The sequence below is a fragment of the Acomys russatus genome, chromosome 17, assembly GCF_903995435.1.
Source record: "Acomys russatus chromosome 17, mAcoRus1.1, whole genome shotgun sequence".
Lineage (NCBI taxonomy): Eukaryota > Metazoa > Chordata > Mammalia > Rodentia > Muridae > Acomys > Acomys russatus.
In genome coordinates this window covers 63,370,967-63,512,089 of record NC_067153.1, presented here as the reverse complement: position 1 = coordinate 63,512,089, position 141,123 = coordinate 63,370,967, and the positions used below count along the sequence as shown (strand labels likewise).

The following is a 141,123-nucleotide window of genomic DNA, read 5'->3' as shown; positions in this document are numbered from 1 at the left end:
GTCACATTCGCATCCGGCATGATCTCTGTTGGTGGAGGGCTGGGAGTCTCCATCCAGTCTGGACCTGCCTAGACTCCAGCTCTCTGCTCCTGTATCCCACTAATAAACTTATAAAAGTAATGTAAGGCCAGATTACATCTTTCCTGAAGAAAACCCTCATTTCAGGCCACGTCCCTTCCGTGTGAGGAGTGGTCACTGAATGGGAGCCCCCGGCTTCTGAGGTCCCTCCATCCCAGAGTCCTAAGTATTGTTTGATCTTCACAAATGGGACCCTGAACAAGCTGGGTCCCCACAAACCTGCATGGACCCCAGCACCACCTGCACAGATACCCAGCATTCACTTGTCCACACCCAACAGGTGTTGTCTTCATGCGACAGTCTGAGCTTGTACAATGCTAGGCAACATACAGGTTACCAGAGGAGGAGTCAAATGTCAGGCGGCAAGATTTAAAGCTAATCGGGGCGGGGGAGGGGGCAGCAGAAGCAAGAAAGACAGTTCTGAAAAGCACAGGGCTTGATTTGTTTTCTGATTAAGAACCCCAAAGGCAGATTCCTCATTGAAGTAAAGACCCAAGTCCTTGTGGCTGTTAATAAAATTTGTACTGAGTCAAGTGTGGGAACATATGCACGTGTGAATTTATGTGTGTGAACAGACATGTGTGTGTGTTTGCACGCGCGCGCGCACACTTGAGTAGATTTTCATCCCAATTTCACATGAGACTTTGTTTACAGAACACTGCACTCAGAGATGTCTCTTAGGTCCCTAGGCTGCAAGAACACTGTCAGAGGCAACAGAGTACATTCAGGTGGAGGCTCATGTGTGGCACCTGAACAGGGTCCCTGTAGGTCTAGGGAGAAAATGGACTTCAAGAACAGAGCTAGGAACTGTGACTTCTGAATCTGCAGCTGATTGGCGATCCTGAGCAAAGCCCTCACCTCACGGGAGCTTACTTCATCTGCAGACCAGCAAGATGGTGCTTCCGGTGTTAGCTGGAGTATTCGGTCAGGTGTCCTACCTCGACACGAGTGGGAGCAGAAGCTTGCCATCTCTTTGGCTCAAAAGCTTGACTTAATTTACTTACTGAAAAAGTGTCTAGGAACTGGGGAAGCAATTCACAAAATCCACCCTTGGGAAATTAGGGATTGTACCAAATACTTTCCTGATCGCTGCGGACGCAGCCCTGACAAGGTGCAAAGAAGGGAAGGAGGGACCCACTGTGGCAGGGACCCTACCTGCGCCCCTGGGGAACAGAACAGGCAGAAATGTCCAGTGTTCTCTTCTGTTTTCAAACCTCCCTGGAAACACTCTGGAAGACACACCCAGTGACGCGTTTCCATGGTGACTCTAAGTCTTGTCAGGTCAACAGCGAAGATTAAACATTTTCAGGGTAACACAACTGTCTTTTCCAACCGCCTCAGGAATAAACTCCTGGGGGCCGGCGAAGAAGGGTAGTTGGTTGGTTTAGAGTCTATGGTTGACACTTTGTGGATTTGGGTAAACATGTAATAACATGTATGAACTATCATGGCCAACTACAGAGTCATCTGACTGCTCTGTAGCTCCTCTAGCATGTCTGTGATCAGACACCTGCTTATAACGTGTGTGAACACATGGGGTACAGGGGCGAACAAACCTGGTGTGTGTCACTCAGGGAGGTGTGAGCAACAGCAAAGGTGACTAACTGCACCCTGGGGGGCACTCAGGGAGGTGTGAGCAACCTCAAAGGTAACTAACTGTATCCTGGCGAGGTCACAACAAACAAAAGAACTCCCAGAGGCAACCCGGGCAGTGGTGAGGAGGCACGGGGAGAGGGAGGGCAGGTTGTCATAGGAGGCACACATCTGGAGACTTCTTACGTGTGTGAACAACAGGAAGAGGTGAAGATTGGAGCAGAGGTGCTTGAGTGGGCAAACTTGTTTCTTGTGGCTGCTGAAACAGGAGGGGGCTCAGGTGAGAGGCATGGCAGCCCTTGGAGCCAGAAGTGTCAGCCACAGGGGATTAGAAAGAGCCCTTCTCCTCTGCTGAGAGCTAGGATGCTCTCCCGCAGAGCACAGAGCGTGAGGGAGAAATGACAGAGGATTTGGCCCTAGCTGTGGTTAATAAAAGCAATTACCATATGAAGTCGCCACAGCAGTTAAACTTAATGGGGGGGGGGTGGTTGCGAGTCATTTGTCTTCCTGCCTGTTGCCTAGAAAGCTTCATAAATGGCTGCTCTTAGTATTATGGGGTGCAGAATGTTATTCCAAGACGCTTCATGAAGAAGGAAAGCAAAGAAGACCTAATGGAAAACCAGATTATCTAACAAGCATGAACCTAGAATAAAAAAATTTCTGGTGTCCAGCTTCTGTGCTTAGATCCAGAGGGTCAATGCCAACTGCCTCAGCAGACACACCCCGGAACCTGAGTGTCTGAACTTGATACAAAGGCTCTAATTTCTCACCCACTGTCGGGGGCTCAGCACTGTTCCAGTGGGTGTCTAGGGATCTTAGGCGTTTCTTAGCTAGGGTACCCAGGACACACAGCTTCCAAGGCCACTGAGATAGAAAGAAAGGGCAGCCAGGCTCTTAACTGCTTTATCGCCCCAGACGAGGCTCTCTTTCGTGGGACTCACTTCTCAGTGGCCAATGCTAGTCCAAGGCTCCAAACATCAATGAACCCCAGATAAGGCTGGGAGACGGGGAGGTGAGGGGGCTGTCTGCCACCATCTGACGACGGTCTCTGGGACAAGCTGCCTCAGATATGGTTCCCTTGCCTTTGGTCAGAGCTGGGAGACACTGGGCACACTCTCCAGACTTCATGCAGACACGCTTCATGGTTTTGAAAATAGCCCTGGGCGCATTGCTATAAGCTACATGATATATTTAGCTTTTGTTTTGTTTTGTTTATAGAACTGTTAAGGAAGGCAAATGGATGGAACTAGAAATGATCCTACTGAGTGAGTTAACCCAGACCCAGAAAGACCCACATGGTATATACTCACTTATAATTGGACACCAGCCCAACAGGGATGTCCCCTGAAAGTCTACACTTACTAGGAGATTGAGATAGATGTGGGGACCTCCTATTGGGACTCTAGGTGAGAGAAGTGAGTGTGGGAGAATGGGGAAATAGAAGGACCCAGAGTGTCCTAGAAACCTACAAGAAGAACATCATGATGGGCGGATCTGGACCCAGGGCAGTCTGCTCAAACTACTGCACCAACCAAGGACAATACGTGCAGTAAATATTGAACCCCTACTCGGATCTAACCAAGGGACAGGACCTTATCCACAGTTGTGTGGAGAGTGGGGACTGACTCTGACATGAACTCTGGTGCCCCATATTTGACCACTTCCCCTTGGTGAGGAGGCCTGGTGGCACTCAGAGAAAGGGTGGGAAGGCTACCAAGGTGAGACTTGATAGGCCGTGACCATATAGTGGGGGCAGAGGTCCCCTTCTGTCACAGACCTAGGGGAGGGGAATAGGGTGAAAGAGGGAAGGAGAGAGGAACAGGAGGAGACAAGCAAGGGGATAACAATTGAGATTGAGATGTAATTTGAATAAATTAATTAAAAAAACTTTTAAGAAGTGCTTTTTGCAGCTTAGAGAATTATCTATACAGTAGCCATGTTTTTAATTCGAATATGTAAGTTTACTTTGTAAACCGGGCTGGCCTCCAACAAACTCACAGAGATCTGCCTGCCTCTGCCTCTGCCTCCTAAGTGCTGGGATTAAAGGTGTCCACTACTACCATTCCTGGCTTGAGTTTAATTTTCTTTTTTTAACGAAAAGTTTGAGGTTCACAAAGTGTTGGGTACAGCGCTTTCCCACAAGTCCTCTGCCCTCACACTGGCATAGCCTTCCCCATCATCAACACCCCCCTGCCCCCCCCCCGCTACCCCTGCCCCCCCTGCTACCCCCTGCCCCCCCTGCTACCCCTGCCCCCCCCGCTACCCCTGCCCCCCCGCTACCCCTGCCCCCCCCCGCTACCCCTGCCCCCCCCCCGCTACCCCTGCCCCCCCCCTACCCCTGCCCCCCCACGAGTGGTGCATTTGATATAGTTGCCACCGGAGCCCACAGTTCACCCAGGGCTGGACATTGCTTTGTTGTTTGTTTTCCTGCATGCATATGTGTGTGTGTAGAGCCCTGAGGTTGACAGCAGGTGTTTTTCTTGATCACTTTCTACTGTATATATCATCGACACGCAGGGTGTCTTAGTTTACACCTCTGACAGCCAGCTTGCTCTGGGGGTCCCCTCTCTCTGTCTGTCACACATTGGGGTTGCGGGTGGCACACCACACCCACCTGGCATTTCTGTGGTTGCTGGAAATGCAAGCTCTGGTTTTCGTGTATGCACAGCACACGCTGTACCCACCGAGCGTTCTCACCAGCTCTGTGTGTAGCAGCGCACACCAACACTACAGCGTCACTCTGTCTTGAGCTATCTCACTGTCCTGAACACCCTGCCCCCACCCCAAGTGTGTTAACAGACTAACAAACTTGCACAAGAGGCCTGCCTAACATTTTTAAACCTAAAAACCCTCCAACCTAACACCCTTTTCCAAACGATATTTATTAATTTCTCAAGAACATGTGTTCCAGGGCAAAGGGACCCAGTGTAACCAACACATTTGCAAGTCCCACTCCAGAGTGGGCGTGTCCACCTTCTGTGGTAGATCTCTGGTTTTGAAGGGAGACATCCCCGCCTTGTTATGCCAACCTCTAGGGGGCAACTCGCCCCCTCCCCCAGGTGACACAACAGCCGGCTCTCAGAGACAGGTGCCAGGAAAAACCCTCTCCTGGGCCTTAGCCACCTTTGATCAGCCCACACATCAGATGCCTCTGCAGCAGCAGGTGTCACTTGTGGCTCTCTATGTCTGTAATAAAGGCAGTGATAGGGTGGGGAGCTCCTGACTCATGCAGCCGTGGTGCCCTGGGGCTGGGGGGAAGGTAAGAAAAGGTGATTTTTATCTGTTCCCTATCTGGGGAAGCAGAGATCTGGGCCAAGGGGGCCAGATGTCTCTATGTCTTAGTTTTCAGAAAAGGGTGACTGCAGAGGATACTTTTGAAAGCCAATGTTCTGTAAAGAGTGTTCATTTTAAATATCTTTTTTCTTTCTTTCTTTCTTTCTTTCTTTCTTCTTTCTTTCTTTCCTCCTCCTCCTCCTTCTTCTTCTAAAAACTTTTCTGTTCTAAATGGCTAGAACCAATAAACTTTTGTTCTTGTTGGTGGGAAGAAAAACAGTCAAAAATTGAATGGGGTGAAATTTAAAAAGCAAAACATTAAAAAGCACAGCCTGGAGTTTGTTAAGGGCCCCGGTGAACCCCAGCTCCTCCTCTGGCTGCACGGAAAGCCCACTTCTTCCCGGGCGGGGGGGTGGGACACCTCACATTCTCCTATCTTTCCTCTTCACCTGGCACCACCATCTTCGCCACCCCCAATCCTCACATCCCACTGTACAGTGTGGGCAAACAGCTTGGCTGTTATTGCGCCCTCTGATGGGCTCACTGGAGGCAATGTCAGATGCCCCCAGGGAGTGCCTGACCACCTCAGGACGCCCCAATGGGAAGCCAAGAGGCCCGTCTGTCTGAGGCCAATTTTCAAAGTCATCCCCCAATGCTCCTGGCACCAAGGCCAGCTCTGAGTCCCGAGAGTAAGGGAGAGGAGAGTTAATTTAGGCTGGGCTATCAGTCTTATGGGAAGTTTCTGAAGCAGAGCCACTTGGCGCCCTCTCCCTCCCCTCCACTCGGGTCCTCCACAAGCCAGATCCTCTGGGGTTTCCTACTGAAGATCTTGGTCATGATGACCCACATAATTGGAGGGAAGCCTGTGGAGATAAGGCTGTGAAATTATTATAGTGCAGGAGATGAGCACAGGAAATTCAGGGTTCTGGGACATTTTATAGGGGATCTGTGGACAGGTAAAGTGGAAGAGACATAAATCTTTGCAAATGAATGGTAATTTCCTAAATGAAGGACCCAAGAGGTCTCCCTCCCTCCACCACCACCCCTCGGACCGCTCCGGGCCCTAGTGACTCCGTCCTGCCAGGCCAAGCGGGACTATTTAAGGGGCGAGCAGGAGTGCAGCTGCATCTGTGCCCCAAGGCCTGCCTGCTTGCCTGCCTCCCTGCGGTCCTCGCCCCGCCGCCAGCCATGAGCCGCCAGCTGACCCTCTATCCAGGTGCCGCGGAGCGCCTGGGCTTCAGCGGATGCTCCGCGGTCCTCTCAGGCCGGCTCAGCGGCAGCCACGCCTCCGTCCGGGCCGGGGTCAAGGGCGCAGCGTTCGGCAGCAGGAGCCTGTTCTGCCTCGGGGGCGGCCGGCGGCTGGCGTTGAGTTCTGCGGGACGGAGCGGCGGCGGCTTCGGGCTAGGCCACGGAGGGGCGAGCCACGGTGGGCGTCCCGGGGGTTTCGTGGGCACCGTCTTCGGCAGCGCGGGGCTGGGTCCCACGTGCCCATCTGTGTGCCCACCCGGTGGCATCCCCCAGGTCATCGTCAACAAAAGCCTCCTGGCTCCTCTCAATGTGGAGCTGGACCCTGAGATCCAGAAGGTGTGCTCACAGGAGCGGGAGCAGATCAAGGCTCTGAACAACAAGTTCGCCTCCTTCATCGATAAGGTGGGTCCCTAGGCACCTGCTAGCGCGCCACATGGAATGGGAACCTGGCGAGCTTCTTTTCCGCATCTGTCAAGGGGATTCAGCGATGTACCTCAAACCCAGCTAGGAGTCACTGGGACCAAGGGCTCAGTGTGCTTAGAACAAGTGCCTGACACTCACCCGCTTAAGGGGAACCTCATCCTTCATTGTGGGACAAGGCTTTGGGATGGATGGAGCTGAAGGCCGCAGCTTAAGGGCTTTCCATGTTGTAGACCAGAAGACAAGGACCCCTCATTCGGAACAGGGGCGCTAGAGGGACAAAGGCACAGAAGTAAAAGGTGGTTTTCCAGAAGAGAGGAGAGAAAAGTGCCAGAAAAATTCAAGGCAAGCTTAGGGACATTTGCAGGGAAGGCATACATACCAAGGTGTTCAGCAGTCGGTGAACTGGAAGGCGTCTTCGGTGTGTCAGTGGCAGGGACCCCAGTGAAACAGAGAAGGACAAGACGTGGGGTTTTCTCACTTAGACCCACGAGGCCTTGACCATAAGGATGTTGGGGCCATAACAGCAGCAGCCGGCATTGATGGAGACATGGCTGCCTTCCTGGGCTGCCCCAGTGCCTCTTACCAACTCCAGGCCTCTGGTGCTACTATTCTGGCTTTTATATGAAGGCCTGGAATAATGAGAAATAAGCCCACGTTGATAGACCAGTCAGTGTGTTGTTCTCTGCTTAGCTCTGCTCTACTCAAGTATGTTTCCTTCACTCAGAGGCAGATAGGAGAGGAAGGCTGGTGAGCTGCAGGGGGCCAGGAGTGGGAGGAGTCCTGAAATATGTGAGAACTGACTTCGAACAAACTGAATAGCATCTAATAACCAATATTATCTACCCAATAGTATCTAACAGCCAACAGCATCTAAGCTCCAAGAGAAAGAGAGCACTGCCCCCAGATTGCTCAAATCCCTCCTCACTCTCCAGTTCTGACCCGATCACATGGCAACTTACAAGAGAGATGCCACCGTTGTTCAAGCTTGGCTCGTGCATTTCTTTAGACTATGTCTTCTTCCCTTGAACTCCCAGATTCCATGTGACCCTCAAATAATCCTTCATTTCCTTCTGTCCCACTCTCAAGAGGCAATAACACGGGGGAACTGTGGGTGATGACAGCCTTTGGCTTCCAAGTGGCTGTGGGTCTGGGTTCCAGGTGGCTGTGGGTCTGGGTTCCAGGTGGCTGTGGGTTTGGGTTCCAGGTGGCTGTGGTTTTGGGTTCCAGGTGGCTGTGGGGTTGAGTTCCAGGTGGCTATGCATTTGGGTTCCAGGTGGCTGTGGGGGTTGAGTTCCAGGTGGCTGTGTGTTTGGGTTCCAGGTCCGCTTCCTGGAGCAGCAGAACCAGGTGCTGGAGACCAAGTGGGAGCTGCTGCAGCAGCTGGACCAGAGCAACTGCAGGAGGAGCCTGGAGCCCATCCACGAGAGCTACATTAGCAATCTGCAGAAGCAGCTGGAGATCCTGTCTGGGGACAGAGTGAGGCTGGACTCCGAGCTGAGGAACATGCGGGAAGTGGTGGAGGACTGCAAGAAGAGGTGAGTGGGAGGCACCCTGGAGGACACTGGCTGCAGTTGGCTCCATGTCAAGCTGGCACCTGTGCCTTAGTGCCGTTGTTGAGACCTCTGATTTTTCCCTCATATCTCTCAGAAGAGACACCTAGATGGGGAGGGGTTGGGAAGATGGTAGGTCTACCCAGAATGCTCCTCTCAGTTGCCCAGGAAATCTGTTCAGTTTCTAGTCCTGGAAATGGCAGGCAGAGAGCACTGCCTGAAACTCGTGTATTTAGTCCAAATGGCTTTGCGGTTTCTCGTAAGCAAGGTTTTCTGTGGCAGTTCGCCATAAGAGAGGTACTTCACCAACTCTGGAACAAAATTTAAAACTAAGCAAAATAAAATTTAAAGCTTGGGAGCTGGGCGTGGTGGGGCATGCTTGTAATCTCAGCACCTGGGAGGCAGAGGCAGGAGGATCTATGTGAGTTCGAGGCCAGCCTGGTCTACAAAGTGAGTCCAGGACTGGGGGAAGAAATCCCACCTCTAAGGAGAGAGTGCCTTTGAGACTAGGTTGAGAGTGAGGGAGGGACTGGAACCTGACATTTGGAAAGTTTCCTTCTAGGGACCAAGTTTATAGGGACAGGTGCTGGCCACCACCATTCCAAGGAGTGGAGACGGTCAGAGTTGGCATAGTCCTCTTGGTCCACATCTGAAGGCCTGGCCACCCATGTTCTACAGTTCCCACTGCCAGAAGCTTGGCCTGAGCTAGGCATAGAGACCCTAACGGAGATGCTGTTGTCATGGCCACAGAAAGACTATGGGTACAGGCTTAAAGAAACATGTTTAAACAGTTGCAGCGAGAACAGGAGAACTGAGATCAGTGGAACTCAGATGGGGCTGAGTGAGCATTGTGTGCAGGTCCAGGGTGAACCTCATAGGGCAAAGATCCCTGAACTGCACACTAAGTGGCTTCAGGGGAGCCCTTCAGTCAGTCCCCTGGTGCCATAGCACTGGTACTGAGCCTGTGATACCTGACGCTGCCCGCCGCCGGCTGGCTCAACACCTGGAAGAGCTTCTGAGAGGAAAATCACAAACAGTAGTGGTAGTGTGCCGGTGGCTCAAAGTTCAGCACGGAGCATGTGTTGTAACCTTGGCCAAGAACACTATTTTTTTTTTTTCTTTGCCTCACATACAAAATCAGGACAACAGACCAGACCTCAGAGAATAACAGAAACTTAGAGCTGGGCATGGTGGCACACACCTCTAATTCCACCCCTGGGGAGGCAGCAGTAGGAAGATCTCTGTGAGGCCATACTGGTCTACACAGTGAGTTCAAGGACAGCTAGGAGCACACAGTGAGACCTTGTCAAAAAAAAAAAAAAAAAAAAAAAGAAAGAAAGAAAGAAAGAAAGACAGACAAAGCTGTTATAGGAAATAAGAAAACAATGAAACATTTAGCATGTTTTTGGCATGCTGCAGTGAGAAAAAAAATACTACTGCTCACATTTATTACGGTTATTCAAAATTATCACCTGTAAGCAGGTGCAGATGTGTAATGAATGTGCCGCCTTAGAAGTAAATAATGAAAAACCATCTGTAACTATCGTCATGGCTTCTGACCGTCATCTTGGCCAAACATTTTCTATGTATCTTAGGAAATAAAAATATATAAAACACTAAAATCTAATCAGTCTGGCAGCTAACATACACTTTAATCTTTCTTTTTAAAAAAGATTTATTTATTATTATGTATACAGTGCTCTGCCTGCACGTACACCCGCAGGCCAGAAGAGGGCATCAGATCACATTCTAGATGGTTGTGAGCCACCATGTGGTTGCTGGGAATTGAACTTAGGACCTTTGGAAGAGCAGTCAGTGCTCTTAACCTCTGAGCCATCTCTCCAGCCCCATGCTTTAATTTTTATCATGGGACAGCAGATATTAAATATTTATAAGATCAGGCAAAGACTGGAGTAAGGATGGACATTTTATCACATAAGGCTGTCTGAAAGCTTTCAGTTAGCTGCTGAAGCAGAAAAAATATGTTCTGGTATTCTATGTGGTCTATTCTGTTGTCCTGATCTTGAATGTGGTGTGTGTGTGTGTGTGTGTGTGTGTGTGTGTGTGTGTGTGTGTGTGTGTGTGTGTGTGTGTGTGTGTGTGTTTGGCCAAGATCACAAAGCTAACTTATAGTGAAGATGAAATTAACATTCAGCTACACACAAAATCTGGGATAAATCATATGAGCAGAAAAACAGGGCAGTGTCAGGAACCCTCCCAGGCATATTTACTTTATTTTTTGTTTCTTTAGTGATGCTAGGGACCAAGCCCAGTGTCCTCTATATTCTAGGTGAATGCTCCACCTCTGCGCTACAGCCCCAGCCCCCGCTTACCTTCAATAACTCACTGCCCTAACTCACAGAGATTCTGTTTCACTCATACTGTCGGGGTGGAGGGGCTGTCAGTGACGTACATTAGGGACGCATAAAGACCTGAAAAGTGTTGCTTATGTTTAAGCATACGGGGGAACTATTCCCTAGCATTAGACTCCCCCTTTAATGCAGTAAAGTGTGCATAACAAAATTTTACCATTTTGAGCTCCATAAACAAACAGTCAATAACACTCCTTTGCCAATCTACAGTGTTGCCACACGGAACACTCCCGGTCTCATGCAAACACCCCCCAAGACCTTGCTTCACCTGAAATGGAAGTCTGGCATAAAATAGCTTCCAAGTGACAGTAGAGCATCTGTTCGGTGCCCTGGGCCATCACATCACATCAGTGGAGTGGGGGCTGGGGGGGACCCCTTCTGATGTAACACAGAGGAGGCCACTTTTGAAAGGGCAGTGCAGTGGATCCCGCATGTCCCCATCACAATGCTGTTTCAGGCAAGTCACCTTTGGGCAGACTGTATCTAGATAAAGGATCTAGGGGAAAAATGCTCTTTGAAGCAGCGTTCCTCCTCGGGGAGGCTGTGTGCCCTGGGATGGGCACTGGGCACCTGGGATGAAGAGGTGACGCCTTAGTACGTGCAGTGGAAGTCTGCAGAACTGAACCGTCCCAGTGGCAGCACTGTGTTCTCTGACAGGTACGAGGTGGAGATTAACAGGCGCACCGCCGCCGAGAACGAGTTTGTGGTCCTGAAGAAGGTAAGAGTGGGTGCGGTTGGGGTACCAAGGAGGTTAGTGCTCCCAACCATCTGTCACAGCGATGTGCATAGGGTGAGGGGAGGATCCCTCGGGCCACTCACTTCCTTGGGATTCTGACTTCTCGGGGGGGGGGGGGTGCTTCTGCTCAACCCCTCCCCTGGGATGCACACTGGTTCTAGAACCTGCAAACTTAGCATTCACCCTTTGACCCAGGGTATTTCTGATGCGGCCATTGCACTCATGCAGATTAGCGTCTGCCTAGGGACTGGGCCATTCTTGAAGCATGGGGTGAAGGGAATGAGTAATTAAGAGGCTTCCACCTCAAGTGGCAAGGAGGGGCAGGGTGGGCAGGGGAGGGAGGGCAGGCTTACCATCGCATGTGCCCCAGGATGTGGACGCCGCCTACACGAACAAGGTGGAGCTCCAGGCCAAGGTGGATGCCCTGACAGACGACATCAACTTCTTCAAGGCTCTCTATGAAGGGGTAAGGACTTGGTCAGCCTCTCTCCAGAGCTGTTACTAAGGGCTGGAAGGAAAAAGCCTTTTGTTCGGGTGCGGCTGACATGCACAGAAGTCACACTGAGGGCTGGGCGTGGGGATGGACTTTGGGGAGACCGTGATGGAGACTCTATCATGATGTCCGCCCTCCAGGCATGGCATGAGAAACAACATGCGAAGGAGCTTTTGGGGAGCAGAGGGTGGTGTGCGAACAGCCTGCCTAAGCCTCCAGGGGATGTCTCTGGAGAGAGGAGGTTTGGGAAGGGAAAGCTGGCGGGTGACTCTCTTGAGGCACCTGGAGTCTTGACATGACTAGTGTTCCTGGCTTTGGAGCCAGGTAGGAGGGATCCGAGTACAGCGGAGAGCAAACATGGTGCCATCGCTTGGGACCGAAGTTCGAGACTCAGTCCCAGATGAGGAAGGGCAGAGATTTGCTCAGGGAGGGTCAGGAGAAGCGGTGTCCTCACGGGGCCCCTAACAGGTTCCGTTCCTCCACTGACCACCAGGAGACTGCTCAGATGCAGTCGCACATCAGCGATACGTCCGTGGTGCTGTCCATGGACAACAACCGGCAGCTGGACCTGGACAGCATCCTCCATGAGGTTCGAGCCCAGTATGAGGAGATCGCCGTGAAGAGCAAGGCGGAGGCTGAGAACATGTACCAGTGTAAGGTGAGCCTGGTGTGATGTGCAGAGGGCTCCGGGCACAGCCACTGTGCGTGTACGCACACACAGACTGTGTGTATGTGTGTGTGTGCGCGCGCACGTGTGTGCACATGTGGGCCTGAATGTGTGCATGGACTTAGTTGAGAGTCTTTTTGTTTTGGGATTGAACCTCAAAGAGATGCCTCCCCGTGGTCCAGGGATGTCAGCCTTAGCATTCCTTAGGGACAAAAATGATTTAACCCTTCCCTTACCATGGCTCTGACATCTGAGGACGTGCCAGCCACAACCCTCATAGATGTGTGAGTAATCCGCACCCCACTTTGTGCTGAGCACCCCACTTTGTGCTAAGCATTTCACCTCATGCTGAGCACCCGACTTTATACTGAGCACCTCATCCCGTGCTGAGCCCCCACCTCATGCTGAGCACACCACCCAGTACTGAGCACCCCACTTCATACTGAGCACCCCACCCCGTGCTGAGCGCTCCTAAGCGGGTAAGTCCTTAACCACCATGCTGCTCTCTTCTGATCCGATCACAGATCCAGGAGCTGCAGGCCACAGCGGGCCAGCACGGGGACGACCTCAAGCTCACTAAGTCCGAGATCACAGAGATCAACAGGCTGATCCAGAGGATCCACTCGGAGATAGGGAACATGAAGAAGCAGGTGGGCGCCATGCAGCGGGGCGGGGCCGTGAGCAGGCTCGCTCAGCGCCAACCAGGGTCAGAGGCGGCTTGTCCCAGCATGAAAGGCAGAGGGAGAGCAGAAGGTACTGCCTAGCGGAAGCAACAGGCAAGGGTGGCTGGGAACCAATTGAGGGCACCTCAGGCAGGGCAGGAGGCCTGGGAAGCCATTTCCAGGTTTCACCACTGATGGAAGAGGTGAGACCAGCGGCCAGCTTTAGATGGAACAGGCAAGCACCAGCCTGGCTGAGGGCTTCCTCATGGTGCTGCAGGGCGGGAGCTATTCCCAGCATGCGTCTCTCTGGGAGCATTCTACCAGAAACTCACTGGTGCCATACCTGTGATTCTAAAGCCATCAAGAGACCACGGGTTTTCTGGAAGTGAGTGGTATTACCGAAGGTGACTTTTAGATCAGGATGCCAGTGTGTTCTGGCTCTCAGGGAAGATGCCTCTGCGGGGAACATGTTATTCTGAGACTCCCAGCCGAGGGGCTTGTCAATGCTTTACATCTCTTCCGCCAAAGAAGCAACCCACCATCACACCTGCAACCCACCCGTCACACCTGAGCCTCTCAGTGTTTGTGATGTTTGGAAGAGGGCTCGGATCTCAGTCTTTCCAATGGCAACCATTTGGCACTCCCAAGTCTACCCTGTGTGACTCGGTCAGCCAAAGAGCAGGGGACAACTGGCCAAATTCATGTCCCTCTCCTGCATGACTAGGCCTCCTTGGTCCTGAGTTTCAGCCATGAACTTCCATGGTCAGGCAGCTGGGTCATGAGAGTCTCCTGCAGGCTCTGGTCCCCTTTGCCCCCAAAAAAGCCTGCCAGCCACACAAATGCACCTTTGAAACCCTATCTTGGCCCTGAGTATGATTCTCTGAGGGATGGGTGGGGTGGACTGAAGGCACGGGGGACTTAGGAGACAGATATTCCATTAAGAAGAACTTACTAGCTGACATCTCCCCCTTCCCTCGGGTTTATGGGCCCTCCCCGAGACAGCCTGCGCTGCTGGGTAGAACTGCCGAACTCTTGCCACAGGAGGACTTCCATGCCAGGCTGTCTTTAGCATCTGGCAGCTGATGGCTTCTAATCAAGTGGGCAGGGCCGGGGCACATACCCAGGTGGCCTGTGTTCTCTATGTGCTGCCTCTCTCCTCTCAGGTGAGGAGGTCTACCTTTAGAGGCCGAGGCATGAGCAGGGTGGTGGCGGTGGAAGAGGGGGTGAGGCGGATGGTGCCTGGAGTCAGGGGAAGGACAGATTCACTTCCAGTGATGTCCAAGCTGGACCCAAAGCATTTGTTACCAGTCACCACCAGGAGAGGAGGGCTGAGCAGGATTTCAGACCCAAAGTCTGCTTGTCCCTCAGTGCTCCAACCTGGAGACGGCCATCGCGGACGCCGAGCAGCGAGGTGACTGTGCCCTCAAGGATGCCCGGGCCAAGCTGGACCAGCTGGAGGGAGCCCTGCAGCAGGCCAAGGAGGAGCTGGCCAGGATGCTGTGTGATCACCAGGAGCTGATGAATGTCAAGCTGGCCCTGGACATGGAGATCGCCACCTACAGGAAGCTGCTGGAGGGCGAGGAGAGCAGGTGCCAGCAGCATCCTTGTCTGGGGGAGTTTTCTCTCTGTTTCAACAGGAAGGCCAAAGACAGTGTGGCTCTGTTCGGGTTCTACTGACATGAAACCACACAACAAATGTGATTGTGGTAGGGAAGGCATAAGTTAGACAGCAGAAAGGACCGGCTTGTAAAATCCCTTAAAGGGCCCTGGGAGAGTCGGTGCCACCTCTATTAGAGAGCATCCCGTAGAGCTTCAGGGTTCTCAGAGGGGAGAGAGGCAAGATAGCCAGAGCCATGCAAGTTCAAGGTCACTGTGGAAAGGGTGGAGGCTCAGCGAGGACGTGGCATCATTCTTTCTGTCACCTGGAGAGTAACAGGGTACTTCTGTGTAGCAGGTGGTTCCAGGAGCCTACAGCAGAGTTGTTCCGGAAAGGGAAGGAGGGAGGCTGGGGTGGGGGTGGGGCTGATGGGAAAGACTTAATCTTGGAGTGGACATGGGGGGTGGGAGGTGGTGGGGGAGTGGGGGAGTGGGAGGGTGGGGGGGTGAGGGGGCAGGGGTGGGGGTGGGGGGAGGGCGGGATTGGTTGTTCATGGTTGACTCGCCTGTTCTCTCTCTCTCTGTAGGATGGCTGGTGAATACCCAAATTCTGTGAGCATTTGTAAGTACCCACATGTCTTGGTCTGTGCTTGGTTATCCTATCAGGAGTCTAAGTAGCTCTGTCCAGGCCACAGAGAAGAAGTTGGGATCACAGGGAGAGTGGGAGTGAGGAGGGAGTTAAGGACAGAAAGAGGGTCTGGCTTCAGTGACCAAGGGAAGCAATGGCTGGAGGATAATAATTTGTTGACATGTGACAGAAAAGTAGCCCAGTGGTTCCCAGCAGCTCACACGGCAGCAGGAGCATCCTGCGGAGGCCAGGGCAGTGTGGCTGCTCCCACAGCTTCCCTGTGAGGTGTTCAAAGCTCTACATTGACATACAGACCCAAATCCCGTGGGAAAAGAGGTTGAACGGTTAAGTGAAGCCACAGACATGAGTGGTGTCAACAAAGATGTCTTAGTTAACTGAGAGAAAGGGGAAGAGAGAGGGAGAGACAGACAGACAGACAGACAGACAGACAGACAGAGGCAGAGAGAGAGACAAACAGACAGAGACAGACAGACAGACAGAGAGAAATAGACAGAGAGACAGACAGACAGAGAGAGAGAGAGAGAGAGACAGAGAGAGAGACAGACAGACAGACAGACAGACACACACACATACACACACACAGACACACACACACACAGACAGAGAGGAACAAGAACAAGTTAACAGAGTGGCCATAGTACCCACGGCAGAGACTGACTGGGGCTGGGTCCCCTCTCCCAGCTGTCATTAGCAGTACCAGTGCAGTACCAGGAGGTGCTGGCTTCAGCGTGGGCTTTGGTGCCTCCAGTGGTTACAACTACAGACCTCTGGCTCTGGAGGTGAAGACCAAGGGCAGCTGTGGCAGCGAGCTCAAGGATCCCTCTGCCAAAGCCTCAGGCAGCAGCTGTGTAACCAAGAAGGCATCCGGATGACAGACAGGTGGTGGTGGTGCTGTGAGCAGGAGGCCGTGGGCCCCGTCTCCTCCTGATTTCTTTCCTCCGGTCCCTTTCCAAGCCAGGCAGTGTTTTCTCTATCTTCGGAATCCGAACTGACTTCCCAGCCCTGTTTTCCTCAGTGCAGGGAACAGTCTGGTGCAGGAAGTCCTGTCAGTCAGTCCTGTGTTCTCTCAGGGATCTCTCTCCCACTCACTTGAAGCACAGACCAAGCTATTTCCCTGAGGCCACTGCCAGCCCCTCTGTTAGTGTCTTCCTCTAGCCTTCCCTCTCGTCCTCTGACAGGGATTCTGTCTGGTTCTCTGCTTCTGCAATAAAAGATTGATCTATGACACCGCTGTTCTAAGTCTGTTCCACGTCGCCATAACAGAACACTTGAGATCACAATTATGGTTTGAACTGGGAATGTCACCCCACAAGTCTGTGGAGCCTTTAGGAGATGGGGCTACACAGTCTACCACCATGAGCAAGTCTGATGGACATCAACACTCTCAAGCCATAAGCTAAAATAAACCTCTTCCCCAATGGTGTTTCTGCCAAGTATGTCAGCTGGTAATTTATAAAAAACAGGGCTTGCTTTGGCTCACGGTTCTGGAGGTCTGAGAGCAGGGTACCAGCACCTCTCCATCTTCAGGTGATGGTCTGGTGCTGGGTCACAGCAGGGTGAAGATGCAGACAGGGGGATGGGGTGCATATGTGTTCAAGGGTGAGCGAGGGAAGCTGTCAGGCTCTAGAGAAAGTCATGGATCCAGTCATGGGGCAGTGTCTCCACGACTCCATCAAAGTCCAAAGATCCCACTGAGAATCAAATTTCCGCTTGAATTCGGTGGGGACAAACATGTTCTGTGTTGCTCAAATGTCAACCTTCACATTGGCCTAACTTTGGGGTCTGACTTGCTGGACTCTGGGCAATCAGTCACACATGCTCTTTATCATCTGGTCTCAGCCAGGTGGGCACCAGGTGACAGCTGGACCTGCCAGGTGGGCACCAGGTAACAGGTGGCCCTGTTAAACAGCTGAGGGAGGGCTTGATGCTTCCTATACAGTCACATGTGACATGGGTGACACCACCCCACTGTGGAGACACAGGGCCGCCAGAGATTGGAGCTCCATGAGGCTTGTGACTCAGGTTCCCTCAGGTCCCGGAGACCCCCATGCTCTGCCTGGAGTCTTCAGGGTCTCCTTTGCTCCCCCTACAGTCCCCGAGTTTCTTTTATTCCCTGTACAGTGACCCCACTTTCCTTTCCTTCCCTACAGTGTCCCCACTTCCCTTTCCTTCCCTACAGTGACCCCACTTCCCTTTCCTTCCCTACAGTGACCCCACTTCCCTTTCCTCCCCCTATAGTGACCCCACTTTCCATTCCTTCCCTACAGTGACCCTGCTTCCCTTTCCTTCCCCTACAGTGACCCCACTTCCCTTTCCTTCCCCTACAGTGACCCCACTTCCCTTTCCTTCCCTACAGTGACCCCACTTCCCTTTCCTTCCCCTACAGTGACCCCACTTCCCTTTCCTTCCCCTACAGTGACCCCACTTCCCTTTCCTTCCCCTACAGTGACCCTGCTTCCCTTTCCTTCCCCTACAGTGACCCCACTTCCCTTTCCTTCCCTACAGTGACCCTGCTTCCCTTTCCTTCCCCTACAGTGACCCCACTTCCCTTTCCTTCCCTACAGTGACCCTGCTTCCCTTTCCTTCCCCTACAGTGACCCCACTTCCCTTTCCTTCCCCTACAGTGACCCCACTTTCCATTCCTTCCCTACAGTGACCCCACTTCCCTTTCCTTCCCTACAGTGACCCCACTTCCCTTTCCTTCCCTACAGTGACCCCACTTCCCTTTCCTTCCCTACAGTGACCCCACTTTCCATTCCTTCCCTACAGTGTCCCCACTTCCCTTTCCTTCCCTACAGTGTCCCCACTTCCCTTTCCTTCCCTACAGTGTCCCCACTTCCCTTTCCTTTCCTACAGTGACCCCACTTCCCTTTCCTTCCCTACAGTGTCCCCACTTCCCTTTCCTTCCCTACAGTGTCCCCACTTCCCTTTCCTCCCCCTACAGTGACCCCACTTTCCATTCCTTCCCCTAGAGTGACCCCACTTCCCTTTCCTTCCCTACAGTGTCCCCACTTCCCTTTCCTTCCCCTACAGTGACCCCACTTTCCATTCCTTCCCCTACAGTGACCCCACTTCCCTTTCCTTCCCTACAGTGTCCCCACTTCCCTTTCCTTCCCTACAGTGTCCCCACTTCCCTTTCCTCCCCCTACAGTGACCCCACTTTCCATTCCTTCCCCTACAGTGACCCCACTTCCCTTTCCTTCCCTACAGTGTCCCCACTTCCCTTTCCTCCCCCTACAGTGACCCCACTTTCCATTCCTTCCCCTACAGTGACCCCACTTCCCTTTCCTTCCCTACAGTGTCCCCACTTCCCTTTCCTTCCCTACAGTGTCCCCACTTCCCTTTCCTTCCCTACAGTGTCCCCACTTTCCTTTCCTTCCCTACAGTGACCCCACTTCCCTTTCCTTCCCTACAGTGTCCCCACTTCCCTTTCCTTCCCCTACAGTGACCCCGCTTCCCTTTCCTTCTCGCACAAGCAGGAAGCCTGTGTATATGGGATCTTCCGGCTGTATCTGCTCCTGTTGTGTGTGTAAAACTGTGGCGGCTTACAAAGCAAGTATGGAGTGAGCCATTGCCTAGGCAACAGAGACGCCAAAACAAACAGCATTGGCAGAGACCTATGGGGCTCGGTCTACTGAGCACAGGAAAACCCAGCAGCTAACACGGCTGTACGTAACATGACATCCAGTAGCATTAACATCTATAAAGAAGAGTCACATGGCACAGGAAGATGAGCGACCCGGGTGGCCTTTGTAGGCATGTGTGTTTTTGCGACAATGCTGGTTTCCTCCAATGGCCAGCCAACAAATTTGAGCACAGTTCTCATCAAGGGCAGGCCCATCCTTCAGGAATGAGCCTTGGTGAAGGGTGGCATTCAAGATGCCTGTGGCCTGTCTTTTCCCGTGTCCCACGCTTCCTTGACCCATCAGCCTAACCCTTAGCAGGCCAGGCTATTCACACCCAGGGGCCTATCCATCGGCGGCTTGCTCATCCTTGGCAGCCAGGCTGGAATACCATCCCCTCCCACGCACCTGCGGTGTGCGGTTCTTCCAGCAGGACCCATGGAACCACCTAGCTCGGAAAGAGAGGCAACATTCTAGCTGCCGGCCCAGCATCTCCCCACACCAGCTCTTCAGGCAAGCAAGCTGCAACTCAAGAGAGTGAAGGATCTGCTCATGGTGCTGGGGAGCAGCAGGGCCTAGGCGGGTGTCTGTAGAGCCTCGACACCCCTGAGCCTGTGCTAGCAGTTCATGCTTGTGCCTCCTGCATCCCTCAGCACCCACTTGTCCCAGGGTCCTCGAGTGTGGCTCAACCCAGGATACATTTTCTGCAGGAATGTGCTACTGAGCATAGTCCCCTTCTCTGGGGAGTAAGGTCTCTCTCAAGGTAATGCAAACGCCTCAATGCCTCGGCAATGCAAGTGAGAAACCACCGCGTTAATAAGTTTACACTTTTACATATCCACACATGTACGGTTTACATAATTTAATATTCAAACTGGGTCCTTTTGATACCATCAAATGCTAAACTGATCCTTGGGAAAGATGCAAAGCAAAGACCTCCAAGCTAGTGGCCCCTCTGAACCTGGCATTCTGGCTTTGAATTTTGGCTCTTTTAATTGCTAGTTGTGGCCCGGCACAAAATTGTGCCCTTGTAAAATGGGCTTAACATTAGCTAGCCTTTCGCTTCTGTATGCCAGCAACTCATCTCAGCCCCGCTGGGGCAGTTTCTACCTGGCAGCATGGCTAATTCTCCTGATAGCTCATGTGTGTCGTTGCCAATAGTGTGGGGCGGGGGGAGGTTCAGTGGCACACAGGGAGTCAGGGCACATGTGGAGGAGGAACAGAGGTGGGTATTGAGGCCGTGAGAGCTTCTGGAGTCTGTGCTCCCAGTTCTGACACCTCGCTGCTGTTGTGGTTGCACTGGTGCGTTGCGTAATGGAGACACGTGACAGAGGAAAGTGTTGCTGGGTAAATCATGTCCCTGCCCGAACACCAGAGTGTGTTCACGCTCACCTGGACAGTACAGCTCAACCCCTAAAGAGATGTGCTAGACAGGAGTGGTACACAGCTGCTGCTGGGGCACCAAAGTGGGCAAGCAGAGCACCACACTCTAAGACAACGATTAAACACACAGCAGTGCAGACGCCAGTAACAGCCGTTGCTCTTCTTGCCTTCAAGTGTGTGCGCTACAGCTCTTTAAACATTTGGCAGTGCTGTAGCCTTGTGTGCTGTAGCCTTACCTTGAACACTCGTGTCTTCCCTAGCGCTTTGAGAAAGGGAGCGTCACCAACTGGCAGGAATCTTTCTGCCTTGCTTTCTACCTATGGGACCAAGTCATACAGGTTGCTGTTTGCTGGCTCTTAGCAACTTCATTTAGGAAGAGTCTCATCGAGGGCTGCTGTCTAGCTTGGGACACCCCATGTAGCCCAGGCTGGCCTTCGACTTGCAATGATCTTCCTGTCTCTGCACCCAGAGTGCTGGGAGCCCAGGTATACAGCACCGCATCCTACCCACGGGACTATATTGGTTTGAGTCTGTGTCTACATTTACTTGAGTCTCTCTCTCTCTCTCTCCTTCCCTCTCTCCCTTCCTCCCTCCCTCCCTCCCTCCGTGTGTGTGTGTGTGTGTGTTGTAGGGTATGGATTGATTGGCTTAGACCCCAGGAGTAGACCCCAGGAGTCCGGCAGCAGCAGCTAGTGGAGCTGTACTGTGGGACATTGAATCTGTCTCCTTAAGTGCATTCCCAGGTGCAAACCCTTCCGATACGGCTAATGTGTGCACACACTGCCCTCTGCCAGCAGTTCCTGGTACTGCACCTGTTGTGGCCCTGAAAACGGGAAGCTGGGGCTAATCCTGGATCAGGCCCTCTGGAGGAGGTGTTGCTTGCTTCCCTGGCGTGCCTAGACTGGGCCCCAAACTCTGAGTTGCCAGGACCCATGTCCTGCCTCCCCTCCTCCTCCTCCTCCCCCTCCTCCTCCCCCTCTTCCTCCCCCTCCTCCTCCCCCTCCCCCCTTCTCCTCTTCTCTCACTGAAGGAGAAGGGAGGCAGCCCCCCTTTCCTAACCTCCTCACCTGTAGAAGCTGGGTGTTCTTTCACAGAGCTTTTCATCAGGTGGCTGAGAACCTTGGTGCTGTGTCAGAGGTCCTGGAAGTGTGGGAGGTCTGTCACTCAGCAACACTCCCCCCTCCAAGCCCCACTGGCACTGTGTGCGGTGCCAGCCCCAGCCTTGGCTACAAGAGAAGCCTTTGAATAACTCTGTCTCTCAAAGCAGACAGACAAGACATAGCCAGTGCTCTGCAGGGCTGCACACCGGCAATCCTGAAAGGCTTCCCGGAGGAGGATGTGGGAGGCTATGCATCGTGGGAGATGGGGAGCTTTGTAAAGACTGTGTAGGTCCCCCAGGACTCCTGCAGGCTGACGGCTGCATGGAGGACAATTATTTTGCAGCCTCTAGACTCCTATTTGGCAGCTACTCCCAGCACCACCACAGTGTCCTCCTGGTCTCTCCTGCCCCGGTGTTACTGTGGTGCTCCCTTAGGAGGACCGTGGCCCAGACCCTCCATCGGACTTCCTCCCACCACGCATCCCCACAAGGCTTTTAGATCTCTGCGGCTCCAGATCCTTCTGCCTGGAACCACAGATGAAGCATCAAAGGCCGCACAAAGCCATGCCAGGACCTGAACAACAGTGTCCTAGGCTGAGAGGGGCAGCAGCGTGTGTGTGTGTGTGTGTGTGTGTGTGTGTGTGTGTGTGTGTGTGTGTAAGGACACACTATAGCCAATGTCCTGGGATGAGAGGGGCAGCAGTGTGTGTGTGTGTGTGTAAGGACACACTGCAGCCAACCAGCAGTGCATTTGGCACTGGCGTTGGTTCCTTTGCTACTTCTCAGTGACAAGGTCTGCCTGCTTTTTGTTTGCTTCCTCACAAGCACAGTGGGGTGAGGAAGAGAAAGGATTCGCCTGAGAGCAAAATGAGTTAAAAATGCTCAAAGTACTGGATCGAGGAGCCAGTGCCTCTTAAGCCATAAGCCACGGCAAGTGGCTGCTCCATGTTTCACTGAGGTGTGCCTGCCCAGACTAGCTTCACGGCCTGCTCCATTCCCGTCCTACTGTGTTCTCCTCAGCCGCCAGGAGGCTCTTTCCCATGGCTGCTGGCTTCTCCACGCACTGTCTTCGGCTTGTCCCCGCCACCCCCCCTGCTCTACCCCCCCCCCACCCCGTTGGTCTTCATTAACTGGAAAACCAGTGTGCCGCAGTCCTGAAGTTCACCAGCTCTTACTCCCAGGCTCCTTGTGTCCTCTCAGCTCTGATAGCTCCTGACTGATTTCACAAGCCTCCTACTGATCTGGCAGCCGGTATCACGGCCTGCAGCCAGCCACAGAACTCCACTTGCCTTCCTGGGACCCCCGACCACCGGGGAAGTGAAGACTTGGTCCCTGCTGTCAGCCTCCCCGCTGCCACTTCCGCAGGAAGGGTGGGAAGACTTTCCAGCTACAGTGGGAGGAGTTGGCGTTGTCACCCCAGGCTCCAGTTGCCAGCATCTTGTGGGGCCTAAGCAATACTTGCTCCAGTGTCTAATTCTATGACCAGTCAGCTTAAGTGTGGATGGCGCTTGGACAAGACGTTTCCTGAAATCAGCAGACGACCTGTCCCTCCTGTCCCTGGCTGGGCCGCATATGTTCATGAACTCCAAGGGCTTGCCTTGCCTTGGTGTGCAACCCATTTCTTCAGTCTTGGCTTTTTCAGACTTTCTCTGCCAACACCGGTAGCCTACTTGTGTCTTTTCCTCTCTATTCTCACCTGGTCTTACGTTATCCGGGGGCCCAGTACCTTGGCTGTACCCAGGGATATCCACCCCCAGCCCCCTAGCCCCCCAGCCCCCTCCAATCCTAACTCCAGGGTCTGGCAGGCTCAGTTATAACGTTGACCCAGAGAGGGGGCTGGCCTTCCCCTCTACCCCTGCGCCTGCAGGCCTGGCCCAACACTCCAGCGTCTCGCTGGGGAAAAGCATGGGCAGGGCTCCTCCTTCCTGTTTGGACAGGGATGGTGGGAGACAGAAAGCACGTCATTAGTGGTGACTTGGCTTAATTACAGCCCACAGCAGAGCCAGGCTTGTTTACTCTGCAAATGTGCGAGGGAAGAGGTGGGTCAGGCATCAGTTTCCCAGTCAGGATCAAAAGATTAAGGCCTTCTATCCTTCCCCAGCCCTTCCTTCCTTCCTTCCTTTCTTTCTTTCTTTCTTTCTTTCTTTCTTTCTTTCTTTCTTTCTTTCTTTCTTTTTTTTAAAGAATCATGCTGTGGAGAAGGCCAGGGTCAGAGAATGTCTCACACACATCTCCAAGAAGAGGCTGGGGGGGGGGGCGGAGTTCTGGGACAAAGAGACAGATGAACTTGAATGGTCCCCCCGCCCCACACCCCATGGTATTTTGGAACAAGTGAGGGGAAGAAATTTCATCTTTTGCAGAGCAAGACTGCACTTGCCTGGACATACCTGAGAGCGTGTGAGCTCGGAGGGAAATGCCTGTGACGGCTGTGGGCAGGTGGTAGGCGGGGTTGCACAGGCTTCACAGAGCTTTTCTTTTAAAGGAGAGTGGAGAAAGAGAGCTGAGGGTACTTGGTCTGTAGTGAAGGGGTCTGTCAAGCAGTTATGGCCTGGGATGCAGGAGCAGGAGATACAGGAAAGGAGAGACGAGCTCGGGGGGGGGGGGGGCGGCGCGTGTGGGGAGCCAGGGGACCCAGAGAGGATTTGCGGAGGTAAAGTGAGTCCATAGGATCTGAAGAGGAGCAAGGCTCCAGGGCCAGAGCCCTAGTGAGCTGGGACGTACATCCTGTTACAGACATGGTGACAAGCACGTGGTCACCACGGCCACCATTGCCGTGTGAGTGCAGTAGGCCTCTGCTTACAAAAAAAAACCAAACAAAAACAACAAACAACCAAACAAACAAACAAAAAGTGCACCAAGGAGGTGGAGCAGTGACCTGAAACCCAGTGGCCATTCCCTTCTTACTGCCCACCTCACAGAGCCTTCCATAGCACCCTCGGGGGAAGTGTGGGGAAGGCACCTTCCTACACACACATCCTTCAGGAGTGGAGGGCCTTCCTCTGCAACAGGAGATGTTCCTGTGACCAACAGTGAGTGCTTCCCGGGAGATAGGCCTGATGCTTGGGCTGTCTAAGTAGGCTTTGCCCTACAGAACAATTGAGGCAGTCCTGGCGGCCATGGCTGGTCTCTCCTCCTGCTTCTTATTAACAAAGTTCCCACTCACCGTCCCCCGCCCCCCGACTTACCACGTGACTCCAGGGCCCCGGATCTGGTGCAGGATCCTCTGCTGGTGGGACCAGAGCCTACAACATCCAAAGAAGTTCATGTTGGGAAGGGGATGAGCTTGGAGAAGGAGCAGAGATGGTGGGAGAAAAGATGTCCTGTTGTTGAGGCAGCTGCCTGACTACGCGCCAAGAGCGGAGAGACCAGGACCTACATGTTGAGGTTAGGCAGATGGTTTGGGTTCAGCACTGAGTCCCCTCTGGCAAGGCTAAGCAGGACACTCAGCACCAGACTCTCTCCTGCTGGTTCATCGTTCGGTTAGCTTGGAATCCTTCCTTCGAGTTTCTTCCTCTCTCCACAGACGGCCTCGACCTACAAAATCTGCCAAGGGGCAGCTGTCTTGGACCTGGGGCAATCAGCAGAGCAAAGGGTTAGAGAAACATGGCCTCCGTTGTCCTCTGCGAAGCAGGCAGACATGACCTCAGCCTCACCGTTGGGCGCTGTGACCGTGCCCCCACTTGGTGGTCCTCTTCCTATTTTCCTCTGGTGTGAGGTGCTTTGCAGGGCTAGATTTTTTTTTTTTTTTTGCTTTCCCAGACTATTCTGTGTCAAGATGGTGACAAATGAGAACACAGTGGACTCTGGGACCTTCCAGAGTCTCTGAACCCCTTGAGGTTCTCAGGCAATGCAGAGCCCACTTACAGTTCGGGCCTTATGAGGTTGCCCCCTGGAGACTCTTGTGTGACTCCACACTGCCTGCAGGGAGAAGGGAGCTGCTTGCAGCCTGCTGCCTGCAGCTGCCTGGCCTGCCTGACCTTCCAATCCCACCCCGCAGCAGAAAAGCCAGCCTCTGTTTTGCTGGTAAAGCTTGCTTGCAAGCAATTACTCAAAGAACCCAAATTTCAATGATAGCATTGAACAGTGCATGGCTCCCCCCTTCCCCCCCCCCCCCCCGTTAGGCATGACCTCGGCCATCGTGAGGCAGAGCAACTGCGACAAGCAGCAGGAACCCTCAGGAGATCATCTCAGAGGGAGAGGGATAGTCACAAAACCCCACTGCACAAGACCCTTGCGATACACTCATGAGGTGATTCCCTGGTCTCTTTTCTCCCCTGCATCCCAGTCGCTACTACGTAAGGGAAACAAAGGGCTGTGCTGGGGGGCTTTGCAGTGGTACCAGAGCCTATAGATTACCTGCATTCCCATAAGTGACCCCAGAACACCAGTTTGATGGAATCTCACTTTAGGGCATTAGGTCTTTCCCTGTCTGGGACAAATAGATCCTAGTTGTCATTGTCATTGTCGTGTGTGTGTGTGTGTGTGTGTGTGTGTGTGTGTGTGTGTGTGTGTGTGTGTGGTCTCCAGGGAAGACACAGTCTGTCTGAGTCAGTCATTGGCACAGGTAGACAGACATAAAACTCCATTACAGAACACACTCCACCCAGTACCTCTGTGCCTCCCGCTTGGTTAGCTCTTGAGTGTAGCGCACAGTGCACACACACAGTGGGGTCTCAGCCCCACACCCACCGGCTGAATCAGTCTCTCTGGGCTTCAGATACTCATTACTCTAATGAACATACGGAGGGGTGTGGACGCCGGTGTGGACGCCGTGAGTAACTGAAGGACAGCCAAGGCGGTGCAGGGTGGGGCTGGAGGAACTCCCCAGGCAATCCCTGCTCCCAACTCTCAGGAATCAGGAAGGCACCTGCCCCCATTCAGACAAACTCTGTCTTTCCTGGAGACACACACTCACAAATGCGCAACAACAACGACAGTGGTAACAACCAAGCTTTGCTTATCCCAGCCAAGGAAGGAGCCACGGGCCCAAAGAGGATCAACAACACCTCCACGGCCTCTTCCTTCACCGTCACCACAGCCATCGCCCGCCGTGACACACTTGCTGACCACCCCAGGCAGGTCCCTCAGGACTTCTTTGAAAACGACCATGAGGGCTCCCAGGTGCCAGGCTCCTTCCTCGCTCGCCACAGCCCGCTGCATCACTCAACCTACAGCTCTCTTTCCTACCTTGAGAATTTCATACCATGTGTTTTGATAATATTCACACTTAACCCCACCCTGATCCACCCTCTCACCCCTACCCTGCAACTTAATGTCATATTATTTTTATAACAACCACTCCATTTTATTTTTAATTAACAAGTGACCGTGTATGTACTCCCGGGTGTGGGGCCGTCCGTGAGAGCATGGCTGACCGATCAGGAGCCACACCCTTGAGGAAAATGGAATATCTCTGGACAGGCCTCAGAAACTAACTCAATTACCCACAGATCTCAGGTGTTGGTGCTCAGGATCCCTTCCCACCCCAAGCTAGAATGTTGGCAGACTTGACTTTGTGGCGGGAACCCCAGCTGCCGCGAGTTCCTGAGTGCAGCGGAACGCGGCAGTCCAACTGCCATATCCAGGAGATGCTGGTCTGCTCTAGTCTGCTCTGGTCCTCTCTGACCCCTCACTGGAGAGAGGATGTGATGCACATGTGTGCACCCCGTTGACACACATTCACCAACGTCTGGAAACTGGCTTCTGTGTACCCCACGTCTTCTCCTGAGTGCACTACTTGCCAATGCTCCACTAAGACTTCTAACTCTCCTACTAGACTGGGCTCCCGCTCTGCCAGGCAGTGGACATGCAAATCTATCCTAGGAATCTCAATTGGAGCCAGGCTTATTTTCTTTTTGGGTGGTGGTGATGAGAGGCCAGCACTGTGGGATCTAAAATTTCCGGGGCTAAAGAGATGGCTCAGTGGTTTAGAGCACTGTCTGCTCTTCCAGAGGTCCTGAGTTCAATTCCCAGCAACCACATGGTGGCTCACACCATCTATAATGTGATCTGATGCCTCCTTCTGGCGTGCAGGTGTACATGCAGATAAGATCAGTCATACACATAAAATAAATAAATTAATCTTTTAAGTTTCCAAATGGCCTCTGACTTGAAGGCAGACCTTCTCCCTCTGTCTACGAACTCATCACTGCTTTGCCGACGTTTTCTCTGAGCACTGGAATGGCATCTAACCTTGACTAACAGGCATGCCCCTCACCCCCCACCCTCCACCCCTACGTGAGGCCTGGATCCATTACATCCTCCCTTGTCCCGCACGCCACACTTATCTCATAAGAGTCTCTGCCTCAGACAGCAGAAATCTCCGTGTCTTTGCCTCTGTCATCTCAGCCATAGGACATAGCAGTTATAGAAACGGGCTTTGCACTTGGACACACCAGAACTCCTGAACCATCTCAGACTTAGTAGCTGAGCAACCCTGGCCAGTCACTTAATGTCTCTAAAGCTCCGTTTCCCCACTGTGAGCAGTAGGGCACGGGTTAAGTCAGCTTTCCCTTGTCAGGTGTGGCAGTGCAGGCCGGCCTGCGATTCTAGCACTTGGAGAGGCAAAGTAGGACAATCTAGAATTTCTGATCTATGTCAGCTACATAGACAGAGAGACACATGTCTTTAAACAATTAAAGTCAGTGCGCCGCTGTGTAGCACTTGGCACGATGCCTCGTGGATAAGGAGTGAGCCACACACCTCGACTCTTCCTTTTTTGTCACAACCATGACAGCAGCTGGTCTTCCTCTTGACGCCATTGCTTCTGCCGCTATACAAGGTCTTCCTGGCCCTTACTGGTCTACGCCAGCTCCTATGAAGAGCACTGCTACACTTATGAGTCCCTAAGGACCCCATCACAACCAGCCACTTCTGCTCAGTACATCTTAGGTCACTGTTCACAAGGCTTTACACTTACTCCAGGATTTCACCCCGGGCCTCAGTTCGCGATGTAGAATCTGCTTTCTAGTCCAGGGACATACCTCGTTCATTCCCAGTCAAGGACCTGACATGGTTGATTGACATTTCCACACCAGGAAGGAAGCAAGGTTAAACTCTGTCACCTTTGTGTTCTGGCTTGGGAAACCACAGGCAAAGCCACCATGTCCCTGTGCCTCGGGCTGGGCTCTGTGAGGGATGCTAAGATGCAGCATTCCTGAGAGATGCTCTACCACCCTTTGCCTGATCAGAGCCTGTCAAACCTCCCCGGTGTACTCACAGGTAGTGGACAGGCTCCCGCACTGGGTCAGCTGACAGAGGCTTTGTTTTAAGATACTTCAAGAAGATCCCATTCCACCAGGCCTCCCTGTCCCCCAGGGCTCATGTCTTCTACCCTAAAGTGGAGCAGCTCCCAGAAGTGATCAGGGAACCCCAGGGGACCCAGTCCTTACTTTGGACTAACTTTAGCCAGTGTGTGTTCTACACAGATTTAGGTCGGCTGCTGCCCAGTTGTGCCTGCGCTCTCAGGACAGACAACCTCAGCCACCAAATAAAAATCCCAGCGGATGAAGTGGCAGCTGTGGGAGAAGGTTCTCGCTGATGGAAGTGCATCTTTGGAGTCACCGTAAGCCAGGCACTGCCCGCCCGACACAGGAAGCTCACACAGTGCTCATGCACTAGTCAGACTGATATCGGCTCCCATTTCTACCCTGTCTTTGGGGGACTATTTACTGATGGACAGCTGTGACTCTTAGCATAACCCACATGGTCAGTCCATGGACTGTGAGGGCAGGGCCATCTCCTTTCTCAGCACCGTGTTCCTTAAGGACCTCAGGTAACAGAAACGGTGTTCTTTAGAGGAGGAGCCTGGAGTGTTCAGAAGCCCCCTCCTTGGAAGAGGGCCAACATCTACCCTCTGCCTTGTTGGTAGATAAGCAAGACATAGGCAGCGCTGGAAAAGTAGAACTAAGAGATGGCTGAAGGGGATAACTCTGCAGGTCCCTAATTAGGGAGCAGATAAAACTCCAAATTAGACCACTGCAGCGTGCAAGGGCAGCATATTTCACTTTCTATCAGAAGGGCTTTGTTGCTCAAAGGCTTGGAGAGCCATGCTCTGCAAGGTGCCTCAGTCCTTCAGCAGGGGAAGGAGACAGGAGAGACACCCCTTTCCGGCATCCTGGGCTCAGTGGGGATAAAAGCAGGCCGCCCTCTTGTGCCCTGGAATTGTGCTACTGTGTTTCTCCAGGCCAGTCAGGCTGTCTGCTCTGCCATGAGCTGCCAACTGAACTTCAGGTCCGGCAATGACAAGGGCAACTTCAGTGTGCTTTCTGCAGTGCTGCCAAGGAAACCCGTGGGCAGTGTGGCTTCTTGCCGGGCAGCTGGCCACGGGGCTGGGTCTGGCTTCAGCAGCAAGAACCTCTACAGTCTGGGAGGGGATTGGCATATTTCCTTCAATGTGGCCAGCGGCAGTGCTTGGGCCACAGGGCACAGCTTTGGGCCTGGGTACAGAGGGGGTTGAGCCAGCGGCTTTGCCAACAACATGCTTGGCAGCGTGGCCCTGGAGCGTACTTGTCCATCTGTGTGCCTGCCCGGTGGCATCCCCCAGGTCACTGTCAACAAGAGCCTCCTGGCTCCCCTCAGTGTGGAGCTGGACCCCGAGATCCAGAAGGTGTGCTCACAGGAGCGGGAGCAGATCAAGGCTCTGAACAACAAGTCGCCTCCTTCATCGACAAGGTGAGCCTTACAGGAAGACACAATGATGCCATATCAGGAGCAATTCTCCTGTTTCCTGGGCAATATGGGTGGATGGATGTAACGGGGGCTGGGTGGGGGGGGGGTGGGGCTGGGTAGGTTCCCTCATCTCAAAGGGAAGAGAGCAGATTTACAGGATGCCCAGAACGGGAGAATAAATGAAGATTTTCTCTTTTGGGAAGAAGTTAGGATGTGGCTTTTTGGACAAGTGCTCAATGACAAGAGAAGGGTCCAGAAGACAGTGAAGGAGCCCTTGGTAATAGTATCTGAAGGTGGAAAGTCAGGGCTCAACCCTTAGGATTTTATAAAACTCCCCTTCTCCTGGGAAGCCAATCGTGTTCATCTGCAGGGCTTGATATGTGTGTGGTTCCAGGTGGCTGTGTGTTTGGGTTCCAGGTGGCTATGTGTTTGGGTTCCAGGTGGCTGTGGGTTTGGGTTCCAGGTGGCTGTGGGTTTGGGTTCCAGGTGGCTATGTGTTTGGGTTCCAGGTGGCTGTGGATTTGGGTTCCAGGTGGCTGTGGGTTTGGGTTCCAGGTAGCTGTGGGTCTGGGTTCCAGGTGGCTGTGGGTCTGGGTTCCAGGTGGCTGTGAGTTTGGGTTCCAGGTGGCTGTGGGTTTGGGTTCCAGGTGGCTGTGGGTCTGGGTTCCGGGTGGCTGTGGGTTTGGGTTCCAGGTCTACTTCCTGGAGCAGCAGAACCAAGTGCTGGAGACCAAGAGGGAGCTGCTGCAGCAGCTGGACTAGAGCAACTGCAGGAGGACCCTGGAGCCTATTTATGAGGCCCACATCAGCAGCCTTGGCAAACAGCTAGAGACTCTCTCTGGGTAAAGGGCGAGGTGGGGCTGAGATCTGAGGAGCATGAGGGATGTGGTGGAAGATTGTAGCCAACAGGGGTTCCACTCCGGCCAACAGGGGTTCCACACCAGCCCCCTGAAGAGGAGAGAGTTTGGGGGGGTGGTTGACTCTGTTTCCATCCCTGACTCAGGAGATTACCCAGCTCTAGACCCATGCCAGTGAGACCTCTGTCATCCTGTCCATGGATGACAATCAGAATCTGGACCTGGACAGCGTTATCACCGAGGTCCGTGCCCACTACGAGGACATCACCCTAAGGAGCAAGGCTGGAGCTGAGGCCTTGTACCAGACCAAGGAGGGTGCTGGTGAGGGAGGAGGAGGAGGAGCCTCTTTTGTTCCTGGGAAACATCATAGAAATGTTGAGTGGACTTGGTTACAGCATTCTATCCAAAGGGCGTTCTCAGTCGTGCTGTCAAACTTGTATGGTTGGACAAATCCAACACAGTACAAGAGAGAGAGAGAGAGAGAGAGAGAGAGAGAGAGAGAGAGAGAGAGAGAGCGCTTGTCCTTCAGGAGGCACAGGCTGAAGCGTTCCCGCCATAAAGCAGATGTGTTTATGGGCATGAGGGTTCCGTGACATGAGGAGGGAGGACACAGCATTAAAGCAGAGTAGCCGTGGGTGAGCTGGTGCCAGGTGGAGAAGCGGAAGCCCCGAGCTCCTTTCTGCTACACATGAGGATACCAGAAGACTCTCGGGAGCAAGTTGGAACTCTAAGAGCATTCTGAGTAATGGGTTCAGAGGTGTGCTAAGTGCTTCTACTCTAAACCCCAACCTCACAGTCGGGAAAGCCCAGACGTGTCAACTTTCCATTTCTGTAACAGTGCAGTGAGAGGAATCAGCTGACAGGGGTGGAGGTTTGTTTTGCTGCAGAGCCTTTCAGTGTGTAGATTCTTGGCCTTGGGGAAGCACAACACATGGTTGTGGGAGCTCCTGTCAGAGGGGACAGCCCACTTCACAGCATCCAGGAGGCAGAGAAGAAAGGAGAGAGCGGTCGGGTGCCTCAGGTCCCAAGATCTTCAAGGGTGTGTTCCTTGTGACCCAAAAGTTTTACTAGGACTTGTCTCCCAAATGGTGCCAAGATGGGGCCCAAACTAGTAACACACGGGGGACACACCCAATTTAAACTATAGCACCCCCAAGAAAGAGTGGCAGGTGCAGTCTGATCTCACTGTTCCCTGTTTCTGTCGGTCCATGAGCCTGTCTCTTGCTCTGTCCTGAAGGGCCGGACACAGGTAGGGAGCCCCTAATCCTCCTATCACACCGGAGTCCTGCCTGTAACCTCTGCACTTCCTGGACTTCTTTCCCTCTGACCTGTGCCTGGGAGAGTCCTGCAGGAGAGAGTGAACCCCAGAAGCGCAGGGTAGGCCCCACTCACAGATGCCACACTGGGCCTCTAAAAGATGTCTCTGAGTACAAGATGATGAGCTAAGAGGGGGCAGAACCATCACACCAGACAGCGCTTAACGAGTGGGAAGTACATCTGTCTTGTCTACTCTGGGAAAGACTCAGCACAGGAAACAAGCCAGGAGGGAGGGTGGGCCACGCAGGTTCCACCTGAACGAAGGGGCTAGAGGGGTTTCTTGGTCAGAGCTGGAAGGGCACCTGGGTTCCGGCTTCACCACAAGCCTCACCTCAAGCTCCCTGGGATAGGCCTTGCCTTTGTCTCCTCACCATCTTCCTGCCTCCGGGACACTAGACCCAGGAGCTGCAGCTGGTGGCTGGCTTCCCTGGGCCAGACAGCAATTTCTAAATGCTGTGTGTGTGTGTGTGTCTCTGTGTGTGCATGTTTCTATCAGGGGGCCCTCTGAGGAACCATGTCAACACTGTTTGTAATGGACTGTTATAAAGAGTCTCATGTGACATGGAGGGGCAGGGCACAGGGGCACGTGTAAGAATCTACTGTTGACTGGCTTACAGACTCCATCAGAAACGGCTTCCTGTTATCCCTTGAAGTTACAGCAGCCCCGGAGGCTTCCTCAGCGCTAGCATCCAGGCCTGTGGCCATACGTTAGGCTATTTTAAGGGAAGGCTGCCTTGCCTGTCCAGGTCATGCATGAAAGCATGCGGGAAGCCTAGACAGAGCTCCCTGCAGAGTGTGGGGGAGTCGCAGCCACACTCCGCCTGGTGCTAACAGGTGCAAAGGGAGGTGACCTGCAGTGGGACAGTGCCGACCTCATGGGCAGTGCGGCTGGCATCTCAGGAGTGATCCTCCTGGGTCGGGTGGGCTGGATCCTGCACCCACGATGGCCTTGACTTTAGGCAACGTTGGCATCGTCGAAGTTTCTTCCTGCTCCCCAAGCTTGTAGCAGCCCCCAAGGGGTCCGTTATAATGCCTTATTTTCCTTACTTTTGAAAAAGACGTGTGCTTCATGCACATGTGGAGTATACGTACACAGATGTAGGTACACGCGTACACCTGGGGAGGCCAGAGGAGGACCACAGGGGCCTGATCTACCCTGCCCGTCTGTCTCTCATTGAACTTGTAGCTAAGTTGGCCGCAGCAAGCCTTGGTGATCCTCCCTTCTCACACACCGACACCCCCCACCCAGCACTAGGGTTGTCAGTGGGTACAGGGCAAAATCTAGCTTGCACGTATGTTCTAGGGCGCTGGACTCAGACTCTCAAGCTCGGGCAGTACGACTTTTACCTTCTCAGCTGTCTCCCAGCCCACAACTCTAAACATTCGTCTGCAATGAAAGCGCTGGCTCTATAGCTCCTTCCTGCTCCTTGGGTCCCACTGTACAATGAGGCCACCGTGCTCCTTTGCTGCTGTCTTAGCTTACTTTGGCTTGCCGTAGGAGAGCATAGTCCATCATGGAGGGCTGTTGAGTTGCACCTGCAGTTAGTAAGAGGCGAATGATGAACACTTGAACTCAGCTTTCTTCTTCTACAGGACGTCCAGCACCTAAGCCTAGGGAAAGGTACTGCCCACGCTTAGGGTGGGTGGGTCTTCCTGTTTGAGTTGGTGGGTCTCCCCGTTCCGACCAACCTAATCAAGACAGTCCCTCATAGGCACTAGAGTCTTGACTCCTAGGTGATTCTATCAAGTTAGTAATATTAGTGACCACACCGGTATAATCTAGATCATATTTTATCTTCTGACAGCCTCTGTTCTTTATTCCCTCAGTGCTCCAATCTGGAGACAGCCATTGCCGATGCCGAGCAGCAAGGGGACTGTGCACTCAAGGATGCCCGGGCCAAGCTGGGTGAGCTGGAGGGCGCCCTGCACCAGGCCAAGGAGGAGCTGGCTCAGATGCTGCGCGAGCACCAGGAGCTCATGAGCCTGAAGTTGTCACTGGGACATGGAGATCGCCCTACCGCAAACTGCTGGAGGGTGAGGAGAGCAGGTGAGGGCTGGAGGGTGAGGAGAGCAGGTGAGGGCTGGAGGGTGAGGAGAGCAGGTGAGGGCTGGAGGGTGAGGAGAGCAGGTGAGGGCTGGAGGGTAATGCCACAGAGAAACAGCCATGGTTTCTCTGGCTGAGGGGACATCTGAGAGCAGGAAGGTCAGAACCACAGTGCTGGTCACACCATGAGAGGGGGAGCTGTGGTTGCTTCCCTCAGGGGGCTGTCAGAGACCAGCCATTCACACAGGTGACTGTGGCGATACAAAGGGAGCAGTGGGGACAGACACATTGCCCCACACCAGCAATATGGTCCCAGTAGACCATGCCATGTCCCTGTTTTCTCACCTATAGGACGGAGGTGTGCATCTTCATGTGTTGCTAAGAGGATGAGACATGGTCGCTCTCTGTAGTCCAGGCTAGCTGCAAACTCAGTGATCCTCCTGCCTGTCTTATCCTTTACCTCTCTGTATTGCAGGATGTCTGGTGAGAGCCAGTGCTCTGTGGGTGTCTGTGAGTATCCTAGAGATGGGTTGGGGAAGCCAGGGACCCTGGGGTACAGTGATGTTACCGCCAACCGCGGTCATACCTCATCTAGAAGTTTCTGACTGTCCTGTGTCAGTCGGCAACATTTCCCACCCTTTGTCCCTTAGGAAAAAAGCGATTAAAATTCACACCCTTCTCTTTTCTGGTGTCCATTCCCCAGGGCACTGCTGTCTAGAGAAAGGCTTGGGCATGGCCACTTTCCCAGGGTATCCCAGACGTCAGGTGTCATAGCTATCCAACTTGGTCCCCATCACGCGCTCTGCACATGACGAGGACCCGGTCCCTGCACTGGCTATGCATATTGCCTCCTGCAGAGATGGCGGCTACCATAGTTGTCACCTACTCTTGGCTCTTCTTCCTCAGCTGTCATCACCAGCAGTTACAGTTCCTATGGTTATCATCTGAGCTCCGTGGGCGCTGACGTTGTGGCCAGTGATACAGCTGGCGGGCCCGGCACACCCCCGCCCCCCCGAGACAGCCAGACCAAGAGTGGAGGCTCAAGAGCAGGAGACTGAAGGACTCCAAACTTCTGCTGTCTGTGCAGTAAAGTGCCTTTGAGCAACGTCAGAGGTGCACATCTGTCAGTCTGTCAATCTCGCCAAGTGTCCCACTGTCTAATGACAGCGTGACCCACCTGCCCAGGTGCACGGCCCTGTTAGGTGGCTGAAGGCCAACCCAGGGGACTGCTCAGGAAGTCACTTCAGCGTGCTGGAAGGGGTAGAACACTCAAAGCAGCGCCCTTGTGTCTCGAGTGTCTGCAGAAACGAGTCAGATGTGTGCAACGCACAAACAGAACAGCTTAAAGCCCCAGAACTCCTAGAGGAAAACAAAAGGGCACGTCTGTATAACTCCGCGATCAGGAGTGGATGAGACAAAAGAGATAAGCGGTTGGGAGTCATGAAACTTTTAAAACTTTGTTTTATTTTGTGTTGCCTTGTTTGAGATAAGACCTCTGTAGCCCAGGCTGGCCTTGAACTCATGGCACTTCTCCTTCTTCCAGCACAGGCATTGCTGGTGTGAACCACTGTGGCCAGCACTGTGGTAAGGCTTTAAGGCGAGTTAAAGGTCTTTTCCTGGGGAGGTGTAAACAAACGTCTCACCCCACACAGGGCACTGATGACAGACCACAGAGGCCATTCCCTCCAGGTCTGGCTTAGTGAACCCGTGGGTTTACAGGGTCTACCAACAGGAATACGGAGGCAGAGTTACATCCAGGAGCATGGCTAACCCAAACGCAGCCCTGTCACCAGAAGCCCATGCCAGCTGAGGTGACGAACCAGGAAAGGCGTGTCTCTGAGGCTGCCTGCCCAGCTGCAGTCAGCCCCACAGGATCAGCGATCGCTTACTACTGTTATATAACTGTGGCAGTGGGTGGGGGTGGGGTGGCTGCTGGAATTTTCTGTGCTTTCTGAGTCTGGTAAATTTCAAGAGTCCGAGTCTCCATCCTCCCTTCAGGAGGGAGCACTTGAAGGCACAGGACGCTGCTACACAATTCACACTAGCAAGAAAGTGGGGGAGAGCAGGCATGGTGGTGTGTGCCACTGCCTGTGTATCAGAGGGCTGATGCAGGGGGACTGTGAGTTCAAGGCCACCTTACGGTGCACAGTAAGGCCCTCTCTCAAGCAACAAAAACCCAAGGAGGGGGAGAGAAATTAAGGGGAAAGGCAACCTGCAGAAGGAGAAAAGATATTTGCAAATCATTTCTCTAGTGAGGGTCTAGCATTCAGATTACGAAAGGAACTCTTACGACTCAACGGGACAAGGTCAGCCTAGCGAAGAAAGGTGCAAAGAGGCTAGAGAGATGGCTCAGCAGTTAAGAGCACACACGTCTCTTCCAAATGGCCCAGATCTGATTTCCAGCACCCACATCAGGTGGTTCACAGCCACCTGGGAATCCAGCTCTAGGGGCCCAACACCTCTGGCCTCTTTGTGCATCTGCAGTCACATGCACAACCCTCCCCACAATCAAAAGTGATTAAAAACAAAAAGAAGTGTGCAAAGGACTTTAATGGATTTTCATACAGCCCACGAGCACATGAAAGCATGCTCAGCGTAATTAGAGTTTATGAGAAGAGAGCAGGGACAAACCCACACCTTACACTTTATAAGGCAATTATAATATTAAAACGTATTAATCTATGAGGAAATAACATACTGATGAGGATGCAGAGAAGCTGAAACTTTTCGTGCTTTTGGTTTTGTTTTGAGACAGGGTCTCAGTACGCAGCCCTGGCTAGCCTGGAACTCTTTGTGTAGACCAGGCTGGCCTCAAGTTCTTAGAGATCCAGCTGCTTCTGCCCCCCAAGAACTGGGTTTAAGGGCGTGTGACATGAGGCCTGGCACAGAGGGTACATAGAATCTTTGTGTGGTCCTGGTGGGATTGCAGAGTTGGCTCAGCAGAGAAGAGCACTTGTGACTCTTGCAGAAGACCCAGGTTCGATTCCTAGCCCCCCACATGGTGGCCCACAGCCATCTGCACTCCTGTTCCAGGGGACCCCATATCCTCTTCTGACCTCAGTAGGCACCAGGTGTGCGTGTGGTGTGCATTCATACACACAAGGCAAACATTCATACATAATAAATAATAAGATAAATACAAGGATTGTCATGTGCCAGTAAGCCCACTCCCAGAGAGTGGGAACTGAAATCAGGCATTCCAACAGCATATGTACCACAGAAGCACAGGGCAGGACTATCCAAAACAATCAAACATCCAGCCGGGGATGAATAGCTAAGACTGAGGCACAGTATGTACTTTTTTTTTTTTTTAATCCATGAAAAGAAACACTGTAGCACTGTCTGTTACATAGTGATCCACTCCTGGAAAAAATCATGCTAAATAAAAGAAAAAAAAAAAAAGAAAAGAAAAATAAAAAGAAGAATTGATTGCCGTATTGCACGATCCTTTCACAGTAAGTGTCCAGATCAGGAAATTCAAATAGGCAGAAACAGGGGGAATAGCAGGTGGCTGGCGATAGATGTAGGGCTTTCTTTGGGGGTGATGAAATGCTCTAAAACTAGACAGAGACAGTTATCTATATCATTGGGGACATAGAAATGTCACTTAATTGCTCACCGAAATGGCTGGTTTTATGTTCTAAAATTTTCATTTCAATAAAACTTCAAAATGAATGTGGGAGTGTTAAAGAGACAGAGAAACTGTGTTCGTAGACTTAAGTTCTCAGTCCTTCCACAATTCACCAAATGGCAGTCTGTCATGGACAGGGAAACTGCCCAGGGCTAGCAGGACACAGGGACAACATGCCCTCTATCCAACTGGCCCAGGGCAGGGCAAGCTAGTCACGCGCGGCCAAGAGACTAATATCCGGGACACACTGGCTACAGGTAGATGAAGTGACTTTCAGGTTTTCTCACCTGAGTGCCTGTTTATCTAACTGGCTACCAGTGTTCGCCCTGATCAGTTGGTGGAAGCTGACAAACCACAAGATTCCTCTTATTAGCCGGAACTGTGGCCTCTGCCCTGGAGCTTGGACCAGACTTTGTGTGTGTGTGTGTGATTGTGTCCAAGTTCACAGGTGTGTCTGTGTGATTGTGTGTATAGGTAGGCCACAGTTCAACTTCAGGTATCTGTCTATTGCTCTCCACCCTATCTGTCTGCCTGCCTGTCTGCCTGCCTCTCTCTCTCTCTCTCTCTCTCTCCATCTATGTATCATCTGTCTATGGCCTCTCCTTGAACCTGGAGTTTGTCAGTTGGATTTGGTTGGACTGGCCAGCAAGCCCCTAGGATCATCCTGTATCTACCTCCCAGTGCTAGGGTTGTAGACACATCCCACCGGGCCTGATTTTTACACAGGTGCTCAGGATCAGTTGCATGGCGAGCACCTTGTCCACTGAGCTACGTTCCCAGCCTCCGAGAGCAGGTACTCAAGGTCCAATCTTCCTGAAATTCTCAACTCTCGAGGCAACCAGCTGACCGGAGCACAAATCCATCCACTACTGGAACCTTCTCTCTGTTCAGGCCTCAGCTGAAGAGAGCAGCCTTACTGGGCTGGGCCATCCTCTGAGGCAGGTTGCCTTCCTTTGTCCCCGTGTGTGGCACATGCCTGGCAAGGAGAGGGTGCTGAGTGAGTCATTTGGGAAGGGACGTCCTCTCAGGCACGCTCCTGTTTTCACGGTCTCAGGGATGTTGGATGAAAGAATGAATGATCACCTCGCCCTGTCACCAGCTGCTCGCCCTGTCACCAGCTGCTCGCCCTGTCACCAGCTGCAGTTGCTGCCTCCTCTCCTAGGGCTATTATTGAGCAAGAATACATTGAAAACACACAAAATGAGGCAATTGGGGTTACAGATAGGAACACCGAGGCACAGGACGGGCAGGATCCAAACAGCTTGGTGTTTACCACTGTGGCTCACGAGTTAGAAAGACAGAAGAGATTGAACAGGAGGCTCTGGGAGGTGAGAGCTGGGTCCATGTGCCTGGAGGCCAAGCATCCGCTCCAGGAGTCCATGGTACAGAAAGCCAGGCTATGAGAGGCCCAGGTCACAAGGCTGCAGCCACTCTACCAGCAGCCAAGGCACTGTCCAGCAGCTCACTTGCCGCCCAACCTCGAGGAGGTTGCCCAACTTCCTTGGGCATTAATCTCTCATTTAACAAGTGGGGATAATAATAGTGGCGGCCTTCAGGGCTGTTGTGAGGATGAGACGAATTAACATATGTGAGGATCTTGGAAGCCCGGCTGGCTGGCTGAACCCTGACTAAGTGCTAGCCAGCACAGTCATGGTCATGTACATTATTATTATTTACAAGGTGTCTTCCATTCCACCTTGGGGAATGGGTGGACCAGGTGTTGGTGTCCTTGTCCTCGGGGACATAGGAAGGCAGAGAGAGGCCCTACCCACTGTTATGCAGGTGATGAGCGGCCCAGGTGAGACTATGACATGGGTCCTCAGAGCCCCTCGTCCACGCACTATGTCAGAGACGTGGAGTAGGGTAAAAGAGGAGGTGGCCAACTGTTCTCAAAGGAAGTGTCCTGGCCAGAGAGTTAATGGAGGCAGCAGGGGACACCTCTCACAATGTGGCTGGGTGGGGACAGAGCTGCCCTTTATACCCCTCTTCCTGGGGTGAGCTCACCTTTTGGCATTTATGTAGCAAACCTGCTGAACACCTCTCCCACCCTCGAGTGGTCCTGATTGTGGCCAAGTCCCCAGGGGACTACAGTCAGTCTGGCTGAATCAGGCTGAGGGCCCTGAGTACCTGAGCACATGCAAGCATGCAAGGAGACCACTTTTGGGGATTCACTGACAATACACACTCACCCCCAAGGAGGGCTGGAAGGACCTCAGCTGATGTCATCCAAATAGCCCAGCTCATTTTCTCTAATTTTGGAGATAATTACTTTGCTCGGAGATCCACCTGCCCCTCTCCTGGTGCCTCTAGCCTCTCCCATCCCCAATCCTACCCACACAGGAAGAGATTCTGCTCCACAGACGTGTGCTGTTTAGGCTCCCTCAGGCCTCAGTGGCCTTCAGTGGCTCCCTGAACTGGAGCTCCTCTACCCAAGGTCACCCTCTTCCTACGGTCACTTTAGCCTAGTGGGCCTTTTCCTCAAGTGACCCCTGTCCCACCATGCTGGGCTGCTCTCATGATTTCTTAGAACAGTCAGCTCAGCCCTTCCTTCCTCCCTTAAAGGATTGGACTCCAAGCCTGTCCTGCAGGCAGCCTGTGTGATTTAGTCTCCAAGTGTTGCCTCTTTGTTTATTCCTTCTCTAACCCCGAGACTCTGTAACTCACAGACTCAAGTCTCCCTCAGCGATTGCCTCTTAAGATGCTTATTGGCCCAAGACTTCCGGAAAGGGACAGCCGGCACACCAACCAAAGCCATGGGACGCAAACAAATGGGTCAACACGGTCTTTGCCACACACAGGGAAGTGCACAGATGCAGAGAAAACTACAATTTACTCATGTAAACAAAGCTAAAGAACTGAGCGTAAAACCAAGAGCTACACAGATGAAGTTGGCTGGATGAGCCTTTTCCTGTGGCCCTAAGACACGCATGGATGATGTCGGAGCATCACTCACGAGGCAGTTCTCTCACAGACAGCCTCCACTTGCACGGGCACAAGCGGGTAAAGGTCTCCACCGTCAGGCTGTGGGATTCCCAAAGCAGGGGTCTGCCTTTTGCCACCCCCAGTTCCCTCCACATATCAACTCTCCAGATCCTTTGTACCCTTGGTGAACTGGGGCTCCATTCTGGTTTTCTTTACTCCCTCCCTTTGCCCTCCAGCAAACTGCAAGCATCCAGGTGCCTGATGTGGGCCCACCCTTCCTGTGGGTGGTCCAGAACTCTGCTGCTTCCTCCTCTGTTATCATCCTCATCAACAACACTGGGCGTTTCACTCCTAATGGCCAGGATCTGATTAACTGATTCACGCCGTCGCCACTGTGTAAATGGCTTAGTAATAATCCAGTGAGCGCTTTCAGGGACACTTGCCTTTGCAGGGATACTGAGACTAAGCTCTTCAGATGTGGGATGCTTTGGACCATGAGGGATGCTTTAGAGCAGTCCCATCAGAAGTTGGCTGTGCATCCAACAAATATTTGACAAGTGCAACCCACACCAAATGCAACATAACATCCAGAAAGTGCTCCCCACTGAGTTTTATTATTAGGGCTATTTGTAATGGTCAATTTTCTGGGCTCAGCAGTGGTCTGGGAGAGCCTCAGGCTTGTGGGGTCACCATTCCTTCCCTGTCTGTCCTCAGCAGCTGATGCCACTGTGTGAGAATGTGCTGATGAAGACACTACCCTGGAGAGGAAGGAGGGAAGGCAGGCCGAGCCTCTGGCTCTTCGGTCACCGACACACTAGTTATTGGACATTGAGAGCATTTCAGGCCTTAGGGAGCACTTCCTGTGGAACAGCACGTGCACTCCTTGCCACGCCTGCATTAATGTCTATTGTCCCATTCTCCCTGGGAGAAGCTGAGACCAGAAAGGCCAAAGGGAGTACTGGGCTTTCCAGGGTCTCTGCTGTTTACCATGTTTACCAGCAAGGGACCACCTTTTAGGAGGGGCCTGGTCCTGGGCTGCAAGGGGCCCATAGAAGGAGGCATCACTAGCTCATGGACCCTCGGCATGAGGCCAGAGGATGAGACGGACAGACAGGGAGAAGCGGGGAACAGTGAGAGGGTAGGAACAGAGGATGAAGGATTCTGCTGGCTGAGCAGGGGTACCACCATGTATATTCAGGGCACCGTGTATCCGGCAAAGCCATTGATGGGGACTGGAAAGACCTTCAGCATCACACAGACATACTTGTGGGGACTCAGTGGAGGCTAAGGAAGAGGACAAGAGGAGGCAGGAAGGGTGAGGGGGATTTATCCTCACAGAAGGATGCTAAGATGATGCATGGTGTAGCCTTCAGAGGGACACTGAGGAAGTTCCTTCCATAGTCAGTGTCTTACCGTGATCCAAGAGCATGCCCAGGACTGAGGCAAGAGAGCAGAGCTCATACCCCAGCTGTAGTGGTCCAGGAAGACCCATGAGAGAATAAAAGATGATTGGGGCGGGGTGGAAGGGGGGCGTCACGGCGGGAGATGGATGGAGGATGGAGACAACACAGGGAGAAAAGAGGATAGAACTATGGTGCTGTTTTGATGTCAGCAATGATGACAAGATGGCAGGAGGGAATGAAAAGGAAAACAGGGGAGAGGAGAGAGTGGGTTCCATGCCCAACGAGGCCTCGGCAGGGACCTTCAAGGGAGGCCAGTCTCCAGGGGTGAGGCGACACGGGCTGAGCAGAGCGATCCATCGAGGGGACAGGCTCATCATGGGAGCCACTGACCCAGGATAGAGGGGACCATGGACAGAGCCTCTAGGGGCACAGAGGAAAAAAAACCAAAAAACAAAAACAGAACAGTGCACAGCTGTACCCCCACTGAGGGCTTTCTGACCTTAGCATTGCGAAGTCTGGACTTGGAGGAATGGCCCCAGCTAAGCTCGACTCCTCAATTCTCAGTCCTGGGCAGTAGTAGCTGTAGTTAGGGCTCATGGTTGTCTACTGATTCCTGGCCTTGCTAGCAGATGCACATGGTAGGAGGGAGGGACGCGATGAAACTGAGTGCCTGTGGTGCCTTTGAACTCCCCAGACCATGTCAGCCCTGTCTGTCCTCTCTACCCACTGCCACTGGAGTCCCCACCAAACTCTATGCTCTTCTTGCCTTTGTGTTTTCTGCAATGGTCACAAGGCTTTTACTACGGGGCTTGAAAGGTACAATGGGGCACTTTCCAGCTCTCCAGAAAGTGTAACAAGCACCTGGTGGTCATGAGTCCATTGCTACTGTGGTCAGGGTTGCTCAGGTCTCATGCTAAAGATAGGGTCCCTGTCACCCTTGTCCCCCAACAGAGAGGACCACTTCTCTCTATGGCTTATGTCTGCCATAGGATAGAGGTGGTGGAGTCCTTGGATACTACTCAGTGGCCTGCTCTGTCCAAAATGTCTACACCATCCCTACCTCCTGAACCCCTGCCAGAGAGCCAACTGCAGAGACGAATCTGAGGGAGACAGTACAGTGCCAGTGATATCCCCTGGGGAGGCTGTGGCCCGGGGCAAATTACCTTATAACAGCGGGTTAATTAGATAAGACCCAAATTACCTGAGCAAAGTTTGCAAGCCCAGCAATTTGACAGTTTCATGTTGTTTCAGAGGTGGGGAGGGCCGATCTCTGGCTCAGCACAGAGAAAATGACTTCTTGCTCCTAGGCAAGCCAAACCCACGAATTAACCTCTCCGCTGCCCATCTGCAAGCCCAATGCCAAGCGTATATAAAGGCACCTGCTGGTCCTAACCACAGCCAGTACAACCTTCGTGGGATTTGCCTTTCCTCTGGTACCTGTACTCCAACTCCACCAGCAACATGAGCCGCCAATTCACCTGCAAGTCCGGAGCTGGCAACAGGGGCTTCAGCGGCTGCTCAGCCGTGCTAGCGGGAGGCAGCTCGTCCTCCTACCGGGCAGGTGGCAAAGGGCTCGGTGGAGGCTTCAGCAGTCGGAGTCTCTACAGCCTGGGAGGTGCCCGAAGCATCACTCTGAACATGGCCAGTGGCAGCGGAAAGAACGGAGGTTTTGGATTTGGCCGGAACCGGGCCAGTGGCTTTGCCGGCAGCATCTTTGGCAGTGTCGCCCTGGGGCCCGTGTGCCCTACTGTGTGCCCACCCGGAGGTATCCACCAGGTCACTGTCAATGAGAGCCTCCTGGCTCCTCTCAATGTGGAACTGGACCCCGAGATCCAGAAAGTGCGCGCACAGGAGCGGGAGCAGATCAAGGCTCTGAACAACAAGTTCGCCTCCTTCATCGACAAGGTGGGTCTGCCAGGACAGGGGAACCTGGGAACAGTTCTTCTCTTTTTAGGATAGGTTTTCTTCAATCCCTCAAGAGGCATTGAAGTTAGGTACACCTACTGCACTCAAGGCTGGTACACTCTGTCTCTTCAACATCTTGTAAAAGATTCTCTGTTGTGTGGAGGGAAAATGCCGGCAGGGTAGTGGTAGCTTCTGCAGGCACGGGCTTTCAGGGCTACTCACAGGGAACTCTGGGTAAGGGATACGGGCCTTGCCATGGAGACCTGGTACCTTTGCTAAGCCTTGTGGTCACACAGGCTGTGCACAGTGAAGGCTGGGGAGAACCTCTGCCTCAGGGTACAGAAAGCCTGTCTCCCTCTCAGGCATGCTGGCCTTGTACCCCAGTCTCACCTGACCTGTGGATCAGAGCATGAATGGCTGCGTGGTTACCCCAGGCCCCTTGGGCTAAAGGGTGTCTCCACTGTGGGTGTTTGCTTAGTGGACAAGGGCTCTCTTGCTAAGTAGGGGTAGAGGTACGCTGGAGTCAGACCTGGCAGGCTTTGCGGGGAAATCACAGTTTCATCTGGGACGTTATGTCCTTCCCTCCAGCGTGGAAGCCAAGACCTTCCTCTGGGCCTTATGGTAGTTTAGAAAAGCAAACTCATGCCAGATGCCTGGCTCAGACTTAAGTCCTCCCCAAAATGGTAGCTGTTGTTGCTGGGGAACAGTTCTGGGAAGCTGAGGGGCCTCAGACCTCATGGGAACCTCCGGCTCAGTCAGGGTGCTGCCTGTGGCCTGTGATAGACAGCCTCCCCCAGCTTATGGGTCAGCAAAGCCATAATGGCCAAGGATGCCACTCCTACAGCCATTTGCAGGACAGGCATGGTGACAGCTCAGCCCCAGTCTCCTGCCTCCAGGCCTAGGCCAAACATGGGAAGGATATGTTGGCTCCATGACAGCCAAGCGCCACAGCCCTGGGCCTTGTGGTCACAAGAGCAGACCCTGCCCCATAGAGCTTGTCTTCCCCTGGTGTGGTGGGGGGAACCCACCCTCTGCTCATTCTCAGGGGCCAAAGCTGGGGCTGCAGCTTCCTGTCCTCAAAGCTGGTCACTTCTAGGCCATTGAGGTGCTCTGAGGATTTGGGTCTGGGCATGGGAGTGTCCTGCCCCCTTGGTGAGCTGGCCAGCTTTCCAGAGGGGCAAGTCCAGAGACACAGAAGCAGGATGAGGGTGGTCTTCTTGGGGACCAGGAAGGAGACCCAGAGCCTGGTCAGCCCCTGAGGAGCTTTGGTCTCAAGGAGCACCATGACCTCTCAATCTCGGGTCGGGAAGAGACGTCCAGTCCTATCGGTGACCTGACCTTTTTTCGTGGCATGCTGGGTACTGTAGTGTCTGTTGTGTGGTTAATGCTCAGCTCAGGAAGAAGCCTGGGTTGGTTAAACCAAGCCAAGTGCTGGTTGCCATGTTAGAGACCAGCAGTTCAGTGCATAGTCTCATCTCAGTGCAGAATGCCACACAGTATTCCTGCGTCCTGTGAACACAGCCTTGCCTAAATGTGCCTGTGCTCGCTCACAGACATGGAGAAAGAGGCCAAATTTTAAAAGCTGTGCTCCCATAGGCAGATGGGAGAAGGGGTGTGGCCAATGACCTCTGATAAGTTCCCTGGGCTGGTGTGGGTCCCGCTCTGTCTGTGTGCACTTTGCTCCATGAGTGGGTGGCTCTGAGAGCTGCGTGTAGAAGGGAGACCGGGAAGAGGGGGCGGTGTGGGAACCTGGAAATGTCCAGACGCTCTTGGCTCTAGCGTTACTGCACTCTGACATCTTCAGAGCAGGCAGCCTTCCAGACAGATGCACCCAGCCTGGCCCTGTTCTGCTGTCGCTAGGTGTGCTCACACCCTACTCGCTCGGCCACAGCGGGCCCTGGCTGATTGGATTCCCTCAGCGGAGGGACGATTGTCTGGGTTTAGTTCTGAGCTCTGCCCTTGACTAAACGTTTAGACTTTAGAAAGGAGAGAAGCTCCCTCAAGCCTAGCTTCTTCTCCGCTGACCATGGTTAAACATTTGCCACCTGCCTCTTATAGCTGTAGAGGGGTAAAGGGAAAGATGGAGCCAAGTGCTGAGCAAAACGGCCTTTCATGACAATGATGAATTCCATGGGCTCAACAGCAGCTGGGTTGGGTTCCAGGTGGCTGTGGGCTCGGGTTCCAGGTGGCTGTGGGCTCGGGTTCCAGGTGGCTGTGGGCTCGGGTTCCAGGTGGCTGTGGGCTTGGGTTCCAGGTGGCTGTGGGCTCGGGTTCCAGGTGGCTGTGGGCTCGGGTTCCAGGTGGCTGTGGGCTCGGGTTCCAGGTGGCTGTGGGCTCGGGTTCCAGGTGGCTGTGGGTTTGGGTTCCAGGTGGCTGTGGGCTTGGGTTCCAGGTGGCTGTGGGTTTGGGTTCCAGGTGGCTGTGGGCTCGGGTTCCAGGTGGCTGTGGGTTTGGGTTCCAGGTAATTGTGAGCTCGGTTTCCAGGTGGCTGTGGGGTTGAATTCCAGGTGGCTATGCATTTGGGTTCCAGGTCCGCTTCCTGGAGCAGCAGAACCAGGTGCTGGAGACCAAGTGGGAGCTGCTGCAGCAGCTGGACCTGAACAACTGCAGGAACAACCTGGAACCCATCCTGGAGGGCTACATCAGCAACATGCGGAAGCAGCTGGAGACGCTGTCTGGGGACAGAGTGAGGCTGGACTCTGAGCTGAGGAACGTGCGGGATGTGGTGGAGGACTACAAGAAGAAGTGAGTGAGGAGTGAGCTGGTCACAGGACAGCAAGCCCTGTCCCTCTGAAGACCTTAACATTTTGGCTTCAAAGTTTTGGAGGTGGAGAGTGGTATTCTAGGCCATACCGAGTAGACTCACCAGGACAAAACCCAGGACTCTTGTCTTAGTTGTTAGTTAATTGGTCTCAGGGTTTCTATTCCTGAGACAAAACACTATGACCAAAAAGCAAGTCAGGGAGGAAGGGGCTTGTTTGGCGTACACTTCCATATTGATGGTCATCACTGGAGGAAGTCGGGACAGGAACCCATGCAGGGCAGGAACCTGGAGGCAGGAGCTGATGCAGAGGCCCTGGAGGGGTGCTGTTTTCTGCCTTGCCTTCCCTGGCTTGCTCAGCCTGCTTTCTTATAGAACCCAGGACCACCTGCCCAGGGATGGCACCACCCACAGTGGGCTGGACTTTCCTTCATTGGTCACTAATTGATACAATGTCTTACAGCTGGATCTCATGAAGGCATTTTGTCAATGGAGGCTCCTTCCATTCTGATGACTCTAGCTTGTGTCAACCAGCCAGTACAAATAGGCTTCCTGACCCACCACCCGTAGAGTGACACCGGGGACAAGTGTCTGAGTAGCTGGGCAGCTCTGGTGTGGGTCACATTCTCAGACAATCTATGCTGGGAAGTGTGTGGGCCGCCTGGCAACCTGCGGCACTGCCCACATTTGGGGCGAAGCAGCTTGCGTCCTGCATCGCTCTAGGTTCCCCAGGAGCCATTCACTCCACACACTCCCTCCTCGTCTCCCAAGACGGATCTTCTCCCAGGCTGGGCCACCACCCTCTCCCCCAGGAAGCCTTCCTTGCTTGGCGGGGCCCTTCAGTTAGCTGTCTGTGCCCCCACTGGCTGACAATTCTTCTGTGCACTCAGGGTCTCCCCTGGGTACATCAGGGCTCACGGTGAAGGATGTAAGCGGTGACCCCTGACCTTTCCACAGGTACGAGGAGGAGATCAACCGGAGAACGGCTGCAGAGAATGAATTCGTGCTGCTAAAGAAGGTGAGGGGAGGGCAGCTCTGAGGCCAGGGTCTGTGTGCCTTAGTCCCTGAGTGAGACAGAAATAACAATGGGAAGACTGGGGGAGGGACCACGATGTCCAAGGGGAAGGAACGAGGTGAGGGGCTCCCTGCAGCCATGGGACTTGGCACAGATGCGGTAGAGGTGACTTTCACAGCAGCCTGGCTGGGAATCTCTCTTTGAGGGGCCACTGCATTTGTTCCTCACAGAATAGGTTCTCCTGATGGGCGGTGGCGGTTGTGCCGTCAGCTGCCCCACTGCCTTCCTCATGAGCCATACAGGAGAAGATAATGTCTCCTTCCTCCAGCCAGGCAAGCTGGGCTGGGCCGAGTGTCACCTTCTGGATGGCACCTGAGGTGACGTGGGTCCCTGGGGTCTTCTTTCAGGATGTGGATGCAGCTTATGCCAACAAGGTGGAGCTGCAGGCCAAGGTGGACTCTATGGACCAGGACATCAAGTTCTTCAAGTGTCTCTTCGAGGCCGTAAGTCTCTTGGCACCTCACTCTTTGCGGTGGCCGGTGGCTAAAACTCTAGTCTAGGGCCTAGGAGAATCACAGACGCCCCAGCTATCTGGAAGGCCCCTAGGTCGGCCATGTACCTCACACGCTATTCCCGAGAGCCCCTCTCCATCCCCGAAGCCTCATTCCATGCCATCAGAATCCGCCTAGGGCCTACCAAGGTAGCATTTCCTTTACACACGGAGCTAGCAATCCTGTGTTCTGGGCCCTGGGTGGTATCACTAGAACTTGACAGCGGTCAAGCTGATATGCTCCCTTGTCCATGGTCCCTGCAGGAGATGGCTCAGATCCAGTCCCACATCAGCGACATGTCCGTCATCCTGTCCATGGACAACAACAGGAGCCTGGACCTGGACGGCATCATCACTGAGGTGCGCGCCCAGTACGAGGAGATCGCCCTGAAGAGCAAGGCCGAGGCTGAGGCTCTGTACCAGACCAAGGTGAGAAGCTGAGACCGGGCCAGGGATGTCAGGAGTGACACAGTGATGTGAAGGTCGGTGTGTCCCTCGGCCACAACCCTTCCTTCGGGGATGCAGGCACCTCACAGACGCCACCCTGTCACACTTACCTGTCTCTGCGCTTCTGGCTTTCCAGTTCCAGGAGCTGCAGCTGGCAGCTGGCCGACACGGGGATGACCTCAAAAACACCAAAAATGAGATCACCGAGCTCACCCGGTTCATCCAGAGGCTCCGCTCAGAGATCGAGAACGCCAAGAAGCAGGTGAGGGGCCCTGGCCAAGGGCAGCGAGCCCAGTGGAGAGCACGTGAGTTTGTTGAGGGCCTTAGCTTCCCAGATGTCTCCAACAACAAGAGAAGATAGCAGTGATGTCACTGTCTACAGCACTTGGACATCTCTGGGGCACTTCCTTTCCTACTCGCTCCAAGCGCCTTTCCTTGAGTATACTCTTCTCTCTCAGGAAGCCTGCCCGGGCTTAGAGGCTAGACCTTCTCCCCAGGTCATGCTCCCATAGGCCATGCTCCCCTAGCTTGTGCTCCCCCAGGCCATGCTCCCCCAGGCTGTCCTCCCCCAGGCTGTGCTCCCCGAGGCTGCCCTCCCACAGGCTATGCTCCCCCAGGTTGTCCTCCTCCAGGCTATGCTCCCCCAAGTTGTCCTCCCCTAGGTTGTCCTCCCCCAGGTTGTCCTCCCCCAGACTGTACTTCAGTGGAGTGGGTGTTTGCTTCTGGATCTTCTGAACCTGATGGGCTCGGCTGCAGCTAGTGCCCAGGCAGGCCTCCTGCAGTTTCCTAACTTCTTGAGTTCCGTGCTTAGGCTTCCAACCTGGAAACAGCCATCGCTGACGCTGAGCAGCGAGGAGACAGTGCCCTCAAGGATGCCCGGGCCAAGCTGGATGAGCTGGAGGGCGCCTTGCACCAGGCCAAGGAGGAGCTGGCCAGGATGCTGCGGGAGTACCAGGAGCTCATGAGCCTGAAGCTGGCCCTGGACATGGAGATCGCCACCTACAGGAAGCTGCTGGAGAGCGAGGAGTGCAGGTGAGCGGAGTGTGCTTGGGCAGTAAGAGTGTCAGCTGGAGCTAAGGCAGCCACCTGTAATCCCAGCACTCGGGAGGCAGAGGCAGGAGGATCTCAGTGAGTTCGAGGCCAGCCTGGTCTACAAAGTGAGTCCAAGGCAGTCAGAGCTACACAGAGAAAGCCTGTCTTGGAACAGAGAGTATCAGCTGGGCTGGAGATGCGGCTCAGTCAGTAGGGTGCTTGCTTAGCATGTCCGAAGCCCTGGGTTTAACTATCAGAATCATGTACAACTGGACATGGCAGTGTATTCCTGATGTCCCAGCTTTTGTGTGGTGGGATCTCAACGGGATAAGAGGTTCAAGGTCACCCCGGACTGAGGCTACATAGAACTGTCTCAAAAAGAAAAGAAAAGAAAAAAATATATGTATATGTATAAATAAAAGGCAGCCCCATACCCATGGGTGCTGAATGCTCACGCCATCCTAGGTGCTCCGGTGCCAAGCTACATGAATCAACACGTTCAGCCCTTACAACCTCCCCAGAGTGTCTGGGAGCCTCACATTTCCCTTCTTTTCCTGAACCCCATTCCTCCATTAGGCTTCCCTGTTCCTGCACCTGCCCGGGTGCACTAGAGGTGTGCTAGGCTAGCCAATCCAGCACCCCGCTGTACTAGGGAGAGAGAAAGCTCACCATGGCGGGGCACTGGAGTGGACAATACAGTCCTCACACAGGCACCTTTTCAAAACTATTGTTTGGTGCAGTGTGTTGCCTTCTACGCCCACCACCACCGCCAAATGCTCAGGGGTGGCCTCCAAAGTGTCTCAGGCTCTGAGCTGAAGCAGCCCTGGTGTTTCTGCAGGTGTCCAACTCAGGCTGGTGGGGGCAGTGGCTCGGAAGAAGCCGTGGGACACGCCTTCTAACTTTACTTTTCTCTTTGACAGGATGTCAGGGGAGTACCCATCCCCAGTCAGCATCTGTAAGTACCTGTCATAGGCGCTGCACACTGGAAGGGCCCCAGTCACACCCTGTGCATGTAGATGAGGGCTCTGGGAAACAGGAAGGAAAAAGCTGAGGTCACAAAGCTGGAGGGTGGATACAGAGCAGGTCTCCCAACTTCCAGTTACCCCAGGAGCTTTTCAATCCATCCTTCTGCCTCCTAGGGGAATGGTAGCAAGGGAGATGGGGTATGGCTGCAAGGGATAGCCTCTACCATGGGAGATGGGGGTAGGTGCAAGGGATAGCTTCTGCCACGGGAGATGGGGGGTAGGTGCAAGGGATAGCCTCTGCCACGGGAGATGGGGGGTAGGTGCAAGGGATAGCCTCTGCCACGGGAGATGGGGGATGGCTGCAAGGGATAGCCTCTGCCACAGGAGATGAGGAAATAAGAGGTGACTTATAAGAAAATGATGTGTGTGGGAGTCTGTCTCAGGCTTTTGAGGCTGGGTTTGCAAGTGACAGTCAGGTCTGGGCTGGGGATTTGGACTAGGGGTGGGGGTGGGGTGAAGAGACTCTAGGAGGGGCACTTTGAGCTGGCAGGATTGGATCTGGGGTCTTGGATTGTCATCCATGGAGAGCCAGCAGGAGGAAGATGTTGGAGGCAGAAGATTTAGTGGAGCCACAAAAAGGAGGGACAGTGGTAGGTGCCAGCGATAGACACGTAGGCTCACAGGTACCTGGTTGAGGGAGACAGACTGAGCATCAGTGCAGCAAGATTCAGCCACAGTGGGTGTAAAGCGAGTAAGTTTATATGTGGGGAGCATGGGGAAGGTGTCTTTGGGACATTCTCCCCAGGGTGAGGAAGTGACTCTGGTCGGGTCCTCACAGAGCTCTGTCTGATTTTGGGGGGGGGGGGCAGAGGAAGGAGAGGCCTCTCCCTAGCTCTGCCTGAGTTGGTCTGAGTCTAGCTCTTTCTCTGCAGCCATTATCAGCAGCACCAGTGGCAGCGGAGGCTACGGCTTCCGGCCCAGCACGGTCAGTGGCGGCTACGTGGCCAATAGCACTAGCTGCATTTCCGGAGTGTGCAGCGTCCGTGGCGGGGAGAGCAGGAGCCGAGGCAGCGCCAGCGACTACAAAGATGCCCTAACGAAGGGCTCCAGCCTGAGCACCCCCTCCAAGAAAGGTGGCCGGTAGAGAGGGCTCTCTGTGGCCTCCCTCCCTCAGGAACCCTGCCCCCAACCTACTGTCCCCCCTCCTACTACTCTCTTGTTCCACTCCTGGGACCCTGGATTTGTCCTCTGTCAACCTCCTTCTCCCTCCAGTGCTCTGAGCCTAGGTGTAGCTCTGGGCTACCGTGTGGGGTGCACTTCTAATAGACACCGGGGGTTCCCAGCTTCAGCGCAGGCCCAGCCTGTCCTTCCACTAGCCTTCGCTTTCATCCTCACCATACTGCCTGGCTCCTTGAGTCTCAACCTGAGCTTTTTTGTCCCAGCTCCTGCCCATGACAGGAGCTGGTGGTACCCCCAGAGGAAGAATAACACCCCATGCCCTGGCACAGTCTTATTTGGAGTGGGACCACCCAAAATAAAGGGACCCCCGACTTTACTTTCTTGCACCCAGAACCGGAGAAAAGGGGACACCCTTGGCTTCTCTGTCTTCTTTAAAGCTCTCCCCGTTGCATCCTCAATAAACAGTGCAATCCGACGATGGCTGAGCCTCTGAGTGTTCAGAGTGAGCAGAAGGCAAATGCTCACCGGCGTACACGCGGCACAATTAGTCACACGCAAGTGCGCCACTGTGTGCTGTCATTGTGGGTCAAGTGGGTAACAGTTTTCTCTGTGGAGGAGAAACAAAGTATCAGTGTGCTCTGCAGTAGGAGGCCTTCTGCCTGGGGCTGCCGGTGTGGGACTAGAGAGAGCAGGCCAGAAGGAGGAGGAGGAGCTGGGGGCAGAGAAGCATGGAAAGGGTGTCCCTACTGCGACTGCCACTCTGTGGCTGTCAACAGGCATCTCGGCCGTGTCCTGGCAGGAACTCTGACCCTCCTCTGGGGTCTTTCCTGGCAGGCAGGCAGGTATCTGGGGCTGCCCTGCGCCTCACAGCACTAAGCCTCCTGGGAGAGCCGAGCTGGTGAGGCGCCCACACCCTGGGCCACTGTTGTGCCAAGACAGACCAGGCAGCAAGTCCCTGGACTGGGGGCCAGACTGAGCGGAGTAAACCCGTGGTGAGGCTGGGTAGTCGCCACCTGCTAGGACACCTTCCTGGTGTCATGACCCTCAGTCCCGCCTTGTATGGAGCATGGAGGGTGGACAGACAGATTCTCTAGGCCAACTGTCTGGCTAGAGAAGGCATGGGGGCCAATGAGAGGCAGGATGTTTGTGGGCCGTGGAAAGCCAGAGTCTGTGAAGTCAGCAGGTAACATTTGATTGTGAGATAACAACACTAATGGTGCTGTTTGGGGCCAGGCAGGGAGTTGGTTGTAAAGAAATGGGGCTGGGATGGAGAAGGGGGTGTGGCAGGTGGGAGGAGAGAGCTGGGGGTGGAGGGAAGGGCTGAATGGGTTGGGCAGCTGGTACAATGTTCAAAGTAGCTACTATGGCTTGGGGCAAGGCAGCGAAGCCAGTCTTGAAAGTCCCTTGGTATAAGAGGCAGCCTTCAAGCCAGATTTCTTGGCTGTCAAGATGAATGGTGTGAGTGTTGAGTGTGTGTGTGTGTGTGTGTGTGTGTGTGTGTAACACACCCTGCCATTCTCTGCTGTTTTTGTTTCTCTACCACATTAAGGAACAAAATGAGATAGTAAAAGGGTTTCCAGTCCAGAGCCTCTAACACGCCTCAGATTTAGAGTGGGAAGAGCTTCTCTGGGCATGGTTAGTTTACCACTTGGATCTGAGGAGAGTAAAGAGCCCTCCTTTCTCTCTTTGTGCCTCAGGGCTCATGGGAGCTTTCTGAGTGAGTAGAGTTATCCTGGGTTCTGCTTTTAGAGCCACTGAGACTGAGCAGGATACAGCGGGGTGGCCAGCGGCAAGCCCCAGCACGGGAGGGACTGCTTGGCTGGGTACCAGCCCCGGTGGGACTTGGTGGACAGTTTGGGGTAAAGATGTCTATGCAGTGTCTGTATAGCAGCTTCAGGCTCTGTTGGCAGCTGTGGTGGGTTGTGACCCTCCCTTGGAGGTCAGATCACATCAGATATTTACAGTATTATTCACAGCAGTAGCATAATCACAGTTATGAAATAGCAACAAAATAATTTTTTGGTTGGAGGTCAGTGCCACATGAGGAACTGTATCAAAGGGCTGCAGGTCAGGAAGGTTGAGAACCACTGAGCTGGAGACTTTAAAAATTAGTGGAGATTTGGGAAGACACCTGATATTGACTTCTGGTGTCCACATATACACACACACCGACACCACACACCACACACGCACGCACGCACGCGCGCACACACACACACACACACGCACGCACGCACACAAAACAGCTAATCAAAGGTCTGGGAAGGCTGAAGCGGAAAAGGATCAGGAGCTTGAGATCAGCCTAAGCTACATAGCATGAAAAAGAAAAAGAAAAATGAACAAAAAGAAAGAAGAAAGGAAGACAAAGAAAGGGAGAGGAAAACAAGAGAAAGAAAATTGGGCAGAGGATGGGGAGCGGCTTGATCTCACACTGGCCTCAGGATGGAGGGAGGTGGAGGAATTGACAGCAGAGGCGGGGGTCCTGCCGGAGGCGGTGTGCACACACTCAGAAGAGCCAGGCTTAGACTGCTCTTGGGATGGGGTGGGGGTGGGGGTGAGAGGGAGGCAGGATGTGAGAGATGATGCCATAGACCTCTCCTGATGCATAACCAGTTGCCTTGGTGGCAAAACAGTCACCTCCCACGCCACACAGAGGACCTGAAATACCACTTAGGCCAACCACCAGGGGCGACAGAGATGCTGAGGGACAGAGACAGCCTTGTTTGCAGCTGGAGATCTCTACTGTGGTGGCTTGTACAAACAAAGACAAAGGGGGTGAGTGGGCTTGGTCAACACTTAGGAGACTAAGAAGTAGAGGGCTGTGGTTGCCATGACTACAGGAACACTACTTGGTTCACTGCAGAGTCCTATCCTCAAGGGCAAATGGTGACAGCCCATCAAGCTTACTTCAGGGAACCCTAGCCTTCTCCTCACCCCACCTTGCTGGCGCTTTGCAGTCTCCTTTCCAACCTCGTCGACCAGAGGCTCAACTGTCTTCTCCTTTGTCCTCACAGCATGTGCTTGGCATACCCTGTGCACCCACCGCAGCGATGGGCCCAATCCCTCCCCCACAGGGCTCCGACTCCAAGCTGTCACTGTGATAACTGGTAGGTAGCCAGCCTGGAAGGGCCCAAGTGGAGGGCACCCCATAGCCAGGCAGGCCAGGCACAGCATCCCAGATGAATCATGTTACCAAGAGCTACTCTGGTCACGATGGCTGGGACATAGTCAGGCCATCTCTGAAGGGTAAAGAGACAGGTCCCCATAGCACACACCTGCCACGGCCACTGCTGCCCTATTCCATCCATGAAGCCTCTTTCCCACAGCCACTCCCTGTGGGCCAGGCCCAGAAGTGCCAGCCTGGCATAGAAGCTAGTGCCTGCGACTCCCATGGGCCACTCTCTGTAGACTGGTGACAGCACCTGTGTCATCCCTCCAGGTGGGTGTCCTGAGGTGCAGATGTCCTAAAGCCAGGATGACAGAGTCGAGACACAGTGAGCTCTGTCTTCACAGCCCACACTCTTTTCCAGACACCACCCTGCCACCCAGGATGGGAGCCAGCACTCTGCCCACCCAGATGCCACTCTTTTCCAGTCCTTCCTGATGCCCCACGGGCTCCCCTGCCCATTCTCTGTGGGAACTTCCAGTGTTTTCCATGAGTGGAGTTCTGATACCTCTGGGCCCCCTTTTCTCTGGGCTTTCCTACTGAAGCCATAAGATGAGCACATGGCCACTCTAGGTCACCCTCTCCCACACTCTGCTACAGTGGTAAGGTTCTTAGGCCAACATCTGATGTCAATTCTTCTGTTACCTTGGTCAGGAGTGGCCACGGCAGCAGAGGCAGTGTTGGCCTAAGCAAAGCTAAGAAAATGAAGAGAGAAGTGGGTAGAGTGTGGGAGGTGGGCTGGGGAGTGCGGCTGGTATGTGTGTGTGTGCGTGTGTGTGTGTGTGTGTGTGTGTGTGTGTGTGTGTGTGTGTGTGTTGACTTGGAGCAGCAAGGGTGGCAGTTTGCCATGAATTCCCAGTGGAGAAGCACCAAGACCAAAAAGTAAGGATCCAGGAAGGAGGAAATTTGCCTAGTGTGTGAACTGAAGTGCAGAGGCCAGTCTGTCCCACCAACATCCAGCTACCACCTCAGCGACTGTCTCTTGAAGAAGTACATGTCCCCTCTCCTTGAGGTCCAGAATTCTTATGTTTCAGATGCTTGACTTCACTCTACATTGTGTCCGGCCTCCGCTGTCCGGCCACACAGAGCGCACACGGTATCTATGCTTATTCACAATGACAACAGAAGCCCGCCTCTCCCCAGGAGCTCTCGGCTTTAGCTCTTCCTCTGGGATTTGTCGTTTGGCATCACATTCTCCTAGCCAGAGCTCAAGGAGAGATGACTTACTCAAGGCCAGGCTCCTGCCTGAGCTGTTTCTGTGTCCTCCAGTCTGCACCAGTGGACAGCGAGAGAGGCCGTCATAGCCACGCTGAAGCATGGATTGTCCCACTCCGTGAGAACAATGATCCGAGTGTGATCCCATCCTTGAGATGGAAGAAAGTGCTGCTCTTACTGGGCCAAGACCTTTTTTTTTTCCCTCTTGAAGACTTTGAAGGTCTTGGGAGCCAGCCAAATCCACAGAGAGGGCCTCTGGGTTGTCATAGAAAATCCCCCAAACAATTAAAAGGTGAATGAATCATGCCTGGGGCTTCCCTGATGCTGGATTGGGGGGATAGAGGGGGTGGGTGTTAGGAGGGTCTGTTTCATCCTTTACCTGAGCACACTTTGGGGGGGCGGGGGTGATGGGAAGAGCTCTCCCCCACAGCCCCACACTGGCTGAGGCAGGTTTATGGAAGGGTTAGTTGGGGTACCACACCCTCTGAAGCCACAAAGACCAAGCTGTCCCTTGTGCACACCCAGATAAGTCAAGCAGTCCTAAGAGCTCCTTAATTCCAGATCAAGGGTAACAAAGGGGCTCTTCCCAGTTGACTGGAAGGCACCTGGGTCAACACCCCCTGAGCATCGCATCCTTCACTGCCTCTGGGTAGCCCAGATGCACCGGAGCCACTTCCCCAGGCTGACCAGGTGTGCAGGGAGTGGCAGGGGGTGGGGTGTCCCAGTGGGCTCCAGGCCAACGTGGACAGATGCCTTGTCCAGAAGCAGCTGGCCTTTTACATTGCTAAAATGGGACCCAAACTGCAATCACTTTTTAAAAAGGGACACATGAGAGCTACTCCGGGAAGAACGTTGCTTCGCTTTCTCAGATGTGCGTTAAAGGGAGCTAACGTTATCGGCCCCGACATTTGACTTCCTCAGGTGTAAAGTGGCCAAGTGTGTGCACTGCCTTAGCGTGTGCGGCACCAGGCCCGTGCCTCCGGGTCTTCTATACGCTGGTGACAGGGCTGCGTTGTCAATTGCACAACGGCTGGGAAGTTGTAAAGAGGGAAGGTAGGGTAGGGAAGAGGCAGCGTGGGAGGGCTGCGGCTCCAGACCCTCACCAAGCCCGTTGGCGCTATCCACTGTGTCTGCTTCCTCCTCTGCCATAGTAAGAAGGACAAAAGTAGCAGCGATAACAGCCACGGCTGCCTTTTAGGGCTGCTGTGATGGAGACACAAAAAGCCAGGCCCACAGTAAGAGCGTGGTAAACATCATTTGTCATTGTAGTCATTAGACACAAGGAAAGCTATCCAAGAAAACTGCAATTTGGGGGTTGGGGGGCTTGCTTCCTCCCTTCTTGATCTTACACCTCAGACTTGTATATTCGACTCCAGGGGCTGGCTTAGAGCTCAGAGAGCATCTCTTCCTCCTCCATCTTCCTTCTGCCACCACAGAGAAACACACCCTCCTTCCTCCCTGACTCTGCTCTCATCCCAACACCCCCAGAATCATCACCTAAATCAGCTTGCTCCCAAAGCAGGGTTGGCAGGAATGCTAGCTGTATTCTTGGTCATTGAGGCCTGTTTGTCCCGAGGGACAAAGCCCGGTGGTGTCTAGAGCAGAGCTGTCGCCGGATGAATACAGGGTCTGAGAAACCTACATAGTTGTGTCTTTAACAGATTTCTCTCTCTGTGTGACTTAGCTCCCCTCTAACCTGATTTTTTTTTTCTATCTTTGACACTCCCAGGAATGGCAGGCAGGCAAGCTGGAAGCCAAGCCACTGCCTAACAGTCCCAGGAGCAGGTATGCCAACAGTCACCAGCAAAGGGCAAAAGCAGGCCGGCAGAGCTAGGGCCCGTGGAACAACATAGCCGCCGTGATTGACTGTGGGGGACAGGCATCTAGAAACTGGGATTGGAGCCAGGGCAGGTGAATTGCACATGTGCTGAGCTGGGTGGAACAAAGTCAGGAGGGGATGGGAGGTGCTTCCTGGGGCTTTGAGGTTTCCCAGGCCTGGGAAGGGAAGACTGAGGAGGGACCATTTCCCACAGCCACAAAGAGGAGGGCCTGGGGAATGGACTGAGCAGGGAGCAGGAGGCTAGAGACAAGTGTGCTGGTTAGTAAAGGATGCTGGTGAGCTTAGCACCTTGCCAACAGTGACCCGTGATGCAGGCAGAGTCCCGTGATAGGGTGGCTTGATCTTACAGTGAACATTCTATTGATGGACAGATGGACGTTCCATGGAGACTCTACTTCATATTTTAAATTTTGATTCTTTCATGTCTTAGAGAAATACCTCACGTTGTAGTTAGAGTTTAGGTCTCGGTGCCTCTCAAAGACCCACGGATTAGAGATGTGGCTGTTAGCCCGAGCTATTGGGGAGATTTAAGGTCACTGGGGTGTGCCTCTGGGGACCTTGCTAATTTTTCTTTGCTTTTTGGATGCTTCACTGTCTTGTCATGGCTTCAAAAGCCACAAGCTGAAACCCCTAAAACCATAAATTCACTTGCTGCTCTGGGCTCCTCTTGACTTGAGACAAAAGTTCTGCCTCTTAAACACCTCCAGGTTAGTGGCCGAGGAGGGGCCGTCAGTCCCCTAGACCCAGGCTTGAAGTTGCAGATCTGCATGTAGCACTGCAGAGGCACTCCTGCCCACCCCCAACCCCGCAACCCATCCCCCACCCCTGCCATGCCCCAGGGCCTAGTCTGCCCTCTTCTCATCTGGCCCTCCCCTCCCCCACTTTGTCTTCAACACATTCACATAGCGCTAACCGTCACCTGCAGGCAGCCTGGAGCTGCTCAGTGGGGACTTGTGCTCTGCACAGGACGTGAAGGGGCAAGAGGTCTTCATAGGCCTGAGCCCAGGCTGGGGATCTTCAATGATGGGAGAGGGATGTAGTTAATTGAACTACTCTAGAAAGGTGTGGGCGGGGGGGGGGGGGGACGTGGAGGATATGGCTTAGGTGATCGCCAGAGTGAGAGTCTGCTGCCTCAGGACAGGCTTGGGACTCCCAAGCACTTGGGCCAAGTGCTGGGCATCAAAGAACAGCAGGATTGCTCAGGCCAAGGGGGGAGGGGGAGGTGCAGGGAGAGCTGAGGGGGGAGTGAATGCTGAAGGAGAATAGTGCCAGCTTCTATGCCTTACGAGGAATTCCCCTGTGTCTGACGGTGAGCTAGGTTCCTGGAGCGATTTCCTGCTTAAGCTTCACAACCTTATTGACATCTCATCTTGTATCATTAAATAATTTAGGTCTAGAGAGGCCCTGACACATGCTTAGTGTGGCCAGCCATAGTGGTGGCTAGCAGCTGTTCTTCCCTGTACCCCTCCCCCCACACATTATGGTGCATGCTGGGAAGACAGGCCAGAGGTCACCTTGCCTCTGTCTTAGGTCTCATGTCTGGCACCTGAGAATACAGAACCAAGGCTGGAGCAGTGAGGGCCCTAGGAGTAACCAGAGAAACCGAGGACTTTGTCCTGAGCCAGCAACAAAGGGAGGGCTGGAGTGAGGCTGGATATGGTCCTGTGGTGTGGGGCGGCAGGAGTTGCTGGGGACAGTCAAGGCCAAGCAAGGCCCCAGGACTCAGGAGAAGCAGACACCTGGTGGCTCGTAAGAGTGGTTCCGTCTCTAAGTGGGTGCTACCTGGGTTCTGTAGCTCCCTCCTCCGTCCTCCCCTGACTGGGGCCTCTGCTGAACCTTCTGCAGCCGGCTGTTTGGACAGGTCAGAGGCTGGCATTCTCCACACTCACCCTCTCACCTCTAAGGACTGTTATTCACCTTGCTAAGTGCTCATTTGTGGTTTTCAGACACTCAGTTGTGTAATTACAGAGGCCAGGCAGCCACCTCCCTGACGGTGAGGCAGGTGTACCTGCCCATCTCAGCTGACGTTCCTAAGTCAGCTTGGTCACCCTTCTCCAGAGTGCTAGGGAGGGGGCATTCCCGATTTGGTGGGAGAAGAGGCCTAAGACCTGACAGTGAGGAGCGGGGCTCAGCTTCCGCAGACAAAGGGTAGGAACCTGCTCTTGCTCCCAGGCCCCGTCCAGACTGAGCTCAGAAGGAGACGGGTATGGAAGAGGAGAGTGAGGGCCTGGTAGGACAGCATTTCCTGTGTGGGCTGGTGCTTCACTGTGCACCCTATGTTTATTTCTGGCCATATGTCACAGCCTGCTTTGCATGCAGTATTTTCACATCCGTTAGAGGGAAAAAAATGTAATTTATTAGATAACAAAGATACATTATAAAACACTGACACTGAATAAACAGACAAGCCATTATAAAAGACAGTTAAGATAGTGATTGTAAAGGTGGTTTGCAGACATGGGCCAACTCTTGGTAGAGAGAGGCCCTCAAGTGATTACAGTTTGGAGACTTTTGTTTTGCTTTGTTTTGTTTCGAGACAGGGTTCCTCTGTGTATCCTTGGATGCCCTGCACTCACATTGTAGACCAGGCTGGCTTCGAACTCACAGAGGTCTGCCTGCCTCTGCCTCTCCCAGTGCTTGGATTACAGGTGTTGCACCACTGTGCCCGGCAGTTTGGAAACTACTTAAAGAGCCATATTACTTTAAGGAGAGTGGCCACAGGGGCACAGGCCAGAGGGGTCAGCGAACCCAGCGCAGATGTGGGTGGCTGCCAAGTCACAGCTAGCTCTGAGGCCTGCGAGAAGGCAGTCGTGGCTTGGGACCAGTTCGGGATTCTTAGGAGCAGAGCCATGTCCTCAGAGATGGAGATGGCTAAGACCTGTCCCCTAATGTGGGAAATATTTGTTACAGGGAGAAGGAAGATGTGCTTCTCCTTGTAGCTTCCACAGAACATGTATGGCCTGGCAGTGGGTCTTAGAAGAGGACCGGTCTCGTTCAAAATGAGGCACCCAAGTAGTTGTGTAGACAGGCAGGGAGAGGGTTCCCTGTAAGGTGGATGCCACTGCTCAGCGCGGGCGCAGGAAAGGTGGTGACCTTCAGATGCACGCTCAGTTCTGAGAGCTTGGTTGTCGAGGCCTCATGGGGTGATAGCTATGCACCTGAGGGGAGAGCTCACCAGGCAGGCAGGATGCATGAGGTCAGGTGGCTCTTCCTTTCCTTAGCTCATCGGAGACTTGGGGGTGTAGGGCTCACCCCAGCCATGTCAGGCTTCTCATCCCTGGGGAAACAAGTGATCTGAACCCAATCCTGGGGTTAGCACTCGTGACTTTGAGGTGTTGTTCATTGTCCCCCGGCCGTGACAGACCTCTGACTAGCCGTACTGATTTTCCTGGGGCCGTGGAGAGAACAGAGACATGGGAATGGCCCCCCCCCCCCGAGGATGCGGGCTGGGTGGAGCTTGCTCATCTCCTCCAGCAGCCATGAACACACAGAGTGCTCCCTGTGCCCTGCCAGGGGGGAAAGCCACGGGGGCCTTGGTGGACGGATAGGGCCCGCCCTTTTCATGGTGAGCCCTGGTGACTATGTCTACGGAAAAGGCAAGGGTGGTTCCCAGTGCTTTCCACAGGAATCAGGGCTCCTTGGGTATGTCTGGGCTCCTCTATCAGCCATGTCTTTAGGGAGAGAGATACTGGTCATGTCGTACTACAGGGTGGACATTTGCCCCCATGAGACTCTTCCCTGCAAACAGAACTCTTGCCTTGCTTGCCCTCACAAGCCTGAGAACCTGTAGAAAAGGTGACGAAGGAGAACCGGAAGCAAGCAGACAGTGAAGGGCAAATTCGGTTGACTAGGGCACATGGCCGCTGTGGTGCTAAGGGGTCAATCTCCTGGAAACATAAGAGAGAAGCAAACAAGGTGAGATCAGGCTGGACCCTCCGCAAAAGGCAAGAGCCTAGGATGGAGAGGCCTGGGCTGGCTAGCTCACTCCCATCAGATGGTAGCAAAGGGTAGCCCTTTTTCTGAGCGTTCACCCCAACTCTCACCTTACTGAAATGGAGGCATCTGGAGGGAAAGTCGGCAGGAGACTGGTTGACTCAGGAGCTCTTAATCTGAAACCATCGGCCCAGCCTCAATGCACTGAGATGCCAGGCAGCTGGGGGTCCCAGGAGATATAGAGGGGCAAAGTGAAGGCTCTGGAGATGAAGAGGACATCTTTCTGGAGGGGAGAAGTGAGGGTCAGACTTCAGGATGAGGAGGGGCTGGTAGCTAGAGGCAGGGAGGCGACCTCGGAGCTGGGTGGAAACAGCCCGAGGGACGAGGGGTTAGACGACTCTCTAGGCTGAAGCTAAGTCAGGCTAGCGAAGGTCCCTGCTGCTGCTGCTGCTGCTGTTTCAACAATTTGCCACAGCCTCAGTGATAACGCTTCATAATTCTATTATACCACAGATCTAGAGGCCTGAGTTAGAGTCAGTGTTGCTGGGCTAAAATCAAACCATCAGCAAGGTTGACATTTGCTCTCTGGCCCATCCAGCTTCTGTTGGCTGCACAGGTGTGTCGGTGGGGAGTCTCCTTCCTGTCTGTCTTCTCTAAAACCAGCGCCAGCACACTGTGCTCTTCCCACGGACCATCCTCTAACCTCTTCTGTTTCCCCTCTCCACATTCGGGGACCCTCAGGATGACAACGCCCACCCAGATAATGTAGAGGAAGTCTCTCTCCTTAAAGGCCAACGGAGTCTCAGCCTTAATTCCACTCAGCATTTTTGCCATGAAAGCTAATGTATTCTCAGGCTTAAGGGGTTGGGTGCCAGCCATTTCTAGGTGGGGGGGAGGGGGCGGGCAACAATAGCCCCCAATAGCTACCCAAAGGAAGTAAAAAAGACAGTGAGGAAGGGGTGCCCAGGTGAAAATAAGATGAAAAGGAGCGACCACAAGCTCCTGAGCAAAGCAGAGTAGAGCACCTTTGCCCCAGGGGCTGAGAAGAGAAGAGCCTCCGCTCTCAGGGTCAGCGTGAGATCACTCTACAGAACAATGGATCCATGTTGTGTCTGAGCGCTCCCCCTCGCAGACCACAACGCGTTACTGTTCTCTGTTGAGGGCTTTGTGCCAATCTGCAAGGTTACGGCTGATGCCAAAGCGAGGGGGCCCTTGGGATGCCCAGGTCAGCTGGAGGCGGAAGAGGGCTGGCAGGGCTGGCTTCTGTCTGCAAGGCACCAGTCAGTGCTATGTAAATGTGCCCGTTGTTTCCTCGGGGGGGGGGGGGGGGGGGAGCCAATCTCTTTGAGGCCCGGTCTTTCTAGTCCTATCCCTTCCGGGGCAGACTGGAGGGCCAGGGCGCGATGGGTAGGGTGAGCCCCCTTCGTGAGCAACTCTGAAACCAGTTGGTATTCCCAGGCAGGTAGAGTGTCAGAGACACAGGGCAGGGTGGGAGTGGGGAAGGTCATGTGAATGGAGCGTCTGTTCCCTCCTTGGCACACATTGGCCTGGGAATCCTGACAGGTCAGCGGCTAGCACTGAGGCCTCATAGATTAAAAAGCTGGGGCGCACCATCTTGCAGGGTGCATCACAACAGTGCTGGCCCCCCGTGGTTCCCCTCAGGATCTTTTCCTGGCTTATGAGTTGGCCTTAGAAGAGGCCATCTGCTCAGGAAGAGGTGTGTGTCTGCAACGCAGCTAGCTGTGCCTCTAAACCGGTCCTCAGAGGAACAGACTGCTTTTCTTCAGGTGGGATGTGTGTCCCAGGGGGCTTTGATGTCAGACTGCTGCTGCTGCTGCTGCCACCTTGTCAGTGGTGTGGGGTCTTCAAGGCTCCCTTAGCGCCAGCTCTGCCTGAATTTCTGTTCTTTTTATTTTCAAATATATTTTATTAATTTATTCATATTACGTCTCAATTGTTATCCCATCCTTTGTATCTTCCCATTCCTCTCTCCCTCCCATTTCCTCCCCCCCCCCATGACTGTGGCTGAGGGGGCCTCCTCCCCCTGTACGTGCTCACAGGGCCTCAAGTCTCTTCTCGGTGAATTTCTGTTCTTATCTTGACATCGCACGAGCTTACATAAGTCTAACCCTCCCCGTGGCTGAGGCGTAAGAGATGATAAATCAAGAGGTGCCATTAGCTCTGGACAATAAATCTGAGAGAACAAGGAAGGTGTGTGAGTCTTAGCACAGTGCCAGGTACCTAGTCATGACTCAACAGCCATCATCGTCAAAGGGCCTGAAGGAAGCCAGGACCTCTGGACATCCCTGGACGACGCAGCACTGATTTCTCCGTGAGGAGAGTGGCGGGCAGTGCTGTGTAAATGTGGCTGTTGTTTCCTCATGCGGGGAAGAAGCCAATCTCTTTGAGGCCACGTGTAGTCTGGCCCATCTGAGGCCGCAGCTGACCTTTAGGCTTAGCCCCGAGGGATGCAGTGAAAGACCATGTCCATCTCCTGGAATCCTGACCCAGCATCCCAGATGCCCCTCCCCAGCCTCTGGAAGTCAAAAAGAGGAGAGGGCTCCTCAGAGCCACCCCCTTATTTCACTCAAAGGTTGCCGTCAAGGCTGGGGTACAGTAACTGCTTAGGGACACGAATGGCCCTCGGTGCTTACTGCCCTCATAGGCCGCCTGGGTCTCTGCCAAGTCACTCTCTTCACAATCATACTGCGGTCATGTCCATGGTGGTGACGATGAAGGCTTGCATGAGCCCACAGAGAGGGGGGTCACTTGCCAGCTATTCGCCATCACTGAACCTCAGTTTCCGATTTGTAGAGTAGTGATAGCAAGAGGCCCACCTCCTGAGCTTGAGGGGCTCATGGACCCAGCACCTGCCTGGCAGCCAGCGTTATGTAAATGTGGCCGTTGTTTTTCCTCCAATGCACCGCAAAGCACAATGGAGGCATAGTGCTTTCCAATGACCCAAGCTACTGGAGGATCATGGGAAGTCACGGCTTCAGAGAGGCGCCTGTCTCATGACCATCACGTTATATGTCACCTGCCTGCCAGAGAAGGTATCTGGGACTTCTCATGTTTTGATCCGGGAGAGCTGGGGTTAGGGGGATGTGGAAGGAGACATGGGGGAGGGGGAAAGGCGGGATGACATCTTCCCTCAGCATAGACTGCGTTTCTAACATTAATACAGAGGGGTTGTCTGCAAAGAGAGTCTAGGACAGCCAAGGCTATGAGCAGAGAAACCCAGTGTTGAAAAACAGCAAAGGAGGAGGAGGAAGAGGAGGAGGAAGAAGAGGAGGAGGAAGAGGAGGAGGTGGGGGAGGAGGAAGAGGAAGAGGAAGTAGACCAGTATCACTGAGGTGAGATCTTCTGGAAGTGTTTCCTGAGAGCACAGAGACACTGTGTTTCAGAGGTGGCAAAGGTGGTAGGTACCTTGTGTTGGCAACCGGACTTGGTACTGTGTCAGAGTCACCCAGATGGTGCTGGGTTTGAAGGCATGAAGGGGTCATGGAGATCAGCCGAGGCTGGGCAGTGTGAGAGGCCAGGGGAGGCCGCTGGTGAAGGTGCAGCCTCAGTGGCAGTTGAAGGCCCAGGACTGAAATGGTTATGCAGAGAACTTGAGGCGTGGCACCAGGGAGAGAATCTATGAGAGACTATGGTTGAAAGTGAAGCCCAGTTGCTGCAGAAAGAAGCCCCAGCAGTTTTGGAGATGCCAGTACTCTGAGATGACCGCCAAGGACCACAGCAGCCGAGGAATGGAGCCAGCCAGAGCCTGAAGACAAGCTGTGTGTGCTGCAGAGGGCAGAGCTGGAGAAGTGACCCCGCCCTCTGGAGGAGCCTAGAAGATTGTGAATGGATCCCACACATTGGACAGTTGGAGTTTGATTTTGCTTTGCTTTGACTGTGACTGTGCCCTGATTTTCCCCTCTTGAAGTAAGAAAGCATTTTACTGGAGCCCACAGTTGAGAGACTTCAGATTGCAAAAGACTTTGGATTTTAAAAGAGACTAGTTATTTTAAAGGGAATGAAGTTTTAATGTGTTTGAATTTGCCAAGGCTGTTATAGACTTTTAAAGTTGTTTATGTGATATCTTGGAGTTAAATAAGAAATGAAGGTTTGTGGCTTACTGGCGGCGTGTTTGTGTGTCAAGTTGTCAAGGGGTCAGTTGTACTGGCTGGTTCTGTGTCAGCTTGACACAGGCTTCCATATCTGCGAGGAAGGAGTCACAGTTGAGGAAAAGCCTCCATGAGATCCAGCTGTAGGACATTTTGTTCAGTTAGTGACCAATGCGGGCAGGTGCTGCCAGCTGTGCCTGGGGCCATCCCTGGGCTGGTGGTCCTGGGTTCTATTTTCAAAACAGGCTGAACAAGTGATAGGGAGCAAGCCAGTGAGCAGCACCCCTCCATGGCCTCTGTAGGTTCCTGCCCTGCTTGAGTTCCGGCCCCAACTTCCTTCCGTGATGAACAGCAATGTGGAAGTGTGAGCCAAATGAACCTTTTCCTCCCCAACTTGCTTTTTTGGTTGTGTTGCTTCGTTGCATCAATAGAAACCCTGACTGAGACCCAAATCTATGTGGTGGTGTGCCCCACTTTTAGGGCGAGACTTCCCTGGCTAGTCCCCTGACCCAAATGCTACTCCTCTCTGGAAACGGCATCACAGACACACGCAGCTATGCTTGACTGGTTTCTCTGGATGTTTCTCATGAATGAAGATGATGAATTAACCATCTTCTTGTCCACATGATGTGGGACACCAGCCTGGGCCAGGGAAGAAGACCCGAAGTGGTGGCTCATCCCTGTGCTGTTCCACAGCATCTGAGAGAGAAATTGGGGAATCTCAGAGATGTACAACTGAGTCTAGCAGTACCCGCTGCCTGGCACCCCACATGGCTCAGAACCACACGGGACCAGCGTGTGCTGCAGGCTTCCTTAGCCCTTAGCCTTAGCCCAGCCACTCTCAGCCCAAGGGTCTCAACACTTTTGGAGGTTTGAACAACCCTTTTGCAGGGGCTACCTAAGACTGGCTGCATATCAGACAATTACATCACCATTCACAACGGTAGCAAGATTACAGTTATGAGGTAGCAACACAAATAGTTTTATGGCTGGGGGTCACCACAACATGAGGAGCTGCGTTAAAGGGTCGCAGCGTTAGGAAGGAGGCTGAGAACCACTGGGCTTAGCCTGTTTTTGCTAACCATCCGGTAGCGTCGGCCTGGCCAGAGCAGTTGGGAAAGCAAGGTCAGAAATGGAATGTGGAGACAGGAACTGAGGGTGTGTGGAGGGTTGGACTCGGGACAGCAAGGTGTCCGTAAACCTTGAAGACTGCCTGACACCCAGTGTGAGGGCAGCTGGGGACAGGGAGCACTCCTGTGCTGAATCAAGTCCTGTAACTGGAACTCGCTCAAAGTCAAGGCCAGGCAAGATGGGGACAAAAGCTTGACCTCACCCGGGGGCTGGATCTCGGCACCTAGACTCTCGGGGTAAGTCAGGTGGACGGCCCTAGAAGGCAGCCCGTGTGCACCTCTCTAGTGGTCTTCCTGTGGGAGGAGTAGAAAGGGGCAGAGGGAAAAAGGGATGTGTTCAGGCCTGCAATGTGAAAGGGCTCCTCTGGTTGCCTCTGACGAACAGGGATGCAGGCTGGCGGCACATGGGCAGTGTGGCCGTGCCGTGCCTTGTCTCCGCTGTAGAGGAAGGATGTTAACTCCCTGGCTCCTGCAAGGTACACACGCTCCTGTCCACTTGTGAGAACCGGAGAAAACATGCAGAAAAATGATAAACAAAACACCTAAAACAACCATAAAAAAAAAAAAAAAAAAAACCTCATGGCACAGCACATTATTTCTAGACGCACAAATGTGCGCGAGGCGTGCCAGACCCGGAAATTCCTCTCTATTTGTCTAAAAATGAGAATCCTTCCATTATGAGAAAGCAAAGCCCGAAGGTTCTTGCTGGACTGGTATAAATTCATGTTTTAGCCACCTCTGACTAATTAAAGTATTTGTTGATTTCCAGCCCACAGTTTCAACCAAGCAAGGGGGATTTTTCAAAGACTTGGTATGCACGCCTCTGGCAAAACCCCATGAAGCATGAAGTGAGGGAGGACCCAAGGCTTGCAGGGGCCTGTTGGAGAGATGCTCAGAGCTCCGTCCTGCAGCTCTTGATGGCAAATGCCAATCGCCCGCTGAATCTGAGAGACAGGGCCAAGACTGCTCCCCACAGCCCCCCAGCGTGCTACTCCACCCTTCCTGCTTGCCCCAGCCAGCTCAGCATTAAAACCTCAGCCGCCAGCACAGCCCCTTCCAGCAAGCTCACATCCATTCTCTCCTGAGTCTGTGGAGGGAACCGTGGAGCGAGAGGCTGGGTGGTGTGTTCAGAGTTCTAGAATGTTTCAAGGGTTATATTACGGGCAAGCTATGGCCCAGGGTGAGGCCGAGATTAGGGTAAGGTGTTTGATAAGACAATTCAACACTAAGTCAAGGCTCACCTATGTCTCTGACTGCAGTAATGACATCCAGGCTCCCAAGCTCCGCCTGAGCCAATGATTTATTCCTGGATGTTTGCATTTTTCTACCCAGTTTGTCTGAGACTGGGGTCTGAGAGTCCCTGATAAGCTGGCATAGTTCCTAGCTTCCCCCAGGCAACCTCGTATTCCGGGCAGTTGTATATCCAACTTCCTTACTTCACAGCATGGCTAGTCTCTCTCTGTCTCTCTCTCTCTCTGTGTCTCTCTGTCTGTCTGTCTGTCTGTCTGTTTCTCATGTACTTTCACACAAACACACACATGCACACAAGTGCACAAGCACACATACTCTTGCACGTGCACACATATACATTCTCTCTGTCTCTCTCTCTCACACACACACATGCACTTTCACACACAAATGCACACATGCACACAAGTGCACACACACACACACACACACACACACACACACACACACACACACGTTCATGTAATTCTGAGAATTCACTGAGTCCCACACTGGGCCCCAGAGATGTAGAGGTAGGACACCATAGCTTTGGGCAGAGGCAGGAAAATTGTTCTTCCCTCAGTTTCTCCCTGCGGCTAGGCTTTGTGGAGAGTTGTCTGGGGCTGGCTCCCCGCTCCATCCACCCTTCCCCATCCTGTGAACTGGCTCCAGGCTTCTGGATGGGACTGCCAAGCTCAGTCCGATGAATACGTGACTCACGCCTCAGCCATCCTCCCCACGTTCTGTGCAGAACCGTGAAGGGGAGAAGGTGCGAAAATGAAGGCACCTTCTTGCCTTCTTCCCTGGGGCTGGGCAGGATGTGGGGGTCACAAGAACTCCAGGATACTGTCCAGGCTGGGATGGATGGAGGAGAGGGCTGCAGACTTGCCCTAGAGACATGGGCCTAGACTCGGAACTAGCTGGGCAGGCTCCGAGACTCAGGACAAGGCTGGAGAGGGTTCCCACAGAGGCCTGAGGAAGGACCTGAGAGAGAGGACCCTGTGTCTGTCAAGCTAACCCAGGAAAGGGTTACAGTGCTCACGGAGAAGCTGATGAGAGGTCCCTGCTGCCCTCGGCGTTCCCTGGCAGACATGTGCAAAACCGTTGTGTTTTTATTTACTACCTTGTGTTAAGGAAGTTTGCTCAGAGGCACACAGGTTGGAGTGTGGGCTCCGAGGAGAGGACTCTGGGAAGTTGTTGTGGATTTACCCTTTTCTCACCCATGAGTCTGTTCATGCCACAGCCCTTCGTTGTATGTTCTCCAGTGTGGACGTGAGAGGAGCTGCCTTGTGACTTGCTCCTCAACAGAGGGGTGGGGGGGCAGCTGCTGGGGACCCTGTAGCCCTGCATGGGTTTTTGCCAATGGAAATAGGAGCTCGGTGACCGACGTGCCCAGCCATGTCCTGCAGGAGAGCCCCGAGGGCCTCGGTGTGATCCTGCGTTTCCTGCCACGGGGATTCCAAGCTGGGGTGGGACTCCCTCTCGGCAGAGTAGCGGTGCCTGGCTCTCCACAGGTTTCTCTCGTAAAGTGGGAGGGCCCCACAGAGCGCGGGCTGAGCTCTGATTCTCTTGTGAGGCACTCAGCACGTCCTGCTATGGTTGCGTGCCACCCGCCAGTCTCTGGTCGCTGGCCCCTGGGTCTGAGTGTGGCCACGGTGACAAGTCTCAGGCCAGCCAGACTGCACTCCTGTCCTTCCAAGCCCTGGTTCACAGCATACCCAGAAGACTGAATGAAGGAAGACAATGTCCTGATGCTCCTGGAGGGTGGGGCTTCCCCAGGGCAGTGGGGACAATGCTGTGTGTGTGCGTGTGTGTGCGCGCGCGCACACACGCACACACACTCGTGTTAGGATACCCCAGATAGCTGCCTCAATCATAAATCTGTTCTTCTTAGGGCTGAGTGTCTCCAGTGTGTCTCTAGGTATTCTCACCTGGTCTCTAAAAGGTGACAAAGGTAACACTGGCACAGTCTCTGAGGAGAGACCCTCCAGACAGACAGACACCCAAGCCTGTTGCCCAAGACCTGCCAGGCCAGCTTGGCCAGTGAGTGGATTATCTGGCAGGCGTCTCGTCTGGCCCATCCTCTGGTGAGCCATCTCAGCAGAGCCTTAGCCTTGGCTTCCTTGTGGCAACCTTAGGCTCTGTGCAGAGACTCCTTTGTCTAAGCCTGTTCCCTTGGGAACATGACCCCTCAGCAGTTCCCACATCGCTCCTCCTCCTGCCTCAGCCAAACTGGGTCCGAGAGCCCTGCTCTCTCTCCTCTGGGATGGGGAGAGAGGCGATCCCCACTGAGTCCTGAGTCTGAGCAGCAGGGCAAGGCTTGGGACAACGTTTGCTAAAATCTAACTGGAATCCTCTTTCATTTGTAAGGTGCTACAGGTGATACCAGCTCGCTGTGTAGGGGAATCTTCCGGGTGCTCTCCTCAGAGTGACAGGCAGGCTGTTGTGCCAGATGCCTGATCCCCCCCCCCCCCAACTTGCTCTGTCTAGTTTCTCTGGCAGTCAACCCACAGACTTAAAATTCCATTTTCCATGCCTCTGGCCCTGAAGGAGACTTTGGGCTGGAGGTAGAGGAAAAAAGGCAGCTCCCGCTGCTTGGAACAGGGTGGTTCCCCGTTATAACAGGCCGGCCGATTCTCAACATGTTCCCGATGAGATTAGAAGCTCCTGAAGGTATGTGTTTGCGGCAGCCTTCAGCCTGTACCAACAGATACGGTGACTCACACCTTCCCTGCTGGAATAACTGAGAACTTGCTGGAACACAGCTTGGGGGGTACTGGGGAAGAACGTAGAGCAGCTCCCCACAAAGATGTGGCTGCCAGAGCAGAGTCAAGATTTATTTCATTTTATTTTATTTTAAAGGATTAAGTGAGGTCCCTGGCTTACTAAGCCCCTACGTGGGCCTGCCTAGGACAAAGAACATCAAAGGCGACACAGAAATCTGAATTAGGGAAGAAAGCTGGAGGGGTGTGTGTGGCCTTAAAGAGAGCTGAGTGGTGTACAGCCTGGGTAAGGGGACCTGCCTCCTCTGGTTTTTAAGCCTGGGGCTTGAGGGAGCCTTTCCGCTCTGAATCTCGCAAGGGAATCTGTCCGGTGGTATCTTGGGTTAATGGACCTCTCTTAGCCAACGCACAGGGCAGTGAAGGACTGAACCCCACTTCCCTCTCTGGAACATACCCAAGATATGAGGCCATGGGTTGCCTTGCCAAGAGCTCAGGTCTCTGCAGCACCCACCACACAACCAAGTGCAAGAAGAGCACATCCTTGCCAAGTGGGGGACCCACTCTTACCCTCCCCCCACCCTCGCCTGGATGGCCAGGATCCCCTAAGCTGACAAGGCCGCATGAACCACCTGAGGCAGTGGCTCATGTCACTGACACTCTAAGGACCGCTAGGATGGTGGCCGTGGGAAAATGTCCCTTACTTCCTGGCATCCTTCTAGGTTACACACACAGCACCCAGATGCTGCGGTGACAAGAGACAGTTGGCAGCAGCGCCCCCTCCCCCTTTCAACACACTGCCAGAAAGGGTCACCTCTAACTGAGCGGGGCCTGCTGGGAGCAGCGTCTGCACCCCCGCCACCACTGTGCAGGTGTGCTGGGTGAGCTCACAGCTGCCCCCCAGGCATGCCCTGCCCACTAATCATTCACTGCTCGACAGCTCTCCTGCCCAACCCACTTCTAGGGGGGGATAAAAGGGGCCTTGAAGCTCCTAATGTTACAGAGCCACCCACAGTGCCCTGCCAACCTCACCAGCACCTCCCAACCACCAGCGCCCAGTGTCTCTCGCTCCTCCAGGAACCAACGGTCATGTCTCGCCAGTCAAGTGTGTCCTTCCGGAGTGGGGGCAGCCGCTCTTTCAGCGCTGCCTCTGCCATCACTCCGTCTGTCTCCCGCACCAGCTTCAGCTCGGTGTCCCGCAGTGGTGGTGGCGGTGGTGGCAGGGTCAGCCTTGGGGGTGCTTATGGAGCAGGCGGCTATGGCAGCCGGAGCCTATACAATGTCGGGGACTCCAAAAGGATATCCCTGGGTGCTGGCAGAAGCAGCTTCAGGAACCGTTTCGGAGGCGCCTTTGGCGTGGGAGCAGGAGCCGGCAGTGGATTTGGTTTTGGTGCTGGAGCTGGTAGTGGCTTTGGCTTCGGTGGTGGAGCTGGCTTTGGCGGTGGCTATGGGGGAGCCGGCTTCCCCGTGTGCCCCCCTGGAGGCATCCAAGAGGTCACCGTCAACCAGAACCTCCTCACCCCTCTGAACCTGCAAATCGACCCCACCATCCAGCGGGTGAGGACTGAGGAGCGGGAGCAGATCAAGACCCTCAACAACAAGTTCGCCTCCTTCATCGACAAGGTGAGCCCTGCTCCTTTCTGTTTGTCTGCAGCCAGTGCCAGACACAGGAGGAGGGAAAGGCTTCGGGCTTTGTGCAAGTGTTGCCATTCTTCTAGTAGAGTCCCAGTCCAGGCTGCCCCTCTTTAGTTTGGCTGGCAGCAGGAAATCTGGGATAGAGTCCCTTCCTCCAGAGGTGATGTCTGATCCCAGTGGGTGGAGATGAGCTCAGGGCTCAGGTCACAGGACTGTACTCAGGCCTAAGTGTCTATAGGGGGCAGTCTCAGAGTCTTGTCAGCCTCAGTGAGTTGGACCATGCTCTGTCTAGCTGACTGTGCCCTGAACGAGGGGGGTCTATCTTCCCTAGAGGGATGACTCTGGGAGCATCACTGGCGATTGTCCCTCACAGGTCACAGGCCAGGCACTGAACACAAGTTTTGGTGGGACAGTGTGTGACAGGTGGCACACTGGTGAAAATGTCACGGAAGCCTGAAACCCAAACTACCCCCTCTCATGCTCGGCCCCCTCCAGGTGCGGTTCCTGGAGCAGCAGAACAAGGTCCTGGACACCAAGTGGACCCTGCTTCAGGAGCAGGGGACCAAGACCGTGAGGCAGAACCTGGAGCCGTTGTTTGAGCAGTACATCAACAACCTGCGCAGGCAGCTGGACGGGGTCCTGGGGGAGAGGGGCCGCCTGGACTCTGAGCTGAGGAACATGCAGGATTTGGTGGAGGACTTCAAGAACAAGTGAGTTGTGACGTGGCGGAGAGAGGGGCACCGGGGTCTCCTTTGTACCAGATACTCTCCACAGCCAGACCGCGGCTTCTTTCTTCCCTGCGGGTTAGAAGCACGCACATCATACCACTGAGAAAAAGCTATAAGCCTCTGCTCAGAAAGTTCCAGTGCTAGGCTCACCCCCCACACCCCCCCCTTGTCTACAGCACATTTACCCACCTGCCTGAGCAGCAGCAGCGTGTGCCCCTAGCACCACCTGGAGCCCTCACACTCCAGGGCTCTCTTCCCAATGCCCTGAAAGTACACAGCACGGCCTTGAAAGGTTTCCACTCAAAGCAGGAATTGATGACAGAACCCAGCTCAATGGCTCCTAGAATTCCCTTAGCCACACAAGTCAGCTACCGGTTCAGTGGGCTGCTGGTGTTTTGTTTGTTTTTGTTTTTGCTTTTGTTGTTTTGTTTTGTTTTTGTGGTGCTGGAGAATAAATGCAGAGCCACGTGCATGCTGAGCAAGTGCTTTGCCACCGAGCCACAGCCCCCCACCCCTACAGGAAGAATTGTGACTGAAGCAAGTGAGCAAGGTTTTTTTGGCAGGCAGCTTCAGGGAAGGCGGCACTGTGACCTTGCTGGCAGTGGCCTCTGACACACTTCCTGTCCCTTTGACACACTTCCTGTCCCTTTGACCACCAGGTATGAGGATGAAATCAACAAGCGGACCACGGCTGAAAACGAGTTTGTGATGCTGAAGAAGGTGGGTGTGGCCAAAGAGCCCACTGCTCCTGGGAGTGGGGGGGGGGGTGGAATAGGGGAGTGAGGGGTGGGGGTGGGGGTCGGGGCCTGCTGAGCCACTTAAGGCCAGTGAATGTTGTTTGATGCCAACCAGCCCTGTCTCCTCAGGATGTGGATGCCGCCTACATGAACAAGGTGGAGCTGGAGGCCAAGGTGGACGCCCTGATGGACGAGATCAACTTCATGAAGATGTTCTTCGATGCGGTGAGCGGTTAGCCCACGTGCTTCCTGGGGGTATTTTTTAACCAGGGCACAGTAAGTGGGGAGGCTTGAATGAAACTCACATTAAATAAAAGGAATAGATGACTAACTCCCAGCGTCCCCGTAGGAGCTGTCCCAGATGCAGACGCACGTCTCAGACACGTCTGTGGTCCTCTCCATGGACAACAACCGCAGCCTGGACCTGGACAGCATCATCGCCGAGGTCAAGGCCCAGTACGAGGACATCGCCAACCGCAGCCGGACAGAGGCTGAGTCCTGGTACCAGACCAAGGTGAGTGTTTGAGTGACCCTCCCCAGAAGAGAAGGTGTGCCTGCCTAGAGGTTTCGAGGGCTCCAAACCATAACAGTGCTAAGGACGAGACTCCTGAGGTCACAGCCAGCTGCCTGTTTGCCACAGAAGCCCAGGGATTGGAGGACATTTCATGTCAGTACCTTTATGAGAACAAAGACTCAAGAACTTAAGAGTAGCTCCATCTTGAAAAGGCCAAAATCAGCTCCAGACCCTAGAGGACTCCACCACTGACCCTAACCCACGCCCCCACCTCCCCCCACCTCCCCTCCCCTTCACCCCCCACCCCCGGCAGCCTCTGCCTGTGAACACGGGGACGTGCCTTCCATCCGCCTTAGCTGTGTCCTCTCCCCTCCTTGGTGGCATTAGTACGAGGAGCTGCAGCAGACAGCAGGCAGGCATGGCGACGACCTCCGCAACACCAAGCACGAGATCTCGGAGATGAACCGGATGATCCAGAGGCTGAGATCTGAGATCGACAACGTCAAAAAGCAGGTAAGAAGGAGCTGGAAGAAGGCCGAGGCGGGCGGGGCCGCAGACTCGGAGCAGGAGGACCTCTTCTTGCTGTGCGTGTTGCACCGCTCCTAATGGCTAGGGCGCTCCGAGCTCTTTCTGTGCCTCCAGGTTTGGTGTACCTGACTCTCAGAAATGGACAGTTTGGGCCGGCTCAGCCACTGAAGTGTCCCCAATGCTCCCCTCAACCCCCGTTTTCCTCTCTGCAGTGTGCCAACCTACAGAATGCCATCGCTGAGGCTGAGCAGCGTGGGGAGCTGGCCCTCAAGGATGCCAGGAACAAGCTGGCCGAGCTGGAGGAGGCCCTGCAGAAGGCCAAGCAGGACATGGCCAGGCTGCTGCGGGAGTACCAGGAGCTCATGAACACCAAGCTGGCGCTGGACGTGGAGATCGCCACCTACAGGAAGCTGCTGGAAGGAGAGGAGTGCAGGTGGGCAGAGTGCAGGCCTGCCTGAGGTGGCCTAGAGAGTGCAGAGTCTGATGAAGAGTCACAGACACACACACACACACACACACACACACACACACACACACACACACACACACACACACACACACACACCCCTGAACACCCTCCAATTCCAGTCTGACGTGTGGGCATACCACAGGCCTTGACCTAGCTGACCCCATTGGGCCCCGCCCTCCTCAGTTGACTAAGACGTGTCCTACACAGTGTCTCCCTTTTGCTTTTTCTTGTGTTCTTCTCTACACCTTGCTGTCCACACCACACCCATCTTTACTCCCTTATCTTCTTCCTTCATTCTCCTAGTCCTCTTCCTGTGGGAAGCCTTTTTTGTTTGTTTGTTTGTTTGTTTGTTTGTTTTTCAAGACAGGGTTTCTCTGTGTAGCCTTGGCCATCCTGGACTCACTTTGTAGACCAGGCTGTCCTCAAACTCACAGCGATCTGTCTGCCTCTGCCTCCCGAGTGCTGGGATTAAAGGCGTGCGCCACCACCGCCCCGGCTACCTTTTATTGACTGCTCTGACTGACCTAAACTCACTGCCTCTGGGTTCTCAGACTGCTGTGTGCTCTTCACTTTTCTGGCCCAGGCGTTGCTAACTGTAAGGAATTCCCTTCTGGCTTGAGGTCTCACACAGAATGCAGGGCCCTGTGAGGGAAAGCCTGCTCTGTGCATGTTCATATTGCCACTGCTGCTTTCTCATGGGTGGAGGAGGAGGAAAGTTAGGATGCTACTTTGACAGGCTAGCTGTGGGCCACGTCCTTGTCATTGGACAGTCCTTCCAGAGAGCAAGCTCCTTCCTGTCAGGAGTTTAGAGATAAGCAGATGGCCTGGCTTTTGGTGTGACTCTAACCATGAGGATGACAGTCTTGCTATTTTTGAGGAGCAGGTTGTTTCTTTCTCACTCTTACCCTAACTTTTTGTCTTTCAGGCTGAGCGGAGAAGGAGTTGGGCCGGTTAACATCTGTAAGTAACTGAGAGTGGCAACTCAGAATCCTGCTGTTTCTAGATTCTAGGCATTTCCCTTCCCAGTAAATGAATAGCAGATGGTGAGAAGCAAGTGGGGGGGGGGGGGCAGAACACAGGCGGTGTAGCTCCCTCCTCGATCTTCTACAGGGTCCATATCCATTAGGCCTTGTCCTTAATCCTCACCTCTACCAAGTAGCCGACCAACTCCATGCCTTGTCTCTCGGGTCGTCAGTTTTCTGTGGGGGAACCCCCATCTGAATAGTTTAGTTCCTCTGGCCCATTCTGGCTACTTTGTGTGAAAGGCCAGGTACAGACTGCAGCCCAGTTAGGACCAAGCGCCCAGCTGTGTGAGGTCAGCCTGACAGGCCCATCTCACTCGTCCCTCCTTTCTTCACAGCCGTCGTCACAAACAGCGTCTCCTCTGGCTACGGAGGAGGAGGCAGCCTTGGTTTCGGCGGTGGCCTCGGCAGCGGTCTCGGCGGAGGTGGCAGTGGAAGCTACTACTCTGGCAGCGGTGGGGGTGTTGGTCTGGGTGGTGGGCTAAGTGTGGGGGGCTCTGGCTTTAGTGCAAGCAGTGGTCGAGGCATAGGCTTTGGCAGCGGTGGGGGCAGCAGCTCCAGCGTCAAGTTTGTCTCCACCACCTCCTCCTCCCGAAGGAGTTTTAAGAGCTAAGAAGAGCCTGCTGCAAGACCCTGGCCCTCACGGGAAGCCCCAGCCTACGGAGACTGCTTCTTCTAGGCAGTACCCCCAAGCCACGTTTTCTCTTTTCTGGGGAGTGATCTGGACCAAGCCTACCGCAGAACCACATGCTTCGGTTCCTGGGAGGGAGTGAATCCCAACCTCTGGCCTTAGGCCACACTTCTGCATTTTTTTGCAAGTCAGTACCTATAAACGGCCCTTGATGACCCAGACATCCAAAGTGTCCCAGAATGCAAGCTACCAAAGCAGAAACCGACGCCTACACCCACCTTAATCCTGTCCTGGTTCTGACTTCCTCCAGAGTGTGTCCAATAAAAACGCTTTTATAACATAAGCCTCTGAGTAGAATGGTCTCTGCCTGCTTACAATCATCCTAGGGACATGGCAAGGTGGGGTGCCTGTCCAGGAGTGTTTGGCTTCTTTGATGACTCTCTGGGAGGATGGAGGAGGGGTGCTGAAAGGGGGCCCAGCTACAGGCCACAGGCTCCCAGAGGCAGGGAAGGGGAGCTGCATGGCTTGGACAGCAAGGCAGTCTGCAGGGCATGAAGGGGAGTGTCCGCTTAGTCGCACTTGGGTAGATCTTGAAGGCCTCTGCTGAAGAGTGAGCCTACTTAAGGCAGGCCAGTGGGTAAGAAGCTTAGAACTCCAATAGGCCTAAAAGATGCTGACATCTGTCCTAATATCACGACCACTGAGACACCAACAGGCATTTCTTGTCAGTGCCAGGATCTAGCACCTCATGGTTCAAGTAACATAATGATTTACCCAAGATAGCAGGACCTCTGTGTGGGACGTGGGCACTCCCTCTTCATGCTAGCTGCCTTGTGTTCACGCGTGAGTGTCTGTGTAAAATGGACCTCTTTATAAGGATGTCTGGGAAGCCGGGTCATGACCCTTCCGAGGTGAAGGTTGTTAAAATAGGCACAGGGTATTAACGAGCCAACTTCATGAGAGGTACGGACTGGATGAGCCGGCACTTTCAGCAACGTTTGCAGCAGGTCCTTGGTTGCTATGGCCCGAAGGCTGTGGAACTCTGCTGTGCAGAACAATTCATTCTTTCCAAGTGTGAACAGAGGCCCAGCTGTGGTGTGTGGAGCCGGAGGAGCACCAGCTTTAACCTATCCTGGGCCGCTGTTTTAACTTGGAGAGGAAGGCCCATGGAGCTCAAGGCAGGTTGTCGGTGTCTGTGTATTTCAAGGGATGGCACGGCTGTGGTGCACTTAGGAGGCAGTAGCGCTGAAGAGTAAGAGGAGGCAGGCTGGTTCTCCTTGGGACTCAGTTGCTACAAACCCCCAAGGCGTACGGTGGCCTGTCTAGGACCCTCATGTATGAATGTAATCGGAGCTGCAGCGTGGACTAAAGCCACAAAGGTCTGACATCTGGAGCTGCCGATGTGAATGTAGTTTATAACCTATGTGGTAAAGGCCCAGAGCCAGCAGGCCAAGCCTTTTGATTTTTTTCCCTGTATAAATTCTGTTATAGTGACTGGGATTTCTACTGATACCAAATTGTGGTATGGGTCCTGTTTCCTTATTCTGTTTTTTCCAGTTCCAACTCCCCTCCCTCAACCCCCTCCCCAGTTCCAACTCCTTTCTCTACCCTAAGCTCCAGACACTCCCCCTCCCTCTCTCTCCTGGGGTCTTCTTGTTGGTGTGCCCCTTTCTCATATCATTAGTGCCAGGGTGAGGGGCTGCTCCCACAGATATGACTGTAATCCCTGGGTTTGCCCAGAGGAAACATTTCTTTTATTGTCCGCAGAGACCTGGGACGCATTCGTGGCAGCCAGTGGATTTTATAGGGCCTGTTGGAGCCCTCTAATGCCACAGGGCCATCACTCTTCCTCCATCTAAGCCACCACCCAATGGGACCGTTTACTGCAGGGGTTAACAGTCCCCCTCTTGTATGCTCCATAAAATGAGGGTCGCACCAGCCTGAGACACACAACGGCCGAGCTTGGCATCAGTCTTGGTTTGCAGTAGAACCAGCAAAGAGACCTTAATATGGGACATGTAGACAGTTCTGGACTGAGACACAGCACCCAAGGATGTTTTAACGAGAGGCCCAACCCTACACTCCTGCTCTTAAGTGGCAATTATGATTCAGATCCTGAGATCTATAAAGTGGAACTTACAAACGCAACCCAGAGCAATAGATCCGCGTGTACGCGTGCCACACACAGCACACGGCTCCAGCCTCCCAAGGCCCCACAGCATCTTGAAGTACATGCTGCAAGCGGACTCAGAGTCAGACTGCAGGGCACAGCAAGAGACAGAAGGTGTCATTGGTGAAGCAGGGGAGTGACCGTGGAGGGAGGGAAAGTCACCTCTTCCATCCCAGGACTGTCCCAAGCAGGGAGACCCTTGCCCGACTGTGCCATCTGTGGGAATTTACTCAAAGCTAAACACACAAAAGGCAACAATCCCTCCTCCTCACACAGCAGAGAACTGAGCCCTCAGAGCAAATCTGTGCCTCTCAAACGGGACAGACAGACAGACAGACAGGCAGGCAATGATGGAGAGCCATAGTTTACTGAGGGGGAAGATCAGCACTGGACAGGCTGCAGGGTGGCTCCCTGTGATGGGGTGATTCAGGCTGAGGGAAACAGGAGTGAGATTTGCCTCTAGGGGTTCCAACAAGCCTGCGTGGAGAAGATCCCCCTCATGCCTCCAGCAGGGGGAGTGCAAAGGAGCAAATGGTTCAGTCACAGCCTAGTTCTCCAGCAGGGACACCGCAGAGGCAGGGCATTGTTAGTGCCCTCTGAAATGAGCTATAGCAGCAATAGCACCCAACAAAATGCAAAGAGGCGAACAAACGCAACCAAAACCAAAACCAAAACCAAAACCAAAACACCCAGCACAGAAGATGCTAGGACTCTGGTTGTGAGAATGAGCAGCTATAGAAGGTCTGACACATGGGATGGAAATGAGTGCCAGAACAGAAGTGTGACACAGGTGGCATGGAAACGAGTGCCAGAACACAAGTGTGACACACATGAGATGAAAATCAGTGCCAGAACAAAGGTGTGACACAGGTGGGATGGAAATGAGTGCCAGAATACAGGTGCAACACAGGTGGGATGGGAGTGCCAGAACACAGGTGCAACACAGGTGGGATGGGAGTGCCAGATCACAGGTGCGACACAGGTGGGATGGGAGTGCCAGAACACAGGTGTGACACAGGTGGGATGGGAGTGCCAGAACACAGGTGCAACACAGGTGGGATGGGAGTGCCAGAACACAGGTGCAACACAGGTGGGATGGGAGTGCCAGAACACAGGTGTGACACAGGTGGGATGGGAGTGCCAGAACACAGGTGTGACACAGGTGGGATGGGAGTGCCAGAACACAGGTGTGACACAGGTGGGATGGGAGTGCCAGAACACAGGTGTGACAAATGGGGGATAGATATACCAACACAGAAGACTCCAGAAATGGAAGGGGAAAAAACCTGAGTCAGAGATGACTGATCACTTCCTAAAATTAATGTCAGCAACCAAATAATAAATAAAAGAAGACAACACACAATTTAAGCATCATATGCAAGGCGATTGTACCAAGGCATCACTTCATGCTTCAGAACGGCAATGATAACGCGGACATCCTTAAAGCTGGGAGGAAACAAGCAGGTGATCTGTCGAGAAGTATTGAACAATAAACCACACACACATCTTCTTCCAGAAACTCCTTCAATGTGAGACCGGAAGAGCATGGAGCGAGATGGTCAATATTGAAGGAAACAACGCTCAACATTATAACCACAACAGCGTCTTCAGTGTGTGTGTAGTATATGAGTGAGACACTGACAGCGGAGATGCGGACGGCAGGGACGCGGATGGCGGGAAGGAGGAGATGCTATTACATGGTTTTTGCAAAGAACCTGCCTTGGCCCTGAGCTGAGGAGGTGTCCTTTGAGAGGAGATGTGACGGCAGATATGGTGGTGTTCTTCTGCGTCTCAGCAAGGCCCCGTGAGCCCCTCCCCAAACTTGCTTTATAGATTTGGGACAATTCTCTTGAACTCCCAGCTAGATATTTTGTTTAGATTGTCAGTAGGGGAGCTGTTCAGTATCACACTTACGTCACAGAAGTGCAATTGAGGCATCACTTTGTATCTAGTAGAATGGCACAACGGTGCCCAAACCTAGGGCCACCCTGACACCACCTCACGCAGTCGCAGTCGAAGCTGATGGGGAACCCAGAATCCCCCCCTCCACACACCCCACCCCGCACAGCTAGGGAACCCAGAGTCCTCCCCTCCTCCACACACACCACCCCGCACAGTTGGGGAACCCAGAGTCCCCCCTCCACACACTCCACCCCGTGAAGTTGGGAAACCCAGAGTCCCCCCCTCCACACACCCCACCCCATGCAGTTGGGGAACCCAGAGTCCCCCCCCCACACCCCACCCCGTGCAGTCGGAGTAGAAGCTGGTGTGGATACGAAGTGGTCTGGTCTCGAATAGAGTGTGGTCTTTTTAATTTTTTATTTTTAATATACCAGAAATGTAGCAATCATATCCCCAGGCGTTTGCTCAGAGGAGTAGAAAGTGCATGCTAACGACGAGAACTTCCACATGGGATTTTAAAGCTGCAGTGTTCCTAAAGGCCAAACCACAGAAGAAAACCTGGTGTCCTTCAGGAGGTCAGAGGCAAACTGTGGCATGTCAAGAAAATAACGTTATTCAGGATTAAAAAAAAAATCTATCAATCTATGAGAATACATGAAGACAACTTAAATGTACAACACTAAATATAAACAGTTGATCACATCATATTGTAAAACATCCGTCTGTCTGTCTGTCTGTCTGTCTGTCTGTCTATGTCATTCTGAAAGGGGAGGAGGAAGACCAAAAGGCCAGTGGCCCACAATGACAGGGAGCTGAACAGGTAGATAAGTGAATCCTGAGCTTTAGGTTTTAATCATAGGATTTTCCTGGATTAATGAACTTTCATCATTTGATATTCTCCAGGGTTCAGAGATAAGGCAACAGCTGGAATGGCTCTAAAACAGCTGTGCACTTTAGATAATAGTATCGTGTCAGGCTGGTCTGGCCATTGACTGCCACCATCATACCATCCGGCCAGGGCAGAGGGCACTCACTGCTCAATCTTGTTATGAACCAGAAATTGTTTTTTAAAGAGAAGCCTACTTTCAAAACTGGTACAACAGCTTTGGAAAAACAAATACACATTTGCTGTCGATGCATGAGTTGCAGTTTAAGGTGTCCATTTAAGTAAGGTGAATATTTATGTTCATAGAAATACTAGTGTGTTCACACCCCCCCACCCACTTTTTCAAGGGAACCCCTGGCTGGAAACATCCCAGGGATTTGTGAATAGGAAATGTTAGCCAGACCATGACACGTTCATACACCACTCAGCTACACACAACGATCTCAAAAACATTTTGCTGCATGGGAAAGCCCAGGCACACAGCAATAAATTTACATATGACATAATATAAATATGAATATTGCGTGGATATTTGGTAGAAAAAGCGAATGTTTTCCTGGAGCAGTGGAATTCACAAGGAAGGGGCCTGAAGGATTTTTCTGGGGTAATGGGAATACATACCCTATGTTTTGCTGGTGTAGAGATGTATGCATTTGTCAGGATAATTTGAGTTCCACACACTTAAGATCTGTGCAATTTCCTTATATGGAAATCACACCACCTCAACAAAATGTCGTTTTAAGAAAAAGAGAAAATAGTTCCCATTTCCCACTTCTAAAGTGCAGACGGACGGAGAGAAGTGTGCTGGGACAGACTCCAGATTCGCCAGTCGGCCAAGAGGACACACTCTCCCCTAACCACATCGTGTTCCTGTAGATTAGAAAGATCCAGGCTATTTCTTTCCAGTTGCTGAGGGATGGCAAGGAACGAGGAGAAGGAGAAGGCGGATCCCTCAGAGGCTTAAGTTTCAACATAAGTGTGACAGACTTGTGCCAGAGTTATCAATGATCTGTCATTAATCCCAACCTCAGGCTTCAGGCGAGGCCATAAAGGCACAAGGAGCCGCTGAATGCCAGGAGAGCTACCTGTACTCCAGGAGTCAAAAGGCTTTGTTATGTACGAGCCTTTGCAGGTAGGATCCCCGAAAATTGTCCCAAAGCGGAGAAGCTATCCAGAACAGCCAAAAGGCCGTATTTCCTCCAGGTTACACAGGAGACACGTGTATTATTAAGTTGTGATTCCTTAAGACAGGCTCACCTGGCTACTTCCGTTATGCAAGCCAGATACCTTTTCTATTTCATCGACAAGTCGCTAGAGCCCTCACCCCACTCCCCTGCCCACCACACTTTTGAAAGTCACACGAGCTAGTATGGGCGGTCCCTGTAGTGGATGAAAAAGGAGGAGCACAACTGTGTGGGGTTGGGGGGGAGGGGAGGGAGGGGGTGGGAGAAGACGAGAGGGAGAGGGGGGACGGGGGCGGGGGGGGGGGGGGGGAGAGAAGACGAGAGGGAGAGGGGGGACGGGGGAGGAGAGAAGCATCCCACTTAGAGATCATCCTGGTCTCTCTGAGCCCTGGCTTGGCGCTTTTTAGCCTTGGACATCTGCGGGGAGGAGAAGCCGCTGATGGGCACCTCCCCTCGGGACCCCTGCCCCGTCCGTCCATCCAGGCATACTCTGGATTGGCCCTGTGACTCAGCTGCCCCCTTCCACCTTCCCAGCCTCTCTGAAATCTTCAGCATCTCTTCTTACCTCAGATCTAGATGCAGTGTCCCTCTAACTGGTTTGTCCACGCGGACCAGAAAAGCCACAAGCTGTGTCTCTTCCTTGCAAATATGTTCTCAGTTTCAAGCCCAACCCTGCACTTCTCAGCGCCCTAAAGCCCTAAACGTTCAGTATCATAGGGGCAGTGTGGATGGAAAAAAAGAACCCAAACACTGTGTTTCTCCTGTCACAAGGCCGGATGCCAAAACCAACGGATGAGAGTGGGACATAGTCCTGTGACTGCGCATGCGCGTGTGCCCCTCGGGGGGCACAGGGCAGTTATGGGTCCCGCAGGTACACAGTTGTCCTCAGTACATCCCAGACCCCTCTGAGTGGTGAGAATGGGAGTCAAGGAGAGGTCCAGGACACACTCCAGCTTCAAAAATCCCAGCGGGTAACATGTGGGGATTAGGGGCCACAGTTCAGAGGCTGCTCAGTGTTGGGGACCAAGCAAGATCTTGCGAAGCACTGTGGAAAACGCCCTGTAGTCACATCTGACCCGATGCCGAGCCCCGTCCCGCAGAAAAGTGGCCTCCAGAGACTTCTTTAGTTGTAGCGAAGGAATGCTACTCAGCTTTTCTGATGTGCAACCTGGCTTGGTTTTCTCTGCAAAGAAAGGGGAGGGGCAGGTGCTACTTCGACTGACTGCGAGGAGACTGAAGTTTAGTCACGTCAGGTGGATGCACTTTGCTCTACCGAGGCAGCCTGCTCATTCCGCCCCCCCCCCCAAGGGAGCTGCTGAATCTGCGCTCATGCTTGCGTGCAGTTGCATGCGCATTTCCCTTGGAAGGCTCCCGCTGTGGAATTCCCTGGGAACACAGCATCGTCCTGCCTGTGCTTTGCGGTATTATGTGCTTAGCCCTAAGCTTTCCACGGGCTCCACCCAGGGAGGCTGAAAGACGAGGAGGCAAAACCATCTCGAGGCGACTTTCCTGGAGGAGCCCGGGCTCAATACCTCCCTGGTACCCACCTTCGTGCTGGGAACAAATTGAGCAGTGCAGGCTACCCTCTGGCCAAGAACAGGGCATTCTGCATTCCAAGGCCGGTCAGAGGCAGCTGCGGGCTGGACTGAATAGGGCTCTTCCAACACAGAAAAGAGGCTGGCTTCAGCAGCTCACCAGGGAGGAGGCTAGCTGCCGCTGAGTTACTCATGCCACTCGCTTCTTCCCCCACATATTTGCCTAAACTATCACCCTTTGTTCTCGACTTATTATGAAAGGTGGCTCTTTCTCACCTGGCTTCTCTGGGAAACAGAACTGCTTGAGGTGACACTGTGAGGCATGACTCAGAGCCACCAGGGAGGCTCAGGCAAGCCTCTACCATGCAGGGGTCCCTGCTGCCTAGAACTTCCATGGGTACTAAAACGGGGTGGGGGGGGGCGGTGAAGGCAAGTGTGTTGGCACCCGCCTTTAATTCCAGTGCTGTGAGTTCAAGGCCAGCCTGGTCTACATAGCGCTAGCTCGATCAGCCAAGGCTACATAGTGAGCTCTTGATTTTAGCTTGTTTGTTCGTTTTGTTTTTAGGAAGGGGTGAAGGCTGGAGTCTAGAAAGAGAGAGGCACAGCCCAGGCCTGAAACACGATAGGAAACAGACAGGGACAGCATCAAGGACAAAAGAGCCAAGTATGGGCTAATCCTTGAAGGCTAGAGGGGCTGAAAATGGAGCTGTGGTGTGTGTGTGCGTATGTGTGTGTGTGTGTGTGTATGTATGTATGTGTGTGTGGGTGTGTATATGTGCATGTGTCTGTGTGTGTGTCTCTGTATATGTCTGTGTGTGTGTGTGTGTGTATATATGTGTGTCTGTGTATGTGTGTGTATGTCTGGGTGTGTGTCTGTGTATGTGTGTGTATGTCTGTGTGTGTCTGTGTGTATATGTATGTGTGTATGTCTGTGGGTATCTATATGTGTGTCTGTGTGTATCTGAGTGTCTCTGTGTGTCTGTGTGTGTGCCTGTGTGTCTCTTCCTCCCCCAAAAGCTCTTCTACAGCCTTACAGCCCTCACGCATCACCCATGAGCCCTCCCAGATAAGGTCACTGGAGCTGGTCCTCAGAGAGCTCCCTAACAGTTGACCCATAAGGTTTGATTTAAAATTTTAAAATAAAATTACTTTGTTCTAATTAGCTCACAAATAAAGACATCATACAGCTAGTTTAAGGGAAACCACTCAAATTCTTGCCCCACCAAGGGGATTTTTTTTCCCCATTACAATATGCCTTATCAACCGACCAAGGAAAGCTTGTGTCTGGAATTCAAATGGTTCTTTATACTTGCGGTGCCATTTGGAGCATATGCCAAGCCTGGGATCAGATTGAAGGCTAATGCTAAACCAAGCTCCGACGGCTCAATGACTGAAGTAAGGCCCCTGACGCAACTGAAGGACATACTTTATTTGAGGGTGCCACCCTCAAAATACGGAAAGTGATGCGGTTGCCCGTGCTGGCCGATGGCAGCGTGTCCCTGCACATCCAGGGTCTGGTAGGGGCCCAGTGGAGGATGAGCAGGTAGCCCGGATCCAAAGGAAGGATGTAGCCTACTGGGCTTGGACCAAACCCATGTTCCCTGACCACACAACACCGCTCCTGCAAGCAGTAGGGTGGGCTCTGTCTGCAAACCACTCCCTCTACGCTGTTGCTGTCCTGCCGGCTGCGGCTCCAGTGGGGTTAAGGACAACCTCCTAAACACGGCCTCCAGGTCCTTGCTAAACATGGCACATACTTGCAATAATGGCTTTGTTTCTCCCACTGTCCTCCAACCCCCCTCCTTCCATATACATAGGTGTTGTACCAGTGTTCCGGTCCCTGAAGGTTCCCATGAGTCCCTATCCATCGACCGTCTTCACGCCTCCTTCTGATAATGATATGGGCTTACCCTCACTGACAGCGTTCGTGCCAGATACTACCTATACCAGGACCTTTGTGGGATTTTTTTTTTTTAACCTCAGCTTCACAACACTGTGAGGCAGGTGCATTTTTCACCTTACTTATGGGTATAAAAGTAAGCGGGACGGGTCCAGTGGTTTGCATCTGAGCACACTGGAAGCTGCTCTGTCTGAGCCCAGGGCTCACGCTCCACACCAGTGGGCTGGCAAAGGGTCTCCTTGAAGGATTGTATGGTGGGTTCTTCCAGCTTTGCAAATCACAGAATTTGGTTGTCACGGCAGGGAAGCAGCTACAGGCATTGAAATAGACATCGGCCAGGGAGCTGAGGAGACACGCTTGCGTCGAGCGATTCTCTGCCTTGTGGAGCTGCCACGCCCAGTGCCCCTAGAGGATCACCAAACCATGAGAGAGGTGCTTGTTTCCCAGAACTGGGTGGAAACACGTCCTTGGGGAAGAATTGTGCAACAGGGTGGAGGGAGGGCAGCTGCTTCCGTTGTGTGGGGAAGGCATCTCCCCCCAGCAGACGCTGAGTTAGCACCTTTGAGGGGCAGGGAGCCTCCATCCTTCCTGGGTGCGGGTTGCCTAGTGCGACCCAGACCAGCAGTAACAGGACCTTGAACAGGTTCTGCTCAGCGTGGGAGTGGGCCTCTCCTCCCACAGCGGCTTCTCTCGTTCCACACTGTGAGAGAGCAACACGCCTGGAGCTGTTCTGACTTCCTCACACATGGTTCCCAATGCATGGACTGGAAAAAGTGAACCTCGCTCCCCCAGAAGGCAGGCACAGCTTTCCTTTGAAATTCGGCTTTTCAAGAAGCAAGACTAGAAAAATAAACTGGCTTGTGAAACCACCTCGCTTGTAAGGGCACATTTCAGGGACTCATTGCCTGCCTCGGGATGCCCCCTCAACTTCCTGTACACGCCCTGCTACCATTTCTGATTCACAAATCCGAAGAAATGCCCGAATTGATGGTTAAAATAAAAGAATTCTGAGATTGCCTGAGACACTGTGGTCCTTCTCATAAGGGGTTCTAGTGTTTAAGCTCTGAAATAAACCCCAGCACAGCACAGAGGACAGACTGCTGGGAAGACCCAGGAAGCAGATTGATGGGAAAAACAAACAGTTCCCAGGGAGGCTTCCGATGTGGGTAGGGAGAGCAGTGGCAGAGGTCAGGTGCTCTCCACATCTGTCCTCAGGGAAAAGTCAAATGGACCTTCGCATGCAGCACACAGACAGTGTAATAGTAGAAGGAATCAACTGCTCAACCCTCAGGCCTTAGAGGGGAGGGTTCTAGAAACACAGAGCCTCTGCTGTCAATCCCCAGATTGCCTGGAGGGCAGCAGGGAGCTGGGAAAGAGGGAATTCCATGTCCCTGTCAATTTCTGGACTGGGATGTTGGGCAAGTGTTTTTACAACTTCAGAGAGCGACTCAGTGAGCTTGAGGGAGGTGCAGGTGGGAGGGAAAACCTGTGTGGTGAGGGGGCACCCAGGGAGTGTCTAAATAAGCAGAAGCAAGGGACAAGATCAGCTCCTTGTCTCTTTTGTTTGAGATGACTAATTCATGACTTCAGAGAATTTACGTCCAGGCGCATTGTGTTCGGATCAAGTCAAGGCTGGAAGGCAAGAGAATTGGCCCCATGACTAAAAAAAGCCAAAAGCAATCTTCCTGTATCATACCTTTCTAGAACGTGGGGGTGATCTCATTATTTGTAAAGCTCTGCCCTTCCCACTCGGCAGCCTCACCTTCGGGACCAAGCCCAGCCCATCTGTACCATATATAAGCCACTGCCCAAAGCTCCCCACATCATCTGCTCAGCTTTGCCCTGCACTCTCTCAGCTTTCCAGCCTTCTTATCCCCAGGAACCATGTCCACCAAAACCACCATCAGGAGTCAAACCAGCCACCGTGGCTTCAGTGCCAGCTCAGCCAAGATTCCCGGGCTCAACCGCTCCGGCTTCAGCAGCGTGTCTGTGTGCCGCTCCCGGGGCAGCGGTGGCTCTGGTGCCCTGTGTGGAGGAGCAGGCTTTGGCAGCAGGAGCCTCTATGGTGTGGGGAGCTCCAAGAGGATCTCCATCGGAGGTGGCAGCTGTGGCATTGGGGGAGGCTATGGCAGCCAAGTTGGAGGAGGCTTTCGCTTTGGAGGAGGAGCCAGCAGTGGTTTTGGCTTTGGTGCTGGAGCTGGCTTTGGCGGTGGCTATGGGGGAGCCGGCTTCCCCGTGTGCCCCCCTGGAGGCATCCAAGAGGTCACCGTCAACCAGAACCTCCTCACCCCTCTGAACCTGCAAATCGACCCCACCATCCAGCGGGTGAGGACTGAGGAGCGGGAGCAGATCAAGACCCTCAACAACAAGTTTGCCTCCTTCATCGACAAGGTGAGCCCTGCTCCTTTCTGTGTGTCTGCACCCAGTGCCAGACACAGGAGGAGGGAAAGGCTTCAGGCTTTGTGCAAGTGTTGCCATCCTTCTAGTAGAGTCCCAGTACAGGCTGTGTGTCCCTCTTTTTTCTTCTTTTTCTTCTTTTTTCTTTTTTTAAGATTTATTTATTTATTATGTATACAGCATTCTGCCTGCAGGCCAGAAGAGATGTTTGTGAGCCACCATGTAGTTGCTGAGAATGGAACTCATGGCCTTTGGAAGAGCAGTCAGTGCTCTTAACCTCTGAGCCATCTCTCCAGCCCCCTGTGTGCCCTTCTTTAGTTAGACTGGCAGCAGGAAATCTGGGTTAGAGTCCCTTCCCTTGAGGTGATGTCTGATCCCAGTGGGTAGAGATGAACGCAGGGCTCAAGTCACAGGATGGTCCTTAGGCAGAAGACTACAGTGCCCATGGGGGGCCATGGTAGCCATGCTACACTGCACCACACTCCAGCAAGCCACTGTTGGCTGGCTGTGTCCTGCATGAGCGCTCAGCCCTCCCTGTGGGATAAGGTGGGGAGCTTAGATGGATTGTCGTTCTCAGACCCAGGCCGAGGACACAGAATGAGTTGGGGCAGACAGCCTGATAGGAAAGACAAACTCCGGAAGGGGTCACCAAAGAGAGAAACGCAAATTGCTTCTCACGCTTGGTCCTTCCAGGTGCGGTTCCTGGAGCAGCAGAACAAGGTCCTGGACACCAAGTGGACCCTGCTTCAGGAGCAGGGGACCAAGACCGTGAGGTTGAACCTGGAGCCGTTGTTTGAGCAGTACATCAACAACCTGCGCAGGCAGCTGGACACTATTCTCGGGGACAGGGGCCGCCTGGATGCCGAGCTGAGGAACATGCAGGACACAGTGGACGACTACAAGAAAAAGTGAGTTGTGATGATGGAACAACACAAGTGCCTAACTTCATAAACATGGAAGCCCGCATAGAGACATGGATGACCATGAGTTAAGACACTTTAGTCATGGGTATGAACATGTCAGGAGTCAGCTCAGAGCAGTGTCCCCGACCCGCGGGTTCAGTTATTCGTGGAGTGGCGAGGAGGGTTGCAATCTGTGAATAAAGAATGGATGAAAGAAAGGCACGAACCCAGGAAAACGTTGCTTATCGAGGGCCGTTTATTGTAAGGGGGTATCCAAATTTTATAGTAAGCTTCTGAAAGGGTGGGGGATGGGAAGGAATGCAGTGGAAAGTTACAAAATCTTCTGGGCCAGGCCCAAGGACAGCAGGTGTGGAGTGGGGTGACTATACAGAAGTCTGGATACACCGAATGTTCTCTTTCTCAAGGTCAGGCTGGATCTTTGTGGTAGCCAGGCAGAATAATTATCTCAAGTATGCAGACAGCTGTGGCTTTCAGCCAGCAGGGCCTCTCAGCCACTGGGGCAGGTCAGGCAAGGTCCTATGGCTCCTGACAGAGCAGACGGCCAGTGCCAAGCAGGGTTAAAGGAACTGAGAGGACAGGAAAGGGACAAATTATTTAATAGAACAAATATCCTCTTTGAGCCTGATTTGGCCCTATGGCATCTATAGCACTTAGGCCTGGGCCACAAGCTGCCTGCGATGCCACCTACCTAGCCATGGCTCCAAGGTGTCACGCTGTTCCTCTTGTAGATATGAAGATGAAATCAACAAGCGCACATCTGCAGAGAATGAATTTGTGACCCTGAAAAAGGTGAGCTGCTAATCACAGAGATGGGTTCTCTGCTCATGGAGACGTGGCCTTGCGTGTCTGTTCAGGCCATGGTGTCAGGGTGACAGAGGCGAATGGTCTGGGCAAGAGAGTGACCGTGACTCCATGTTGATGGTTTCCCCAGGATGTTGATGCTGCCTACATGAACAAGGCTGAGCTACAAGCCAAGGCAGACAGTCTGGCAGATGAGATCAACTTCCTGAGAGCTTTCTATGAGGCGGTAAGCCCGACTCTCTCTCCTTCTTGCTTCCCCATCCCGAATTCCTTTGATTGTCTCCCATGCAAAGTGCTTGGACTGTGTACAATGCACACAACTAAAGATGAGCTCGGCTCTCTCTGCTCCTTAGGAGCTGTCTCAGATGCAGACACATATCTCAGACACATCTGTGGTCCTCTCCATGGACAACAACCGCAGCCTGGACCTGGACAGCATCATCGCCGAGGTCAAGGCTCAGTACGAGGACATCGCTCAGAGAAGCCGGGCCGAGGCTGAGTCCTGGTACCAGACTAAAGTGAGTATTGACCTGGAGCAGGAAGAAGATGTCTGAGACCCACCCTGAACAGCACGTGTCTGATTTCACTGGAGGTTAGAGGTGACAAAAAAGATTTGGGGTGCTCTCACAGCAAGTGTGTTGTGCACTGGTAGTATAGAAACAACGGGAGGAGGGGGTGATGGAGCCATGGCTGAATGGTTAAGAGTATTGGCTGCTTTTCCAAGATCAATTCCCAGCACCCATCTGGTGCCTCTCAGCCATGGATATTGGGACTTTGTGTCCTGGAGTGCAGGCACACGTGCCAAGACAGAGCACTATATACATAACACTTTATAGAGTTATGATCTAGTCTAAGAGCAAAAGAACCCAGAGGTAGATGCAAAGTTGCCATGAATGAAGTCTGTGCTCTCTTTGCTTGAGCTCAACTATTTCCTCTGGTTCTCATGAGATAATAGAGGCCATTTTCAGCGCCTGTCAGAACCATGAAGGTTGTGCTCTCCTCAAACGTGTCTGGAGGTAAAGCCATCACATCCATGACAGTGCATGGCACTCGCAAGTGGCTCTGCTTCTGTCTGTAAAAACTCACATCCATGTCATGTCTCGTGTTACCCTTCAGTACGAGGAACTGCAGGTGACAGCTGGCAGACACGGGGATGACCTTCGCATCACCAAGCAGGAGATCGCTGAGATGAACCGCGTGATCCAGAGGCTGAGATCAGAGATCGACCACGTTAAGAAGCAGGTAGGACAGACAGAGACACAGAGGACGACAGCTAACGTTTCCCGTCCTCTACCACTGAGGACCACGGGGACAAGGGGCTCAGCTCTGGAGAGACCCACACACCGAGTCCCTTTCTCTTGCTCTGTCTGCCCAGATTGCCAACCTGCAGGCTGCCATCGCTGAGGCTGAGCAGCGTGGGGAGATGGCCCTCAAGGATGCCAGGGGCAAGCTGGAGGGGCTGGAGGAGGCCCTGCAGAAGGCCAAGCAGGACATGGCCAGGCTGCTGAAGGAATACCAGGAGCTCATGAATGTCAAGCTGGCCCTGGATGTGGAGATCGCCACCTACAGGACGCTGCTGGAAGGAGAGGAGTGCAGGTGGGTGACTCCATCCTGGAGGACACCCCCATGGTGCCAGGCACTGAGCACAAGATGGGGGGAGGGGGGAGGAACACTAGCTGTGGCCACAGTGGCTCCCTTCAGAGACTCCTTGCCTGGGGATTGCCTGTCAACTGTCAGCTGACTGAGGATCTCAAGGGCACTGAGGCTATGGCTACCAAGTTTTTACCCTCTGTGTTCCTCTCCTAGGTTGAATGGTGAAGGCGTTGGACCAGTCAACATCTGTAAGTCCTCTGCGTGCCCGCCTCCCCTTCCCCTGCCCTCGTGCTGGCTCAGCCTGACAGCGTGAGCTCACATGTCTGTGTCTCTTCTCCTGTCCTTCCCAGCTGTGGTGCAGTCCACCATGTCCAGTGGCTATGGCAGTGCAGGAGGTGCCAGCAGCAGCTTAGGCCTGGGAGGAGGCAGCAGCTACTCCTACAGCAGTGGCCATGGCCTTGGAGGTGGCTTCAGTGCTGGCAGTGGCAGAGGCATCGGAGGTGGCATTGTGTCCTCTGGTGGCAGCTCCTCCTCCATCAAATACACCACCACCTCCTCCAGCAGGAAGAGCTACAGGCACTGAAGTCCCTGACCCCAGAGCTGTGCCTGAGCCTGGAGCCCCTGGCTGCAGAGCCCTGTGCTCAGGTGCTGTCCTCGCTGACCTCCCACCTCTGCTCTCTGGCTGGGGCTGAGGAGGCTGAGGCCTCTTTGCTCCTCTTTCTCTTCCCCAGGGGTCCCCACTGCCCCTCGTCTTCTGCACCTCTGGCTTCACCTCCACACTCACTCACATCTGGTGCTTCAGGCTGTGTGGAGGTCACCAGGCTCCGGCCTCTCCAGCTCTGTCCCTAGGCTGCCTCAGAAAGGGTGTCATTGTCCCTTTCCTTCAGGTCATCATCGTCCAGGTCCTACTCAGGAAGTGAACTGAGGAAGTCCCCTTTACTCTGCAGTGGCCTTAGAGACGCCACACTGCCTTGTCGTGAGCCTCCCTGGCAGGCACAGTGACAGCACCTGTCCTGTGATGCACAGTCTGTGCTCAGGTGTCCTCTTTGCTCTTTGCTTCCTTCAAGTTGCTAAATAAAGCAGGTTTATAACATAATGACATTGCCCATGTGTGTTTTCTTGTTGCCAATTGTTTCCCATGAGGCTATGCAGCCTTGCTGGACAAGGGCCTTTTTGAGCCTCCTTCTTCCCCACTCTCCCCGCTGGGCATGGCTGCATTTGTCAGTTTCAAGGTGCCCTGCTCTCCAAACACCATGGCTTCCCCTCTCTTGGCGGAGCACTCCGCAGCAAGACCTATGAAGACCAATGTCTGTAGTTCAAGCCCCAGCACGACACATAGGCACATATGGGAGGCAACAGAAAAGAGGATCACTGATAGGGACAATATCAGAGAACACCAGAACCACACCAGTTAAAATAACTTAATATAAATTCAGATAATAAAGTACACTCACTCTAAAACTGAGATACAGGAATACCACAATGAGGGCATAGGGATGGGTCCCTGGGGAAATTAGCTGCCTGAGCATCAGCACTGGCATTTAGGGTACAGACCTCATCAAAAGATGGGTGGGCGTGGTGCCCACATGTAATTCCAGGCCTCTAGAAGTAGAGACAGGGCACATATGGGTCATGTTGCCAAGAAAAAATAGCACTACATGTGTCCTCTGGGCTCAGTGACAGAAACCACCACAATCAATAAAGGGAAAATGATGAAGAAGCAACAACCACCTTGTACACACACACACACACACACACACACACACACACACACACATACACACACACACACACTCACACACACACACTCACACACACACATATACACACACACACACTCACACACACACACATACACACTCACACACTCGCGCATACACCCATAACCACAGGACATATGACCACATATTCAAACATATGGAAATACCGTAGATGCACATGCACTGCACGTTCATACATGCATGCAGACATTTCCTTTTTTAAATTTGGGACTTTTATATGAGCATAGAGTGTAACTTCTTCAAATGCCCCCTCACTCCCTCCACCTCTGTCCTACTTCTAGCCCCAGCCCATTGCCCCTTCCAGAATTATGTGCTGGTTCTTCCTTTTTTTTTCTTTTTTTTTTTTAACCCCATGATTCCACTATGGGCCGCCTCTAAGTGTAGGGTGTAAGACAATCTCCTGGAACATTGCCTCTTTCTGGGGCCACTTACTCAAACAACACTTGCTCCCTTTCCCCTAGTAGCCTTCAGTTTCCAGAAACTTCCCATTAGGACAGGATGTCGTGCACTCCTCCCCTGTCCATCCGGGGTTCTGACTGGCTCCACCCTGTGCAATTCTCTGCATGCAGTCTTGCCACTGTTGTGTCATGTGTGCAGTAGGCTTGGCAGGCCCAGCACATACTTTTTCGATGCTAATCTCCACAACTTGTGGCTCTGACTAAGCCCCCTCCCTGCCCTGCTGTGGTCCCTGAGCCCTGTGTGTTGAACAAAATGCGATACAGATCTCGTTTAGAGCTCAGCATCTCTCAGTCTCTTCTTCTCTGCAGGATGAGCAGTTTCGGGTGTCTGTGTCTGTGTTCATCGTTATCTACCATAAACAGAAGCATCTCCGGGCAGGCTTGCGATATGCAGTAACCTGTCGGTATAAAGATGAGAAAGTAATGGACACCTTATTACTAAGTCTGTTTAGCAGAAGAATCGCATCTGTTTCTGCCTTAGGGGCCTAAGACTGAGGCAGTCACTTGTTCTGAGCTGTGTAAGTACCATGACTGAGTCCTCTCTTGTAGAGTGGGCCTTGGATGCCATCACAAAGTGCATTGGTATTCCCATCATATTCCTGCCACTCCTGCCCCAGTGTGCCAGCCCAGTCACTACTGTAGCCCACAGGGTTCACAGCAGGGTAAGACTGTAAAGACTTTTTCTCCTGTTGGAGTCAGTAGGGCATTCTAGCACCATGAAAGCTATCCAGTAGAGACAGGATTTCCAGGTCCACATGGGCTTGGCTCTGCAGTGTTTGATGACTCTAGGCAGTGTCCCCTTATGGTCTTACCATCAAGGTCTGGAAGCTAGCCAAGAGGCAGGCGACAGCCTGCAGCGTGTCAGGGGACTATGGCGTCCCACTGACCACAACACGACAGAATAACCCAGAGCTGCTGCTGGTCTTCCTGTTCGGTAGACAGTGACGCCTGTTGAGGGCGCTGTCTCCCTGTTACAGGGTTCACTATGGAAAGGGAGAGGGGACATGAAGATATTGGAGTAAGTGTGTCAGGCAGCAGAAGGGAGGGTTGTTTACATAAGAAATGAAGGAGAAAGAGGAGGAGGAGGAAGAGTGTATGGTCATGTAATAACACTAAAATCCAACGTTACATGGATGAAAATACAATGAAATCCACATCTTTGCATTTTAACCAGAAATCACTAATAAAATAAGGCATGGCACAGCAAAAGCAAATCACATCGGTGCCGTCAGGGAAAGCTGGATCGACATTCAGGATAACCGGTGCCTTCCGCATAGTGAACAGCAAGAGGAAATAGGAGTAGTGAAGATAAGTCATGAGAAAAGGTGTAAAATCAGCCCAGAGCCCACTCGTCTGTAAAAGGCACCATAGGGGACAAGTGTAAGACAATGTCCTCAGCTGGGTAAAGAATATGTCACACTGCCTAGAGCCACGTCACACTTGAGGGACTGGGTCCTTCCTCCCTTGTGTGAGGACAAAGCAGATGCGACCATCTCTCCATACTTCCTAACCACGTGCTATAAGTTTAACAACAACAAGGATTTAACAAAAAGATATAAGGTAGACATAGTTATCAGTGCAAACTAAAACCATGTTTAATCTCATACGACATGGCTGTCTGTGCAGGAAACCCAACGAGTCCCTCACAATCCTCCTCAAACCGAAGGAAAGATAGCAATGTCACAGGACAAGCAAAGAAAATCTCATGATGTCTTAAAGACCCACAGATAAGAACTGAAATATGGATTAAACAGGAGGAACAGAAAAGGGAGGGACGTATACATTTAGCAAAAACTGCAGACGCTAGGGCTGGAAGCCTATAAAATTCCCCGGGAGCTGTCAAAGAGGCCGATCAACAGAGCAATGGCACAGGCTTTCAGGTTAGAAACAGAGCAGGGCTGAGACGCCAACCTTGCCAGGTATGGTGACATACATGCCTTTAATCCCAGCACTCAGGAGGCAGAGGCAGGCGGATCACTGTGAGTTTGAGGCCAGCCTGGCCTACAAATCAAGTCCAGGATAGCCAAGGCTACACAGAGAGACGCTGTCTCAAAAAACAAACAAAACAAAGCAAAACAAAATGCTAACCTCACTATCTGTGTTCTGTACTTTGATATATAATATGTCTGTGTGATAGCTAATATCTAATGTGTAACATTTATTCAGTGAGCATATATTCTGTGTTTCAATAATTCCCAAAAAACTACTCAGTGAACAGCTGAGTGAGTAAGGTTTCTGTGGAAAAATTCCCTGCGTTCCCTAACTCAAAAGCAACTCAGGAAGGAAAAGGTTTATTTTGTCTTGATGGGAGAAGAGGGCCCTCTGAGGGACTGAAGCTCTGAGTCCATGTGAATTGTTGACATGGGTACCGCCATGTTGAGACCCACAGGCCTGGGACCCATGGGAAAGTGACAAAGCTGTTTGCCATATAGGGCAGGTTAGAGGGATGGCAGAGCTTTCCTGTGAGTCTGAGTGTGAGCGAGTGAGCAGTGTGTAAACAGCTACAGCTTCCTCCTCCCAGATGACAGCACCCTGGGGCTCCTCAGCCACAGAGACCTACTGAGAGTTTCCAGCTTCCCCAAGACCCTGATGAAGATTGACGCAAAAACACTCAAGTAAATGCTCATAAACCGAACCCAAGAACACACCAATATACCATCCACCATGAACAAGTGGGTTTCAAGCAAGACACATAGGGCTAGGTCAATATGCAGAAATCCATCGATGTAACCCACCATATAAACAAATGGAAGGAACACACACACACACACACACACACACACACACACACACACACACACACACACGATCATTTCCTTAGATGCCCAAAACTCATTTCACAAAATCCAACACCTATACATGTTAACAGTCTTGGAGAGATCAGGGTATAAGGCACCAACCTAAACTAGTAACGGCAATATACAGCCAGGCTGCAGCCAGGATCAGTCCAAATGGAGATGACCGGAAAGGATCCGACTGAAATCACGGATACACAAGGATGCTCACCCTCTCTGTGTTTCTTCAATACAGCACCTGAAGCCCCAGGTAGAGCAATGAGACAACGGAAGGATATCGAGGAGATACATATTGGAAAGCAAGAAACCAAAGTATCACTATTCATCGAAGAAATGATAGTATATAGAGGTGACTCCAAAACTTCTACCAGGGAACTCCGACAGCTGAAAAACACCTTCAGCAAAGTGGCTGCGTTCTAAATTAACTTAAAAAAAAATATATCAGTAGCCCTCCTGTATACAAAAGACAAATGGGCTGAGAAGGAAATTAGGGAAACAACATCCTTCAGAGTAGCTACAAAAACCATAGAGTGCCCTGGTGTAACTCTAACCAAGCAAGAGAAAAACCTTTATGAAAAAATATCAAGTCCCTAAAAACAGAAATTGAAGATTTCAGAACATGGAAACGTCTCCCATGCTCATAGATCGGTAAGATGACCATAGTAAAAATGGCCATGTGGGGGCTGGAGAGATGGCTCAGAGGTTAAGAGCAGGATGCACTTCCAGAGGTCCTGAGTTCCATTCCCAGCAACCACATGGTGGCTCTCAACCATCTGTGAGATATGGTGCCCTCTTCTGGCACACAGGTGTACAATCAGGAGAAATATTATATACATAATAAATGAATATTTTTTTAAATGGCAATCTTTCGAAAAGCCATCTAAAGATTCAATGTAATTACGATCAAAATACAAACAAAATTCTTTACAGACCTTCAAAGGACAATTCTCAACTTCATAGGGGAAAACAAAACAGAACAAAACAAAACAACACAGACTAGCTAAAGACAATCCTGTACAATAAAAGACCTTCTAGCGGTGTCACCAGGACTCATCTCCAGCTGTACTGTAGAGCAACAGTAATAAAAACTGTGTGGTACTGACACAGAAACAGACAGGTGGGTCCATGACACCGAATGAATCAAAGACCCAGAAATAAACCCACACAACTATGGACACTTGATGTTGACAAAGGGGCCAACACCACACCATGAAAACAGAGAGCGTCTGCAACGAATAACACTGGTCTAACTGCATGTCTGCATGCACAACATGCAAATAGATCCATATTTATCACCTTGCACAAAACTACCATCCATGGGGTCAAAGACATCAAATACAACCAGACCAACCAAATCTAGATGAAGAAAAAGCAGGGAAGAGCCTTGAACTCATCAGCACAGGAAACAACTTCCTGAAGAGAACACCAACAGCCCAGGCTCTAAGATCTACATTAATAACTGGGATCTCATGAAACTGAAGAGATTCTGTAAAGCAAAGGACACGCAATAGAATGAAATAACAGCCTACAGCCTGGGAAAAGATCTCACCCATCCTGCATAAGACAAAGAGCTAATATACAAAATATGTAGAGAACTCAGGGAATTAAACAACAAATCAAATAATCCAATTTTAAAATGGGCTACAGAACTAAACAGAGAATTCTCAACAGAGGAATCTCGAATGGCAGAGAAGCACTTAAAGAAAAACACAATGTCCTTAGTCATCAGGGAAATGCAAATCCAAATGTGTCTGAGACTCCATCTTACACCCATCAGAATGACGAAGACCAAAAACTGAAAGTGACAGCACGTGCTGGCAAGGATGCGGGGAACAGGGGACACTCTTCCATGCTGGTGGGAGTGCAAACTTGTACAGCCACTTTGCAAAGCAAGCTGGTACGTTCTCAAAAATTCGGAACAGCTCAACCTCAAGACCCAGCTATGCTCCTCCCGGGAATATATATATATATATATATATATAACCTGAAAGATGCTCCACCATACAGCAAGGACGTTTGCTCAGCTGTGTTCATAGCAGCTTTATTCAGCCAACAACTGGGAATAACCAAGATGTCCCTGCGCTGAAGAATGGAAGAGGAAACTGTGGTACTATGCACCATAAAATACCATTCAGCTGTTAAAAAGAGGGACATCATGAAATTGGGGAGCAAATGTGTGGATCTGGAAAGTATTCCTGAGTGAGATAACCCAGACCCGGAAAGACACCCATGGCATAGACCCACTCCAGGACCGCTGTCAGCCACACAATACAGGATGACCACACTACACTACACAGACCTAAGAAGCCAAGTGACAAGGAGGATCATGGGAAGGATGTTTAATTCCCATTCAGGAGGGCAAAAGAACAGACACAGGAAAACGCTGAAGAGAGGGAACAGGACTGGAGCCTAACATAGTTGTCCTCTGAAAGACTCTGCCCAGCAGGGCATCAAATCAGATGCAAGATTCACAGCCAAACTGTCAGCACAGTGCAGGGAGCTTATGGAGGAGTGGGGGATCCCCGAGGGGACATGAGCACAGGAAGCAAAATGGAGCCCAAAAAATCTGTGCCTGTTAGGGCCTGAAGAAACTGATGCACCAACCAAGGACCAGGCATGCAGAGACCGAGGCCCCCTGCCAAGGTGTAGGCTATAGACACCTCAGTGTCCCCTTAAAGTGAAATTTGATTTCAAATAGCACGGAAGAAATGGCAGAGGAGAAGAATGAATTTTATTTTCAAGCTGCCAGCAAGAACTTACTCTGTTTACCACAGCTGGAACACCTTCCATGTTGTCCCTCGAGGAGATTTTCTGGCTTTCCCTTTTTCTTCTATGTGTATTCTGGAAGAATGGCTCAGAGGCTGACAAGCTTGTGTGTGGTAATGGAGACACCCAAGAAACAAACATTGCTAAAAGGGGAAAACACCAGGCTCCACTGTCCTCTCTCTTTCTGAAAAGGTTGCCGAGTGGTCAGTGCAGTTGCAGGGGCTTCAGTTGAGATGGAACTGTTGGAAGGCAAGCCACACTGGACAGGGGGACAAAAGGGCTCATCTTTATGACTGAGCAGGACAGCGCCACATTCCGGCAGTGGGAGGGAGAGAGAAGAAAACTGTGCCAGAGGTGGTAGGGCCTGAGAACAGCTGAAAAAGGCTGAGTCAGCCCATGTTGAAAGTAAGAGGAATCTTGACCCAACTGCAGCAGCAGAGTGGAAGGAGGGCATCCCGGGGTCACAGCATCACCATCAGCCTTGTAATAGTCCTACAGACCGTGCCTGCGCATGGTGCGGAACACGGTTATGAGGGGACTGGGCGCATCACGGAGAAAGATGATACAGCTAAGTTCCTTTCTAAAGAGGCCATGATTTCATACGAGATGCACTCACCTGTTGTGGAACAAATTGCAAACAACCAAGCTACCCAAAATAGAATTATTCCCCAAAACTGGAAGGACCTGGTACCAATTGTAACAGAGGCCAGTCCGCAGTTGCAACGGCCGACGCTGTACAAGCAAGAAGCCCCAAATACTGAACAGCAAAATGGTCCCAGGGGAATGAGCTTAGTAAGAGACCAATTGCTCAGCTAAAGGGAGTGCTCTGACATACAAGAGCAGACTCAATATAATAACACTAATATAGAACAATGTCACTTGTGGCTTTAAGTGTTTGGGATAAGCGGAGGGGCCCAGGAAAAGGTCCACCTCATTTACAAAGTCTGGAGACTGCACAGTGTTTTTCTTCTTTTTTTTTTTTCTTTTAACAAAGATTAGTTTCAGCTGTGAACAAAGCCGTTATCAGACTGGGATGTAAGACAGGTGTTGGTAGAGACCTTGGCGCGAGAAACACGGATACCAAATATAAAAACGTTATTAGACCATTAACGGCATGAGTGGATAAGGGATGTGACTGATACTGGTTCTAACATGTACCATGCTAGGACAGTCAGCCATGCTGCAGCTAAAGGTCTCCGGTATCAAAATGCATGGTGCTTCAGTTGCGGGAAGTACGGTTATTACCAGAGACTGACCAAACCACTAAAAGCCTCAGATCTTAAAATGCCCTGTGATTTAACTGTGGAGAATATGGTCATTTGCAATAGAATTCTGAACAAGGCATCTAACAGGGATATGGTTTTCCTAAATCTCAGGCAGAAATACGGTCTAGGTTCCCATGGGTTTGCAGGAGATGTGCCAAGGGTTGCCACTGGACCTATAAGTGCAGCTCCAACAGAGATATCCAAGGCAATTTCTTAGGGAGTGAAATGGGGTACCTAGACTGACGCCCACAGGTACAAGCACCATACCTCCTGTAAGCCAGGAAATAACACGCAGAGAGGAGACGCTCACCTAAGTCTTGCAGACTCGATGCACTGCTGCGGGAAGGGCTGCCCAGGACTTGGCCACAGATAAGGATCTTTTCTGTCTCCAGAACCTCAGTGTACAACACAGCTCCTGGAGTTTATACTCCTTGTCTTCAGGGACAGTAAGTAGGATGCTCTGGGGAAGGAGTGGATGGACTTCCAAGGATTCACGGTGTATCCAGGAGTTATAGATGAAGAATTTAAGGAGAAATTAAATTATGGAGAGAGAGAGAAAGAGAGAGAGAGAGAGAGAGAGAGAGAGAGAGAGAGAGAGAGAGACAGAGACAGAGAGACAGAGACAGAGAGACACAGAGAAACAGAGACACAGCGAGAGACACAGAGAGAAAGACACGGAGAGAGAACAGGAATGTCATAACTATCTTAAATAATAAAAGTACTGCTGGCGCTGTAAGCTGTGACCATCCCTGCAAGCAAGTCTTGGGCATGGCTCAGTAAAATTCACACTGTAAATACTTCCTGGTTACAGAAGACTTGCTCCACACACTGACCCCACATGGAGTCACAGGCCACCATCCATTGGAAAAACAGCAGCTGAAGCATTAAGAAGAACAGTTGATCTGGATTCCTTAACACATGAGTTATTAGAGTAGAAAACAGGCCAGAGAGATGGTTCGGTGGCTAAGAGCACTGTCTGCTCTCCTGAAGGACTGGGGCTCAATTCCCAACACGCCCCTGTTGCCCCAGCGCTCACACCTTCTAGTAGCCCCAGCTCCTGGGCATCTGACTCACTCTTCAGCCCCCAAGGGAACCAGCCACACAGTGGGTCATGTTGTTCATGCAGACACATGAAAAATTACACTAAAATGTTTAGGGTCTATGACTCAAATAAAAGAGTATGAAACGTATTTACAGATTTGAACAATCAAAACGATAAAATATATAATGCTAACTAGGATATTGGAAACCCAATATTTCTGCTACATTGATTTGTTCTCATTTTAGGTACAGGAGTATTTTCACGATGGTAAGTGTGTGCACCACATGTGTGCCTGGTGCCCTCAGAGGCCAGAAGAAGACGTGAGATTCTGTGGAACTAGAGTCATGGATGGCTGGGACCCAGCACGTGGGTGCTGAGAGCCACACTCAAGTCATCGGCGAGAACAACATGTGTCACTGAGCAGTGTCCTTAATGCAAACAGACGTGTGTGTCTGTGTGCGTTACCACATAAGGTCACTTTCTGCATGTGTATAAAGCAGCCTGTTTTTACATGTGAGATTAAATGTACTGGAGAAAATAGCTGTCAGTGAGACGTGCAGTCAGATATGGTGCTGTTGCTGAGTGACTTGTCGGCAACATGAAAGCAAAGAGGCTTGTCTGACAGCTGGTCACACAGGTGTGCTGCAAATGGGGGAGACTTTTCTACCTGGGAGAGAGGGGTCTAAGGACAACAGGCTATATTTCACATCTAATAACGAAGGTCAGAAAGGACCTTCCTCCAGCGTAGAATGACAGTTGGCCTCCACTCTCTCCACAGGAGAGAAGGGCAGGCAGGGAGCAGAGGGCTCTCAGCACACTCAGCAGGACAAACCAAACCTTTGTCAGAGTCAGTGACTGACTCTGAGATACAGTGAATAAGCAACCTACTTGCTGTAGTCACATTAAGAAAACCTAGAGGTAGGATCGTTTCCCTGACTAAAGGAAGCCAAAACTGCAACCTCAGGATTTTGCAACATTTTTGATTAATCTAGCTGTTAGCTCACTGTCTGTAAAGCTCTGCCCTTCCACTCACCTTAAGGACCAAGCCCAGCCCATCTGTACCTATATAAGCCGCTGCCCAAAGCTGGCCACCACTCATCTGCTCAGCTTTGCCCTGCACTCTCTCAGCTTTCCAGCCTTCTTATCCCCAGGAACCATGTCCACCAAAACCACCATCAGGAGTCAAACCAGCCACCGTGGCTTCAGTGCCAGCTCAGCCAAGATCCCGGGCTCAACCGCTACGGCTTCAGCAGCGTGTCTGTGTGCCGCTCCCGGGGCAGCGGTGGGCTCTGGTGCCCTGGTGGAGGAGCAGGCTTTGGCAGCAGGAGCCTCTATGGTGTGGGGAGCTCCAAGAGGATCTCCATCGGAGGCGGGGTGGCAGCTGTGGCATTGGGGGAGGCTATGGCAGCCAAGTGGAGGAGGCTTTCGCTTTGGAGGAGGAGCCAGCAGTGGTTTGGCTTGGTGCTGGAGCTGGCTTTGGCGGTGGCTATGGGGGAGCCGGCTTTCCCCGTGTGCCCCCCTGGAGGCATCCAAGAGGTCACCGTCAACCAGAAACCTCCTCACCCCTCTGAACCTGCAAATCGACCCCACCATCCAGCGGGTGAGGACTGAGGAGCGGGGAGCAGATCAAGACCCTCAAACAACAAGTTGCCTCCTTCATCGACAAGGTGAGCCCTGCTCCTTTCTGTGTGTCTGCACCCAGTGCCAGACACAGGAGGAGGGAAAGGCTTCAGGCTTTGTGCAAGTGTTGCCATCCTTCTAGTAGAGTCCCAGTACAGGCTGTGTGTCCCTCTTTTTTCTTCTTCTTCTTCCTCCTTTTTCTTTTTTTAAGATTTATTTATTATTATGTATACAGCATTCTGCCTGCAAGGCCAGAAGAGATGTTTGTGAGCCACCAGGTAGTTCCTGAGAATGGAACTCATGGCCTTTGGAAGAGCAGTCAGTGCTCTTAACCTCTGAGCCATCTATCCAGCCCCCTGTGTGCCCTTCTTTAGTTAGACTGGCAGCAGGAAATCTGGGTTAGAGTCCCTTCCCTTGAGGTGATGTCTGATCCCCGTGGGTAGAGATAGATGAGCTCAGGGCTCAAGTCACAGGATGGTCCTAAGGCAGAAGACTACAGTGCCCATGGTGGGCCATGGCAGCCATGCTACACTGCACACCACTCCAGCAAGCCACTGTTGGCTGGCTGTGTCCTGCATGAGCGCTCAGCCCTCCATGTGGATGAGGTGGGGAGCTTAGATGGATTGTCGCTCTCAGACCCAGGCGGAGGGACACAGAATGGTTGAGGACGACAGCCTGCTAGGAAAGACAAACTCCGGAAGGGGTCATCGAAGAGAGAAACTAAATTGCTTTCACGCTCGGTCCCTTCCAGGTGCGGTTCCTGGAGCAGCAGAACAAGGTCCTGGACACCAAGTGGACCCTGCTTCAGGAGCAGGGGACCAAGACCGTGAGGTTTGAACCTGGAGCCGTTCTTTGAGCAGACATCAACAGCCTGCGCAGGCGGCTGAACACTATTCTCGGGGACAGGGCCGCCGGACGCCGAGTGGAGGAACCATTCAGGACACAGTGGACGACTACAAGAACAAGTGATTGTGCTGAGGAACAACCCAGGTGCCTAACTTCATAAACATGGAAGCCCACATAGAGACATGGATGACCATGAGTTAAGACACTTTAGTCATGGGTGAACATGTCATGACTCAGCTCAGAGCAGAGGGCCAGTGCCAAGCAGGGTTAAAGGAACTGAGAGGACAGGAAAGGGACAAATTATTTAATAGAGCAAATATCCTCTTTGAGCCTGATTTGGCCCTATGGCATCTATAGCACTTAGGGCTGGGCCACAGGCTGCCTGTCATGCCACCTACCTAGCCATGGCTCCAAGGGTCACGCTGTTCCTCTTGTAGATATGAAGATGAAATCAACAAGCGCACATCTGCAGATTTTGAATTGCTGACCCTGAAAAAGGTGAGCTGCTAATCACAGAGATGGGTTCTCTGCTCATGGAGACGTGGCCTTGCGTGTCTGTGCAGGCCATGGTTGTCAGGGTGACAGAGGCGAATGGTCTGGGCAAGAGAGTGACCGTGACTCCATGTTGATGGTTTCCCCAGGATGTCGATGCTGCATCCGTGAACAGGGCTGAGCTACAAGCCGAGGCAGACAGGTCTGGCTAGATGAGATCAACTTCCTGAGAGCTTTATATGAATTCGGTAAGCCGACTCTCCTCCTTCTTGCTTCCCCATCCAAATTCCTTTGATTGTCTCCCATGGCAAAGTGGCTTGCACTGTGTACAATGCTACACAACTAAAGATGAGATCGGCTCTCTCTGCTCCTTAGGAGCTTGTCTCAGAGGCAGACACCTATCTCAGACACATCTGTGGTCCTCTCCAGGGACAACAAACCGCAGCCTGGACCTGGACAGAATCATCGCCGAGGTCAAGGCTCAGTACGAGGACATCGCTCAGAGAAGCCGGGGCCGAGCTGAGTCCTGGTACCAGACTAAAGTGAGTATTGACCTGGAGCAGGAAGAAGATGTCTGAGACCCACCCTGAACTGCACGTGTCTGATTTCACTGGAGGTTAGAGGTGACAAAAAGATTTGGGGTGTCTCACAGCAAGTGTGTTGTGCACTGGTAGTATAGAAACAACTGGGAGGAGAGGGTGATGGAGCCATGGCTGAATGGTTAAGAGTATTGGCTGCTTTTCCAAGATCAATTCCCAGCACCCATCTGGTGCCTCTCAGCCATGGATATTGGGACTTTGTGTCCTGGAGTGCAGGCACACGTGCCAAGGACAGAGCACTATATACATAACACTTTATAGAGTTATGATCTAGTCTAAGAGCAAAAGAACCCAGAGGTAGATTGCAAAGTTGCCATGAATGAAGTCTGTGCTCTCTTTGCTTGAGCTCAACTATTCCTCTGGTTCTCATGAGATAATAGAGGCCCTTTTCAGCGCCTGTCAGAACCATGAAGGTTGTGCTCTCCTCAAACGTGTCTGGAGGTTAAAGCCATCACATCCATGACAGTGCATGGCACTCGCAAGTGGCTCTGCTTCTGTCTGTAAAACTCACATCCATGTCATGTCTCGTGTACCCTTCAGTACGAGGAACTGCAGGTGACAGCTGGCAGACACGGGGATGACCTTCGCATCACCAAGCAGGAGATCGCTGAGATGAACCGCGTGATCCAGAGGCTGAGATCAGAGATCGACCACGTAAGAAGCAGGTAGGACAGACAGAGACACAGAGGACGACAGCTAACGTTTCCCGTCCTCTACCACTAAGGACCACGGGGACAAGGGGCTCAGCTCTGGAGAGACCACACACCGAGTCCCTTTCCCTTGCTCTGTCGGCCCCAGATGCCAACCTGCAGGCTGCCATCGCTGAGGCTGAGCAGCGTGGGGAGATGGCCCTCAAGGATGCCAGGGGCAAGCTGGAGGGGCTGGAGGAGGCCCTGCAGAAGGCCAAGCAGGACATGGCCAGGCTGCTGAAGGAATACCAGGAGCTCATGAATGTCAAGCTGGCCCTGGATGTGGAGATCGCCACCTACAGGACGCTGCTGGAAGGAGAGGAGTGCAGGTGGGTGACTCCATCCTGGAGGACACCCCCATGGTTGCCAGGCACTGAGCACAAGATGGGGGGGAGGGGGGAGGAACACTAGCTGTGGCCACAGTGGCTCCCTTCAGAGACTCCTTGCCTGGGATTGCCTGTCAACTGTCAGCTGACTGAGGATCTCAAGGGCACTGAGGCTATGGCTACCAAGTTTTTACCCTCTGTGTTCCTCTCCTAGGTTGAATGGTGAAGGCGTTGGACCAGTCAACATCTGTAAGTCCTCTGCGTGCCCGCCTCCCTCTTCCCCTGCCCTTGTGGCTCAGCCTGACAGCGTGAGCTCACATGTCTGTGTCTCTTCTCCTGTCCTTCCCAGCTGTGGTGCAGTCCACCATGTCCAGTGGCTATGGCAGTGCAGGAGGTGCCAGCAGCAGCTTAGGCCTGGGAGGAGGCAGCAGCTACTCCTACAGCAGTGGCCATGGCCTTGGAGGTGGCTTCAGTGCTGGCAGCGGCAGAGGCATCGGAGGTGGCATTGTGTCCTCTGGTGGCAGCTCCTCCTCCATCAAATACACCACCACCTCCTCCAGCAGGAAGAGCTACAGGCACTGAAGTCCCTGACCCCAGAGCTGTGCCTGAGCCTGGAGCCCCTGGCTGCAGAGCCCTGTGCTCAGGTGCTGTCCTCGCTGACCTCCCACCGCTGCTCTCTGGCTGGGGCTGAGGAGGCTGAGGCCTCTTTGCTCCTCTCTCTTCCCCCAGGGGTCCACTGCCCCTCGTCTTCTGCACCTCTGGCTTCACCTCCACACTCACTCACATCTGGTGCTTCAGGCTGTGTGGAGGTCACCAGGCTCCGGCCTCTCCAGCTCTGTCCCTAGGCTGCCTCAGAAAGGGTGTCATTGTCCCTTTCCTTCAGGTCATCATCGTCCAGGTCCTACTCAGGAAGTGAACTGAGGAAGTCCCCTTTACTCTGCAGTGGCCTTAGAGACGCCACACTGCCTTGTCGTGAGCCTCCCTGGCAGGCACGGTGACAGCACCTGTCCTGTGATGCACAGTCTGTGCTCAGGTGACGATGTCCTCTTTGCTCTTTGCTTCCTTCAAGTTGCTAAATAAAGCAGGTTTATAAAGTAATGACATTGCCCATGTGTGTTTTCTGGTTGCCAATTGTTTCCCATGAGGCTATGCAGCCTTGCTGGACAAGGGCCTTTTCGAGCCTCCTTCTTCCCCACTCTCCCCGCTGGGCATGGCTGCATTTGTCAGTTTCAAGGTGCCCTGCTCTCCAAACACCCTGGCTTCCCCTCTCTTGGCGGAGCACTCCGCAGCAAGACGTATGAAGACCGATGTCTGTAGTTCAAGCCCCACCGCGACACACAGGCACATATGGGAGGCAACAGAAAAGAGGATCACTGACAGGGACAATATCAGAGAACACCAGAACCACACCAGTTAAAATAACCTAATATAAATTCAGATAATAAACTACACTCACTCTAAAACTGAGATACAGGAATACCACAATGAGGGCATAGGGATGGGTCCCTGGGGAAATTAGCTGCCTGAGCATCAGCACTGGCATTTAGGGTACAGACCTCATCAAAAGATGGGTGGGCGTGGTGCCCACATGTAATTCTAGGCCTCTAGAGGTAGAGACAGGGCACATATGGGTCATGTTGCCAAGAAAAAATAGCACTACATGTGTCCTCTGGGCTCAGTGACAGAAACCGCCTCAATCAATAAAGGGAAAATGATGAAGAAGCAACAACCACCTTGTACACACACACACATACACACATACACTTACATACACACACACACATACTCACACACACAAGTGTAAGACAATGTCCTCAGCTGGGTAAAGAATATGTCACACTGCCTAGAGCCACGTCACACTTGAGAGACTGGGTCCTGCCTCCCTTGTGTGAGGAAAAAGCAGATGCGACCATCTCTCCATACTTCCTAACCACGTGCTATAAGTTTAACACACCAAGGATTTAACAAAAGATATAAGGTAGACATAGTTATCAGTGCAAACTAAAACCATGTTTAATCTCATACGACATGGCTGTCTGTGCAGGAAACCCAACGAGCCCCTCATAATCCTCCTCAAACCGAAGGAAAGATAGCAATGTCACAGGAGAAAGCAAAGAAAATCTCATGATGTCTTAAAGACCCACAGATAAGAACTGAAATATGGATTAAACAGGAGGAACAGAAAAGGGAGGGACGTATACATTTAGCAAAAACTGCAGACGCTAGGGCTGGAAGCCTATAAAATTCCCCGGGAGCTGTCAAAGAGGCCGATCAACAGAGCAATGGCACAGGCTTTCAGGTTAGAAACAGAGCAGGGCTGAGACGCCAACCTTGCCAGGTATGGTGACATACATGCCTTTAATCCCAGCACTCAGGAGGCAGAGGCAGGCGGATCACTGTGAGTTTGAGGCCAGCCTGGCCTACAAATCAAGTCCAGGATAGCCAAGGCTACACAGAGAGACGCTGTCTCAAAAACAAACAAAACAAAGCAAAACAAAATGCTAACCTCACTATCTGTGTTCTGTACTTTGATATATAATATGTCTGTGTGATAGCTAATATCTAATGTGTAACATTTATTCAGTGAGCATATATTCTGTGTTTCAATAATTCCCAAAAAACTACTCAGTGAACAGCTGAGTGAGTAAGGTTTCTATGGAAAAATTCCCTGCGTTCCCTAACTCAAAAGCAACTCAGGAAGGAAAAGGTTTATTTTGTCTTGATGGGAGAAGAGGGCCCTCTGAGGGACTGAAGCTCTGAGTCCATGTGAATTGTTGACATGGGTACCGCCATGTTGAGACCCACAGGCCTGGGACCCATGGGAAAGTGACAAAGCTGTTTGCCATATAGGGCAGGTTAGAGGGATGGCAGAGCTTTCCTGTGAGTCTGAGTGTGAGCGAGTGAGCAGTGTGTAAACAGCTACAGCTTCCTCCTCCCAGATGACAGCACCCTGGGGCTCCTCAGCCACAGAGACCTACTGAGAGTTTCCAGCTTCCCCAAGACCCTGATGAAGATTGACGCAAAAACACTCAAGTAAATGCTCATAAACCGAACCCAAGAACACACCAATATACCATCCACCATGAACAAGTGGGTTTCAAGCAAGACACGCAGGGCTAGGTCAATATGCAGAAATCCATCGATGTAACCCACCATATAAACAAATGGAAGGAACACACACACACACACACACACACACACACACACACACACACACACACACACGATCATTTCCTTAGATGCCCAAAACTCATTTCACAAAATCCAACACCTATACATGTTAACAGTCTTGGAGAGATCGGGGTATAAGGCACCAACCTAAACTAGTAACGGCAATATACAGCCAGGCTGCAGCCAGGATCAGTCCAAATGGAGATGACCGGAAAGGATCCGACTGAAATCACGGATACACAAGGATGCTCACCCTCTCTGTGTTTCTTCAATACAGCACCTGAAGCCCCAGGTAGAGCAATGAGACAACGGAAGGATATCGAGGAGATACATATTGGAAAGCAAGAAACCAAAGTATCACTATTCATCGCAAGAAAATGATAGTATATAGAGGTGACTCCAAAACTTCTACCAGGAACTCCGACAGCTGACAAACACCTTCAGCAAAGTGGCTGCGTTCTAAATTAACTTTAAAAAAATATATCAGTAGCCCTCCTGTATACAAAAGACAAATGGGCTGAGAAGGAAATTAGGGAAACAAACAGCCTTCAGAGTAGCTACAAAAACCATAGAGTGCCCTGGTGTAACTCTAACCAAGCAAGAGAAAAACCTTTATGAAAAGATATCAAGTCCCTAAAAACAGAAACTGAAGATTTCAGAACACGGAAACGTCTCCCATGCTCATAGATCGGTAAGATGACCATAGTAAAAATGGCCATGTGGGGGCTGGAGAGATGGCTCAGAGGTTAAGAGCAGGATGCTCTTCCAGAGGTCCTGAGTTCCATTCCAGCAACCACATGGTGGCTCTCAACCATCTAAGAGATATGGTGCCCTCTTCTGGCACACAGGTGTACAATCAGGAGAAATATTATATACATAATAAATAAATATTTTTTTAAATGGCAATCTTCGAAAAGCCATCTAAAGATTCAATGTAATACGATCAAAATACAAAAAAAATTCTTTACAGACTTCAAAGGACAATTCTCAACTTCATAGGGAAAACAAAACAGAAAAAAAACAAAACAACACAGACTAGCTAAAGACAATCCTGTACAATAAAAGACCTTCTAGCGGTGTCACCAGGACTCATCTCCAGCTGTACTGTAGAGCAACAGTAATAAAACCGTGTGTTTACTGACACCAGAAACAGACAGGTGGGTCCATGACACCGAATGAATCAAAGACCAGAAATAAACCCACACAACTATGGTACACTTGATGTTGACAAAGGGGCCAAACCACACCAATGAAAAAGACAGCGTCCTGCAATGAATAACGCTGGTCTAACTGCATGTCTGCATGCACAACATGCAAATAGATCCATATTTATCACCTTGCACAAAACTACCATCCATGGGGTCAAAGACATCAAATACAACCAGACCAACCAAATCTAGATGAAGAAAAAGCAGGGAAGAGCCTTGAACTCATCAGCACAGGAAACAACTTCCTGAAGAGAACACCAACAGCCCAGGCTCTAAGATCAACATTAATAACTGGGATCTCATGAAACTGAAGAGATTCTGTAAAGCAAAGGACACGCAATAGAATGAAATAACAGCCTACAGCCTGGGAAAAGATCTCACCCATCCTGCATAAGACAGAGAGCTAATATACAAAATATGTAGAGAACTCAGGGAATTAAACAACAAATCAAATAATCCAATTTTAAAATGGGCTACAGAACTAAACAGAGAATTCTCAACAGAGGAATCTCGAATGGCAGAGAAGCACTTAAAGAAAAACACAATGTCCTTAGTCATCAGGGAAATGCAAATCCAAATGTGTCTGAGACTCCATCTTACACCCATCAGAATGACGAAGACCAAAAACTGAAGTGACAGCAGGTGCTGGCAAGGATGCGGGGAAAGGGGACACTCTTCCATGCTGGTGGGAGTGCAAACTTGTACAGCCCCTTTGCAAAGCAAGCTGGTACGTTCTCAAAAATTCGGAACAGCTCAACCTCAAGACCCAGCTATGCTCCTCCCGGGAATATATATATATATATATATATATAACCTGAAAGATGCTCCACCATACAGCAAGGACGTTTGCTCAGCTGTGTTCATAGCAGCTTTATTCAGCCAACAACTGGGAATAACCAAGATGTCCCTGCGCTGAAGAATGGAAGAGGACACTGTGGTACATATGCACAATAAAATACCATTCAGCTGTTAAAAAGAGGGACATCATGAAATTGGGGAGCAAATGTGTGGATCTGGAAAAGTATTCCTGAGTGAGATAACCCAGACCCGGAAAGACACCCATGGCATAGACCCACTCCAGGACCGCTGTCAGCCACACAATACAGGATGACCACACTACACTACACAGACCTAAGAAGCCAAGTGACAAGGAGGATCATGGGAAGGATGTTTAATTCCCATTCAGGAGGGCAAAAAGAACAGACACAGGAAAACGCTGAAGAGAGGGAACAGGACTGGAGCCTAACATAGTTGTCCTCTGAAAGACTCTGCCCAGCAGGGCATCAAATCAGATGCAAGATTCACAGCCAAACTGTCAGCACAGTGCAGGGAGCTTATGGAGGAGTGGGGGATCCCCGAGGGGACATGAGCACAGGAAGCAAAATGGAGCCCAAAAGCTCTGTGCCTGTTAGGGCCTGAAGAAACTGATGCACCAACCAAGGACCAGGCATGCAGAGACCGAGGCCCCCTGCCAAGGTGTAGGCTATAGACACCTCAGTGTCCGCTTAAAAGTGAAATTTGATTTCAAATAGCACGGAAGAAATGGCAGAGGAAGAAGGAATGAATTTTTATTTTCAAGCTGCCAGCAAGAACTTACTCTGTTTACCACAGCTGGAACACCTTCCATGTTGTCCCTCGAGGAGATTTTCTGGCTTTCCCTTTTTCTTCTATGTGTATTCTGGAAGAATGGCTCAGAGGCTGACAAGCTTGTGTGTGGTAATGGAGACACCCAAGAAACAAACATTGCTAAAAGGGGAAAACACCAGGCTCCACTGTCCTCTCTCTTTCTGAAAAGGTTGCCGAGTGGTCAGTGCAGTTGCAGGGGCTTCAGTTGGAGATGGAACTGTTGGAAGGCAAGCCACACTGGACAGGGGGACAAAAGGGCTCATCTTTATGACTGAGCGGGACAGCGCCACGTTCCGGCAGTGGGAGAGAGAGGAAGAAACTGTGCCAGAGGGTGGTAGGGCCTGAGAACAGCTGAAAAAGGCTGAGTCAGCCCATGTTGAAAGTAAGAGGGAATCTTGACCCAACTGCAGCAGCAGACTGGAAGGAGGGGCATCCCGGGGTCACAGCATCACCATCAGCCTTGTAATAGTCCTACAGCCCGTGCCTGCGGATGGTGCGGAACACGGTTATGAGGGGACTGGGCGGCATCACGGAGAAATGATACAGCTAAGTCCTTTCTAAAGAGGCCATGATTTCATACGAGATGCACTCACCTGTGTGGAACAAATTGCAAACAACCAAGCTACCCAAAATAGAATTATTCCCAAAAACTGGAAGGACCTGGTACCAATTGTAACAGAGGCCAGTCCGCAGTTGCAACGGCCGACGCTGTACAAGCAAGAAGCCCCAAATACTGAACAGCAAAATGGTCCCAGGGGAATGAGCTTAGTAAGAGACCAATTGCTCAGCTAAAGGGAGTGCTCTGACATACAAGAGCAGACTCAATATAATAACACTAATATAGAACAATGTCACTTGTGGCTTTAAGTGTTTGGGATAAGCGGAGGGGCCCAGGAAAAAGGTCCACCTCATTTTCAAAGTCTGGAGACTGCACAGTGTTTTCTTTCTTTTTTTTTTTTCTTTTAACAAAGATTAGTTTCAGCTGTGAACAAAGCCGTTATCAGACTGGGATGTAAGACAGGTGTTGGTAGAGACCTTGGCGCGAGAAACACGGATACCAAATATAAAAACGTTATTAGACCATTAACGGCATGAGTGGATAAGGGATGTGACTGATACTGGTTCTAACATGTACCATGCTAGGACAGTCAGCCATGCTGCAGCTAAAGGTCTCCGGTATCAAAATGCATGGTGCTTCAGTTGCGGGAAGTACGGTTATTACCAGAGACTGACCAAACCACTAAAAGCCTCAGATCTTAAAATGCCCTGTGATTTAACTGTGGAGAATATGGTCATTTGCAATAGAATTCTGAACAAGGCATCCAACAGGGATATGGTTTTCCTAAATCTCAGGCAGAAATACGGTCTAGGTTCCCATGGGTTTGCAGGAGATGTGCCAAGGGTTGCCACTGGACCTATAAGTGCAGCTCCAACAGAGATATCCAAGGCAATTTCTAGGGAGTGAAATGGGGTACCTAGACTGACGCCCACAGGTACAAGCACCATACCTCCTGTAAGCCAGGAAATAACACGCAGAGAGGAGATGCTCACCTAAGTCTTGCAGACTCGATGCACTGCTGCGGGAAGGGCTGCCCAGGACTTGGCCACAGATAAGGATCTTTTCTGTCTCCAGAACCTCAGTGTACAACACAGCTCCTGGAGTTTATACTCCTTGTCCTCAGGGACAGTAATTAGGATGCTCTGGGGAAGGATTGGATGGACTTCCAAGGATTCACGGTGTATCCAGGAGTTATAGATGAAGACTTTAAGGAGAAATTAAATTATGGAGAGAGAGAGAGAGAGAGAGAGAGAGAGAGAGAGAGAGAGAGAGAGAGAGAGAGAGAGAGGAGAGACAGAGACAGAGAGACAGAGACAGAGAGACACAGAGAGACAGAGACACAGCGAGAGACACAGAGAGAAAGACACGGAGAGAGAACAGGAATGTCATAACTATCTTAAATAATAAAAGTACTGCTGGCGCTGTAAGCTGTGACCATCCCTGCAAGCAAGTCTTGGGCATGGCTCAGTAAAATTCACACTGTAAATACTTCCTGGTTACAGAAGACTTGCTCCACACACTGACCCCACATGGAGTCACAGGCCACCATCCATTGGAAAAACAGCAGCTGAAGCATTAAGAAGAACAGTTGATCTGGATTCCTTAACACATGAGTTATTAGAGTAGAAAACAGGCCAGAGAGATGGTTCGGTGGCTAAGAGCACTGTCTGCTCTCCTGAAGGACTGGGGCTCAATTCCCAACACGCCCCTGTTGTCCCAGCGCTCACACCTTCTAGTAGCCCCAGCTCCTGGGCATCTGACTCACTCTTCAGCCCCCAAGGGAACCAGCCACACAGTGGGTCATGTTGTTCATGCAGACACATGAAAAATTACACTAAAATGTTTAGGGTCTATGACTCAAATAAAAGAGTATGAAACGTATTTACAGATTTGAACAATCAAAACGATAAAATATATAATGCTAACTAGGATATTGGAAACCCAATATTTCTGCTACATTGATTTGTTCTCATTTTAGGTACCGGAGTATTTTCACGATGGTAAGTGTGTGCACCACATGTGTGCCTGGTGCCCTCAGAGGCCAGAAGAAGACGTGAGATTCTGTGGAACTAGAGTCATGGATGGCTGGGACCCAGCACGTGGGTGCTGAGAGCCACACTCAAGTCATCGGCGAGAACAACATGTGTCACTGAGCAGTGTCCTTAATGCAAACAGACGTGTGTGTCTGTGTGCGTTACCACATAAGGTCACTTTCTGCATGTGTATAAAGCAGCCTGTTTTTGCATGTGAGATTAAATTATGTACTGGAGAAAATAGCTGTCCAGTGAGACGTGCAGTCAGATATGGTGCTGTTGCTGAGTGACTTGTCGGCAACATGAAAGCAAAGAGGCTTGTCTGACAGCTGGTCACACAGGTGTGCTGCAAATGGGGGAGACTCTTCTACCTGGGAGAGAGGGGTCTAAGGACAACAGGCTATATTTCACATCTAATAACGAAGGTCAGAAAGGACCTTCCTCCAGCGTAGAATGACAGTTGGCCTCCACTCTCTCCACAGGAGAGAAGGGCAGGCAGGGAGCAGAGGGCTCTCAGCACACTCAGCAGGACAAACCAAACCTTTGTCAGAGTCAGTGACTGACTCTGAGATACAGTGAATAAGCAACCTACTTGCTGTAGTCACATTAAGAAAACCTAGAGGTAGGATCGTTTCCCTGACTAAAGGAAGCCAAAACTGCAACCTCAGGATTTTGCAACATTTTTGATTAATCTAGCTGTTAGCTCACTGTCTGTAAAGCTCTGCCCTTCCCACTCACCTTCAGGACCAAGCCCAGCCCATCTGTACCATATATAAGCCGCTGCCCAAAGCTGGCCACACTCATCTGCTCAGCTTTGCCCTGCACTCTCTCAGCTTTCCAGCCTTCTTATCCCCAGGAACCATGTCCACCAAAACCACCATCAGGAGTCAAACCAGCCACCATGGCTTCAGTGCCAGCTCAGCCAAGATCCCCGGGCTCAACCGCTCCGGCTTCAGCAGCGTGTCTGTGTGCCGCTCCCGGGGCAGCGGTGGCTCTGGTGCCCTGTGTGGAGGAGCAGGCTTTGGCAGCAGGAGCCTCTATGGTGTGGGGAGCTCCAAGAGGATCTCCATCGGAGGTGGCAGCTGTGGCATTGGGGGAGGCTATGGCAGCCAAGTTGGAGGAGGCTTTCGCTTTGGAGGAGGAGCCAGCAGTGGTTTTGGCTTTGGTGCTGGAGCTGGCTTTGGCGGTGGCTATGGGGGAGCCGGCTTCCCCGTGTGCCCCCCTGGAGGCATCCAAGAGGTCACCGTCAACCAGAACCTCCTCACCCCTCTGAACCTGCAAATCGACCCCACCATCCAGCGGGTGAGGACTGAGGAGCGGGAGCAGATCAAGACCCTCAACAACAAGTTTGCCTCCTTCATCGACAAGGTGAGCCCTGCTCCTTTCTGTGTGTCTGCACCCAGTGCCAGACACAGGAGGAAGGAAAGGCTTCGGGCTTTGTGCAAGTGTTGCCATCCTTCTAGTAGAGTCCCAGTCCAGGCTGTGTGTCCCTCTTTCTTCTTCTTCTTCTTCTTCTTTTTTCTTTTTTTAAGATTTATTTATTTATTATGTATACAGCATTCTGCCTCCAAGCCAGAAGAGATGTTTGTGAGCCACCAGGTAGTTCCTGAGAATGGAACTCATGGCCTTTGGAAGAGCAGTCAGTGCTCTTAACCTCTGAGCCATCTCTCCAGCCCCCTGTGTGCCCTTCTTTAGTTAGACTGGCAGCAGGAAATCTGGGTTAGAGTCCCTTCCCTTGAGGTGATGTCCGATCCACGTGGGTAGAGATGAGCTCAGGGCTCAAGTCACAGGATGGTCCTAAGGCAGAAGACTACAGTGCCCATGGGGGGCCATGGCAGCCATGCTACACTGCACCACACTCCAGCAAGCCACTGTTGGCTGGCTGTGTCCTGCATGAGCGCTCAGCCCTCCATGTGGGATGAGGTGGGGAGCTTAGATGGATTGTCGCTCTCAGACCCAGGCGGAGGACACAGAATGGGTTGAGACGGACAGCCTGATAGGAAAGACAAACTCCGGAAGGGGTCATTGAAGAAAGAAACTCAAATTGCTTCTCACGCTCGGTCCTTCCAGGTGCGGTTCCTGGAGCAGCAGAACAAGGTCCTGGACACCAAGTGGACCCTGCTTCAGGAGCAGGGGACCAAGACCGTGAGGTTGAGCCTGGAGCCGTTCTTTGAGCTGTACATCAACAGCCTGCGCAGGCACCTGGACACTATTCTCGGGGACAGGGGCCGCCTGTACGCCGAGCTGAGGAACATGCAGGACACAGTGGACGACTACAAGAACAAGTGAGTTGTGATGATGGAACAACCCAGGTGCCTAACTTCATGAACATGGAAGCCCACATAGAGACATGGATGACCATGAGTTAAGACACTTTAGTCATGGGTCTGAACATGTCATGACTCAGCTCAGAGCAGAGGGCCAGGGCCAAGCAGGGTTAAAGGAAGTGAGAGGACAGGAAAGGGACAAATTATTTAATAGAACAAATATCCTCTTTGAGCCTGATTTGGCCCTATGGCATCTACAGCACTTAGGGCTGGGCCACAGGCTGCCTGTCATGCCACCTACCTAGCCATGGCTCCAAGGTGTCACGCTGTTCCTCTTGTAGATATGAAGATGAAATCAACAAGCGCACATCTGCAGATTTTGAATTGCTGACCCTGAAAAAGGTGAGCTGCTAATCACAGAGATGGGTTCTCTGCTCATGGAGACGTGGCCTTGCGTGTCTGTGCAGGCCATGGTTGTCAGGGTGACAGAGGCGAATGGTCTGGGCAAGAGAGTGACCGTGACTCCATGTTGATGGTTTCCCCAGGATGTCGATGCTGCATCCGTGAACAGGGCTGGACTGCGAGCCGAGGCAGAAGGTCTGGTAGATGAGATCAACTTCCTGAGAACTTTATATGAATTGGTAAGCCCGACTCTCCTCCTTCTTGCTTCCCCTTCCAAATTCCTTTGATTTTCCCCTGGTGCAAAGTGCTGGCATTTTGTACAATCTACACAACTAAAGATGAGCTTGGCTCTCTCTGCTCCTTAGGAGCTGTCTCAGATGCAGACACACATCTCAGACACATCTGTGGTCCTCTCCATGGACAACAACCGCAGCCTGGACCTGGACAGCATCATCGCCGAGGTCAAGGCTCAGTACGAGGACATCGCTCAGAGAAGCCGGGCCGAGGCTGAGTCCTGGTACCAGACTAAAGTGAGTATTGACCTGGAGCAGGAAGAAGATGTCTGAGACCCACCCTGAACTGCACGTGTCTGATTTCACTGGAGGTTAGAGGTGACAAAAAAGATTTGGGGTGCTCTCACAGCAAGTGTGTTGTGCACCGGTAGTATAGAAACAACGGGAGGAGGGGGTGATGGAGCCATGGCTGAATGGTTAAGAGTATTGGCTGCTTTTCCAAGATCAATTCCCAGCACCCATCTGGTGCCTCTCAGCCATGGATATTGGGACTTTGTGTCCTGGAGTGCAGGCACACGTGCCAAGACAGAGCACTATATACATAACACTCTATAGAGTTATGATCTAGTCTAAGAGCAAAAGAACCCAGAGGTAGATGCAAAGTTGCCATGAATGAAGTCTGTGCTCTCTTTGCTTGAGCTCAACTATTTCCTCTGGTTCTCATGAGATAATAGAGGCCATTTTCAGCGCCTGTCAGAACCATGAAGGTTGTGCTCTCCTCAAACGTGTCTGGAGGTAAAGCCATCACATCCATGACAGTGCATGGCACTCGCAAGTGGCTCTGCTTCTGTCTGTAAAAACTCACATCCATGTCATGTCTCGTGTTACCCTTCAGTACGAGGAACTGCAGGTGACAGCTGGCAGACACGGGGATGACCTTCGCATCACCAAGCAGGAGATCGCTGAGATGAACCGCGTGATCCAGAGGCTGAGATCAGAGATCGACCACGTTAAGAAGCAGGTAGGACAGACAGAGACACAGAGGATGACAGCCAACGTTTCCCGTCCTCTACCACTGAGGACCACGGGGACAAGGGGCTCAGCTCTGGAGAGACCCACACACCGAGTCCCTTTCTCTTGCTCTGTCTGCCCAGATTGCCAACCTGCAGGCTGCCATCGCTGAGGCTGAGCAGCGTGGGGAGATGGCCCTCAAGGATGCCAGGGGCAAGCTGGAGGGGCTGGAGGAGGCCCTGCAGAAGGCCAAGCAGGACATGGCCAGGCTGCTGAAGGAATACCAGGAGCTCATGAATGTCAAGCTGGCCCTGGATGTGGAGATCGCCACCTACAGGACGCTGCTGGAAGGAGAGGAGTGCAGGTGGGTGACTCCATCCTGGAGGACACCCCCATGGTGCCAGGCACTGAGCACAAGATGGGGGGAGGGAGGGAGGAACACTAGCTGTGGCCACAGTGGCTCCCTTCAGAGACTCCTTGCCTGGGGATTGCCTGTCAACTGTCAGCTGACTGAGGATCTCAAGGGCACTGAGGCTATGGCTACCAAGTTTTTACCCTCTGTGTTCCTCTCCTAGGTTGAATGGTGAAGGCGTTGGACCAGTCAACATCTGTAAGTCCTCTGCGTGCCCGCCTCCCCTTCCCCTGCCCTCGTGCTGGCTCAGCCTGACAGCGTGAGCTCACATGTCTGTGTCTCTTCTCCTGTCCTTCCCAGCTGTGGTGCAGTCCACCGTGTCCAGTGGCTATGGCAGTGCAGGAGGTGCCAGCAGCAGCTTAGGCCTGGGAGGAGGCAGCAGCTACTCCTACAGCAGTGGCCATGGCCTTGGAGGTGGCTTCAGTGCTGGCAGTGGCAGAGGCATCGGAGGTGGCATTGTGTCCTCTGGTGGCAGCTCCTCCTCCATCAAATACACCACCACCTCCTCCAGCAGGAAGAGCTACAGGCACTGAAGTCCCTGACCCCAGAGCTGTGCCTGAGCCTGGAGCCCCTGGCTGCAGAGCCCTGTGCTCAGGTGCTGTCCTCGCTGACCTCCCACCTCTGCTCTCTGGCTGGGGCTGAGGAGGCTGAGGCCTCTTTGCTCCTCTCTCTCTTCCCCAGGGGTCCCCACTGCCCCTCGTCTTCTGCACCTCTGGCTTCACCTCCACACTCACTCACATCTGGTGCTTCAGGCTGTGTGGAGGTCACCAGGCTCCGGCCTCTCCAGCTCTGTCCCTAGGCTGCCTCAGAAAGGGTGTCATTGTCCCTTTCCTTCAGGTCATCATCGTCCAGGTCCTACTCAGGAAGTGAACTGAGGAAGTCCCCTTTACTCTGCAGTGGCCTTAGAGACGCCACACTGCCTTGTCGTGAGCCTCCCTGGCAGGCACGGTGACAGCACCTGTCCTGTGATGCACAGTCTGTGCTCAGGTGACGATGTCCTCTATGCTCTTTGTTTCCTTCAAGTTGCTAAATAAAGCAGATTTATAATGTAATGACTTTGCCCATGTGTGTTTTCTTGTTTCCAATTGTTTTTCATGAGGCTCTGTGGTCTTGCTGGACAAGGCCCTTTTAAAGTCTTCCAATTCCTCTCTCCCTCCACTGGGCATGTCTGGATTTGTTAGTTTCTGTTGTTTAAATTCATGTTCATGCTTTTATTTATTCATTATGTTTTCATTTTAAATAGACTTCATCATTTTCCCTCCACCCTCTCCCAGGTTCCCTCACCCCCAACCTTTGCCTGATTCTGCCTTCTCACAATGGTAAATCTTTGGGGAGCCAATGTTTCCTTCATTTTCATATAAATGCTTTTTCATGTACCTGTTTTCTAAGTGTTTCACTGTGTTTATTTAGTGATTGTTAACAGATGTCCCTCCCTACTCACTTGAATGCCTTCCTGTCAGTGAGGACAAGAACTTGCAAACTGGTAGTGTATACCTGGTGTTAGCAGCCCTGAGGTCCCTCTGGTGTGGTCGCCAGCGGATCAGAGCTCTCTCACAGTGTTCAGGTAAAGAATCATGTACTTGCATGTCCTAGCAAGAGCCTTTGACAAGGGGAACAAAGCATTTGTTGTAGATTTACAGTTGCCCTCCTGACCAGGAAGCGTGCCTGACAGGCAGGGACAGAGCAGTGAACACTGCTTCCTTCTGACCTGGAACTGCACTTCTGAATATGTACCCTAAAGAAACAGCAAAACCCACAGCAGGGTATTCACACGAGGCCGTGTGGACCACAAGTCGCACCTACAACTGGGACACACTGGAGACACTCAAGCTGGCCCAAGGAACAAAGCCAAGACTTATTCAAAACCTGATATTCTTATTTTTATTTTGGGGTATATAAAGACTTTAAGAGATTATTCTTTCCTTTTTATACCATAAACAGAGCTCCCCCTGCCCCAGGCATGGGTATTCAATGAGTATGGGTTTGCATGGAGTTGGCCTGGAGTGATCTTTCAGTCCTGCCTGTCCTGTCCTGGTGAAGTGGCTGGTTTTGTATGTCATCTGGACACAGGCCACAGTCATCGGGGCGGGGGGCGGGGGATGAGGGGGGTGGAGGGGCGAGGGAGGGAATGATGTTTCTTATGAAATGCCTCCACGGGATCCAGCTGCAAGGCATTTTCTGAATTACTGACCAATGGAGGAGGGCCCATGCATTGTGAGTGGTGTGTTTCCTGGTCTGGGCTCGTAGTCCTCAATTCTATAAGATGGCAGGCTGCACAAGCCAATGAGAGCAAGCCAATAAGCACCACCCGTCCATGTACCAGCTCCTGCCTCCAGGATCGTTCCCTGACTTCCTTCAATGACGGACAGCTCTATGGGAGTGTGAGCCAAATAAACCCTTTCCTCCCAACTTGCTTTCTGGCCACGGTGTTTTATTGCAGCCATAGAAACACTCACCAAGACATATGTTGGCACCAGTGTAGGTGGGTGTTGCTGTGACAGACCTGATCCTGTTTCGGGGAGGGTTGTGGAAAGGCTTTGGAACCTTGGTCTAGAAAAGCCAGTGAGGGCTGAGACCTCAGTGGGATATCATGTGGGAACTTGGAAGCTAAGAATGTTGAGAGCAGTGCAGAAGATAGAGGCCCGGCTTGTGAGGTTTCATAGGGAAGACTAAAGACTCTATCAGGGCCGTGAGCCATTTTGATTTAAGATTCTGCGGTTTCAAAGGAAAATCTACCAAAAAGGCCATTGAAACACTTAACATCTGTGCATTGAACATGAGGGCAGGCAAGTTAGTCAAAGACAGCGTTACAGCTTCAGCCACATGTTGAGCCTGCCACATGGAGAGGGAGATGTCATTACCTGACTCTCACCGGCAGACAGGCCATCCAGACAAAACCCAAACAGAAAAGTGCTTGGGGTGACTGATGTTATAAACCAAGTGAACCCAACAGAAATCCACAGACTTCCCACCCAAACACAAAAGAACACAATTTTGTAAGCATATCGGACAACTTTCTCCAAAGTAGACCCAAAGCAAACCTCAACAGAACTCTCACAAACCCACTGGAAACTAAAATGAATAAACACTACAGAATAAAAAAGAATTGGTGAAGAAAGAAATTTGAAACGTTCTAGTATACTCAAACTTACTGGGCACAAGGAAGGCAAGTTCACAGCACCGACTGCATATACAGCAAAGCTGGAGAGATCTCAGAATAACAGTGGCTTAAGAACACACCTCAGCGCTCTGGAACAACAGAAAGAAGTCACACTTAAAAGGAGGAGATGTCAGGAAGTAAGCAAGCTCAGAACTGAAGTCAATAAAATAAAAGCAAACAGATAATACATAGAAACAATGATATTTCAATGATTCTTTGAGAAAATCAATACAAGTAACAAGACCTTCTTTAAATCCAAAGACAGAGAGTGAATATCCAGATTAACAAAATTAACAGTGAAAAGGCTGACATGAAGAAATAAAAGCCACCATGAGAATCCAGAGAATCCAAGGGTATATGAAAAGGAACTTACCAGCCATTTAAACCAGTCTGTAAACCCCAGTGAAAGAGAAACAGTCATTAAAAGTCAGTGGGAAAAAAACCCAGGCCACGATGGCTTTTGAGCCAAATTAAAACAGAATTTCAAAAAGGAATTAACAGCAATACTCCTCAAATTATTCTTCAAAACAGAAGCAGAAGTAGCCTTGCCCAACTTGTCGACAAGGCCGCAATAACCCTGATGCCCCAAACCACATAAAAAGCCAACAAAGGAACAGAATCACAGACCAATCTCCCTTATAAACATAGGTGCAAAGTTTTCTCAACAGAACGCTTACAAACCAAATCCAAGAACACATCAGAAAAGACCATCCACCGGGATCAAGTAGGCTTCATCACAGAGGTGCAGGGATGGTTCAACATACGCAAACTGATAAATGTAATCTACCATACAAGCAAACTGAAAGATAAAAACTTAGATGCAGAAGAGAGAGGCCTTTGACAAAATCCAACACCCCTTCAAGATAAAAGTCCTGGAGCTATTATGACCACAGGGAACATAGCTCAACACAGTAAAGGCAGTATTTACCGTAAACCCACAGCCAACATCAACTTAAATGTACAGAACCTCAAGGCATTTCCCCTAAAACAAGACCAGGACCAGGCTGCTGTCTCCATACTTCGATACAGTACTTGAGATCTTAGCTAGAGCAACAGCACACCTGAAGAGATCAACAGGAAGAAGTTAAAGTTCCTTCAGCTGCAGATGGTGTGACAGTGGACGTAAGTGACCCTAAAACGTCCACCTGGAAACTCCCACAGCTGACAAACGCTTTCAGCAAGAAGTTGGAATCAAGATTAACTCGCAAAAGTCAGTATCCTTCCTATATACGAATGACAAACCGACTGAGAAAGAAACCTGGGAAACATCACCTTTCACAACAGCGTCTAATGATATAAACTGTCTTGGGGTGACTCTAACCAAGCAAGTGAAAGACTGCCATGCTGTTCCTTTTACTCTCTCTCTCTCTCTCTCTCTCTCTCTCTCTCTCTCTCTCTCTCTCTCTCTCTCTCTCTCTCTCTCTCTCTCTGTCTCTGTCTCTCTCTGTCTCTGTGTCTCTGTCTCTGTCTCTCTCTGTCTCTGTGTCTCTGTCTCTGTCTCTCTCTGTGTCTCTGTCTCTGTCTCTGTCTCTGTCTCTCTCTCTCTCCCTCTCTCTACCTCTCTACCCACCCCCACGTGTGTCTCCAGAGATGGTTCCTGTATCTCCCTATTAAACCTCTTGAGTCGATCTGTTACGTGGTGTGATTTCGTCCCTCTGAACAGCTCCGCAGCTCACCTCTAACCTCCGCCGCTCAGCTTTTTACATTTGGCGCCCAACGTTGGGGAGGCGCTTCTGGTGGTGATAAGGGGTGATCCTTACCAGATTACCCAACAAAACCCACTAAAATCCTCTCTTCCCATCACAGACCCGCTCGCCCGCCCACTTACAGAGCCACTCCTAAATGCCAATTCCGGCCTCCTCACATACTGGCTGATTGTACCCTGCCAGACCTTCTACATCTGAGGCGTCACAGGTGCTCCTGTCCAACCCCAGAAACCGTGTCAGCTGGACCTGCATTGTCCTTCCCAGAAACCGTGTCAGCTGGGCCTGCATTGTCCTTCCCAGCTGCAGATGTTCTCAGACCCTGGACAGCAAATGTAACAGCCTGTTCTTCTGGAACCTGGCCAACATTTCAGCCTTTTAAATCCCCTATCGCCACCCTACTGTCAGCAGGAAGTATCCATTTACAAAAGGCTGAAGTAGTGTCCTTCAGGTTCCCCCAGCACTCCTCAGTCCCTGTCTGCTGCAGGACATGGCTGACATAGCCTGCCCTCTACCTTGAACTTTCAGGGCAGAACTTTTCCTTCCTCTTCACCGTATAATTTGGACATTTTTTGCTACTGCTTTTTTTTTTCTATCTCTTTTCTCCGTTACCTACATTTATATACTTTAACTTGCCTTATATAAAAACAATGCAACATTCCTCATTTTTAAATATAGGAAAAGATAGGAGTGTTAGGATTCTGCTACAGTCTGCCTACCTATGATGTCACTGCTTACCTGCCATGGGGGCATGGCCTGCCCTGGGCCATATAAATGGACAGATCCTCCATGTGCTCTCTCTCTCTCTCTCTCTCTCTCTCTCTCTCTCTCTCTCTCTCTCTCTCTCTCTCTCTCTCTCTCTTTCTCTCTCTCTCTCTCTCTCTCTCTCTCTCTCTCTCTGTCTCTCTCTCTCTGTCTCTCCCTCTCTCTTCCCTATTCCTCCCACGTGTGTTTCCAGAGACGGTTCCTGTATCTCCCTATTGGGGGAGGGGGGAGAAAGACTGCTATGATTAAAAAAAAAATTTTTTTCAGATGCTGAGGAAAGAAATTGAAGAAGGCATCAGAATATGGAAGGATCTCCCATGCTCATGGATCAGTAGGATTAATATAGTAAAAATGGCCATCCTACCAAAAGCAATCCCAGATTCAATGCAATCCCTATCAAAGTCCCAACGCAATTGTTCACAGATCTTAAAAGGACAATTTTCAAATTCATATGGAAAACCCAGAATAGCTACAGCAAACCTGAAAAATAAAAGAGCTGCAGTAGGTATCGACAACCCTGACCTCATGCTGTCTACAGAGCTATTTGGGTTTATTTTTTTTAAAGCACGGTATTGGCACAAAGCCAGACACATTGGTCAACTGAATTGAATTGAAAACATAGACTTTTATCTGCACACCTACTGACCTGAATTTTTATAAGGAAGCCAGAAATACACACTGGAGGTGGAGGTGGGGTGGGGGACAGGAAAAGTCAGCATCTTCAACAAATGGTGCTGGTCAAACTGGATGTTTGCATATAGAAGAATCCAAATAACTCCATACTTCTTACCCTGCTAAAAATTCAACTCCAAACTGATCAACATAAAACCAGAAACACTGAAGCCAGCAGAAGAGAAGGCAAGGAATGGCCTTGAACTCACTGTCACAGGAAAAGACCTTCTAAGCAGGACATCAGCAGCACAGGCACCAAGACCAACAGTTTATGAAGGCAACCCCGCAAAGCCAAGAAGCCTCTGCACAGCAGAGGACGCAGCAGCCCACCACATGAGAAAAAAGCTTTTATCAACTACATATCTGATAAAGGGCTAATATCCAAACTATATAAGGAACTCAAGAAACTAGATATCAAGAAAGCAAATAACCCAATTTTTAAAAATGGGATGCAGAGACTGGCCTGGTTAAAACACAAAGGCCAACCAGTGGAGGAGCTACTACCATGAACAAATATGTGCTGGTGAGAGTGGGAAAGACAGGGAGACAGCAGGGCGTGCACACTGTGGAGAGAGGTGGACCTGGAGATAGTACAGTGATGAAGACCAGGCTGACGCAAGTGACCCGTGCTGCCGCTGAGGGCCATGTCTGAATCTGAGGTCCCTACTGCAGCTGGATGCCACATTCTTGGTCTGCGCTGTCACCAGAGCCCGTGTGGAAGTCCGTGCTCCTGCTGGCCATAGCGAGTAAGGATGTTACTTTTGCAGTGTTGTCAATGACTGAAGATGCATAGTGGGGAAAGAGGAACATGGAAGGCTTCTGTGACAACCCTACCCCTCTCTCAGCCCCCCACCCACCCACTAAAGTCACAGGCCAAACAGGAAGCCATTGAATAGAACTCTTAAACTCTTAAAAAGTGTGGTAAGGATGCTGTAGTCAGCTCTCCACAGTTGATGTCTTCTGGGGTTGGGGGAGGAGTGACATCACTCAGTTCAACTTAAGGGGCAGGGCACTAAGAGTTTGACCCTGCTATAGTGAATACATAGACATCACAAACTGGACGTGGTATTGGTTTGCTCATTTGTTCTTACTGGGAACAGTATGTTACCAGGGTGAAGGACATATATTGAGGGCAGTTTGCATCACTGTCATTGCAGAGTTAATCTCAAAGAAACACAAGCAACAGACATACCCGAATATCTGGGCATCTATGTTTCATTAAAGCTGGAACATCCAACAAGACTCAAGACTAATCCAAATGTAGGGAATAAGTGCCTGTGGCATGTGCAACCATAAAGAGGCCACTCTCTCGCTCCAAGGCTTGGGGGGCCATGGCAGAAGGGGGGACAGGAAGAGCCAGTATTCAGGAGGAACAAAATACAGTGGAGTCTTCTGGACATGACAGGGGCGCCGTCCTCATGAGCTCACGGCCGCTGAGGCTGCTGGCAGAAGACCCGCGGGACACCAAGGCAGGCAGCATCCCATCTCGGGGCAAGAGAAATTTACTAACACCCCCCACCCCACCCCCACCTACAGCTGAGGAGCCATTGACGGCTGTGCTGAGACCTGAGCGTGACGCCTGTGCCTGTGTGAGAAGTACCAGACTGACCAAACCATTTTCCCAGAAGCCCCTCCCCTCAATGATTTATAAGTTTGAGATAGAGAGTCGGTTTTCTTTAAGGATATGACCCCTGATAGGCCAGTCACTCTCCAACGGAGGGTCCGATGCCCACATGTATATGGGAAGAAGCACAGATTATATTTTGTGGGTGAGAGGAGTGGGGGGGGGGAGAAGCGGTGTGCAGTCAGGAGGTGGGATCTCGTTGGAGGAGGAGTTGAGGGGTGAATGGGATCAAAATACATAGCAAGGATCGTGGAATTGATTAAGCTGTATTTATCAGAGTCTCTTAACTGGTTCAGCTGGGCTGGCTTGCCGGAAAGCTCTAGGGAGCCTCCTACCTCAGCTCTGGGTTTAAGCTTGTTCTGCAGGGCCTGGCTTGTCCACAGATGCTGGGGACCAGACTCAAGCCCTTAAGGATATACAAAAAGCTCTTTCCTGACTGATCCATCTCCATCCAGAGCCCCTCCCCCACAGCAATCGGTAAGTTTGAGGTGACCTGCGGTGGGATGAAATAGTCAACTTTTACTGCAGTGTATGAGGGGGAAGGAGAGCAAAGGGCCGCCTGAGAGGCTTTGTGTGAGGACTGTGTTCTGCTGGCTGGGTACTACTGACCCCACAAGGACAGGGCTTAGGAACGGTGAGCACACCGTCCATGTATACTACTAGTCAGTATGCAGCAGAGAAACACGCCGATCTGTCCTATCAGTGGGGGAAGGACTGGGAGGGGAAAGAGGGGTAAATTCCTTATTAAATATTTGGTTGGTGTAGTTTTAGAGGCTGACAAGTTACAACCTACCAAGATGGAGCCCCAGGACAGGCAATGTTTGCATTGATGGGATAAAGCAATGGCCCGGTCTGTGACAGTCAGGCACAGGGAATGCCTTCTGACTCAGCCTCTTTGTTCTGTTAATCCCTTTAACTGATTTGATGAGACCTATTAAGGGCAGCTTGCTTCACTGTATCATTGCAACGTTAATCTAAAAGGCACACTGGTTCTCGGACACGCCCGCACATCTGGGCACCTGTGCCTCACTCAAGGTGGCATGTCACATTAATCGTTATAATATAGATTGTGAAATAGCAGGTGTGACCAAATGGGGAGCAGACAACCTGGCATTTCTCATCACCCTCTGCAGCCAAGCAAGGGAAAGGCCCAGAGTGATCACGAGATAGTGCCTGACGTAGGATGACTGCTTACGGAAACATGCAGAGTGGTGGGTGCAGCTCACGTGACGGCAAGCTTGCTTAGCACACAGGAAGCCCTGGCTTCCATCTCCATCACTGCGAAAACAAATGGACAGCATGGACAAGCACGTACCTGTGCATATGGCACATACTGCAGTGTCTGTCTATGGTATGCATTCACATGGTTTCCCTTCTGTTGCCTGACAGAGTGTGACACTCTAACAGCACCAAGCGCATCTAGTGCCTAGGTCTTTGCTCTGGGTGCTACGTGTGCCCTAATGCCACTTTGAGTTTCATTGTCAATGTTAATGGGCCACAGAGCACACAGGTATTTGGTCAAATATTATTCTGGACATTTCTCAGAGGTTGTTTTAGGGTGAGGTTTACCTTTGGAGAAGCAGGCTGAGTAAAGCTGACTGCTCCCACACTGTAAGTGGCCTTCATCCTATCAGCAGAAAACTGGGGTACAGTAAAAGCTGACCTGCCTCTGAGGGAGAGAGAGCTTGCTTACCCGTGGCCTTTAAACTGGGATTCCAGGTCTGCCTGGCTATGCAGAAGTGTCCGGCCTTCAGACTCAAACTGACATTTCAGTTGTGTAGACTTGAGGGATTTTTGGCTCTTTGGGGGTTTTTTTTGGGGGGCGGGGCTCCTCTGTAATTAGGCAAGTCAGTTCTTTAAAGTGACCTCTTTGTGCACAGACGCCCTACTGGCTTGTCCTTCTGACAAATGGTGACTGAAACAATCAGGAAGGAAGGCCTCTCAGAGAAATGACCAACTTTAGGGAGGACCCTAGAGCAGCTGGCCAGGAGAAAGCAAGAAAGTGCTCAGAAATTTATTTCTTTTGTCATTTAGTATAATAGCACCAGCCAAGCCCTAAAACAAACCCACAGTGAACTGCACCGCCCACCCCCCCCCAGTGGCTGAGCTAGAATGATTTAAGCCACTTGTCAAATAAATAGATTATGACCCAAAGTACAAAGCCGGGGAGCTTACACAGTTACAAAGAAAAGAGCAAAGAAGTAAATCAGAGACACAGACAGGCAACTTTTACATAGAGGGGATTACAAACCGTTTATGTAAGTACTTCTGCATCAGTGGGGTAGAGTGCAGCTCCTCCCCGGGTGTGAGCCAAAGGTGAGGTGTGGGAGGGAGGTGAAGGGGTATGCGCTTCAGTGCAGATGTTGGGGAGCTGCCTCACCCAGGTGATTCCGGGATCCACCCACAGTGACCTGACCTACTGAGCCGTCATGTGATCAGAGAGAGCCGAACCCCTGCGGAAGAAAGCATCAGGGGGAAAAAAGTCGAAGAACAACTAAAAGACTCGATAGAACACAGGGCCACTGTCTCCCCCACCAAACTTTCAAGACCACCAAAGCGTGGCGTCCTGACAAACTCAGTCAAGAGAACACTAAGGGAATGTCATGAAAGTGTGCCAGGATGTCCTGCATCCAACAGGGACCAAGAAGTAAGGGAATGAAGCTGTGTGGTATATTACATTTGTTCCCTGACTGCCAGGAGTGAACTTGCGGGTGGGAAGGATGGTAACAGTAGCTAAGTTCCCCTATGTAGCGTCTCTCTGTGCTGTTGCCACATCTTTGTGTATCTAAAACAAACCCAAAGCAAGCTAAGATGCCACCTCAGATAAGAAGATGCCACCTCAGGGTGCCAGCTGTATTTTTAACTAACCCGCTGATTTTGTAAGCAGACTTACAAAACTTCCGTGCAAGAAAGTGAGGTGGGGCTGAAGGAAAGGAATAGAGGAAGGAGGGAGGGGGGGGACGGAGAGAGGGAGGGAGCGAGGGAGGGAAGGTGGGAGGGAGAGGGAGGGAGGGGGCAAGTGAAGTCAAAATGGAAAGGAATAGAGTCAGACTTCAAAGGCGCACACTAAAATACCAGTTATCTCAAGCTGGTGTAAGGCCATCTCACCTGGAACATTTTTTAATGTGTGGGTTTTTTTTTTCCTGAGTTAGTTTTTGAGGCAAGGTCTCACTTTGTAGCCCTGATTGTCCTGGAACTCACTGTGTAGACCAGGCTGGTCTCCAGTTTGCAGAGCCTCTGCCTGCTGAGGGCTGTGTGAGCCACAGTGCCTGGCTCCTTTCTTAAGTTTTGCAATGCATATATTAGAAAGTTATAAGAAGCCAGGTTTGGTAGATCATGCCCTTTGTCTTTGGACAATCAGGCCCTGCCCTCTGCTGGCCTGATGCTCTTCCTAACCGTCACAGATAAGTTCATTCAATGCTTCAGGGATCCCTAGGAATACGGTCACTGCTAGCTCAGCCCTCTGCCTTCAAAGTTTTTCTTCAATGTAATTTCTGGGCAGAAACTACGTACTAAAAACGGGTTCAGTTTAGTTTATTTTTTCCTTTTTGACCCTCACCTTTCAGTGATTTGGTCCCTGCAGTGTCTGAGGCGCCCCGTGGGATTCCCCACCTCACAGAATCCGGCACTGGCTTTGCAGAACAGAAGCCATTGGGAAGAGGCCAGAGCATCTTAGCTCTGTGCTTACCAAAGACCTTTGCCTTGAGGGAGCAGCTTTGAGCTGTGTTCACCCAACCGACCATGTGGTGATGGTGGGTGATGCTTAGGACAGGTCTCAACGCCTCTGTCACCTACAAGAAGGGGTGTTCAGGCAAAAGAGAGGATGTCCAATTAGGTTTGAATTCTAGATAAACAACAAAAGCATTTACTATGCCCCAAGTGTTGCATTCCACATCATCATGTTAAAAACATACCTGTCCATTAGAAGGGCACATCCTGTGCATGCTGGCCTGCAGACAGCGGTGGCAAGGCTGGGCTGCTGCTCTGGGCTTCTACCAAAAGGGTAGACAATCAGTCAGGAGCAAACCTCAGACCTTTTCCTGCTGTGTTAGTCAGGGTTTCCTAGAGAGTCGGTGAGAAATGTACATAAATTACAAGGGGGAGTATCAGGTCAGTTTGCACCTTAAGATCTGGGTGGCTTACCAATGGCTTCCTATACACCACTGAGGCAGAAAATGTGATAATGCCAAATGCAAGATGAAAAACCCTTAGCAATTCCAATCTCGCACTGAACAACTGGAGGTTCCCTGGAGAGTTGCTGCTATTGGGGCCACATTGAAAGGCTGACCGCTGTGAGCTCAAGGCCAGCCAGGGTGACACAGAGAAACCTTGTCATGTTTTGAGAAAACCTGTCTCGAAAAGAAAAGGAAAAAAGAAATGAAAGGCTGAAGACACTGGTATCTGATGGCTGCAAAGTCATTGGCAAGCGTTGTCTTCCTCCCACATTCCTCCCCCCCCCTTGGTGCTGCCTCTCTCTCCCTGTCACCCTGTCACATGACACTCTTCTAGAAATACACTCACAAGCACAGAATAGGTGTGTTTTACCAAGCCAGTCAAACTGGCAACCAAGACCATCCATCACATCTGAAAACCCTACTCCTCACATACATGCATACGCACATACACACACACACACACACACACACACACACACACACACACACACACACGCACGCACACACGCACGCACGCAAGACACATACACGGATATTCTCTCTCTCTCTCTCTCTCTCTCTCTCTCTCTCTCTCTCTCTCAATGTCTCCTGACCTTTCAGGAGGGAGAGAGCAGCACCAGCTGGGTCTGGTGGCCCATTTTGGTAGTAACTGGGTTGTGGGTTGTGTTAAAGTACATTGTGTTTACTCCACTTGTGGGTTGTTAAAAGTTCCTAGCAAAGTGAAAGCACAAAGCAAAGACAAAGGACAAAAGCCAATAGGTCAGAACACGAACGGTGGTTAATTCTCAGGCGTGGGAGCTGGGGGACAGCCTACTACTACATAAGAAGGGGCCACTCCAGGTCTGGGCTGAGCACCACTTCTGTGATCTGCCAGCCCGACACCACTCCTGCGCCTTGTCGGCTCCGGTGACCCCTCTGACCTCACACAGTGGCACCTCAAGTCCTTGTTTGCTTACGGTGCTTTCCAGGAGTTTTTCCTGCCACCGCTGTTGTGCGTCCCTAGGCTTGCCAGCATCGCTTCTGTGTGGTAACACGCAAACAGCTCTTTCCACATCATTTTTCCTCCAAGGCAGTCCATGTATATATATATTTCTGTGCCTTGATCTTGCACTCAATTAAAGATCAGAGGTGGGGGAGGGAAACCTAGCCTCAGAAAAGGACCCTGACAAGTTGGCAGACAGGACCCCAGAGCTGGAATTTTTCTCTACAGGGGAGGCTTGGTCTCGCCATGCACTGCTCTGTCCCCTCCCGCTGTGACCAATGGAGGGCCTGGCCAGTCAGTCCCTTTCCTCTTCAGCCTTCCATGCCTTGCTTGCCCTCTGGTGGAGATACAGCTGCCCCAGGATGCTAAGGGAGGAAGTAGGGAGCAGGCTCCTCACCTGAGAAGGCTGTGCTGGGTGATGACATCAGCTGGTGACATACAGTACACCTACACAGCTAGGGCAAAGGCTAGGCAACGCTCACACTACAGCTTGGTAATTCCAGCCTGCAGTGGGAGGAAGATGGATTGGCACTCTCTCTCTCTCTTCTCTCAGCTCTGGACTCTAGCCAAGCTTTATTTTTCTTTCATCTTCCAAGAATTCTTTTGTGGCTCCAAAACCACGGTTCCCTGCTCTGACCCTTCTTTGCTCTTTGGAGATAAGGAATAAAACATGTCTGTCACCAGCTCTTGTCGCTGTGTTACTTTGCCTCCAGAGATAATTTTTTTAAAAATCTCATTATCTGGCTTTCTATATATTTGAGTACTTATCAGTCCAGCAGTCACTCATAGGCACAATTCAAGGCTGCCTGTGGCACAGCAAGGTAGGTCAAACTATGAATGGCAGTGAATTCTGCGGGCATCGGAGAACAATTTAAAGTGAGGTCGGCACATCACTGAGTGTGCGCTGACTTTAACAGAATCACACTCCCTCTGTCGTTCTAAAAGTCTCTACAGCTTCTCCGGAGAGAGTCTTTCCACGTGCAGTGCTAGAGCATAGAAGAAACCCTCTGATACTTCAAGGAACACATCCTTAAGGTAGCCCCTGGCTGGTTGCCATAGTGACAACAAAGAAACACACTGGGCTCTGTCACCACTACCTTCCAGCTTCCTCATGCCTGTTTCCCAAACCGCTTGTCATCATCGCTCAGGAGTCTGAGCTCACTCGAGGCTGCCCAGCTCTTGCTTAATAAGGTGGTGCTCGCTCGGGGTGAAAGAGAGGCACTCTCAACTGTTTCCTTCCAGAGGAATTTGTCTCTCAGCCTGGTGAGAGCACCACCAGAGTATGCGCAGGCAGGAGTCAGTCACACAGACAGCACTGGAGCCTCGCCCATAGCCCACCTGCCACCCTTTCCCATGAAGGAAGAGAAGACCAGCGTCCAAGTGGCCCAGAGGTAGCCTGCTCTGCTCAGTGGACGTGTTGCCCTCCCTTCTGGGCCCAGTGGCATGTCAATCAATTGCACCCCAACTGACTAAAAAGGCTCTCAGCCGAACTCCTTTTCAAAGACATTAGTTCTGTTGTAGTGAGAGTCCCGGGCCGAATCTGTCCCTCTGCATCTGGGCTTTGGGGTTCGTACCCTCTAAGAGCTGAGCAGAGAGTGGTTCCTCTCCCCTGGGGCACCTTCAGTCAAGCGTGCCCAACTTAACAGCTCTCAGGTTGCCCGCTGTCCCCATGGCCTTCAGGGTAACAAGTCCTGGTTTGGTGCCGGCGGCTCGCCTGGGTATCAGGCGATCCAAAGAGGCAGTGATTCCCAGCACAATTCTGAGTGTTCCGTGGGCCCAGCCTTCCTGGAGAACATGGGAAACACAGCACCACATCCAGAGCCACTCAGGTAGGCAGTACTCCATCCACACAGGTGTGACACAGAAAGGGAGAGTGGGTAAACATTCCGCCAATAGACGCGACCCCATCTTCAGGGTCTTGAGCACGTTAACTCTGTGGTTCTACCTTTGTTTAGTCTAAGCTAGCCGAGTCTCCCCCAAGATTTTCTCCTACGTTCAGACACCAATTCATGTCTTTCTCTTGTGTGTGCCCAGTATGTGACATGCGGAGCCACCAGGGAGAGCGGAGCTCACATGACATCCTCAAGGCCCATTTAGAAACCGGCCAAAATAGTCACTGCCTAAATATGATGCTTTCTGTGTCAACAGCACTGTATGTGACTATTATTTTCTATGTGCACCGTTGCATGTGACTATTGGTTTCCATGTAGCCCTTCAGTCTTCCTCGTATCCCAGTAAGCCACAGAGAGTGGGAACCACAGAGGGAAAAAAAAAATCACTTTCCATCCTGGCACACAGTGTAACAACGCAGGGGAAAGTGCAATGCTGGAGGACCAAAGACAACAGTCCTGGGTCCTGTTTGACTCTCACTGTCCTACAGGGCGTTGGGACTCAACTCTTCACTCATAAAGCACGGGGATTCCAAGAGACAGCACTGGTCCAGGGATCTCAGAGCTCCCTTGCACATCCTGGGCCTAACCCTGAAGTGACGTCCTATTGTCTGGGATGACTGTGCCTCCCCGTTACTCCCAGGACTCAGTAGCCCACAGGCCTCCATTATTTCTTAAGAGACTAAATGAACAACATTACAGCGTGTTGGAAGGATCTGAATGTGCCTGCAAAGGAGATGGGAGCAGGGGACCAGAGAAAGCAACAGGATACGATTTCCAGGATCTCAAGTTCCTGACAGAGCCCAGCCAGGCAATGGGGACAGGGTGACTGTTCTCAGATCTTCCTCCACAGCTCACACACACACACACACACACACACACACACACACACACACACGCCTCCACACCAGTGGCAAGCCAATGAAATTGTGTCAACAGCGTCCCTCAATACAGAGGTATCACCCAGCCTGCCTGGACTGAGCCTACAGGCTGTGTCTCCATGCCAGCGCTCAGCACAGCCGGTTTCTAGGTAACATACACCTTGCTCATTCACAGGATTTCCAGGTTTCCACCCCCAAGGCCAGCTAAGGGCAGCCTCTCACTTGTGTTTCCCCCACCCCCCACCCCACCATTTCCTTCCCACAGCCTCTTGACAGGAGCCAGAGAGGCTTTAGTGGATGAGACAGCCCTGTCCTGAGGGGGAAAAAAAACCCAAAACCCACTGAAGTGGTTGGAGGTGAAGGGCCAAGGTACACTTCAAATCTCATCTACACCTGCTCCCAGGAAAGGATCTAACTGTGTGTCACAGACTACAGAGACTCTGTTCCTCTGTGACCTGCAGCCTAAGGGAGGGTTAGGCATATGAGGGACAGCAGAAAGGAAAAAAAAAAAAAAAAAAAAGCAGCCTAGCTGCTGAGTGGCTGGACGATTAGCAACAGATTTGTCTCCTCTGGGACCCCAAGACTCCCCGTTTGCACAGCTTCTCCCATCTGAACAGCTTCTCCCATCTGCACAGCTTCTCCTGTCTGCACAGCTTCTTCCACGCTCTAAAAGACCAATTCTGTGCCTTTGTTTTATCTCTCTTTGCTGCTGCGTGTGTGGTCGCCAGCATGGTGCTAGAGTGAGGATTTTGTTTTCTTTAAAAACAGGGATCATGGGAAATGGGAATATGCGTTTCAGTTGCAGGTGAGGATCTATAAAGGCTTCATCACAGCGGGTGACTGTGACGTGCAAAGAAGAAACGCGTGTCAAACTTGCCTCACGGAACTCGGCTCCCCTCATCAGCAGGAGGTAGTTTAAAGATGACATCACTCCCTCTTCTCCCTCTTCCTCCCTCTCTCTCTCTCTCTCTCTCTCTCTCTCTCTCTCTCTCTCTCTCTCTCTCTCTCTCTCCTCTCATATCTAGTGTTAGGTGCCTGAAAGGATAGAGAAGGGCGGAAGAAAGGGGACCCCACAAAGTAGCACACATCAGCTACATGTTCCTGTGTAGACTGTTGTTGCGTGTGTCTGCAGAACTTTGCGTCGGAGCCTTCCCCGGGTGCGCCTGATGCTCTTTCACAGAGGAAGGCGCATCTTGCTTCTTAAAAGTGCAAAATCAGATGGAAAGAGTGTGCCCTTCTGCTGCTAAAACTGCCGGGAGGATCGTGAGGGCTCTGCCTGCCCATCACCCAAGCCTCAAGAAAGGCCCGTGGGAAGGAACAGACAATAAATGGGTTCGCTTCGCGTAGGCACGTGGCTCAAGTCTTGTGCTTCGTCAGAACACGGAGGTCCACCGACACAGCTAGTGAGACAGCACTTAGCACCGGTGAGCTCGGGCAGGCGCAAAGGGGACGAAGTATGAAGTCTGAGGCCTTTAGAGGTGGGCTTGTGTCGCCTAGTAGACAAAACAAATACTGAGGAGGTATGGAAAATGTTTCAAGTCTGGATGTCCATCGCGCCTCCTCAACAGAATTACCGTCTCCGCACTCAGCCCCTCAGAGCATGCGCGCTGGGAGGCTCCATCTGCAGTAGCGGTCCGCAGCCCGCCCCCACCCCTCCACACTCCCGCATCTTGGGGTTTTGTCTACTTTACCCCGAGCTCTGCCTCCCATGACTATAACAGTGGGCAGTTAGCACGCGATAGGTGCTGCTGAGCGAGGCGATAAGTGGCTGTGGCTTGGGTCCGCTGGTGCCCCAGAAATGGCCTGCTCACGGAAGGACGTCTCTTCTGGTCAGTGGCCCTCTGCTGAAGTTTCTTCTCTGCCCTCGCCTGATCCGAAGCCAAAGCTCTTGGGTACACCCCCACCTCCTCAACCCTTGGGAGGCATGTTCCTTGCCTTCCTGTCCTCCCTAAGGCATCGCTGTTTTGCCAGTCCACTATTGATGGATCGGCACTCCGCCGAGGGCCTCCGGTTCCACTGGGGATGATGGCGGATCTGCCTAAGACAAACGGGCAGGCATGAGGGAAGTCGCAGGGTCCTGCAGCATGGGTGTAGAAGCCCCACACGAGGAGGTGGAGGTGTTCTGTGGGACAGGTAGAAAGTAGTTAGCACGGGGCGGTCCCCGGGCTTACCTGAGGCCTCTTAGAGGTTAGCTCTTAGAAAGTCATATCAGGGCCCTGGGAGTTAGTGCAGTATGTTGTCACACAAGTTTGAAGACCTGAGTTCAATCCCCAGAGCCCACATAAGGAAGACTGATAATAGATGTTCCCGTTTGAAATCCCAGCACAGGGGAAGTAGGGACAAGTGGACCCTGGAGCTTGCTGGCCAGTGGCCTAGCCTAACCAGTAGTGTCATGTCCTAGTGGGAAAAAAAATCTGAAAGAATAAGGTGGCTGGGTCCCAAGGAACAACATCCAAGGTTGACCTCTCACCTCCACACGCACATACACACATGCACTTGCACACATACTTGTGGGCGAGGGTACATGTTACACACATGCAGATGGATAAATAACAAATTATTTAATTAATTACCAAAAGAGCTTCCTTGGTAGAAAGCAAGGAGGAAAGTATTAAGAGTGGGTAGAAGCTCCAGGCAGAAACATGAAGCAAATTGCCTTAACACTTTTCTTCTCTTAGAATGACCATCTTTTGGTATTTTGTTGTTACTAAGATCTATTTTTAGAATAAAATCTATTCTCTAGTCAAAAGAAAGCAGGTAGGAGAGGACTATGGTATAAGGTGAGGGAATGACCAAAGCATGTTGCATACGTGAATGAAAATTTCAAGGAATAAATAAGAATGCTATTTTGCAGAAAGAGTCAGTATGTTTTGAGATGTTATAGGGGGCAAGCTTAGCCTGCAGAAGATCTCCAACACAACGAAAAAAAAAAAAACACACAAATAAAAGGGGATCGTGAGCTGTATGTTGGGGAGGCCGGCTACTCATCATCTGCTCAGGGAAAGGTCTCCACGCAGGTGAAAAGTCACAGAAGGGGGGGGGGGGGAGAGAAATCCAAGATGTGCCTGCCTCAGTCCAGGCCGCAGTGCGAGTGAGTGAGACCGCTACCTCAGAGAAGAGGTGTTTGTGGGTAGGAAACAAGAAGGCCGTGGTAACACAAATCGGGGCACCCGGAGAACAAGTGAGGAAGAAGAGTGGCCCAGAAAGTGCCAACTGTGAGTTACCACAGGCAGCTCAGAGGGAAAGTGCCAAGACATCGGCTTGCATTCCCTCCCACAGGCTGGTCTCATGCTGGGAGCCAGGGCCCTGCTGCCCGAGGCAACCTTTGAGCTACAGAAGGGTCTGCAGTTTCCTCGAAGTGCTCAGGAAACAAGCCAGCGTCCCTTCCTCTGGGAGATAGATTATCACACATAGGGAAGCAATGAACACAGAGATGTTTATTCTTTCTACGGGCAAAAGCGAGCGTGTGCCAACCGAGCTGAGACTTAGGTATGCCGGCACAGAGTGAGCACTGCTTGGCCCGTGCCGGCGAGGGCCGTGATTCACAGGCTCCCTGTGGAAACAAGGAGAGAGGCCCGGCCCTTGGTCAGAGCCCCAGGTAAGAGATGGCTCCCAGGGCAGAGACCAGCCCTCTGAGTGCCAAGCTGCCATTCCAGGAAGGTGAGAACATCAGGCGGGCACCGTGGGCCTCCCAAAGGGCACCTGTCGAGAGGGAGACCAAGGCGCCTAGCTCTCAGCTTCCCACATACCAGGCTGCATCCGCCTGCCTGTAAGGTAGCTGTTCCGACTTCTGTTTCCTTACCCTGTGTGAACTGCACACACCTCTCCCCATCACTCCCTCGCCCACCCTTCAAAATCACGGCACAAAGCAAGCACACAGCGAGACCAAAGACACCTCACCCAGTAGGGGCAGGGCTGTGGGAAGAAAGAGGGCAAGGCAGACATCCTGTGCGTCCATGCCCTAGTGCAGAGTGCGAGGCAGTCAAGAAGGTGGGCGAGGGGCCGACAACATGGCTCTGCGAGTAAAAAGCACCTGGTGTGCAAAGCTGATGACCTGACCTGAATTTGATCCCTGGGTCCCACAGTCAAGGGAGAGAGCCAACTCTTGAAAATTGTGATCTGACCACACATAGGTTGTGTCATGTGTGTGCCAGCACACACACACACACACACACATACACACCTTATAATAATAATTAATAATAATAAATAACAATGTTTACTTTTGTCAAACAAGATGCATGAAACTGGAGTTGTTTTGATGAGAGAAAGAAGAGTTGGGGGACACAGTGTTTCAGAAGGGGATAGTCTGAGAGACTTCTGGAAGAAGGCAGCCTCAGCGATAGCTTGATTGTGTATGACCTTGCTCATAGTTACCCAGCATGCTCCAGTTTTGCCTTCCCAGCAGGGCCATGAGGGTATTGTTTAAGATCAAGCATGTGTGCTGCACTTTCTTCTGCTCCTTGATGGACTCACTCCCGGATGCACACGGCCAGCCCTTCGTCAATGCCTCTGTTATCTGCAGGAGGCAGATGGACACAATGGACATTCGCCCTGCGTTTGCATGGCTGAGGCACCACGGCTCAGAAAAGCTGCATGACGAGCCCGAGGTCCGTCATGGCTGGCCAATGGA

At 52.0% G+C, this 141,123-nt stretch overlaps 3 protein-coding genes and 2 pseudogenes across 8 annotated transcripts; all 5 read left to right on the top strand.

The window, feature by feature from the left end:
* The first annotated feature begins 6,125 nt into the window (after positions 1 to 6,125).
* Positions 6,126 to 16,251, top strand: LOC127201696 (keratin, type II cytoskeletal 72). Its single transcript, XM_051160386.1, has 9 exons — positions 6,126 to 6,594; positions 7,936 to 8,150; positions 11,195 to 11,255; positions 11,644 to 11,739; positions 12,260 to 12,424; positions 12,958 to 13,083; positions 14,464 to 14,684; positions 15,279 to 15,313; positions 16,022 to 16,251. The coding sequence occupies exons 1-9, from the start codon at positions 6,133 to 6,135 to the stop codon at positions 16,210 to 16,212; spliced, it is 1,572 nt and encodes a 523-aa protein (XP_051016343.1). The 5' UTR covers positions 6,126 to 6,132; the 3' UTR covers positions 16,213 to 16,251.
* A 13,295-nt stretch (positions 16,252 to 29,546) lies between these two features.
* Positions 29,547 to 35,391, top strand: LOC127201041 (keratin, type II cytoskeletal 74-like; annotated as a pseudogene).
* An 8,280-nt stretch (positions 35,392 to 43,671) lies between these two features.
* LOC127201695 (keratin, type II cytoskeletal 71) lies at positions 43,672 to 52,460 on the top strand. Its single transcript, XM_051160385.1, has 9 exons — positions 43,672 to 44,194; positions 46,725 to 46,939; positions 47,913 to 47,973; positions 48,378 to 48,473; positions 48,785 to 48,949; positions 49,104 to 49,229; positions 49,779 to 49,999; positions 50,920 to 50,954; positions 51,897 to 52,460. The coding sequence occupies exons 1-9, from the start codon at positions 43,751 to 43,753 to the stop codon at positions 52,106 to 52,108; spliced, it is 1,575 nt and encodes a 524-aa protein (XP_051016342.1). The 5' UTR covers positions 43,672 to 43,750; the 3' UTR covers positions 52,109 to 52,460.
* Positions 52,461 to 72,496: 20,036 nt separating this feature from the next.
* Positions 72,497 to 121,645, top strand: LOC127201693 (keratin, type II cytoskeletal 6A). Of its 6 annotated transcripts, none has more exons than XM_051160379.1 (9): positions 72,497 to 73,106; positions 73,614 to 73,828; positions 74,506 to 74,566; positions 74,713 to 74,808; positions 74,933 to 75,097; positions 75,485 to 75,610; positions 75,838 to 76,058; positions 120,803 to 120,837; positions 120,940 to 121,608. In XM_051160379.1, the coding sequence occupies exons 1-9, from the start codon at positions 72,573 to 72,575 to the stop codon at positions 121,170 to 121,172; spliced, it is 1,686 nt and encodes a 561-aa protein (XP_051016336.1). In that variant the 5' UTR covers positions 72,497 to 72,572; the 3' UTR covers positions 121,173 to 121,608. The 6 variants fall into 6 exon arrangements, with proteins under 6 accessions (XP_051016336.1, XP_051016337.1, XP_051016338.1 ...); XM_051160380.1 differs by lacking the exon at positions 120,803 to 120,837 and adding an exon at positions 93,252 to 93,286; XM_051160381.1 differs by lacking the exons at positions 120,803 to 120,837; positions 120,940 to 121,608 and adding exons at positions 93,252 to 93,286; positions 93,389 to 93,722.
* LOC127201699 (keratin, type II cytoskeletal 6A-like) lies at positions 104,258 to 108,423 on the top strand (annotated as a pseudogene).
* Positions 121,646 to 141,123: the final 19,478 nt, after the last annotated feature.

Coding starts and splice junctions, on each gene's coding strand:
- LOC127201695 (XM_051160385.1), top strand. CDS start 43,751: ATGAGCCGCCAATTCACCTGCAAGTCCGGAGCTGGCAACAGGGGCTTC. Junction 47,974..48,377: donor AATTCGTGCTGCTAAAGAAG/GTGAGGGGAGGG, acceptor GTCTTCTTTCAG/GATGTGGATGCAGCTTATGC. Junction 50,000..50,919: donor CTGGAGAGCGAGGAGTGCAG/GTGAGCGGAGTG, acceptor TCTCTTTGACAG/GATGTCAGGGGAGTACCCAT.
- LOC127201696 (XM_051160386.1), top strand. CDS start 6,133: ATGAGCCGCCAGCTGACCCTCTATCCAGGTGCCGCGGAGCGCCTGGGC. Junction 11,740..12,259: donor TCAAGGCTCTCTATGAAGGG/GTAAGGACTTGG, acceptor ACTGACCACCAG/GAGACTGCTCAGATGCAGTC. Junction 15,314..16,021: donor CCCAAATTCTGTGAGCATTT/GTAAGTACCCAC, acceptor CCCCTCTCCCAG/CTGTCATTAGCAGTACCAGT.
- LOC127201693 (XM_051160378.1), top strand. CDS start 72,573: ATGTCTCGCCAGTCAAGTGTGTCCTTCCGGAGTGGGGGCAGCCGCTCT. Junction 74,567..74,712: donor AGTTTGTGATGCTGAAGAAG/GTGGGTGTGGCC, acceptor CTGTCTCCTCAG/GATGTGGATGCCGCCTACAT. Junction 77,055..77,454: donor AGTTGGGCCGGTTAACATCT/GTAAGTAACTGA, acceptor CTTTCTTCACAG/CCGTCGTCACAAACAGCGTC.